General features: G+C 35.8%; 1 protein-coding gene across 3 annotated transcripts; it reads left to right on the top strand.

The window, feature by feature from the left end:
• The first annotated feature begins 15094 nt into the window (after positions 1-15094).
• Positions 15095-114307, top strand: CEP350 (centrosomal protein 350). Of its 3 annotated transcripts, none has more exons than XM_081120646.1 (38): positions 15095-15181; positions 27187-27272; positions 28245-28291; positions 29732-29846; positions 31180-31339; positions 33603-34225; positions 37842-37955; positions 40007-40120; positions 43591-43737; positions 44964-45622; positions 46754-46872; positions 49936-51005; positions 52481-52631; positions 54077-54246; positions 58953-59139; positions 60501-60721; positions 61501-61664; positions 61937-62047; positions 62523-62663; positions 63768-63904; positions 64716-64835; positions 65794-65963; positions 69693-69889; positions 70424-70608; positions 71076-71163; positions 73375-73521; positions 76383-76540; positions 84548-84747; positions 87281-87492; positions 88943-89087; positions 92719-92879; positions 95667-95803; positions 98550-98632; positions 99638-101646; positions 102476-102883; positions 102982-103128; positions 105867-105989; positions 110475-114307. In XM_081120646.1, the coding sequence occupies exons 2-38, from the start codon at positions 27200-27202 to the stop codon at positions 110637-110639; spliced, it is 9378 nt and encodes a 3125-aa protein (XP_080976772.1). In that variant the 5' UTR covers positions 15095-15181; positions 27187-27199; the 3' UTR covers positions 110640-114307. The 3 variants fall into 3 exon arrangements, with proteins under 3 accessions (XP_080976772.1, XP_080976773.1, XP_080976774.1); XM_081120647.1 differs by having other exon boundaries at positions 49936-50996; XM_081120648.1 differs by having other exon boundaries at positions 28248-28291; positions 49936-50996; positions 110475-114300.
• The last annotated feature ends 311 nt before the right edge of the window (positions 114308-114618 follow it).

Here is a 114618-nt window from a genome sequence, read left to right on the forward strand (position 1 = left end):
TATACATATATATATATATATATATATATATATATATATATATATATATACACACACACACACTATATGGAGAAACAAATGTTTTTATTAAATGTTTCACTGACCAAAATAATTTTAAAAATAATTAATTTTGCTTTTCTGGAAAAATAATTATAGCGGCTGATCTGTAAATGACTTTAAAAGCTATTTTAGTAACTTAAATAAACTTACTTGGTTTGTACGCTCTGTGTTGTAAACTTAATGATTCATAAACTTTTTTTATTAATCCTGGATTTTCTTTACACTGGAACAATTTCGGTGACTTCTGCTAGGAGAAACAAAGGCTACCAAATTGGATCCATTCACAAGTACATTGGTTAGAAGTAGAGTGACCATGATTTTCTATTTTATCCCGGGATTTTGAATTATCACTAAAATGTAATAATTTAGGTATTCCCGACTTGACAAAAGAATTCATAGCAGTGTTTCTCAGATTTTTCATTCTCACCTCCCTAAAGAGCCCCCATGAAATTGTAATACCACACATATTCTGTATATCTGTTTATGGACTATATATTTTTGTGCTTTATACAGATGAAGAGTAAGAATTTTTTGACCTCCCAAGAACCAGTTTTGCCCAATGGGAATGCATGCTCAAGAACAGCTTTGTTTTAGATCATTGCTGCCTAAAGTATTCTATTTTCTGCTTATGTTGTTATAATCCTTTTGTAAGGGAAAATTTAATAAGTCATCAGCTTGAAAATAGGCACTAGGGTGTCTAGGAATTAGTCACACTGTGACTTGGGGTGACAACACTGGCCCAGGGAAAACCATAGTACAGTACTGGTCATACAAATTTCTAGAAACTTAATTTGCTTCCCTTTTAATGACTTCCTTCTATTTAAGGAAGTTTTCTAAACCTCCAATATTCAAAACAAAGATAAGTAAACCTGATTTTCATTCTGTGAGACCTGTAACAGAAAGGGTTTGCATAGTTCCTGCCTAAACTAAAGACGAAACCCAGTTTCCATGTAATCTCACGTCTTTGGAAAGTTTTGGCCGTCAGGTTGGCAGGGTCAGGAAGCGATTGTCACTGAATGCATAAAGATAATGGACTACTCTGCCATACTGTCCCTATGGAGGCCATAAAGCAAAACCTTACCGATCCTACTGGCATTGAAGACACCAGTCCTGAGTTGGAAACCAAACTGAGCAAGCTGCCATTGATGGAAAAAGAGGAAACTCCTGCTGAATTTGAATCCCTGTCTCTCTCTGGCCAAGATTCAGAGGAGTCCTGGGTGCTTGTGGGCTCTTCTGGATGGTAAGAAAAATACATCCTGTCACCTAAGCATAAACAAGGAGAAACCCCTTACAATGTGCACATTGCACTCTTCCCTTTTGCACATGCTTGGAACCTTCTGGAATACTTCATTTCTTGCCCTCTCCCTTTATCCCAATTTCTTGCTCTGCTGATTCATATTTGTTTCTTAAGGCCTTAGTTTTTATTTTTAAGACAACTTCACTGAAACCTTCTGAATTCCCTTCCCCTAAATACTGGTCCGCTGCCTTGTCTCTGTGCCCTCACTCATTCTGTCACCGTTGGCGCAGCAGTTAGCACCCCCCCCCGCTACCTTAGGCCCCTGGAGAGCAGGCATGTCGCCGACTCGGGCATGGTGATAATCGCAGAGCCCTCAAATACACGCCAGCTGGGGCAAGAGTGCGCAATATTGGGTGAATAACAATTGCACTCCCTACCTAGTTAGCTAGAACGGGTAAGTTGTATCTTTCACAGTGTTTTCTTTGCTTTTTTTCTGTTACTCCTAAGCCTTTTTTCTAAAGCTTTATATAGTCATTTCACCCTGGATTCAGTGGTGCTATGAGGAATTGAAGACAAAGGGAACCAGTCCCAGTGGTTGGTGCAAGGAAACTTGCCCTTTTCGGGTGAAGCAAGGGTCCTAAGTGAGGGTCCCCAAGGGGAAGGGGAGTGTTAGACAAAACTAGAAGGCCCTGAGGTCTTTCCACAGTGAGATTTGGAATTCTAATTTCCTTAAATGAGCCGGCACGTTTCCTTACAGCTCCCCATCTTGCCTTAAGATACTGTGGTTCAGGTAAGAGAGGGTGTGGAGGGAAGACGGATGAGAGATTTGAGGAGTGGAATTCACACGGTTTGGTCATTGAATGCGGTGTCACCGGGAAACTATTTCACAGAGGACTCTTCAAAGTGTTGTATTGCTAAAAATCAACTTAGCTCCTGTATCTTTTCTCCCAAAAATACTAAGCACACAGTGGTACACTGAATTCTGTCTGCATGTCTTCCTGTTGACTTGGAGGAGTTTGAAGTAGAGATAGTCATGTATTTAGTCAAGGATTGTTTGATTTTAAATAAAAACCCTGTTTAACCAGCAAAAGAGAAAAGGAGGAATGGGGTGGGTGTGGTAGGATATATGCCTCAGACCCCAAGGCAGGAAAGCACAGGAACTGTGAAGGCTGTTCCGGACAGAGACCTCAGCAGCCATTCCCTCTGCCTCGCCTTCCGGTTCATTGTGCCTTAGCCACTTCCCCTTTGTGACTTAACCACACCAAGGAGGTGAATCTGATTGGGTAATCCCTGAAAAAAAATACATGACTAAACATACTTGCCTAGGTCACCCCTTCAACAGGGTCCAGGGGTGGGGATGGCAGCCTGCTGTGGTCAGGCCAAAGAATAAGTAGAGACGGTTAAGGGACAACTGAATACATTTTCAAATATATGAAGACCTAAATATAATGTGGTGCTAAACTGCTTAATTCATTTTTTTTTTAAATCAATTAAATTAAAGGTAACGGAAATAACATTCACCCACAACAGTCCTATGCATTTCTTGATGGGCAAACATTTTTTATGTATTCTCAATCTCATAGTTTAAATGGGCTTCCTCTTATTTTTTGTACAATGAAGATGGAAAAGAGCTATATAAAGACCTTTATATTAGAATATATATTTAGTTGCCTTCACACTTTTCTATATTTTGTTAGCTACTTATCGAGGGCTTATTAAAGCTGTTCCAAGTGTTTTACATGTATTAACGGATTTCTCACAATAACCCTGTGAAGTGGTACTGTTATCCCAATTTAATAGACAGGAGACTGAAGCACAGAAAGGTATAAAGTGACACTCAAGAACACCCAAGTAGTGCCCCAGCCGGTGTGGCTCATTTGGTTGGAGCATTGTCCCGTGCACCAAAAATGTTGTGGGTTCCATGCCCGCTTGGGGCACATACGCAGGTGGCAGGGTTCCATCTCCGGTTGGGACATGTGCAGGAGGAAACTGATCAATGTCTCTGTCTCCCTTGCTCTAAAAATAATTTTTTCCCCTCAAATTAAAAAAAAAAAACACCCAAGTAGCAAGTGGTGAAGCAGAGATGTGAACCCAGGCAATCTGGCCTTAAAACATCTATCCTGGTCACTGCATATAGAACCCCACATGCGGTATTTCCCCCCGATCTCTTTGGGCTCCGTAAAGACTGGAGCACTTTTCCAACCTGCAGATTCCCATCCGTGGCTCCCCTTCAAACCCTTTTCTCCCCTCCCTGCTCAGCTTTGTGGAATCCAGGATTGCACACGCCAAGGGTCTGAAGAAGTTCAAGTAGAGTGAGACAGTCATCACACAGTCATCACACAGTCCTACCTGTTTGTTGACTCATATTTGCTCACAATGGTGTCATGCTTTTGTAATGAAAGGCTTGCAGTGTTGGCTCACAGTTCATCTTTTTCAAAATACCTCCATGCAAACAAGCGGGGTGTCGGCTTTCCCTGCATATCACACAGCCTGTGTTTTTGCCCTCTCTCAGCCTTGATGCAAAATGACACCTCTCTGAATTCCTGAGATAGAGGCCCTTTGCATCAAAAGCATCGGCAGTTTCACAGGGACAGAGGGAAGAGAGAGATTAAGAGCACCGGCCCTACAGCCTGGAGCCTGCCTGCCTGAGTCCCAATCCCAGCTCCACACCCTTCTCGCTGAATGACGCTGGCACCTACTTAGCTTCTCTCAGTTTCCTCATCTCTAAAACGGGGGGAAATAAGGGTAACTACTATCTTGGAGTATTGTGAGGATTAAGCCAGGTAATATGTGCAAAGCACTTAGAAAGTGCCAGGTACATCCAAGGTGCAATGTTAGCCATTTTTGCTCCCCTAAATTCTTAGTAATCTCGCCCCTTCTGAAGGGCATCAACTGTGGCTGGCTTCTATTTCCACCCTCCCAGGTGACCCTTATGCAGAATACGTGGGCTTTCTCCCAGGTTACACCTCCAGTACAAACCCCAACCCATCACAGTGTTCATTAAACAAAGGGCTTCCACGTATTAGAATCCAAGCTCTCCAAAAATCTGGGGGATTAAAAACAAGAAAGCTGCCGGGCCAGTGTGGCTCAGAGGTTGAGCATCGACCTAGGATCCAGGAGATCACAGTTTGATTCCCAGTCAGGGCACATGCCTGGGTTGCGGGCTTGATCCCCAGTTGGGGGCTTGCAGGAGGCAGCCAATTGATGATGACTCTCTCATGATTGATGTTTCTATCTCTCTCTCCCTCTCCCTTCCTTTCTCTGAAATCAATAAAAAAATATATAAAAAAAAAATATTTAAAAACAAGAAAGCTTTCCATCATCCATATATAGTTCTTTCTCCTATTCCAATGGCTTATTCAGGGTAGCTCTACCTACCTCCCTGCTCTTGTCCTTAAAGACCTCACTTTTATTCATGCATCTGTAATTTGATATTATTTTTCAAATGCTGCACAGACCAGCCTGTGTTGAACAAAGAAGGTGTGCCACCTAGATCCCTTACAAGGAAGAATTTGTTGCACCAGCTGCTGGGAGTGCAGTCAGTGGACAGTCTTCACTGTCATTTGCCTCATGGATTGCCTCAGCTGCAGAGAGCCACTTGCAATGACTGATGGAAGGAATATAAAGGCTCTGCCTTCTCAGCCCAACACAGTGTAACTCAGATGGTCCATTTGCACTCAAGCTTTCCTGTGGGGTTGGCTGAGGCTGTAGGACCTGTATTACAGTGTGACTGCTCCTTCTCCCCTATCCTGCTTCCTTTCCCTCCCTTCCATAGGTGTTCATACCAAGGGTACTCCCTAGTAAACATCCTGCACACTAAAATTTGTCTCACAGTCTGCTTTTCAGAGACCCCAACCTGTGTCACACCAAGCTTAGTATAGTCTAAGCTAATGTTTATTGAGCACTTAATATGTGCCAGGCACCATCATAGGCACCGTCGACATAGTATCTCATTTAATTTTTATAATCCTTTGAAGTAGATACTATTATCTCCCAGTTATAGATGAAGAAAAAAAGACACAAAGCTGTACTGTTAGTAACTGGTGGAGGTAGGATTTGAACTCAATGCCTGACTCCAGAGCCCACATTCTTAACCATAATGCTACATACTATCCTATCATAATGTCTACGTCTTAAGGAGGGAGAATGATATTAAACCATATCTTATAAACCATAAACATGCATTGGATTAAGGGAAATACTGGAAAGCCCATAGTATTTTGCTTAATGTCTCCAATGAGAGTTTGTCTCTTAGAGCACATAATCTGTCCATTGTTCAACAGATGACTCAGGTCGTGTTTGAAAACTGTAACACTTGCCGCTTGAAATACGATGTCTTAGTGGGCAGATTCCAATGAAATCTTTTCCTTTGGAAATAGTGCCAAGAATTAGATTTTCTGTTGTTAATCTAAAGATTCCAAAGACCAAGTTGGCTCCTCCGAAATACTTTTATTAGCCTTGGATAAGAAGGTTGACAGACACAGGGGATGAAGCGCTTTCGTGTTCAGGAAACGCAGCTGACTGCCTATCTCTGAGTTCACCTGGGAGTTTTAATTGTTACTGAATCAGCAGCTCTGCTTTTTGAGTCATCTGATTGTTCCTGAAGTAGCCCTTTGACCTTTGCCATTTTACCAGAGGAGATCAATATGTATTAGCAGGTTGGACTAGAAGTTAAGCTCAGATTTAGTCCTCAGTAAATAATCATTTGCCCCGTATATCATGTTATCTTGTTCCTCTAGAAAATTAACAGCAGTTTCAGCATCTACCTTAAATCTTCCACAAAGGAATATAAAGATATATGTGCATGCTCAAAATTTCCTTTTAATGTGAATTAAAATGTAAATAATTCAAACAAGAATGCTAATATAACTTTCATAGCTATAATTACAAAGTTGTTCAAGTGCTTTTTTATTTGTTTCAAATCTTAAATGTAAGCATATGAGTTTAAACAAAAAAAAGCTGAAAACGCATTAAAGTATGGTCTCAAGTTTCCTTCAAAGCATCAACTCTCCTCCAAACAATGCAAACAGTACAATGAAGTGAAAATACACAAAGAGTATAGATAGAAATAAATAAAGTGAAAAGCAAGTTGAACAGGAAAAGTTTTGAAGGTAGGTGCTGGAATAATCAGCAAGTCTGGTAAAGTCCAACTTTCAGACAGAATGAGGTCATGCTTCAGATAATAAAATACTTGTGGCGCCTTTCATCTGAGGTTCTCCAAGTGCTTTGCTGATATTATCTAATAGCAAATATTATTATCCCCATTTTATAGGTGGAGAAACTAACATACTAAGAGACAAAGTAACTAGGTTAAGCAGGCACAATGAGTTGGTGATGGAACCAGAAAATTATTTCAGGAATCTAATCTACTTTCCTGTTCATAGCACTAGGTCAGCTCTCCAGATACCAAAAGATATTTATTGGTGTAAATTTGTAGTAAATGGACTTATCAAACTGATATCTCCTGTACACAATTCGATGAAAGTGCTTTTGGTGTAAGTCATGGTTGCTTTTTGTGGGAGAAATTTAAGAGGTGATTTAAAAATAAATTCTTCCAGATTCAAAGAAGTATCCACATTAGGTTTAGGTTATTTAGTAGAACTCATTCGAGGTGTCTAATACAGAACCATAGTGAAATTATATCAGTTAATACCCAGGGTCCTAATGGTTATTTTGTATGGGTGTGATACATTAATTTTGGTAGGGTGGGCCATGAACAGGAGAGGCCTAGGAATTAATTATTCTATACTTTTTATTCCCACTCAGCTCAGAATTGTCCCTGAGAATTCTGTAATCTCTATGGGGACATATTATGGGAAGAGGGCATGGTTCACAGTAGTGGTTCTTTCAAGAATGTTTTTCTCTCCTTTAGTCCTACTCTCCAATCTCCTATAAGTCTTTTATAATCTGCTACATGAACACAAACTTTTTGGTGCAAAGTCGATATCACTACTGACAAAAACCTCAAATATAATTTCTTTATATTAATATCAACTACTTGTGTTAAAAATAAACTAATGACAAAGTTTTATATTAACTGCATGTAAGCTCTAACTACATTGCAAAATGAAGAATTAATAAATTTCTCCTTCATTTTGGCCTGAGCTCAGAATTAAAATGATTGACAGGAGATCAGTTAATTTAGGCCAGAGAGCTGCATATAAACAATGGTAGTAGATGTGTATATCCGCAAATATATGCAGGGTAGAGCAAAAGTAGGCTTACAGTTGTTCGTATGGAAAATAATACATAAATAATAATACAAAAATAAACTGTCTTTCGCACATACTCACAACTGTAAACCTAGTATTACCCCACCTTGTACATCCTTTATGGCCTGTGTACTCTGGTGAAAAGGTGATTAGAGAGTTGGGAGGAAGAGAGGAATCATAAACTCAGCAAACGGAACTCTTTCTCACTTAGTCACTCATAACTTTGGTGTTTGGACAGAGCACAGAAATCCACCCTTTTTCTGAAGAGCCTCTAGTTGCTTTGAGCAGCCAGCAGTGTAGTGGGATAGGCGTGTGTTATGGGTTCAGAAGATGAGGTTCCAGTTCTAGTTCTACCACTGTCTAACCTTGGGACTGAGACCAAGTCATTTCACCTTTCTAAGCCTTGGCTTCCTCATCTGTGAAAGAGGGATGGTGGTAACACAGACAATGTTTGTGAATAACTGAGGTTAGTAGAGGTTATATAAGAGTTATTTAAATCTATGTTACATAATACATATATTAACTACATAAAATGCATATATATGAGTTATAATATAATCACTTATATATGTAAAATAATTGTCAGCATATCTTAGAACAGTATATGTTTGCTTTGACAAATTTTTTAATTCATGCTTGATAATATATGCCACCACTTCCATTTCCAAAACCAGCTACGTCTTCACCGTCACTCTTATTTCTTCCTGTCAGTTTTTCTGTTGGACAGTTCCAGCTGCTTTTGCCCCCTTGTAATATTTTGTGGGCCTTCTGCTAATGCAGTAGGATTTGTAACCAAATGCCCACATGTTCTCATTTCTTGTTCAACAGGTGGGGAGCACCCAATGCCGGGATTCCAGGAGTGTTTTAGTGGCTGATAAGCCTCATTAAAACCTGTGGATCTTCTTCCAGCCTGGGCACCCAGCTGCCTTTTTCTATTTTTGAAAGGGCCATAGAAAATCCCCTGTCAAGAGTTTAAAACTTTCCACTGCCTGTAAATAAGCTGGTTCACCCCTTGCAAAATATAACCTTGTTCTGACTTACATTCTTTAGCTTTTTAAAAAATTTCCGCTGTTTTGCTATAAGATGTTATATTGTATGTTTCATTTCTATTACGAGTCCATAAATCATCATCAAGAGATGCTCTAAAGAGAAATGCTATTCTCTTCAAAAGTGCTCTAAGAGCCCAGCCGGGTGTGGCTCAGTGGTTGAGCATCGACCTAGGACCCAGGAGATCATAGTTCGATTCCCGGTCAGGGCACATGCCCGGGTTGTGGGCTCGATCCCCAGTCGGGGGCGTGCAGGAGGCAGCCGATCAATGACTCTCATCATTGATGTTTCTATCTCTCTCCCTCTCCCATCCTCTCTGAAATCAATAAAGATATATTAAAAAAAAAAAAAGAGTTCTAAGGAAAAAGGGGTTGTCTGTGTAAAGGGGTTGCTGTGTCTGTTAACCTATTTTTTTAAGTAGCAAATGTCAGTAGGAAAAAGGTGCTCAATATTAAAAGAAACTAATCTTTGAAGACTCATGGGGATTAAATAGCAGAAAATATAATTTTTTCAGAGCTTAAAAACATTTCAGAATCATGCATTTAAGAAGTATTTTTGTTCTTAACAAGCACAAAACTTAATTTGGGGAAAATGGGGAAGACTCAGCATGTAGGTTTAATTATATTGGTTTTCTCATGGACAAGTCTTATTGAGGAAACTTCACAAAATAGGAAGCAAGTCATAACAATAAAATGATCAAAAGTCAGCCTCCCTTCATCCAGATCTGGCCCCGAATACCAGAGTCTCATTTTTTACATATTGCTATATACTTGTGTATATACATGTATCCACAGAATATGTATAGAATTATTTTTGTATTTAAATACACAAATGTCAGACTATAGATATCATTTAAGCAAGTTGGTTTTTACACTCAACAATGCTTTTATTAAACAATGGTTTTGAAATGTACCCATTGTTTCCAATGTCTCACAATGGCTACAATGAATGAATTTGTGATTCTAAGCTCTAGGGGGAAAAAAAAAAGTCAGCTTCAGGTTTGTGCTAAATCTGGTTTGCTTCTGACCTTACCAAAAATAGAGGAAGGAAGAAACGCGCTGACCCCACTGCCTGGCTTTATTCCAAGGGCACTTCAGTACTCTTCTTAAGGGAGGGATTAGCCATCAAAAGTGATGTGTGGATTTGAAGCACTTTTCCAGGTAATTCAATCCCCGAAAAGCTACTTTGAACTGAACAACTAGTTAGTTGTTTAAGAAATGGATTTTGTCCTGCCTTAGATTTCCAGCTTGTTCTCCTGGTCTGCGCCATTGATGGAATGAACTCATCCATCCATCCATCATCCATCCATCCATCCATCATCCATCCATCCATCATCCATCCATCCATCCATCCATCCATCCATCCATCCATCCATCCATCCATCCATCCATCCATTTAATGAGTTTTATTAACTGTTAGAGCTAAACACGTTGGACCGTTAAACAGGTTTATGTTTTATTCGTGATTTGAAGAAGAGCGTATACGCCCTCTGTGAGGGCATGTTTGTGCTTTTCATGTCAACTTTACACATTCTAGGGTGTACTTCCTAAATCCTAGCTCCCTTTGTCAATCACTAGGAACCAATAACTCCGGGTGGGAAGAAAGTGTAAGTCCTACCACGGATTTAGCTGTTTGCCCTATAGTTCCATCAAATCTTCAAGTCATATCCTGTACATCAGGAAAGGATTTCTATATTATACCCGAGAGCCAGAATCCCTACTAACACTAGGTCCACCCAGGTTAAATTCCTCCTTCTAGGCTCACCGGGCAAATCATTGTGAGCAGGGGGTTTGGAATCGGATGTGGGCTGGATCAACAATGCCCTTCCCTGGTAAACTCTGAGGTATTTTATCACAAGCATTTCATTCTCAGCACCTGGTTTGTCCAAAATCAAAGTTAATTGTATTTACAGATTACTTGGAGTAGGAGTTTTTAAGTCTTTTTTAAAGTTAGAAAATAAATTTCCAGACCATCCAAAAATAAGTTTGTGCTTGTTTGAACTTGTTTCTTGGTAAATTCATTTAGCTGCAACATACATTGAAAATCCCTAATCTCTTTCCTAAGAGTGATATCTTGATTTTCCCAGGCGGGGATAAATTTTCTGCCTACCAATGCATCAGAACCAGTTTGCTTTAATATTTACTCAAAGCGAGGTTGTAGGTAAATAAAGGGCTTTGTTTTAATTTTACTATACCCTGTTTAATTAGAAATTCTTTTCTTGCACACTATGGTTTTTTGCAATGGACAGGTAACTTCACATTTAAGAAGAGTAAGATTCTGAGCTACAGCTGATTTCAAATCCCAAGTTCCTCTTTTTCGATGAGGTCGACAAACACTCTCTTATTGGTGTGTTTCATCTGTGACTATGGCTGAATTTTCAAAGAACTTTAAGGTACATTCCACGTTCCGTATTTCTGACCAGCAACAGGCCTCGACATGTGCCCTCTCACAGGCAATTCCTCTGAGCTGAGTCATGGTCTCAGGACTGAGGGGCATCCTTCATGAGAAACACCAGAAAAAAAAAAAATTCCCATTGTTTCACATCTTTGCCAATATGTAGTATTATTAGAACTTTTTTTTTCTTTTGCCTGATGGGTATGAGATGGTTTCTCGTTTTGTTGTTTTTCTAATCCTCACCAGAGAGCATGCTTTTCTATTGATTTTATTTATTTATTTATTAAATATGTTTTTATTGATTTCAGAGAGAGGAAGGAAGAAGGAGATAGAAACATCAATGAGAGTCATTGATCGGCTGCCTCCCGCATGCCCCCTATTGGGGACTGAGCCTGCAACCTGGGCATGTGCCCTGACCGGGAATCAGACTGGTGACCTCCTGGTTCATAGGGCGACGCTCAACCACTGAGCCACACCAGCCGAGCTTGATTGAGTTTAGAGAGAAAGGAAAGAAGAGAGACAAACATCCATCAGTGGCCTTCTGCATGCATCCCAGCAGCCTGGGTATGTGCCCTGACTGGGAATCAAACCCTTGACCTTTCAGCATACAGGCCGAAGCCCTAACCACTGAGACAAACTGGCGAGGGCGGATTATCGTCTTTTAAAATCACTGAATTTTTCTGGACTGTTGCTGCAAATCTTCAATTTTTTCTTTATTATTTATTTCTTTTATTCAATGTTCCAATGATGGACTGTGTCTGCTACTGCTCTAAATATCTTCCTCTTTCTCTCCACTTCCCCCTTTTTGACCAGTCTCTTCTTGCCTATGGAATGGAATTGGTGCTCCTATGACTGGCTTTCTGCTTTTCAGCTCTCCTGTCCCTCCTTGCTGGCTCGGGTTCCCTTAGGATCTCCACTTCTGGCAAAGGCCATCTAACAGCATGCTGAATAGCAAGACTCGAGAGTGTCATAATAAAAACACCTTTCTGTGCTTTCTACGTTTTTGTGCTGCACTACTTCAGGGAGAGAGAAAGCTAGGCTGGGGCCATCCTGAGAAAGGCCTTGATGACTGAGGTGAGGCATTTTTACTTACCTTGTCAGGTAGAGGAAGGTGAGGGAAAAACTCGAACTAAATTCTGGGAAGACAGCTGAAATCCTTTGGGCAGTAGGACTGAGAGCTCGAATTGAAAGGGCAGTGGTGCAACTGGACAAAAGGGGAATACAGTAGTCCCCTCTTATCCATGGTTTCGTTTTCTGTGGTTTCAGTGACCTGTGGTCAACTGAGTTCTGAAAACATTAAATGGAAAAATTCCAGTATAAGCAATTAATAAGTTTTCAATTGAGCGCCATTCTGAGTAGTGTGATGAAATCTTGTGCAGACCCATTCAATCCCACACAGCACATGAATCATCCCTTTGTCCAGTGTTTCCCCGCTATGAGTCACTCAGTAGCCGTCTTGGTGATCAGATCGACTGTTGTGGTATTGTGGTATTGCAGTGCTTGTGTTCAAGTAATCCTTATTTTATTGTTATAATTGTTACATTTTATTATTAGTTATTGTTGTTAATTATTACTGTGGCTAAGTTTCAAATTGAACTTTATCTTAGGTATGTAGGTATAGGAAAAAACATAGTATATATAGAGTTTGGTACTATCCATGGTTTCAGGCATCCACTTGGGGGGTCTTGGAACATATCTCCCGCAGATAAGGGAGGACTACTGTAGCTATAAGAAATATATGTCAATGGTATTTAGAGACTTAATAACTGATTGGATAGGAGCGGGACATAGAGAACAATATATAATATTTCTAAACTTCTGAGCCTCTCAGTCCTCGGAAGGGTTTTCTGCAATGGCCATCAACAGAAAAACAAGACAGGAAGAGAAGCTAGCTTTGTGGGATTACGGAGAGAGAAAATGATAAATTTAATTTGGAAGCTGGTGACCTCTCTATCTATGCAGAGGCAGGTAACAGACAATTGGAGAGTTTGGTCTGAAGTTTGGGGCCAAGATCCAGTTATACACAGAAAGTTGAAAGTCAAAGACATAGTAATCAACAAAGACTATACAGTGCAGAAAGATCCAATCTTGGTGTCTACTAAGAAGTAGAAGAAAAACGGGAACCATATTAAACACCTATTATGTGCCTAGTACTGTGGCAACTAAAGAAAAGGTGACAAAACTTTTCTCATGAAACTTCCAATCTTGTTCCAGAGGTTAATGACTCTCATGAAACCATGAGCACATAGGACAAAACTTAACCTATTCAAGAGTCAGTCTGTAGGGTATAAACAATAAGACTACTGGGATGCTGAAAAGGAAAGAGGCTGATGTCTTTGAGGTATTTGGGAGGTGGGGGAGGGGCACAAGGTATAAGAGGTGGAAATCATGCATAGGCTGATGTGAGGGGAACATTGCTCCCCAGGTAGTGACAGGAACTTGGGGTGTTTTCTCTTGCCCAGGAGGTAGCATGGGGGTGGAAAAGTATATATGGGCTTTGGAGTAAGGGAAACCTCAAATTTTTTATCTGCCTTTTACTGATGGTATGATATTGGACAAATTACTTAGCTTTTCAAAACCCATTTCCTTTTTTTTTTTTTTTTAAAGTGAGTATAATACTTGGTAGTTATACTAAGGTGGTTGTATAAATTCAGTAAAACAACATAGGAAAACCTAAATAACTCATATTTTCTTACTACCGCTTGCACCATTGGAATTCCCACGTGTCCTGCTCTTCCCTCCAGCACAACTCCCTGCAGACACGGTGCATGTCTTAGAAAGGTGCATGTCTTAGAAAGGTGCAGCTATTCGTATGTGCGCTGAGCTCCTGCTCAGGCACAGCTACAGCAGCCCTCCAAAGACCCGGCAGCTGCGGCCTCTCGCTTTTATTGATACAACTTACTCAACAAGTATTAATTGAGCACCTGCGATGTCCTGGTTACTGTGCTAGGCCCTACTGGGGTATAGAGACAGAAAAGATACTTAAAAATCCTCAGAATACTTAAAAATGAGAAACAATCTCTGGGCGAACAGCTATTGGACTTCAGGGTGAATAACAACTGGGCTTCAGAAGGTGGAGGAAAGCGACGGCTGGCGAGCTCGCGTCTGTCCGGTGAAGACCTAGCGGAAGGTGCCATGATTTGCAGCGGAGCTGTCATTTCAGCCAAATCTTGACAGACGACAGAATTCACCACGCGGAGACTAGGGACAGAGGATAACGATATTAGAAGATACGTTGATCATAGAGTTTCTCAAAGCAGAGTTATACCAACGCCGACACCCAACGGGAGGAATCTCCGTTTTCCTTGCTCTGGAGTCTGAAGTCATCCGCCAAGTGTGCACGCTGAACAGAATTGTTAACTCTCGCGAATAAAACGGCCAGCGACAGCAGTGGGTAACTGCGGCAGCCGCAGAGCTGCGATGACTCTGAAACCGACGGGGGTAAAGATTTATATGGACAATTGGTGAAACATCGCCAACTCCGAGAAGCTGCAATTTCTAGACTTCGAGTTCATCCTTGTCAAACCCACCTCCGATCTCCAGCCCCAGCCCAGCTTTTTTTTCGGCCGAGGGGGAAATGCGCAGCCAGAAGGCCCAGCTAGAGACAGAGGAAAGAGGGCGGGGGCAGGTCTCCGCTGCGGATCTACTGTGGCCCCTCCCGAGTCCTGAGGCTCGAACTTCGCCGCACCAAACATGGCGCCCTCGAGGTTCCTCTCCTCGCTTTATGTCGCCCTGCCTTTAGGCCACACTCAACATGGCCCTAACTGAAGGTTGCATTCCTGTGGAAACGTCTCGGGAAATTTCTCGCGAGGTTTGCCTGGGCCCCCTACTGCTCCCGCCCTGCCTCGCGCCGCCGCCGCCGCCGCCACTGCTGCCGGCGCCGCTCCTCCTCCGTGTCAGTCGTTGGGCCGTAATGGCGACTGGGCCGCCGCTGCCGAAGTGACTCCCGGGCGGGGGAGCGGGGCCAGACCTGCGCCAGAGGGAACTGCAGAGAGCCGCAGCTCAGGGGCTGGCTTGCTGTGGGGGAGGGGAGGCAGCCTTTCCGCCTCTCCGTCCCTCTCTGCAGATCCGCGGCTCCCGGGAGCCGGTGCGAGGCGGGCACCCGGGGCGTCCCCGGAGCGGGGAGGCCAGGCCGGGCAGCCCTGGGGCCGGTCGGGGCGGCGTCACTGCACCCTCCGCCAGGCCCCGCGGGATGCACCGTGGGAGCCGAGGGCGGAGGCGACACTCTCAGGTGAGCTGCGGGAGGACCTGGCTGGGACCACGGACTCTCACTTAGCCTCCGCTGCCTCTGTCCGCGGTCCCGGGTCCCCGGTGGCGGCGAGAGAGGTGGGGCGGGGCCGGGCGCGGGGGCCCTGGCCCAGCCTGGCGTCCCCCTCAGCGAACCTCCCTGGGTCCTGAGGCTTTACGGGGAGGGTCATCCCGAGACCTGGGTTTCTGGTCCCTCCAGTGCCTGCCGAGGACGGGCTTTCCCTTCCTTACCTGCCAGTGCCTGCCGCCCCTCCCCTCTTCTGCAGTAGATGCAAGATACCTCTCACCTTTGGTCCCCCAAGTGTCTTTTCTTCATCCAGAGATCAGGCATATTTTGGGGAATTCCGGGGAACTGGTTCCAGTGGCAAGGACGAATAGTTTCTATTTCTTTCCGGTGGGGATAAACATTCTCAAGTATAGGGAAAACTTTGATCTTCTGCCCCAGTCTAGCAGCTGCTTAATGTCATCTCCCGACTTATTAACAAATGATTTAAGGGGAAAAATTTAAAACGTTTACGCTTTGAAAGTTGCCATTTTCCCCCTCTCTCTTTGTTAATGTAGCCCAGTATGTTAAATAATATTTAGCTAATGTTACAAATATGGGTTGGAATTTGTCTGGGTATTTATTTTTCAGATAGGAAGTTGCACATAGGTTTAGGTTTTAATGTGGCTTTAGTATAGTAGCAAATCCTTCATATAGAAGAAAACAGGTTGTTAGGAATAGTGGTCAGTATCCATGTACTCCACCTGATTGTTTTGTTTTGATGGTGATCCTTGTTTTGAATTTGGAAAAATCGTTAATGGTTATGTTGCCATGTTAACGTACCTCCTCCTGCCCTGTATTTTAAGGGGTTTAAAGGAAAGGCTGTCTGAGGCAGATCTAGTAACAACCTGAAAAAGGTTTGTAAAAGCAATGATAAAACACTGAAAGCTGCTCTCCATTTTAAAAATGTCTTGGTTTAAAATGTGTTTTTTTAAATAGGGCAGTGTGCTACTAATAACATGAAATTGTGACTTTGGAGGACTGGTTGTTGAACCTGTGGCAGAAGTTGCCTCAAAACTCATGGGTGGGTGTGTAATTGTTTTGGTGTGCTAAACTGACAGACACCAATGTAATAAGTGAACTATTGGAACCCTCATTGCATTGAATTTAAGATACTTTAATCAGAAAATAAACATAAAATTAGAATACATTGTATGTGTGGGTAAATACATGTGTATCTTATCTTTTCGTAGTCAGTAGCAGGACTTTTTAATTATGGTGAGTTATATATAAACAATTCCGTACATATGTGAAAAAATTTCTCTTATTTTTTGAGGTATATTGGTGTGTGGTGTTGTGTAAGAGCATTAATACTTGAACAACCAACCTCCTGTGGGATAATCAATTTACGAAGTAGGAAGTTCTGAAATTTTTCCTAATGCTTCTGATTGCCATTTTTTGGCCCATTTTATAACACATCTGCCATATCATGGACAGAAGAAAGGAGATGAAGTCCCTATCTAACCAATTTTATTATTTCTTAAATTGCTTTAAGATATAGTGGGAACAAAAAAGCTGCTCTAAAGTAACTGACATCATATTTTGATGTGCTTCCACATACATTATTTTATTTAGTCTTAGCAATTTTGTGAAGTAGGTTTGGTAAATATCATCCTTATTTTGCAGTTGTGGAAATTGACACAGTGAGGTTCATTTATTTATGTGAATGCTGCTCTTATTTCTGCAGATGATCTAGAATTAGTTTTATTTTCACTTATTTTTTTACTGAGGTACGATTGACATCTAATATTACATTTCAGGTATACAACATAATGGTTCAATATTTGTATATGTTGAGAAATGATCACAATAAGTCTAGCATTCTAGAATTAGTTTTATTTTAATTGAATATTAATATAAATACTTCTGGCATTTGGTTTTTTAAAATTTAAAAACAATTTATTTTCCTTTTGACGTGCCACTTGTTCCTTTTGCTGATGAGTGCCAGTTCTTTAAAAACATTAGTATTTTTATAGCATTTTGTTAGTTGATAATTCATGAATTTTGATAATGTATTGCTTTCTTCTATATGTACTTTTTTCTTGAACAGTGTTCCTGAGAAATTGTAGTTAACTTGTTGTCTCTCATTTTGTTTGGATACTCATAGTTCTGTCATCTTTGGTACTTCAAATCATTTATACTCTTGGTTATGTAAAAGAAATATTGAAGCAACATGGTCAGGAGCGTGACTAAAAACTAGTAACATCTTGGTGATTTTATTGTAGAGATAACTGATGATTTAAAAAGTTAACTGGCCACCTATTCGTGTGATTGCTATTTTTGCAGTGTGGGGCAAGTTGTGAAATAATTCTTTTTTTAAAGATCTAAGTGGTGCTATTAAGTGATTCATGAATCAGGCAGCATCCTATCTAGTCTATAAGTTCCATGATGGTAGAGATCCTCTGTTAACTATTTTGTACCCAGTGCCAAGCACATAGTAAAATAGTAAATATTGGTTGAATAAATTGACTAAAGAATGGTCTTGACATAATATTTAAAAATCAAAAACCAAAAACATGTTAGTTTAGGGTTCCTAGGCACGCCTCAGTTCTTAGGAATATACTCCAGAGGTATATTCAAGTTTGCTGCGTAGAAGGGGGATTACAGCCTGGGATTAAAAAGCCACTGAGAATAAGCCACAAGTGGGTCCTGAAAACTTTATTGACTATTTTAATGATTTGCCTAGCTGTTCTGGCAATAGTTAGTGTAATTTAAAGAAAATAGATGCTTTAAGACCCTACCTATTACACTAGTACTATAATTATAGACTTGTAATAACTTTTAGTCACTTCTTAATTACAGCATTGGGAGTTTTAAATCTTAAAGTCCAGCTAGTTCAATTCCCATGTTTTGTACATAAGTAAACAGAGTATCATGTGAGGGAAATATCTCACCCATAGTTGGTTTCATAACAGGATGAAGAATTCACTGTATAGCTGCTAAGTCTACATTTGTTTAATGTGTCAGATAATTATCAAATGAGAGGATAATTGTGAACAACCAGGCAATCTATTCTACATCAAAGTTAGTTAAAAACTCAAAACATGCCTCTCATTTTAGGAATCAAAAATACTTGCTAACTTAAAAATGAATCTCAGTCCTCTCCTCTGTCATTGGGACTATAAATTGGTACAACTGTAACAATTTTCTGGAAGGACATTTGGCATTACCTATTAAAATTATAATTAAAAGTGCACTCTTTTTTTGAGAGAGCTATTTCATTTTTAGGAGTTTATCTTACAGAAATTGTAATACAAGAGCACAAGAACAAATCTATAAGGAAGTTCATTGTAGCATTATTATAAGTAAACGTCATTAACATTTACAAATAACAGGAAAGTTTCTTAAATGCTCGTTGGTAGGGGAATAGATATTATAGTATATTTATGGTATGAGGTACTGTGCACTTGTTAATAGTTTGAGGGGTACTTATATTTACTTCTGAGAAACAGCAGAGTGTATCCTTGAGCATAGGGACCATGTAGCAGACTTTCTGGGTTCAAATCCTAACTGCATCATTTATTAGCTGTGACTATTAGCAAGTTACTTAAACTCACCTGTGAGGAGGATAGTTCTCTCCCACAGGTCTGTTTTGAGAATTAAAGAAGTTAATATTTAAACCCTAAATAAGCATCGTACTCACCACATAAGTGTTTGCACTTGCTATTATATACTGACATGGAAGAATGTTCATTATTATATAATATTGAAGGGAAACAATAAGTTACACTACACTGTGGGGTATGATTTAATTTTTTAAAAACAAGTAGACACACATACATGGGCAAAGAAATGTAGTTTGATTTTCTTTTGGCTTGTATTTACATAGGAAAGGGCCTGTAAGGATAGACATTAAACTATTAGCTGTGTTATCCCTGGGGAATGGATGTCTTTTCTTTTTATACTTTAGAAACCTTTGTATTGTTTATCATATGTTCCACTTTAATAATTTTTTAGAAACTTTATTGATTTTTTAGAGAGAGATAAACATCAATTTGTTGTTCCACTTATTTATGCATTCATTGGTTGATTCTTGTATGTGCCCTAATGGTGATCGAACCTGCAGCCTTGGTGTATTAGGATGATGCTCTAACAACTGAGCTACCTGGCCAGGGCCCCACTTTTATACTTTTTGAAACCTTTTTTTCTGAAAAAGAAGATATTAAAGAAGAATTTTTCTTTTATTATACAGTCATATAAATGTGTTTTTGAAGATAGTTGTTTTTCAGAGATCTGCAGATTTCATCAACAGCATATCACATGATTAGATTCTGTTTCAAAACTTTTGTTGATGGAAAGTTAAAATTAAATCTGTGAAAATCCCTAATGTATTTATTTTTCTACTAGCTGTGTGACCTTAAACCTCATTTCTGAATTTACAAAGTAACCATGTAGACTAGATCAGTAATTTTTAAACCCAAGATTACCAGACTGTGCCCCAAGTTACCTTGGAGCACCATAGTGAACTCACATGGGCACTGGGATATTTTTAAATTTTTGAGGGAAGCACAGTAATATTTGACAGCTGTGAGATATCTCTGGGCTATTTGACATCTGTGGGACACTGTTCAAACGTTTAGTTTGAGATAGTACTCATGAGATTGTGCTACATTTCTTTGGATGATAGTATGCCTTCAAAAAGCTAGGTTTGGGGGTAGTGCTGTAATTAAAAAGCAAGTACTGTGCAAAAATTATTGTGAAACAATGAAAGTGATGGTGTCCAAAATGATTTCAAGGTTTGAGAAGATATGTGTCTATTAGATGCACACATCCCATTAATAAGTAATTGCTATTAGTAATAAAATAAAGTATTTCTTTCAATTTTTATGTATTTTTCAAAGTTGTTAGAACATAAATACTAAGTTGTGTGGACCTAACTACTTAATAAATGGAATTGTTAGATATTTTGTTAGATTACTGAGACACTAGGGTTCTTTGAACTGAGAAAGCTTGGGAACCTCTAAACTCTTTTGATCCGCAATAAGAGGCAGTCATTGGCATGGGTAAGGTCACCCAGGGAGAGAGTATAGTGTTAGAAAGAGCCCCAAATCGAACTCCCTTGAACCTTAAGATTTAAAGGAGGACTAGCTAGCAAAGGAGAATGAGAGAGAATTAGAGCAGAGGTGGGAAATTGGTGTAGTGTCTAGAAGCAAAGGGAAGAGGGTTTCCAGAGAAGGGTCGGCTGTGGTGAATGCTGCCAAGATGTCAGGCAGGTTGAGGACTTTTTATTTGAAAATGTCTGTTAGATTTAGAGATGACGTTTTTGGTGATTTTAGTGAGAGCTGTTGTGGCAACCACATTGGAATTGCTTGAAAGGGTGATTGAAAAGTATTCTAAATGGAGATTGAATATATAGTCTTTTTTGAAATTTTTCAAGGGAAAAGAGCAGTAGCAGAGGAGGGTGCTGGGTTGAGGGACTTTTCTGTTCTAAGTAAGAAGACTTGATTAAGTATAAACGCTGATAAGAAAAATCTTGGAGAGAGAAGACTAGATATAGAAGAGAACAATATAATTGGTGGTCGAAGTTTCTTGAGAGAATGTGGGAGGTGGGGAGATCTTGAAACAGGTGAAGTATTCTTATCACTCCTTCCCTCTAAAAGTTACTTTTTCTGTTCTTTTCCCATTCTCTTTATTTATGAACTCAGCCTGCGTGCTAAAAGGGGGAAAGTTATATGGTAAATATAATTCTTTTAAATTTATTGGCTACTAGTTTTTTGTGAGCCTTTATACTTAGGGGAATATTTTGGTGATACTTGAAGTGTGGACTTCTTGTTGGCTTTAGATTGTTTGCTATTAGCAGTCAAATAGTGTTTTAAAGTTGCACCCGTATTTGATTTATAGGGGCTCTACTTTTCGTTTATATCATTTTAACCATGTTCTCTTTGTATCATTTATTATTGCTTTAGTGAAATTGTGTTTCCATTTTCTGTGGGCAAGTTAGAGTCATCCTTGGCTAACTTGGGATGTTGATTATTATTTTGCGCTTTCATTTATATTTTACATGATGCAAATAGAATCATGTCAAATATAGTTTCTTTTTTAATCCTTATGATATTTAACTTTAATCTGAACAAAGCAGTATTGTTCGTTTATGCTTTTAACTTTTACAAGAAACAACTTGTTTCTCTGGAAGATGCCAGTTAAACTCACTGTAAAATGGACAGTAGAATAAAATGCTTCAGTCACTTAAATGAATAATAAAAGTATTTTTCAGTTTTCTGAAATTTAAGAAGCTTTTAGTATAGTAAGAGACAAAGTGCAATAGAGTGATAAAGAGTCTGTGTTATTGGTTCCTGAAGACTATGGTCAGTGCTTAAGAGAGGAATGGCCAACACTTGATCCTGTAAACACACAAGTGTAATCATGTCAGAGACCCTGCACGATCTTACTTCTATCCTCCAGCTTTCTCTCACCATTTTCGCTCTCCAGCACATGGGGCTTAAACTGTGTCATGTCTTTTTTGTCTTAGGGCTGTTCCAAATATCCTTTCTACTGCCTGGAAAGCTAGCTCTTCCTTGCCTACACGTAGTTAAATTTTATTTATCCTTTAGGTCTTAGATTAAATGACACTTTTCCTCCCTATTTCACAGATTAGGTGAGTTCCTTCTGGTTGTGTTTCTATAGCACTTGCATTTTTTCCTTAGTTATTTTCATCCTATTTTTAATATTTGTTGAATATAAACCTTCCAAGCAAACTTTTAGACTGCTTGAGTGTGGGGCCTGTGTTTGTTCTTTTCACAGCTGTATCCCCACTGCTAGGCACTACTCATTCCTACTACATACTTGGCACTCAGCAAATATTTGTTAAATGAATGAGTGGCATGGGTCTGATTAAGGAAAAGGTTTTTCATGAGTGTGGAAGAATACAGTCTGATGCTGCAATGGAAGGACGAAGGAGTTTGCTAGAACATCTCACCTGTCCTGTTGGGGGAGGGGAGAATAAAAAGCTTCATCCGTGGACATTTGTGAGGAAGCCCTGTCTTTTGGGGTGAGTTTGATAATAGTTGAGGCACATTGGTTGAATGAACATTCTCTAAAAGAAGTTAAAAGTGCATGGAAGTTAACAGGACAGAGGTTCTAAAGAGGATGGGATGTAGGTGGCAAAACAAGGTGCCTTATGATGAAGTTACAAGAGAGGATGGGGTTGTGTTACAGGTGGTGGCTGAGTTTGAATATTATGAGAGGCATTATGTGAATGACCCTTAGAGACTTTCTTTCTTTCTTTTCTTTTTTTTTTTTTTTTTAAATATATCTTTATTGATTTCAGAGAGAGGAAAGGAGAGGGAGAGAGAGATAGAAACATCAATGATGAGAGAGTCATTGATCGAGCCCGCAACCCGGGCATGTGCTCCGACCGGGAATCGAACCCCGATCGCCTGGATCCTAGGTCGACGCTCAACCGCTGAACCACGCCTGGCCGGGCCCTTAGAGACTTTCAAAGGTTTGAGAGAGAGAGAGAGGGAGAGAGAGGGAGAGAGAGGGAGAGATCGATTTAATTTCCAGTTCTGAATGACCTTGGACTAGTTCTTTGGTCCATCTGATACTGTTTCTTCATCAGTAAAATGGGTATATGGGTAGTTGCCTCATTGGTTGTAATGGAGATTAGAAATGATATACGGAAAACCATACAGTCCTTGGTCCACAGAGAAGGAACACAGAAAATGATAGCTATGATTATTAATTGCCCACATGGTCCTCCTCATAGTGTTAAAAGTTTGTAATTTTGCCTTCCTGTTTAAAGGGATTGTTGCTGTCAAGTTTCTGGAGCTTTGGAAGAGAGTTGTTCTCAGGTGATTGGGGAATAGGATTAGTTCTCTCCACTGGTGCTTATCTTTACGGAATCAACAGTGTTTTGGAGACTCCAGACTTTGAGGAGGAGACTTGAAGTAATCTCTTGGGCTGTAGTTCTCAAAGCTGATGTATTTTGGGATCTTTGTAGACCTTTAATGTTGTTTTGGCCTCTTGAGACCCACTGATTTAGAATCTTTTCAGGGTGGAGCCTCGGCATCTCTGTTTAACGTTTAAGGTGATTTTCCTAGAGCTGCCTGGAAAGCAGGCTTGGGAGATAAGAACTCTGTAGCTGCTTGGAGGAAGGTAGTATGTGACTGCTCTGAAATTCACCTGCAGTGGGGTTGATTGGGAATACAGTATATGGGTTATTTGGGAGAGAGTTTTCTTTATGGGCTTAAAAACTGGCCACAGAGGTTGGTGGAGTGGGAGGATTAATGATTTTAGAGTATTGTTATTTAAAAGATATTTAAAAAGAAATGATATTTTCTGTGTGGTCCTATTTGACGTGGATTAAACAATTAGCAGATACAATGACTTTATGACTATAGATGCATTTTGACAGTATACTGACAGCAAAGACTTATATTTTGTGCATTAACCTTAATACCAGTTTACATTATATACTTAGATTAAAAAAAATAAGCCAAGTGTTATATTATGTTTTAATAAATGCATATTCAGATATATGTATACATATGTGTGTATGTATATATTGTGTGTCTCATTCAGTGTGTGGTAAAAGTCTTTTTGAGTTTTGAGAGAAATTTTATTATATTGTGGTTTTATTTATAGAGATAATACCTTTTTTAGATTTAAAAAAGTTAGTCATAAACATGTATGGTATAAATATGAATAGTAGATATAAAAATAGGGTAATTAAAGGTGAGAAGGGGGAGAGGAAATCAGATAAGAGATTAATGTGGAAAAAAGAAAATCAAGAGGGGAAATATTGTAAAAGAAAATAGGAAGTGATTGGGAAAAAGAAAAAGACACCAGTGGTATTTGAAGTGACTATGCCAGGTTTGTTTTTTAGGGAATAAATATAAATGTTTCTTTAATTTTAGGCAAATTTTCTTAAGTGAGACAGTACTAGAGCGTGAAAGAACCAGAGATGATAATAGAGGGTAAAAAAAAGATAATAGGAGCCCCCCCTCCTTTCTGTTCCTTTTTACCTATAGGATTTTAGAAGGAATGGTATGGTATGGGTTTTAGGAGAAGGAATACATTAACTTTCCTGATTGAATTAATCAAATATGAGCTAGGACAGTGTGCCTAGATTTCTGTTTTCAATTATTCCAATTTGTACATTAGGATTCTGGCTGCTTACTGCCCATTGGATACTGTGTACCTTGGAATCTTTGCTACTGGGTTTCAGTATAGGTCAGGTTCAGGTCTGTTGAGGATGGGCACTCAGCAACATCACCATATTTCCGGAGTCAGGGAACTTGATTGCTAACAAACACAGAATTCTTAACAAGGTAGATGTGTTTCCAAAGTTGTAGTCTGGTAGTTAGCAGCATTATCTCTTTAGGAATTCCTGCAAAGAATCTGTTCAGCTGGAGCCCCACCATTCCACTCTAAGAAACACTAAGATTTTTGTATGAGATTGAAGCCATGGGTCTGGTACTTAATTTTTGCTCTGGGTGAGTAGCTGGGAGAAATGTCTTCTCCCTTTCTGAGTAGTTTGTGCTGTCCAATGAATCTAGATGGCAGTGTTTTATTGCTCCAGTTTAAGTGCTTATTATCTTGTTCATGTCCAGAAAGTGAATAAATGAATCTCCAATACAGTTTATACATAATTCTTGTACTATTTTTTTGGCCTAATCTTAATAAGGTTTTTACTTGGTCATAGCCAGAGCAGTGGCATTATCATTTGTTCCAGTCTTCTGATTCATTTCACATTGATGGTGTGCTTTTAGCAAATGATTCCCATTGTTTCCATGGCATCATACAATTTAGCTTATTATATGGCCACCTGTAGCCCTCTTCTTTTCTCTGTTATCATCAGCAATAGCAATTATGCTTTCTGTGTGTGTGCCTTGTAATTTTACCGTAAATTCTTACAGGCTACTTGCAAATTAGTATATGAATTCCATTTTCCTGTTTTCCATTTCTTTTTCCCCCCTGCCTTATGGACCTACTAGTGTTCCTCTTCCTTTTTATGAGTAATTTTCCAGCCTGGCTTTTTAACCACCTCTTCTGTTTCTTTGATCATGTTTTTGGCCAGTTTTATTGGTTTACCCTGTTCCCATTCCTACTCATCCTTTCACTTGCAACCCTGCCTTTGACTCCTCTTTATTCTTTTCTGTTTAAATTGAGATCCTGACAGTTTCCAGCACTGCCGTTTGTTTATCTGTCCATTGAAGGGCTCTGTTGATATGAAGATGAATCAGAAGATAGAAGTCCTTAAGGATTGCCTTGTGGGGACATTGATATAGATATGCTCTTTGTAACTTTATTATATTATCATCACATCTTATATTAACTATTTGTTTATATGTGTCTCTACCATTAGATTGTGAGGGTTAAGTGTTAACTAATGTTCATTGAATGAATGAATGAATGATGTGTGTGTAATGATAAGGGCTATCAGAAGTGAACAGAGCGCTGTGGGAAACAGGTGAAGTAGTAATTCTGTTCAAGGACAGTCTGGAAAAGGTTTACAACAGGAGATGATGACATTAGTTTGGCTTTGAAGGGTATTACTGCCAAAGAAAATTTAGAAAAAGAAGATATGGAGATAATGAAAATTTCTAGGTGCTCAGAGAATGCTCTCTAGGTATGGCAATTTGACAGGAACAATTGGTATACAGTGAAGATAGCAAGGGGTAAGACTGTGAATTAAGGTTGTGAAGGCTTCCAAGTTCCATCGTGCTAAGAATTTGGAACTTTATCCCATAAGTGATAGTCATCAAAGGGTTATAAAAGATTTGCTAGATTCTGCTTTAGAAAGATAACTTTGGTTGTAGTATGAAGAATAGATTAGGAACAGAATAATTTAGGAAGGTTTTTACCATAATTTAGGCTAAAGATGATGCTCTGAATAGAGGCAAAGGGAAGAGAGAGGGAAATTAGAGAAATGTCTTAAAATTTTTTTCAGCAGCTTTATGGAGACATATTTTACATACTGTCACAGAGAAATATTTTAAAGATAGTATTGTCACCCTGGAGCGTGTGGCTTAGTTGGTTGGGTGTCATCCAGTACACTGAAAGGCCACTGGTTTGATTCCCAGTTAAGGCACATGCCCAGGTTTCGGTTCCGTCCCCAGTCGGGGTTCGTGCGGTAGATAATCGATGTTTCTCACATCGATGTTTCTCTCTCCCTCTCCCTTCCTTTCTCTCTAAAGCTAATAAAACATATTAAAAGAAAAAAGGTAGTATTGTCTACCTCTCTGAATTATTTTTTTTTAAAAATATGTTTTTATTGATTTTAGAGAGAGAGAAGAAGGAAGGGATAGATAGAAACATCTATCTGCTGCCTCCTGCATGCCCCCTACTGGGTGGGGATCGAGGTCGTAACCCAGCCTTGTGCCCTGACTGGGAATCGAACTGGTGACCTCTTGGTGCATGGGACAATGCTCAACCAGGGAGCCACGCCTGCTGGGCACCTCTTTTAATATTTGATAGATTAAATAGGCAAAAGAGAATACACAAATGTTCAGTAAATAAATAATTCCAAAATTCCCATATGGCTATAGAATAAATTTGTTGTCATGTTGCCTATAAAACATTTAACCAGTAAGGTAGTTTCATTATTGCCCAACAAATGATCTTGAGTACATTTAATCTGTTTGATTTGGTAAACACTTTAAGGCAGTTAGAAAAGGCATTTCACAAATTAAAATTTATACTTTAAAGGTAGAGTTTTGACTTATTAGTTTCACTTTCTATGAAGAGATTTTTTTCATTGTACTTTTTCCACAATAATCTTTTTTTTTTTTAAATAGAAAATGGTGATTTTTATACATTATATATTCTTACCTAAAAAACAGACCTACTTAGATAGAATTTGAGGAACTCTTAAGAGGGTGTAAAGATAACTTTTAGAGAGGAAAAAATCCTTTTCTGGCTTTAAAGAAAGGCAAGAGAGGTCCGGGCATTTTCTTTACTAACATTATATTGATGCTCAATGAATGCTGATCGTGTGATTGCAGGTAAATTGGCAGGATGAGGAGCAGCAAATCAAAAGAGGTGCCTTTACCAAGTCCAAGGAACTCTCAAAGCAAGGAGACTGTTCAAGGTATGATTTGTTTTTTAAAACTGAACTTAATCCCTTGTTTAGGTTGTATGTATAAAATTCTGGGCTAATCAGCAAATGAAAATTATATATATGCTTTGATTTATAAAAGGGGATAAATAATTTTAAATTTTTAATTATTTTTAAAGGTACAAGGTACCTCACCTTCAAAGGCATCCTGTGGTAAAAGAAAAAATCCTTTTTCAAAAAGAATTAGTATAGGTAAAATTAGTTTTATACAATTTCTTAGAAATTCTGACTTTATGTCAATAAGTAGTATGATATAGCTTTTAATACAGACCTACAGTGCACAGAACGAAAATAATAGTCTCAAACTCTTTAAAATGATGCTTTTGGGGGTAACCTCAATTTAGAGCATGGTATTTTTTGAGGGACATTGACAAACTAGAGTACGTCTGGAGGGAGATTATTGGGTTTGTGAGGGATCTGGAAATATTGTCACATAAGGAGCATTTGGAGGAAATGAAAATGTCCTTGAGTAGGATGACTCGGCAAATATGTGGCCTTATACTATGTGAAGGGCTGTTATATGAAAGACTAACAGATTTTACCTTTGTGTCTACCAGTATATCAAAGTCTGGTGTAGTTTTCTAATCTTTACATATTATAATGTGAATTACCGTAAAGTGTAAAATTTTGTATTTGTTCAGCTCATTGGCGTAAATTGTTGGAGATGTGAAATGAGGGTGTGGGTGAGGGTTAGTCTAACTGTCCTAGGGACCAGTGGGACCAGTGTCTAATGCAACTCTGAACTATATACTGTATTAGGAAGCTCAACTTTATTGGATGGGAGAAGAACCATGTTTTGGCTCAATATAGTATAGCACTTGTTGAGGAATAGTTCTCCTTAATAAAGTGGTTCTCAAACTTTTGAGTGTATATGGAAGCTTATAAAATGCAGATTCTGACGTCTACTTCAGAGCTTCTGATTCAGTAAATATCAATGTTCCCCAGCAGATACAACCACATCGTGGAATGCACTTTCTCAGACCAAGGCTGCTGTAAGTAGTTATAGTTTCCATTTATTTCTTTCTGGTTTAAAATTGATTACTTGTTGTGATTGAATAGATTAAAGAATTTTCTGTAGTGCTTTTGGTAGAAAAATAAGGTTAACATTTTGGTAAGAAGTTATATACTGTATATTACAAAATGAACATTAATGACAACTATTAAATAGTAAAAGAATAATCAAGTCACTTTGAGTATCAGGAACATTAACACTATAACATGTAAAATATTAAAATAATTTCAGCTATTCATTCTCCTTTATTAAATTTGCTCATTTGGTGTATTGAAAGGAAGATTTAAAACCTGAATTTGGGAAGGAGCTAAGTCTATGTAGAGGGCTCAGAATCAGGAAATGAAAGGAACAACTGCTTTTTGAATGGACTATGAGTTACCTTTTCTTTTTTGTGGCAGTAATAGATGAGTTTCTTTCAGCATTACTGAAGAATGACTGTGGGCAACCTGTTGTCCTTTGTGTCTGTCCAGTCTTGTCAGATATTTAGTAATACAAATATGTATGGCAGGTGATGCATAATCCCTTCGAAGGGAGACCCTTTCCTTTTTTATTTTGTTAATCCTCACCTGAGAATATTTTCCCATTGATTTTTAGGGAGAGTGAAAGATGAGGGAGAAAGGAAGGGTCAGAGAGAGAAACCTCAATGTGAGAGAGAAACGTCAATCGGTTGCTTCCTATATGTGCCCTGACTGGGGATTGAACCCGAAACCTAGATATGTGTCCTGACTGGGGATTGAATCTGCAACCTTTTGGTGTACCAGACGATGCTCCAACCAACTGAGCCACCTGGCCAGGGCTATATTTTCTCGCTCCTACATGAGCATTATACATCTATAATGTAGGAATAGCTTCTCTTCCCCCAATTTAATTTAGAGTTAAACTAATTTAGAGCTGAACTGTTAGTTGTTTTTCAAAATGATTGGATTTAAAAAAATTTAAGGGTGATAAGGGGCTCATAAATGAGGGAGGGAAAGCCTGATATAGAACTATTACAGGATTATTTCAATTTTGTGAGTACATTGCACTGCAAAAATTCAAAAGAAGGTAAGTCAGAATTTTATACAAGATTTTTTAAATCTCTGTGGTGGAATTTTGATTATTTTAATTACATTTTTTATACCTTTTCTGTTTTCTCCGGTAAACATGTAATACTCTACTATTTAGGGGAAAATGCTTTTTAAAATTATTGAGGACATTGATGGTTATACCAAAAGTTGACTTATATTGTAAATTGTATGGAAACCTGAATTCTATCTTGCAAATTTTATCATTATTATCCTTTTGTTCATTAAAGTAAAATATTCCTTTTCCTACTTTGGAGAAAGGTATAGGACAATATAGTTTTAAATAACTATGTAAATTGATAGTAGCTGGTTATTTACAGTGTTAACCTATTTGTTGTGATGGTGTTTAACTTTAGCTGAGACACATTGAAAACAAATTAGAAGTAACCCCTACAAGTACAGCTGTGTTTGATTCTGTCATGGATACAAAGAAATCTTCTGCAAGTGCTACCCGAAAAATAAGTAGAAAAGGTATGTATGGCGTTATTTCCAAAGATCTGAATATGTTTAATAGAATTTTTTGATGTTGGTTTTGTTTCAGTTTAATTTCTTCTTGTAGCCCCATGTATTTGCTTGCTCTCTTGTCAGAGACTGTACCTCATCTTTTTTCCTTTGGTACTAAGTAGTCACAAAGCAACCTCAAATTCGGTGACTATAGGTGATGTTTTCCCTTTTTTTTTTTTAAATATATCTTTATTGATTTCAGAGAGAGGAAAGGAGAGGTGGAGAGAGATAGAAACATCAATGATGAGAGAGTCATTGATCGGCTGCGTCCTGCACACCCCCAACTGGGGATCGAGCCTGCAACCTGGGCATGTGCCCTGATCGGGAATCGAGCCCTGATCGCCTGGATCCTAGGTTGACGCTCAACCCCTGAGCCACGCCCGGCCGGGCTCCCCATCTTTTAATTAAGGGCTTAAATACCACTGTATCACCTTTGACAGTGAATTTTCATTTGTTTTTAATGGTGAGAATTTGATTTTGAGCCTTTGGGGTTATATGTCTTTTTTTTAATTCACAGGTCTTTATGCCACTTTGAAATTTAGTTGACTTAATAAGATTTATATTTTTTGTTGGTGTTTAAAATTATAAATGGAATATCTGTCTTATAGATACTATCATAAATTCACACAATCCAATATTTTCTTTATCTTTCATATATTTAATTCTGTGGTTTCCTAATCAGTGGGCTGAAGCCTGCAGGTTAGTACTTTCGACTGAAACTGTGATTTTTTTTTTTTAACCTGTGAGTCTGTTGGGTTTTATCTGATATTTCTTTCTTTCTTTTTTTCTTAATCCTCACCCAAGGATATTTTTGCCATTGCTTTTAGAGAGAGTGGAAGGGAGGGAGAGAGAGAGAGAGAGAAAAAGAAAGAAACAATGTGAGAGAGACACATCAATTGGTTGTCTCCCACACTCGCCCCGACCAGGGATCGAGCCTGCATTGAGGTACGTGCCTTTTGCTGGAAACGGACCCAGGAGCCTTCAGTCCTTGATGCTTTAACCACTGAGAAAACTGGCTAGGGCTGATATTTCTTTTTTTAAGTGAATGAGAGCCTTTGACAAAAAGGAATTTTATATGTAGAGTTTTATTTTGCATTGTTTGCACAGATTATAATCTTTCTCTATAGATTGAGTTACTGCAATAATTTAAATAACATGAATGTTTTCCATCTACTTATATAATATCCAACTAGCGATGTCAGAAATAATAGATACCTAAGTTATTTTCTTAGATCTTTGCCAGATTCAGAGACAGTTGTATTTTATATCATATGTTCTCACAGATTTTTTTTTCCTTCAGATGGTAGATACCTGGATGATTCTTGGCTTAATGCTTCAACCTCCAAATCTTCTAAATCACGGAAAGAGAAATCTCGTAGTCCTCTTAGAGTTACCACCCTGGAGAGTAATGTAAAGAAAAATAATCATGTGGAATTCCGTGAACCTTTGGCTTCTTACAGGTTAGTGTTTTTTTGTTTTTTTTTAAAGTTATCAAATAGAGCTAGTCTGTAATATTTACAGTAAGATTGTAGTTTATTTTTTGAGTTTTTCATAGCACTCTATCTCTGGTATTATTAACCTATTCATTTTTCAACAAAATAAAGCAAACATCTTTTATATTATGAAATACTGACTTTCTACTTTTATTGATTAAATATTTGGGGAGGGAAAAAGTAGTAATATTCTTTCCAGACCACTACCATCATTGCAATTAGTATGTTTCCTACAGACAAATTACTCAGGAAATGTGTTTCTCTTTCCCTCTTAATATCTCAGATTGGATGTTCTATGTGATGAACTTTGTATAGCTTAGTTTTCTTCTTTTTTAATCTTCACCTGAGGATATTTTTTCCATTGCTTTTCAGGGAGAGTGCAAAGAGGGGGGTGGGGGAGAGGAGAGAGAGAGAAACATCAATGTGAGAAAGACATGTTGATTGGTTGCCTTCCACACCCATGCTGAACTGGGGCCAGGGATTGAGCCTGTAACTAGGGCACTTGCTCTTGACCAGAATTGAACCTGAGACCCTTCAGTCTGCAGGCCAACGCTCTAACCATTGAGGAAAACTGGCTAGGGCCTTAATGCCTATCATTTCCTAAGTATTCCATAAATATTTTTCCCAACATTTTATTATGAAAATTTTCATATTTACAGACATGCTGAAAGAATTGTATAGTGAAACACCCTTACATGTGTTTAGCAAATATTTAGTGAGTGAATGAATTCCTCTCTCCTGCCCTCCTTTCTTTCTTTTCAATGTCCTTCCCTTTTTCAGATTGAAGCATGGTATGTAACCTGTCTTTTTTTTTTTAGTTTATTTTTTATGCTTTATTTTATTCTCCACATGTGCTAATTGTAGACCTAAGTCATTTTAATTGTGAATTGTTACAGTCTGGTCAAGATAGTGAAAATAATTGCAGACTAACTTGATATCTAGTAGAAGCTACATGATTCAGTTCTCAGCTCCTATCTTATTTAATAATCAACCACTCAGAACAGGATCTAATGTTTTTTGGGTCATGGACCCCAATGAGAATCTGATAAAAGCTGTAGACTATCTCCTTAGAAAAATACACATACTCAAATACAATAGATGGATATAGATATAATTACTAGGTTATGCTATACTAGTCATGGTTGTAAGAATTTTTGTTGCAGTTTTATGTCTTTAAATGAAACATCCAGATCAGTGCTATATAATAGGCCCATTAATGCAGCCATATGTGTAATCTAAACATTTTTTAGTAGTTACATACACACATGCAAAGATGTTTTACATTTTTTTGTTGTTTTAAAAATTTTGAATTCCTATGTAATTTACATTCTAGTGCATCACAATTTGGACTAGCCACATTTCAGTTGCTTAATAGCTACAGATGGCTAATGTCTACTCTTTCAGACATTGCGGGTCCAGGTGTTTGTTATGTGTGCTTTTATAATTTTGTTGGGTGTTTTTTCATGATTCTCATGTGTTCTTACTGCTGAGGCCTTTTTGTCTTCATTAACCTCCCTTTTAATGAACTCCTGTTCCTAAAATATAACTTATTAGAATGATGTATAAAATAAAAATAGTCTCTGAAGGAAGACTTTTGCTAGTGTTTTTATGAATAGAGAATGTGGACTTTGTGATGTACTTAGGCTATGTCTAGTCCTCTTTTTTTTTTTGCTTACTCCAGAGTTTCTCAATATGCTTTACATAGTTTGAAGCTGCCAAAAGAGTGGTCTGTGGTTCAGAGAGCTTTGACATTACTAACCACATTTATTTGAAGGAAAATATTTATTGTACCTTTACTTTATTGCTGCTCCCAGTCTATTTGTTAATTTGGTACATTATTTAGAAGTTACACACATGAAATGCCAGTATTTGAGAACTTTTTTCCTAGTACTTAAGATTTCATAAAGGAGTAAAATAACATTTTGGTAAAAGGTGTCAAGTGAATATCCAAAATCAGATTGTTACCCTATTTTCTATCATTCTTAAAGAAATCTCTCCATATACCTTTTGCATTTTTCTTATTTTATAATATGCAGATTATTATTTAGAACTTGATAAGGGATCTTTGAGTCTTAATATTAGTAATGATTATTTTATTAGTTTTAACCTAACGGAATTTCTGGCTTTCTTTTGGTCTCTAATTTTAGTTTAGAGTTCTCCATTTGTAAGACTGGTTTCAGTTTGGTTTTTGTACTTTTTATTTAAAACTAATTATTTGTTTTAATAATAGGGAAATTCATGGCACACCTTCCAATATAAGTCCCAGCCCTTTAGAGTCAAAGCATGTATATTGTGTGGATATTAATGAAGAAAAGCCTGAGAATGGGAACCGGATGGTAAGCAATCGAGAAGAACGGAATATACGTTGCTGTGATTTTGAGAGTTCCCAACCATCTGTCATGAATGATACTGTTGTTAGGTTTTTAAATGATCGACCAGCAATTGATGCATTGCAAAATTCTGAAAGTTTGATTAAAATGGCAGCCCCTATGAGAACTGAGGAAGAAAAGCCTAATAGAACAAAAGGAAATGAGAACAATTTGAAGGCTTCTGTCAGTGACATGGGCCATGATGTTGATCCAAAAGTGTTACGGCTAGCTGACTCTTCTCCCTCTTCTACGAGTACTTCTAATTCCCAAAGATTAGATATGTTAAAGCGGCGACAACATGATGTCAAACTGGAGAAACTCAAGGAGCGGATTAGGAAACAGTGGGAACACTCAGAAGAAATAAATGGCCGGGGCCAGAATCTGGGTCATATTGACCACCCAGTAATGGTTGTTAATGTTGATAGCTCAGTGACAGCAAAAGTCAGGAAAGTGGCAACAGCACCACCTGCTCCAGCATATAAAGGTTTGTAATCAGTCCTTGTATCTTTCTCTTTCTGCTTCCTTATCCCTCTGTCTCCCCAGGATGTATTTGAGTAGAGATGATCATCTTTAAAACAGAGTGTGATTCTCAAATCAAACACACAAGAAATTAATGCAAGGTGCAGGTTAAAAATGCCCATTTCTGGATCGTACACTGGACCTAAACCAGAATTTCTGGGGATAGAGTCTAGAATTGGAATCTTTAATAAGTGCATCAGGACCACTATATGAACATTTAATAAGTTGAACAAAAGAGGAAATAAGAACTAGTTAGTACATTTTCAGAGAACTGAAAGAATATTGCTCTTATTCTGCCATTGTATTTGGATTGTTATTAGGAATTCTTTCCCAAGTAATATTTAAAAGATAATTCAGTCAGTTTGAGTTAACATTTGGTTACAGAATATTTTGGCACTGACATTTGGTTCCTGTTACTTTAACTTTAAAGTTTTGACACTGGAGTTTCCCCCCTGTGTTTAAGAAAACAAATATTTAAATCACATTTATACCAACATTGATAGAGTTCCATTGAGAAAATGCTTTTCAGAGACAGTTTCTGTTTTTAATCAGCTCATGATTTGATACATGATAATTTTAAGAAGTTTGTATTTTTATGCTCCTGAAATTATTTTCATAGGATCATCATGCAAAGGTTTTATTAAAGAGTTAATTTATTGATCAGGTTAGTCTGTATTAGACTTTTGTCATGGAAACTTCTGCCATTGTAACCTTTCTTTTGTGGGCAATTTTTCAAGTTCAGTTTTTCTAGATGAATGTATGAAGATCAAAATATTGTCAAGATTTATTTCTTCTATTAATTTTAAGTTATTAACAAACCAGGAGAGTTTTTGCTGTAGTCCATTTTGTTTTGTATTTTTCTACTAAGCCCAGTTTTTCTCTTACCACTTTTGTAATTTTTTATAGTCCTAATGTGTCTTTATTCATTTTTTTCTGCAGAACAAATTTTACTGTGTACGGTTTTATTTTGTTGCTTATTACTTTTTGCTAATGATATTCATTGTGAATTAGATTTTTTAAGTGGCTAATTTGTATTCTAGCTAATTTGTGATAAAATTGTGAGCAGTTCCCTTTAGAATCCTGAAAAAAATTGCTCCATTATCCATGATTGGTCTAATGCATTATTAATAAAATTCTTTTATATCCTTTTAGTTATTTGTGTACCATATAGTAATTGTCCACACTGTTGACAGAGCAAATAGCAAATGGCAAATGGTGGGGTCAAAATGTGCTTGTTGGTTCTGAGATAGTGAGTTGTTATCCAAAACTTTTGCTATACTTAGATGCATTAAATGCATATTGCACATTTAAGATTTGTTCATTCTAGAAGTTAAAGTTCTGAAATTCCCAAGTTATTCCACTAAGGCAAAGTTATGATGGTCAGTTTGAATCCATATTTTATTTAATAATTTACAAAAATCTAAAGTGACAATTTCATTTGTTTGAATACATAATAAGTTCACTTGGTTCAAAAGTCAAAAGATGAAAACGGTGGACCTTGAAAAGCTTTCCTGCTCCACCCACTGGGTCCCCTTTCTGGAGGTTACTGTGCTAACAATTTGTGTATCCTTCCAGGGATAATTTTTGCATACTCAAACAAATGAGAGAAAGTTTCTTTTTTTATACAGTTGTTAGCATACTAAACCCTTGGTTTTTCATTTATGTTTTTGTGTGCTTTATTTTTTTAAGGAGACATTGGAAGTGTTCTGTGATTCTGCTTTAAAATTTGAAGTACTGAACACAAATGGAGTTTGTGTGAATCTTTCTTGTCTTATACTTAGTTGTTTGTATATCTTTTTCTTTCCTGGTGTAAATGCCCATGAAAGTTAAGAACCTATATAGGTCATCCTTATTTTATTTCATCCTTATTTTATTACTGAGAGAGAGAGAGACTTGCATGGAATTGCTGCACCTTCTTATTACCGACTAGTTTATAATAGATGGAACACTATGTTTATAAATTTTTTCCTTATATAGGTATAGGCATAATTGTATGCCCATTGCCACAAATGTCAGGTGAAATTAAGTTTATGCTATTATGTCTAAGAGCCTAATAGATTATTTACTATTAGACATGTAATTAACTTACCAGTACATTTTATCTAACACTTCTAAAGTGCTTTTACCAATTTCAGCTCCAACTTATTCTTTATATGATTTAATTTTACAAGTATTTATTGGCTGCCAAGTTTTTGATAAGTTGAGCCATCTGAAAATATAAATCTTTATACTACACTGGTTATCATCCATATTCATTATTTTATTATTTTATAAAGTAACATTGCAAGTTCAGTGTATTTCTTAAAGAGTAGTGATAAATTTGAAGTAGCAAGTCAGAGCAGCAATTCCTAGGAAAAAGCACCTATGTAATTTTTTTGAGAAATTGAATAAGTGTGTTTTAAACACCCATTTTTCACACTTTGGGTACATTTTGCCTGTGTAGCAACTTGTCCATTAGTTCAGCCATAGGCAAAATCAGACAGATGTTAGTAATTAATGCCTGTCTTCAAAGAAAAGAATAAGTAGTGTAGTCTTTCTCTTAGTCTTGAGAAGGATAGTTTATACCTCTGAAATTTATAACTTATGATTAACTTTTTTTTATCATTTAATTTAGTATTTCTCCATTTCTAATCCTTTTGAACAAACGTATATTGCTTTATCTCACTGAAGCTTACTTTTTCCAAATAGTATTTGTCAACACATTATGTGGTAGCTAATTGTGCATTCCACTCTTAAAAGCTTATAAAGCTGTGCAGCATTATTAGTTACTAGCAAAATGCAAATCAAAACCACAATTGAGATACCATTTCACATCTACTAGGGTGACCGTAATAAAAAAAGACAGACAATAACAAGTGTTGGTGAAGATGTGGAGAAATTGGAACCCTCACACATGCTGGTGAGAATGTAAAATGGTGCAGCTATTTTAGAGAACAGTTTAGCAATTCCTCAAAAAGTTAAAGAGTTACCATATATCCCAGCTATTCCATTCCTAGGTATAATACCCAGGGGAATTGAAAACATATGTCCACATAAAAACTTATACACAAATGTTCATAGCAGCATTATTAATAATAGCCAAAAAATAGAAACACCCCAAGTGTCCATCAGCTGATAAATAGATAACAAATGTTGGTATACCCATACAATGAAATATCATTTGACAATAAAAAGGAATAAAGCTTTGGTACATGTTATATAGTGGATAAACGTAAAACATTATGCTAAGTAGAGAAGCCAGACACAGAGCCACATATTGTGTGATTGTGTTTTCATGAAATGTCCAGAATAGGCACATCCATAAAGATAGAAAATACATTAGCAGTTGCCAGGGAACAGAGACAGTTGTGTGGAGAATGACTACTAATGTGTACAGGGTTTCTTTTCAGGGAGATGAAATGCTTGGGAATTAGATGGTGATAATTGTATAACTTTGTAAATATACTACAAACCACTGAGTTGTACACTTTAAAAGAGTGAATTTAAAGTATGTTAATTATATCTCATTTACAAAAGAGTATAACAAATAAAACTTATAAAGCAACTTTGATAGGAATGTTCTGTGTGTTGGTATGTATTAGGCTTCAATCCTTCAGAGACCAAGATTCGAACACCCGATGGCAAAGTGTGGCAAGAGGCTGAATTTCAAAACATGAGTAGAGAACTGTATCGAGACTTAGCACTTCACTTTGCAGGTGAGAATAGAGCTCTCTAAGATTTTGAGTGTTTCATCATGCATGCTATCTAACTTAAAATACTTAAACATAAAAATGGTCACCAAGCTAAAGATATTTCCCTTTTCTAACTACTTGGTATACTAAAGTAGTGGTGGTTTAGTCATAAGGCTCTCTTAGCCTCTAGGCTCTGCTCCAAGGTTAAAATTAGCATACATGGCTGATGAGACAGAAGCAAGGCTATTTTTAAACTGAGGGACTTTCTGAGTAGGGCCTGTCTGATTTGAAGAAAATAACAGGAGTCTAGTTGAAGCTTATTTCTTCTACTAGACCTCAGAGATCTTTGAAATGGTCAGTAATTTGGCAGGCAGCAGATAAGAAGATACTAACATGAGGGCAAAATGCAGGAAGAAAAATGAACCTTATAGGAAGGGAATAATGTTAGAGAATTGGAAACACAAAGAACTTTTGGAAGATAGGAAGAGGGAAATAGGAAGGTCATACTCATAATGTTATTACATATTGAACACCTAGTATGATTTTGGACAAGATGCTAGGTATTTGGTATTATGTATTTTTTACAGTTGAGGAAATAGAGGCTCAAAGAGTAATTTTCCCAAGGTTGCATAAGAGTAATTAAGAATTGAAGCCAAGTGGGGCAGGGGGCTGGGTGGAGGGGGGTAAAATACAGGGGGAGGGAATGGGGGACATCTGTAATAGTGTAAACAGTAAAAACAAAAAAGAATTGAAGCCAAGATTCAAAGCCAACTCTGACTAAACCCTGAGAGTTTTCTCATAAGCCCCCGTAGAGACCCTTCTAATAAATTTTGTGGTGTTAAGTGTTCAGTCCAGTTTTCCTACTGTTATTGGAGCACTGTATTCAGAAATTCTTTGCTCATGTAGAGAAGAAGTATAATGTAAGAGTTAAGAGCAAAGATTTTGGAGTCAGCTTGGAAGGGTTCAAGTTCAGACTCTGCCACTTATTAGCTGTGTATACTGCCTATGTTACAGAACCTCTGTTCCTTGGCTTTCTCATCTGTAAAATAGGGATAATAACACTATACCTCATGGGACAGTATCATTATAGACAAGTAGAATGGTGTATGTCAAAGAACACTTAAAGAGGTTTTTCTGTTATACTCTTATATGGTAGATGCACTCTGTGCTCCCAGCTAAGACCAACTCATCCACTTATGTTTTAGATTCCATTTGCAGCTTTTCTCTTTCTTTACTTCATGCAAACTGGCCTCCTGCTGTTTCTTAGACATTCGGTATGCTCCTGCCTTAGGGCCTTTAACTCATACATACTCCCACTTTGCCCAGAATGCAGAGCTCTCTGTATTTTGAAGTCTATTTATTTAATGGCGATTAATTCACACACACACACACACACACACACACACACACACACACACACACACACACGGGTGGGCAAAAGTAGTACTCAAAACAGTTTATTCCTGTATTATTTATTGATTAATTATTGTATTATTTATTCATATTATGTAAACCTACTTTTGCCCACCCCTATATATATTTCCCAGATTAGAATTGAAAAAATTAGTGAGTAGTAATTTGTATGTAAAATACCTGATCTATTTCACTAGCATAACTATAAAAGGACTTAATTTAGGCATATTATATTGAGTATTTTATGAAGTTTTATTCTAGAAGTTCATAGTATCTCAGTTACATAGGAATTTTTTTAATGAAATTAGAATCTGAGAAAGTGCGCTTACCTCTGAGACTATATAAATGCTGTGGATCCTGGGTTAGAAAGCATTATTGTTGAAGTTTCTTCCAGTTTGTGGAAATGAGTTAAATTTCTCAAGTGTTTCCTGACAAAAATAAACACAAAGAATGGAACCTACTGGTGGAGTAGTGGAAATCTTTAGACCTTTCTGTAAGAGGATTTGGCATTGGTAGCTTATGGGTCATAGAAATAACCTCAGTGAAGATTTCTTTCTCCCTATCTGAATTATATACTTTATATTTATTTTCATACTGAGGGGAGGATGAGTGGGTGGGTAGGAATAATTGTAATATTTGCTGTAACTATTTCTGCTTTTCAGATGATATCTCTAGGAAAGAGAAACCTGTTGAAAAAAGTAAAGAGAAGAAAGTGGTCAAGCCAGTACGAAAAGTCCAAAAGGTAGCACAATTTTCAAGTCCAGAATGCAAAACAGGTTAGTTTTCTCAATATCATGTACCCCCTAAAGTTAGGTATTACTGAAATGGCGTCTATGTAGAAATAAATGTTTGTTAACCAGATGTTCTCATTGTTTGCACATATAAAAATGGAATACAGTTTATCATTATTTTGTGTATGTGTGCTTAATTGGCATAGCATAAACTATATGTATTTAGAATGTATAGTTTGATAAGTTTTTATATATGTATATACCCATGAAGCCATATGTTCATGATGATACTGAACACATCTATCACCCCCCCAATTTTTTCTATCATTTTTAATAGAAATTAATCAGATGAAAGGTAATGATTTTAATGTAGTGAACTTTTATACACAAAGGAATTGCTTATGACTGCCCCTAAGGAAAATATGGCAGTCCATGCCTGTGGTGTTCAGGCAGGACTCCGAATAGATCAAGACTGGGAAAAAGTGATCATGTAATATTTCAGGCTCTATCCAGATTGCCCAGCTTTATAGCCTAGTATTATTCCTTTGGTAAATGAGTTAATTTTAGTGTCCATTTTCCCCATATGTAAAATGGGAAGGCAGTAGTACTTCTCACCAGGTTGTTGTGAGAACTAAAATAATAGCTGAAAGCACTCAATATAGTACCTGTATATAGTAAGCACTCAAATGTTAGGAATGATTCCATTAATAATAGTTATTATTTCTTTCTATACTGAAAATGGCTGTTTTAGTATGTCATATTCATGTCAGTGAGTAATTTGGTCCCAGAGAGTGGAGAAAGTTAGGAACTTGTCACTTTCAGCTTGGGGACATTATCAATCAATCATTCATACATTCATTATGCAAATATTTTTTAGCACTTGCTATATGTGAGGCATTGTGCTAAACTAAACTTAGGCAGTACGGTGGTAAGCAAGGTGCACATAGCCCCTGCTCTCCTGGAGCTTATAATCTTGTCAGGAAAACGATAGATACATAGAATAAAGTATGATGAATGTATAATAGGGGATGTGCAAGGTCTGGGAACAAAGAACAGGAGCTATGGGCACTGGATTTTGACCAGGCACTTGTATTTATGGTCATAGACTAATTAGTAGAGTGGCAAATAATGTATTTTGTGACAACCATTGTTAACTCTAGTTGTCATAAGAGAATGACCCTCATTGTATTCAGGTAAAAAATAAAATTTTATAGGAGCATGAATTATCTGAATGTAAACTAAACTGTTACATTAAAAAAATCAAACCTGTTATTTTTCATGAGATACTATGTAATACTGTTATCAGGAGCATAATTTGAAATGAAACACTGGGACTGCTATAACTTTTGAACACTGATCTTGTGTTGTATTTGTCCAGTTTTATGGTAGGCTAATTTCTATGTATGCACTGGGGCAGCGACTGAGACAGAGAGTCATTAAATGTGCAAAAACTGTATTAATAGTTTATCTATAGTGAAAGTCCTCTTTTTCTACCAATGACGGCATGAGACTATTCCAGAAAGCCAGAATTCAGAAATAACCACCAAGCATATTCAGAAGCCAACATTTATAAATAACTACCAGTATATTCATGGTTGCTTGCTTTTGATTCAGAAAATAAAGCTGAAATTGAAGAGAGGCCTGTTCTCTCATTTTGCTTAAGAACATAAAGTTTTTTATAAATAGATTGAGCAATAGACATAAAACCTTTTAAATGTTTTAGATAGACTAAGGTTAATAATAAGGTGCAAAAATATTTCTTTTTTAAAAATAGCACACATTTATAATTCATGTTTCTTTATAGTAGATGTTTTCGTTAAAACTATACTTGCATTTAAACTTTTAAATTAAAAGCCCTTTTTAAGGAAACTCTAAATGGAATGTCTTTTATTATAAATAGAATTAAAATAGCATCACAAAAAGCTTGAAAATTAGAAAACACAAAAAACCACTACCCTTAAATAAAGTACTAGTATTATTTTGTGTATTTCCTTACAATAGTTTTAAAATCATAATAGTATGTGATTGTAATCATTGTATACATAAAATATTATCTTTTTCTCTTAGAAGCTTTCCATAGAACATTTCTGTTATTTCTTACAGAAATTGTGATTTGAGATGGCAACACGGTACTCCATCTAGGAGAAACCTAGTTTAACCATTCACCATTTTTCAATATTTAGGTCACTTCTGATGTTATAATGATACAGTGAACATTTTCATTTATTTTTTTCTTTCTTTTGTATTTTCTGTTAGATACAGTGCTATTACTTGCATTATTTGAACAAGGTGAATGAGTACTTTTGGGATCCCTGACATGTAATACTGTTTTGTTGTTTTTTAAAAGAAACTATACACATTTATGTTTCAACAAGCAATGCATAAGTAGAATTATTTTATTATAATTTTACCAGCATTGGTTATGAATGTAAAAATGTATTTTTCTAATTTAATTAGGCTTAAAGTACTATTTTATTATTTTTATTCCATTTCTCACATTACTTTACATTTAAATATATATTTCTTGTTTGTTTGTTTTTTAATATATCTTTATTGATTTCAGAGAGAGGAAAGGAGAGGGAGAGAGGGATAGAAACATCAATGATGAGAGAGTCATTGATCGAGCCCACAATCCGGGCATGTGCCCTGACCAGGACTCAAACCCCGATCTCCTGGATCCTAGGTCGATGCTCAACCATTGAGCCATGCCCGGTCGGGCTGTTTATTTTTTATAGTTTCTATTTTATAAACGCTCTTTTATGTCATTTGTTGTTTTTTAAGTTACTGTCTATTTTGAGATGATGGTCTAATTTAAATTTTTTTACAATCTGAAAATAGTAAATGAAAAGATTTTTTTCTGGTAAACAGCTGTATTTACTGTAACATTCTTTTATTTTTATGAACTTTCATAATTAGGGCAATTGAAAATGTTGATGGTATTGGTTTTTTTAATGTCATTATTTTATGCATAAAATGTAGTGTGTAGTTTTGGTATATATCTATAAAATTTAATGTTAAATTTGCTGTAATATCATCCCCTCCAAAGGTAGTCACAGTTAGCTGTTTATTATATATTTCCTCAAATTTTTATCTGTGCTTAGATTAAGTCATTTGTTTGTACAGCAAAAATATGTCTTACTATGTGCCAGATACTGTGCTAGTGTTGAGAAATCAAACACTTTATAGTTAAGGCACATTTTTGTTCTGTGCCAAAATTGTTAGATTCAGTGACTTAGTTTTCAAGGTTTCAGTTATCATTATTAGTATTTGCTACTTTCAAAGCATTTTACACTTATTTGAAATGTGTGGGTAAATCAAGATATAAACAAACTGTTCATTGATTTTGGAGACTTAGGGTTAAAAATAAAAGTGATTGTAAATCTTTTGACTTTGGCATAAGATAAGCATAAGATTCTTAGAAAACCTGTATGATTGAATAGATATACTTCTTAGAGTTAAAATTTAAGTTTTAAATTCAGTGCAGTATATATAATACATATATATATATTTTTTAGGTAGCAGTCATCTGATAAGTACATCTTCTTGGCGCGATGGACAAAAATTAGTAAAGAAGATTCTGGGACCTCCACCTAAAATGGAGCAAAAAGAGAGAAGAACAGTATCAAGTGACAGAAGTGGAAGAGAAAGAACTACTAAATCTGGTGAATAATCACATTATTAAATTACCTCAGTAACTAAAATTGAGAAAAACAATTAAAAGTGCTTGTGTAAGTACTTAAAGAGGATGCAAGTAATCTTTTGGTAATGTTTTATGACTTTGCTTTGTATGTATAATTGTGGATGTAGCTCAAAAAAGAAGACATGTTTTATTGGGCTTGTCTGTGGATAATTTCTGCACAGAGGTGTTATGGTGATCTTTATTAAGAATTCTGTTTATGTTACGTTAATTACATTTAGCTGACACTGTGAGTAGCAAAGCATCATTTAATCAAATATTATTAGATTTTTAGGAACCTTAAGAGAATCAAATCCAGTCTCTCTCATTCCCATGTACACAAACACAGGCACACATTAACAAGGTTGAATTTTTTTATTTGGCAAATTAGGAAATAAGCCCTGAGAGAGAATTGAGTATACCGGCAGTGGGTGGCAAAATTTTATCTAGGATCTACAACTCCTTAGTTTGTCCCTCGAGTCCATTATTTTTCTTTTTTTGAAATATCTTGAATGCTGTTTGCAATAACTAGTTACTTTCTCATGAACACTAATTTTGGGAAATAAAAAATATATATACCTACAGGCCAGCTTTTCTTTTCAGCAGCAAAATTTGCCTTAATTTGAGCTTCTAGAATGGATTCAGTAAGAAATGCAGTTGCAACTGCAATTTGGTATATAGAAGTCAATGTATACTTTGTATTTGCTCCTCTTTACTTTCATTTAGCTTGTAAATAAACTCATGTGCACTCTCAGTCACATCAACAAATGTCTAGATGATAAAATGATTGTTTTTCTATATATTTAATTTTTCTCTCATTCATTGGAGAGTTATGACAGCTTAACATTGTTGGTTTTTTTAGTCAAAATTTTGAGGGCTTGGGAGGGAGAGTAACATTAAATAAGCACATGAGAAATAGTAATTTTCTGTTAATAATTAAATATTCACATCAACAATATCTGTCCTTATTTCAGAAATATTAAAAGACGCATTTTTTCCAAATGCCAAGGAAGCATAGTGTTTCAGAATATAGGAATTCTTCTACTTCTAAAACAAGGTTTTTTTCTTCTATAATATTCTTTAGAAGACTTTATACAATATTTGAATTAGAGTTTAAAATAAAGCAAAATTCCCTAATTTTCTCTTGAATGCAATACATTTTAGGAAAGAACACAGAATTTTAATACATCACTAACAGTTCATCCTTTACAGGGAGTCATATTGGAAGAGCAGAATCTGATCCCAGGTTGGATATTTCACATAGACATCTTCCTCGAAACTCAGAACGTTCAAGAAGTAGAGCTCGGTCTGAAAATAATATAAAGAAAGTAGCTCCATCTCTTCCAGATAATAAACAGGAGGAAAATACTGCCTTAAATAAGGACTTTTTACCCGTCGAAATTCGTGGCATTCTTGATGACCTGCAGCTGGATTCTGCAGCTCAGGGGACAAGGCAAGAGACAGGAGAGTTACAGAATCAGAAGTCATCAGCACCAATACAAGCTTGGAGGAGTCATAGCCCAATAAAAAGAAAACCTGACAAAATAACAGCTAATGAAGACCCCCCTGTTATTTCTAAAAAACGCCACTATGACACAGATGAGGTACGACAGTACATTGTTAGACAGCAGGAGGAAAGGAAGAGAAAGCAGAATGAAGAGAAGAAGGCTCAAAAGGAGGCCACTGAGCAGAAGAACAAACGATTGCAGGAGCTCTACCGGAAGCAGAAAGAAGCTTTTACTAAAGTAAAAAATGTGCCTCCTCCTGAGCCATCAGCACCTAGACGACTGCAGGAAACTTACTCCAAATTGCTACTAGAAAAGACATTGCTTGAAGAGCCGACTCATCAACATGTTATGCAGGAAACACAGGTAATACTACTGAAAGAAATACAGAAGGAAGTAATTTATGGTTAGGAGAAGTTTATTTGCTATACTATTTAAAAATTACCAACCATTCCTAAGATTCAGACATATGCTGAGACAATATTTGTAATGATGGCCTTTCATGAAATTTATTATATATGGCCTGGCCGGGCGTGGCTCAGCGGTTAAGCGTTGACCTAGGATCCAGGCGATCAGGGTTCAATTCCTGGTCAGGGCACATGCCCGGGTTGCAGACTGCCGATCAATGACTCTCTCATCATTGATGTTTCTAGCTCTCTCTCTCCCTCTCCTTTCCTCTCTCTGAAATCAATAAAGATATATTTAAAAAAAGAAAAAAAAGAAATTTATTATATATGAAGAGTTATTTGATAAATATGATTGATCATAAGTACTCAGAATTTTACTATTTCTCTGTTACTAATCTCTGTTCATATCATCGTTGCTACTAGTTATATTCCTGCCTAGTTTTCATTGTATTTCATGACTGAGCAAATGAAGTTAGATTATGATAATGAAAAGTCTGTTGTTGTTTTTTTGATATGCTTTTTATTGATTTCAGAGAGAGGAAGGGAGGGAGAGAGATAGAAACATCAGTGATAAGAGAGTCATCATTGATTGGCTGCCTCCTGCCCGCCCCCAACCAGGGATCGAGCCTGTAACCCCGGTACGTACACTGACCAGGAATTGAACCGTGATCTCCTTGATCCTAGGTCGATGCTTAATCGTTGAGCCACACTTGGCCTGGCAAATGCTTACCATTTTAAAGGTTTTACAGATGTAAGCTTTGGTAAATTTTCACAGCCCTAAGAAGATGTAAGTACTACTAGTATTTCTACCTGTCCAGTAAAATACTGAGGTTTAGAAAAAATATTACATCCTCTAAATTATGCAGTTAGTATTAGGTGCCCTTTTTGGATTTCAGATGTAATTTTGCTGTAAATTGTAGTGGCTGGTTTTAAGACAAACTAAGTCGAATTGATTTTATTTGACAGAAAGAAAAAGCCCCTACATTTCATGATTTTCGTAAAGGTGAAGTGATTTAATGTTTGTCCCAGGTACTCCCTGAATATATCTTTGTGATGGGAGTCAGATAAATTTGATGTCCTTTTTTCCTAGACCAGACCAGGGTATCAGCCATCTGGAGAATCTGACAAAGAAAACAAGCAGGAACGTCCCCCAAGTGCATCTTCCAGCAGTGACATGTCTCTGTCAGAACCTCCACAGCCTCTTGCAAGGTAAAAAGGGGAGAATGAAAGATGATTTCTTTCCATGAAATTTAGTATAGTGGTCTATGCTCAGTTAATTTTGTTGACTGACCTGTGTGAACAAGAGGTTTATTTTGAAATTGGTTTATATCTTCTGATAGATACTTAAGCATGGTTATACCTTTACTTACCTGCATCTCCTGTTCTGTTGTTCAACTTTTACCTGTCTTTTACTATCCAAAGTAAATGTCAGTTTCTCTTGGGAATCACCTGCAGTTGGAAGCACTCCTTTTCTGAACTAAACACAATAAAAGTTTGTTGGATGAATGAATCCAGTGAAATTAATATTTTAAAGTATTTGTGGTGAATAATTTTCAAAAGACACTTCTGTATCCATTACTAATCAAAATTTCTTCATATGACTCATACCAGTTTATTCATCTTACCTCTCAAAAGCTATATTTGGAGATGCACGTGAACACATGAATCCCTAGGAAGGGATTTGATTTAATATCAGATTGGCGATTGAGGGATATTTTACCTTAAATTTTTGTAAAAACTTTTTTCTTCCTCTGTAATATATTGATTGCAATTAATTAAAAAAACTGTTTTGGAAGTAAGTTAAGGTGACTTTGAGATTACATGGTTATAAATTATACTTTAACTGTTTTGGGAAGAGAAAGATTTTGCACTCTTCTTTGATACTGCACAAATAAAAATCAAATCGCTTTCCAGTTTGGGGTTAATACACATGGTTCTCCCTCTCTAGTAATACTGATAAAAATAGCTAAAATTTATTGATTACTTGCTAGATTCCAGCCACTGAACTGAATACTTTGCATGCATTATCTGATTTAATCCTTGTAAAAATTTTTTGAGTTAGGCACTGTTATTCCGGTTTTACAAAAGGGGTAATTGAGATCTAGAATTTAATTAACTTTCTCAGATATCAAAATGTTAGTGGTAGAGATGGATTTGAGCTTAAGCAGTCTGATCCCAGAAGCCTGTGTGCTTTTACACTCTATAACCACTGCCTCCCAGTAAGTGAAATGTTTCATATGATTTGTTTAAGGTTGCCAATACATTTCAGATTTTAAGCATAAATAAACTTAAATATTTTTTTGGATTTGAATATTTATAAGTACTTTGCAGTTCATATCAGCCCCATTATTGTTGTCAGACATATCCTGCTAGCTTCATATCTTTAGTTTTTACCTTTTCCTGAGTTTCCTCTTAGCTCTCCAAAAGTCAGCCAATATTAAAAACAAACCAAATATAAACAAATCTATTACTAAACCTTATTACCTTGCATATGTTTCTTTCCTTTCTTTTAATGTCAAATTCTTTGACTTGTGAAAACTAACCTATTGCCTTGACCTTCTCTCTACCTGTTCTTTAGCTTCCCCATTCCTGTTTATAGTTTTATCACATCTCAGTTATTATTTATGCTTAAAAGAATGGCTTTGCTTTTTTCTTTGCTTTTCATGTCTCATGATTCTTCATTAGCTACTGGAAAACTCCAAATTACTTATCTGACCTTGAAGAACTTGAAAATGTGGTTCAAAAGGCACTTTCCTTGGCTAGCAGAATTCATTGTTCCCTGTCTACACCCTATTGAACTTTATATATCTTTGAATTAGTACTTAACACTGTATTTTAGCTGTTTATTAGTCTCTCATCCCTGCTAGATCTTGAGAAACTAAAGAGTAAGGATTAAATCTTAACTGGATTTAAGTCTTTTCATTTTAGTTTCCTTCTATTCCTTTATCGTCAGCACAGTACCCTGCCAAAAAAATTGGCATTCTAAACAATTGAATTTAAAGATCTTTTGTTTTTACTCAGCAGTACTTTTATATTTATAACTTCCTTTGCATTCCCATTACTACCACCTTAGTTTAGGTCCTAATAACCTCACACCTTGCATTTGTAAAAATCTAAAAAAAAAATTTCTATATTCAGGGGCATAGAATCTATGCACAGTCTTCCTTTTTTCATTCCATTTTCAGAGTAGCTCTTTAGTATACAAGACTGCTACAACATAACCTCCAAACCAAACCTTGCATGACATGCTTTTCAATTTCTTCATCACCCTGGTTACCCTCCTGCAGATGATTTTTTTTTTTTACTTAATTGGTAGGACTTCACATTTATCCATACTAGTTTGGTCTAAGGTTGCAGCCTGTCCAAATAACTTTGAGTCATAATTTGATAATGTAGAGTTAGCCATGCCCCCCAGCTTTCTGTCATCTTCAGACCTGATAAACATATCTTCATGTCATCATCCCAAAATAATGGACAAGACCAAGGGAAAAAACCTCATCTTAGTTTGTCTAAGGATCTTCTTAATAGTTAACATTAGCCTTTAATATATCTGTGGTATCCCTTAATATACAGAGTGTTCATAGTCTGGAAACATAAGTGAATTAAATAATATTGTCTAGGACATCTTTATTCTGTTATTAGACTTTATGGACACCCTACACTGTATTGTGTAGTTATGACTAGTACTCATAGTTCTACATTGGTACTCTTTGATGCCCATTAATTTTTTAAAAAAGTAGATTATAGTAATCTCCTTATTTCTTTAGTATGTATGATGTTAAACATAAATGTTAGACATTTATTAACTATTTGTTGATTAGGATAATATATATCATGCCTAGGTTAATATTTAGCAGTATTAAGCATTCTCTTTTATGTAGCATTATTTTTAAATGGAAAAGTAGAGCCAGTGTTGTAAAGAATTTTGTCCACAGTCTTAAAAGTAGTAGTGTCATCTCTTTAATTAATAGTTTAAAGTACCGTAGTTGAAGAAAGCAGTTTGCAAAACAGTATGTAAGATTTCATTTTGTGAAAATAACACCAAAAGACAACTTACACGTAGAAAAACATTTGGAAAGATACAATTCTAAATGAAATGTTAGTAAGTGCCTCTTTGTCATTGTTTAGCGATGAGTGATCTTTATCTCTTTTGTCCTTTTTGCAGTAAGTGTACATTACTCTTATAATCAGAGAAAACCAAAAATTTTTAAAAAATGGTAGCTTAGTTATGAGTTGCTGTGTTAACTAGCACATTGTGACTTTCATTTGCAGAAGGGACTTGACAGAACCTACATGGATGCAGCCTGACAGATTGAGCCCACGAGTCCACCATGCTCAACCACAGCCTCTTGTTGGAACAGCTGGGAATTTACTCTCCCATCTCTTGAGTCTAGAGCATGCAGGATTTTTGCATAAGGATTTTGAATCTATTTTACCAACCAGGAAGAACCATAATATTGCTTCAGGGCCATTAACTTTTACACCTCAACCATATCTGACCTCACCAGCTGCTCATTCAGATGCCTTGTTAAAACCTAGTGCCAGCCAATATAAGAGTAAACTGGATCGTATTGAAGCCTTGAAAGCAACAGCTGCTTCTTTGTCCAGCAGGATTGAAAGTGAAGCCAAGAAATTAGCTGGGGCTAACATTAACTATGGGTCAGTGTGGAACAGTGAGTATGATGTGCAGCAAACACCCCAAGAAGATGGACCTTGGACCAAGGCTATAAGTCCACCTGTGAAAGAGGATACCGAAGATGTTTTCTCTGCCCGAATTCAAAAGATGCTGGGAACCTGTGTATCTCATGCAACTTTTGATGATGAGCTTCCTGGTGTAGGCAACCTTAGTGAATTTAAAAAGCTTCCTGAGATGATAAGACCTCATAGTGCCATATCAAGCTTCAGAATGAGATCCCCTGGTCCCAAACCAGAAGGGCTGCTGGCACAGTTGTGTAAGAAGCAGACTGACTCTTCTAACTCTGATCTGCAGGCTTGTTCTCAAGACAAAGCCAAAATATCTCTTGGTTCCAGCACAGACTCAGTCAGTGAAGGGCCTCTTCTTAGTGAGGGGAGTCTCTCTGAAGAAGAGGGAGGCCCAGATGGACGACCCCCTTTGAAGATAGCAGAAATCCTAAAAGAGAAGGAATTTTGTGCTGGAGAAAGAAATGCTTATGAACCCATCAAAGAGTTTCAGAGGGAAGCTGAAAAATTCTTGCCACTTTTGGGGCATATAGGTGGTACACAAAGCAAAGGGCCATGGGAAGAATTGGCAAAGGGAAGTCCACGTAGTGTCATTAATATTTTTACAAAATCATATCAGTCATATGGAAAAGGTGAGAAAAGTAAGTAAGCCTTGTAATATTTGTATATTATCTTAAGATAATTGTCTCATAAATCTGTAAAGATAGTACAGATGTTCATTATTATGAGGATAATGGAAACATTGTCTAAATCGAAATTATCTGCAAGCTTCAATTAGAGTATTGTAATTTAATCTTTAATTTTTTAATTTTTTAATTTTTTAGTTTTTAGTATCAAAACAATCATTAATTGGGATTTATAGAAATTTTGGTCTACTTTAGAAAAATTCATATCTGATGTTCAAGATTGGTATGTATCAAATGTATGCAGTACTAGGTTTTCTGTAACCATAGATATGTATTTAAATAGTATATTTCTTAATACAGTGACTTGTGAATTATTGGTAATATAGGGGTCAGGAATTAAGAGGGGCAACTATAGTAACATTTCTAATATGAAAACAAATCTATTACTGTTTGTCAAAACTAATTTTAAAAACAGACTTTGAATAGTAATGTAGCTCCATATTTGCTTCCTGAAACAATAACTTCTAAAGGTCCATTTTTTGTCCCTGAAATTCTGCAACACAACTTTTCTTTTCTATGATGGACTCGATTCTTTCAAGTCTCTTTCTCTGTTCTTCCTGCCATAGGTGGATTCTCCCTGTTTTATGCTAACATAACCATAGAATTTCAGGTTAGAGAGTAAGGCTGAGCCTTAAGTCAGCTATTGATACTGTAGTTTTTAAATTTCCATTCTACATGGTGAGCAACTTATTTGACAAATGATTTCATCTGTTCATCTTATGCTTAATCGGTTATCACATTGCATTTCCCTGAATTTATATTTAGCCACTTATATATCTTTTTTTCTTTTTTTAAATATATCTTTATTGATTTCAGAGAGAGGAAAGGAGAGGGAGAGAGAGATAGAAACATCAATGATGAGAGAGTCATTGATTGGCTGCCTTCGAGCCCCCGACTAGGGATCGAGCCCGCAACCTGGGTATGTGCCCTGACCGGGAATCGAACCCCGATCGCCTGGATCCTAAGTCGACACTCAACCGCTGAGCCACACCCGGCTGGGCTATTTATTTATTTTTTATAAGAAACTTGGGTTTGTTCTTAAGTCCTTCCATTAGATTTTTCATTAAGATTTTATAGTTATACTGAAATATTTACAGTTGAAATGATATGTTATCTGGGATTTGGTTCAAAATGATCTGTAAGGGGAATGGAAAGATGAGGAGAATAGGAAGTTTAACTGAAACTAGGTTGATCATGTATTGATAATTGTTGAAGTTGGGTGATGGATACATTGGTTTCATTATGCTAGTCTCTACTTTCATGTATGCTTGAAAATTAATAATAAGTTGAAAATGTATTGTTAGATACAAAGATAAAAACAAACTAAAACATTCCTAAATCGATGTTGCTAATCCCCATGTTGTGGAATGCTTTGCTTGTGGTATTTTTATTTTTGTTTTAAAACTCATTTCAATGATTACTTTTGACAGGGTTTGAAGACAGGTTGGAAAGAGGAACATTAGCATCACAGCCTTTGAATGCCAGCACAACTCCCCTAAGCAGTGTTTCATATGAAGATGATTTTGTCTCCTCTCCAGGGAGTGGGACTTTGACAGAAAAAAAATCAGCTCTTGAACCTAGGTAAGAATATGTTGACAATGTAGAATAAAATCTGAAGAGTGAGAAAAATGTGCAAATGAGAATAGCAGTCTGAATATTAGTCAAATTTTGCTTGCTTAAAGATACTTTTTGAGGTTGCGTAGCACAGTGGCTTTTAAGAGCACAGGCTCTGGATTTAGAGTACCTGGGATTAAGTCCTGACTCTCCTGATTATTAGTCATTTGTCTTTGGGTGTATTACTTAACCTCCCTATGCCTCAGTTTCCTGTCTGTGAAATGGGAGGAAATAACAGTACCAGTCTCATAGAGTGGTTTGAATATACAGTAAAATACAAAGTACTTAGAACAGAGCCTGGCACTTAGTAAGCAGAATATAGGTTGTTAAATCAATCTGTGAGTTCCCACTGGAGGATCATATTGGAGAACTAGCCCACTTTATATTAATGTAAGAAGATTAAGAAATGGTTTTCTATGATAGAATTGAGGACGACCAGAGAGATCCTTGACTTCATGATCCCAATTACTCGGTAAATTTTTTTTATAATTGGGATAACATCTAAAATTTTGCAAAGCATTGAAGAAAAACTGTTATAATATTAATATTTATTGAGCACTTAATGTGCAAGGCACTGAGAGGATTGAGGGACCCTTACCTGTACTAACTCATTCTTATTATAGCCTGATATGATTAGTAGTAGTATTACCATTCCTACTTCAGGAACTGAGGCACTGAGATTAAGTTACTTATACAAAGGCATATAGCAAGTGAATCAGACTTTGCCAGAGAGAATTTCCTTCCTAATTCTGTTACTTTATAAAGTAATCTGTAATTACTTACATTCAGTATAATTTTCTTCCAAAATTATAAATTGTAATCCACATGAAATTTTTGGATCATCTTTTAAAAATAGTTATATCTAGTTGGACTAATGAAAAGAAGCATTATTAAAATTGTAGCATGAAAGGTCTAGTAGTTTTAAATTTTGAGCTCTAAAGAAAAGATTAAATTTTAAAATCAAAACTTGTAAGGATTTAATTGTGACATTTAATATCACCAATCAATACTATTATTGCATTTTATTTCTAGGTTGAAGTAGAACATATTACATTATTGTCCCCTATAAGAGTATTGGAAGGAAAATAATGATCATATATTAAATTATAAATCTGAATAGAAATTGAAGCCATAGTTTCTGGTATCAAAAATATTTTTTCTCTTGTGTCTAAGTTGTCCATCTTTGTTGGCTTCACTTCAGTAAACAACTCCCTGATATTTTTCTTAGTAATAAATTGAGCCATAGGAAAGAATCCAGGCTTACGGTAGTAAGAAAACGAAAAAGAAAAATGGAAGGCATCTTTGAGTATAGTTATATTCTCCTTGTGATCAAATAGATTTTAAAAATCTATACTTTAGCTGCATTTTAATACTTGTTATTTCTTTCTTTAACCACTATTATTCTTTGACAGTATTGTTGGTAGCAATTTGGGCATTAAGGACGACTATTCTAGCAGGAAGTCAGCCTATGATCTTTCCTCTGTGGATGTTACCTCCCAGCATTCATCAGGAGCCCAGTCGGCTTCATCGTCTCGTTCATCTACTTCTAAAGGAAGGAAAGGAAAAAAGGAAAAGATAGAATGTAAGTGGAATTCTACATGGTGACTTTTTCTCTTACCAATGATACTGTGGTAGTGATCTAAAGTTATTTTTTTTCATAAGCAGGTGAATTTCTTTATGATAATGTAATTAGTTTCATTTTATTATAGCAATACTTTTTGATATATAACAGTATAAATCTTTTGCTTAATACAAAAGGAATACATTTGCAGTGATAAAAAATTTAATTAAGGATTGTAGATAAACAATCATATAAGAAATAAAAATCCCCATTGAGCCCTCTATTATTTACACTTGGTGCCTCTTTTTTCAATATACACATAAAGACACATACTGCCCCAGCAGAGTGGCACAGTTGGTTGGAGCATCGTCCCATACACCAAAAGGTTGCAAGTTTGATTCCCTGTTCGGTCACATACCTATGTTGCAGGTTTGATCCCTGGTCTGGATGTGTACGGGAGGCAACTGATCGTTATTTCTCTCTCACATTGATGTTTCTCTTTCTCCCCCCTTCCTCTCTCTCTAAAAAAGTCAATGAGGAGCATATCCTCAGGTGAGAGTGAAAACAAAACAAAAAACTCACATACACATTTTTATTTTAAAAAGAAAGAAAATCATGTTGTTTTGCAGTTGCTTTTTAAAAAAACGTTATGGCATGTACATCTCCGAGCAGTATTATATATAACACTCAAATTTTCTTAACTGTAAAATAAAGGTGGTAGCAATAGATGTTTCATATGGTAATTTTGAAGCTTCCATGAAATTAACAGATAGCATGTGTACTTAGTACAGTAGCTGGCCCTTTGGGCACACTAAGTATTTTTGAGTGATTGAGGAGAATACCCTTCAGTTCCCTCTATTCTGCTCTTGGCTATGTTGCTGTAGAGGTGAGAAGATACAGTAATTAGGCAGAGGCCTCGTAAACTCACAGGATGGTCCTTAGGGAATGATTTTCTTCCAAAATTGTTTTTTCTAAATGTAAAAAATTGTTCATTAAGTTAAAAAAATAAAAGAGGGGGAGGAGAAATCAGTAAATATAGAAAATCAGTAAATATACTAAAAAATTAAAAATCACCTGTAATCCTTCTGCTTACAGATAACCAATGTTAACTTTTTTAAAATTTATTTTATTGTGTTAAAATATATGTAATATAAACTTTATCATTTTAACTGTTTCAAGTGAACAGCTCAGTGCCGTTAAACACATTCATATTGTTGTGCAGCCATCACCACTATCCATTTCTAGACCTTTTTCATCTTCCCAGCTAAATCTGTACCCATTAAACAATAACCACTGTTCTCCTTTCTGTCTTCATGAACTTGGCTACTCTAGATAAATTACTCGTGTAAGTGGCATCGTATAATATTTATCCTTTTGTGTCTGGTTTATTTCATTTAGCATATTGCCCTCAATTTTTGTCCATGTTGTAGCATGTACCAGAATGTCCTTTTTTTTTTAAGGTTGAATAATATTCTGTTGTATGTATATACCACATTTTGTTTTTCCATTCATTAGTTGATGGACATTTTGGTGGTTTTCACCTTTTGGCTATTGTGAATAATGTTGTCATGAACATTGGTGTACAAATACCTGTTTGAGTCTCTGCTTTCAATTCTTTTGTGTATGTACCCAGATGTGGACTTCTTGGATCAGTATTTCTATGCTTAATTTTTTGAGGAACTGCCGTACTGTTTTCCATAGCAGCTTGTAGTATTTTACATTCTCACCAGTAATGCACAGGGATTTCAGTTTCTCCACATCTTTGCCAACACTTGTTTTCTGTTTGTTTGTTTGTTTTGTTTTAATAATAGACATCCTAATGAGTGTAAAATGTTGATATTTTTAGTAAGAATCCTTTGAGATAATTTGTAGGCCTATATAAATAGGAAGTGTTAAATATATGGGATCACATTTTACATGCTATTTTGTCCTTTCAGTGGGTTACAGAGGTCTTTTTGTCAGTTCATATGGATTTCTCTCTGTAGTGACTACCTAGTGTTCTATTATTTGAATATATTGTAATTTAGCCAGTTCCCTGTTGCTGGGCATTTAGGTTCTTTTCTGCCCCCCCTTCCCCCCCTGAAACACTGCTGCATTGAATATCCTTATAAATGCATGTTTATGCATTAGTCTGGTTCTTTCCTTTAAGGGAATATCCTAGAAGTTAAATAATGGGACAGAGAGCAAGCCATGTTTAAAATTTGGATACATTTTGCCAAATAGCCCTTCAGAAAGCTAGTGTCACTTTTAACTTCCAATATGAGAGTGCTAGCAAAAATTATTTCTTAATCATTAACCTAGTAATAACTTTTGCAGATTGGAAGCATCCCAAAAGTCATTCGTAGGAACATTAGACATCATTTTATCAGCATTTCCCAAAGTCTATCCTTTCTTGTGAAAAACTAATTCAGTGGGAGAGGCTGTTTCATAGCTATTCTAAAGCTTATGAAAGAACTACATGGTTCCGTAAATTTGGGGAAATGCTTTTAAGCGTGAAACAGGCCCCTCACCTACCAATTCTTCAACACTTTTAATATGCTAATATGCATTATTTATTTTAGGAAGAGAGTGAGGCTATGTAGTATGAAGTATTATCCAAATTTATTTGACCACAGAATCAATTCTTCAACCAGCATGTTATGACATTAGAAGTCAGCTAAACACATTTTGTGAAATGCCGATCTTGCTCAATTCTTTTATTTTGCAAAAATATGCTTTGTTTATGTTAGTGTCTCACTTAAGTTTAGTTATTGGCAAAGCCTGAATTCTGACTTCTGACTCCCAAATCTTTTACTATAATATACTGTACAACTTAAAATATCATGATATATTGAATAGGAGCGTAAGCAATATGATTCATTGTAGGTTTTTAAAATTTATAATATAAAACATGATATGTAGTATAGTTAGTATTTTGTGGCTTTCAGATTCTCAATCCCCTCTAACAATGGCTTAAAAAACCTCTGTATGTTTTACTTTGCACAGCATCATCTTAAACTTAGTTTCTTCCTTATCCCCACATTCTAAAACCAGTGTAAGTTTTGTTGTGTATACTCCATCTGGTGGTGAAAAAGAGTGTCTGCATGCTCTGTGCAAAAAGCTCCTTCCCGGTGAAGTTGAAAGTAGTTAGTAGATTAAAGTGACTGGATTTGACTAGGAAATTGAACCATTATTGAGTGCACACGCAGTTCAGTAGGAATAAGTAAATTTACTTATTGTCCAGCTATCACCATTATCCATCTCCACAACTGTTTCATCATCCCAAACTGAAGCTCTACACCCATTAAATAATAACTCTTACTCTTACTCTTCTACCCCACCCCCACCCCTGATAACAGTTGTTCTGTGTGTCTCAATGAATTTGCCTACTCTAGGTACCTTATATAAGTGTATAATCATAGGGTATTTGTCTTTCTGTGACTAGCTTATTTTACTTAGCATAATGTCTTCAAGGTTCATCCAGGTTATAGCATGTTAGAATGTCCTTCGTTTTTAAGGCCAAATATTTCATTGTATGTATATACCACTTATTTTTTGTTGGTGTTGATAATCTCTTTAAGGTACTCCTATAGGTGAGATCATTCTGAGTCAGAGAATGTCCACAGTTGTGTGTTTTTTAATATATCTTTATTGATTTCAGAGAGAGGAAGAGAAAAGGAGAGAGAGAGAGAAACAACAATGAGAGAGTCGTCATTGATCGGCTGCCTCCTGCATGCTCCCCACTGGGGACCAAGCCCACAACCCCTGCATGTTCCCTGACCGGAAATTGAACCGTGATCTCCTGGATCCTAGGTCGATGCTCAACCACTGAGCCACGCCAGGCTGGGTGAACATCAACAGTTTTATAAATCTGGCTACATAGTTCTTACCATAGAGTTTTTCAAAAGGATTGGGTAGTTCAGTTGGCAGTTGATAAGATTTTTCTCCAGTTTTGGGTTTTAACCTTGAAAGACTTTTTATTTACTTTTTCATAGGTATAGAATAGTACTCTATATACTTGTCTTTTTTAATAATTTTATTTAAGAACCATTTATTTATTTTAAAAACTCCGTTGGTGATTTTATTTATTTATTTATTTAAATATATCTTTATTGATTTCAGAGAGAGGAAGGAGAGGGAAAGAGAGAGAGAAACATCAGTGATGAGAGAGAGTCATTGATCGGCTGCCTCCTGCACACCCCTTACTGGGGATGGAGCCTGCAACCTGGGCATGTGTCCTGACCAGGAATCGAACTGTGATCTCCTGGATCCTAGGTTGATGCTCAACCACTGAGCCATCCCGGCTGGGCAAGAACCATTTATTTTTTATTTTTATTTTTTAAAAAATATATCTTTATTGATTTCAGAGAGAGGAAAGGAGAGGGAGAGAGAGAGACAGAAACATCAATGATGAGAGAGTCATTGATCAAGCCCACAGCCGGGCATGTGCCCTGACCGGGAATCGAACCCTGATCGCCTGGATCCCAGGTCAACGCTCAACCGCTGAGCCACGCCCAGCCAGGCCTATTTTTTAATAGTAAATAGGGGATGTTAATGGAAGAAACTTCAGTTTCCTTAAATGGAAGCAGAAGGGTGAACTTTATAAGATATGAAAAACAAATTTTAAAAATATGTCAATTTTTAAATATTCTGTTCTGTACTTACTATTTTACTGAAACTAGGTATCCATCAATTACCTTTCAGTTGCTTCTATTGGGAATCAGCTTTATAAGAAATTTACTTTACAGGGCTGGATTCACTCACTGGGAATGTGCAGAGCTCACTTCCTGATGAGGAAAAAGTATACTCTGGTTCAGAACGTGGCTCTCATCAAGGGAAGAAGTCTGAGACCAGTAGCAAACTTCCTGTCAAAGGTTATGAGCAGAGTCTTGACACAGATAGCACTTTGGAGGATCTTTCTGGGCATTCTGTGAGGTAAAGTAATGTATATTTTTATACTGTAACTCATTTTAATTGAAGTTATAATATTATTGGTGTTGAGTGAATCCATTTAGTGAATTTCTGTATTTTATGAATAGATACTGTAGTTTTGTTCATAGCTCTAGTCTTTATATATACTTTAGAGTATGGCCATCTCTCATCTAAACTATTAACAACCTTTCTCTCAGGAATTCTCTGCCTCTAGCACAAACCCACCTTCTATTCTAAATGTTATTGCCACAGTTGTTTTCTTGGCTCAACCCTTTGGCCAAGCAACTACTTTCCTTGGGGTACTTGGGTGGCTCACAGATCATCTCTATGAACTTAGCTTTATCTGAAGTGTTTTCACTAAGCTGCCACAAACTATCTCATTTTCTTTGCCCCGTACCTTTGGCTTTTCAACTGTATTCTTTTACTCTTTCAACACAACTAGTTAGCATTCTTTTGGTCTCATTATTTCTCCCTCTGAACTTTTCTCTCCTGCCCAACTTATTAGATGGCTCATGCAGATTTTGAAATCTCATTTTTATATTGATTATGGAGTTGCATACTTTGGTGTGTGTGTGTGTGTTTTTCTTTTGGGTTAAAAGGAATAACAAAAGAGTAGTTTTTGTCATTTCTTAATTTTTAATACAAAACGATATTTTTTTTCTCTTTTAGAGACATATATTAAGACATTTTTTATAAGACTTGATCTTGCCCTGACTAGTTTGGCTCAGTGGTTAGAGCGTCAGCCTGCAGACTGAAGGGTGGGTCTCAGGTTTGATTCCAGCCAAGGGCACATACCTTGGTTGCAAGCTCGATCCCCGGCCCTAGTCAGGGCACGTGCGGGAGGCAACCAATGGATGTGTCTCTCTCACATCGATGCTTCTCTCTCTCTCTCCCCCGTCCACTCTCTCTGAAAGAGCAACAGAAAAAATATCCTCAAGTGAGGATTTAAAAAAAATAAAATTTAAAATTCCTCAAGGTTTAAAAAATAAAAAAGACTTGATCTTACCTTTTATAAGTGGCTGTAATTTTATTGCTATATAATAGAGGATTTTTGCCTCATACACTACCATAATGATTCATGGTGTATTTACATTGTAGAGGAAAGAGTTAAGTGATAATTTAATCCAGAGACTCCTTTTCCATCTTATTTTGGGCAGGGTTTGTCCGTAGCTTGTTCATCACTATAAATGTCACAAGAGGAGTGCTCAGAGTAGTTCATTCAGCATACAGACTATATTGAATCAATAAATGCCTGAATCACAGTTTTTAAAAGCTGATGTTAATAAAGAAAGTAATGCATGCTGTTCTTATGAATTGTTTAACTGGTTCCCTTCTCTAATATTTTTTTGAAACAAATCTTCTAGTGTCTCATCAGACAAGGGAAGATCTCAGAAGACTCCAACTTCTCCCCTATCTCCAAGTTCCCATAAACTGTTGCAGTTTGACCTTCCAGGAAGTTCATTAGAAAGATCTAAGTCCTCAGTTATAATGCCTGCAACTATGGCAGGATTCAAGCCTAATGCAGCTTTTTCTGATATGAACATGGCTTCCAGCAGAGCAACTACAGAGATGACTTCAACACCAGGCAAGTTGACTCATGCAGTTGTAATTTTAAAAATAAGGTTACCCCAAAGAATTTATATGCAGATATGCCCAACCCAAGGACACAGACAGTGGTGAGGAGAGGGACTGGGGAGGGGCAAGGGATGGGGTGGAGTGGGTCATTGGGGAGAAAAAGGGACATCTGTAATATTTTAAACAAAAATAAAATTTGAAAAAAGAAAAAAAATTATTTTAAAAATAATAATTGGAGACTTCCACCAAAGTCATGAGGGAATTAATAAGGAAAGACCGCTATAAATGCGCATAAATAAATAAATAAATAAATAAATAAATAAAATAAAAATAAGGTTACTTTTTTGGAAAATTTCTTTCCGTTGAATTACAGGGAAATATTTTTTCAAATAGATGTGATTACTTTTTGAAGTTTTAAACAGAAACTACAGGAAAATAAATATTAAGAAGCATAAGAGATTCAATAGTGATGATTTTTTTCCATCTTGCCAGCATTAGCAAAAACATTGAAAAATGTATGCCATGTATGTACTCCTAAGTGTTTATAGGTATATATGTATGTACACACCCATGCATGTGCATACACCCCTCACCCCCCTACCCCCACCCCCCGGCCACACACACACACACACACACACACACACACAAGAAATAACTATTAAAATACACTGTACTCATAAGTCACTGTCTTTGTCTTTGGCTCTTAAAATGAGAAATAAATTTTAGAAATCTGAGATGTAATTTGATTTCATGTGAACTTTCACATTTGACAATCGTTATGCCCTTCAGGTTCTAAACGCTTTTCTCCTGCTGGCCTCCAGCATCGTATGGCAGCTGAACTGAGTTACTTGAGTGCCATTGAGGAGTCTGTGCGCCAACTATCGGATGTAGAAAGAGTTAGAGGCATTTCACTTGCTCAGCAAGAGAGCGTTTCTCTGGCTCAGATCATAAAGGTATTTGTGGCGTTTTCTTCTTTAGCTTTCTGTGTTGTTTTTTTCTCTTTTCTTTGCTATTCAAAATAGTCTTAATGGTGAGTTTAAAAACATAGTAGGTAGTCACTAAATATTTTGATTAATGATAAATGATTGATGTCTATTCTATTTGCTCTTTTCCCATTATGCTTCAAAACATTTGTATTAAGAAAATAGCATTGTGTTTAAGGTAGTCACTATTGTAATAGTTTAGTCTCTTAGAATTAATAGTTGATTACTTCTTTATCTTGAAGGCACAGCAGCAACGCCATGAAAGAGACTTGGCCCTTTTGAAATTGAAGGCTGAACAAGAGGCTCTGGAGTGTCAGAGACAGTTAGAAGAAACCCGAAACAAAGCAGCTCAGGTAACTTCTGTTGCAGCAAGTACTAGTTATTAAACCTAAGTTTATATCTTTGAAATCATTTTAGTATTTTTTTAATTATATAAGAGTAAAAAAGAAAATATGTAAAATATGTCATATGGGTCAATTTCATGTCATTTGATTCTGGTAGCAACCCTGTGAAATTAAGTAGTCAGGATTTAACCCCAGTTTAATTAGTGGAAGCTGAGGTACACGGTAGTTACTTGTCTACAGTTACATCAACTCCTGTACAGTGGAGTTAAGACTTAAACTCCAGAAGTGATTTTAATGCTTCAGATTTTAAACCCATAATCAATAGATATAGTTTCAGATTATTTTAGTAGTTACCATTTAGGATTGCTTGTGAAATGGTTTTTGTTTGTTTGTTTGTTTGTTTGGTAAGGCTTTGATCCATGAAGCAAATTTATAAATTCTGTGACATGACAGAAGTTCCCTTTTTATGCTCTTTCATTTACAGGTCCATGCAGAATCATTACAACAGGTGGTTAAATCACAACGGGATGTAACTGAAGTCCTGCAGGAGGCAACTTGTAAAATAGCTGCTCAGCAAACAGAGACTGCTCGCCTCACCACAGATGCAGCACGCCAAATCTGCGAGGTGAGAGCCACTGAGAACCTTTTTCTTTTTAGTTCTTTTTAGTCAATCAGAGTAACTTTGGCCTTTCATTGCAGTGTCTTGTATATTTGAATGTATAAAGGCAGAAAAAAAAGATGAAGCACTCTAAATTTCTGCCCTTGAGTAAGCTTTTTAAAAAAATATTGATTTTATTGATGAGTAATTTGTAAATAATAACATGCATCCATTTTAAGTATACACTTTGATGACTGTTGGCAAGTTTAGAGATTACCTGTGTCTGTATAGTGCTATATCTTATCTCTCCATCCCTATCAACACCACTATAATCAGTATTTTCAACACTCTAAAAAGTTCCCTCATGCTTCTTTGCAGTTGGTCCCCAACCTTGGTCCCAGGGAGCCACTGATCTGCTTTGTATGAAGATGTTTCATTTTTACCCATGTTGCTAGTGTCTTTTACTGTGCCAAGGATAAAGCTAGAAATAGTTTTGCTGCTGTCTTTATATAGGATATCATAATCAATAGATACAGTTTCAGATTATTTTAGCAATTACCATTTAGGATTGCTTGTGAAATTATTTTTATTAAAAAGCCATGAACCTACTATATATTGGATACTGTGAGATTGTGCAAATAAGTATAAAGTAGCATCTCTTTTCTCAGGGAAATTTTAGACAACATTAACAAAGATTTCAAAAACACTTCAAGTCATCAAGGCAGTGATTAAAAAAATACGAAATGAATGACACACGCAGCAGTGGCACTAGTGGCTAAGCGTAGGGAAAATGTATTTCATGTTGTTGCTAAGAAAAGACTCAGGAAATAGTAATTGAATTGATTCTTGAAAGAAGATTTAATTTTTGATTTACTATGGCTCATTATATGACTTAAAGGTTTTCTGTCTAATTTGTAGATTATTATAGCTGGGTGAAACCTTAGAAGTCATATTGTATACATCCCTTTATTTTTATAAGGAAGCTCTTGAAACTTAAAAAGTCTAAGTGACTTGCCCACAATATTCACCTATTACTACAAAATTTGCTTGCTCTCAATCCAGTGATGTTTCCAAGACACTCCACTCCCTCTTAGTTCTTCATCTATTTTTGCCTTGTGTGTTCATATTTAGATGGCAGAGTTGACTCGAACTCATATCTCAGATGCCATTACTGCTTCAGGAGCTCCCCTAGCAACACTGTATGACCACCAGCGGCAACATGCTCCAGACTTCGTGAAACAACTGAGGACCAGAGCTGAAACAGACAGGTTAATATTCAGTCATTCAGCAAATATATAATGAGTATCTACTGTCTTCCAGGCACTATTGTGGGTGCTGGGAATATAGTTTCGGGTATACAGTCTAAAGGGAAAGGTTGAACATTAATCAAACAGCCACTTAAGAGAATGAGCACTGTAAACTGAGGTAAGTGTTACGAAAGAAAGAAGCGTTGTCTCTGAGATATATAACAAAGGAATTTGAATATCCTGTGGTTAGTAGGAGGTCAGAGAAAGTTTTCCTGAGGAAGTAAAGCTTATGGTGAGATACAGTGGATGAAAAGGAGTTGGTGATGTAAAGGAAGTAAGGAATAGACAGATTAACACATGTAAAGGTAGGAAGAGAAAAGGAAGGAAGACCAATGGGACTGGAAGCAGAGAGCAGAGGAGAATGGTGGGAGATGATGCAGGGATCAGATCATGGTAGGGCCTCGCAGACCTTAAGGATATTGTTTATTCTAGTGAAAAGTTATTAGAGAGTGTTTTAGGTGGGGCTGGGTAATGTGATCATGTTTTGTGTGTGTCTTCTTTTACATCACATTTTGACTATCTGTAATTCATAGGTTTTAAGTCTATTCATATTCATTGATACTTGGGGTGATTTGTGCTTGTTTCTCATAAGCAAGCAGAAGACACTCTTTAATGTATTATACACCCTTTCTATGAATGAATGCCTTCAAATACTGTGTAAGTTATTTCATAATCCCTGTTCATTCAAGATTTTATCTCATACTGTTGAGCAGTATTTAAAATCTTACAGTTATTAGAGACTTTTAATGTTGAATCAGTTTTTTCTTTGTAGGAGAAATCAGTCTGTTTCACTCTCTCACAATAAAGAAGGGACTCCTGACTTAAAGCACCAGAAGTATTCTTCATATGATAGTTATTCTGAGTCTTCAAGATACAAGAATCACGATAGAAGGTGAAAAAAGTTTGCTGTAGTTAAGCTGATAAGTGGCTGAGACTTTGCTTTTTTTGACTCCTTAATATCATTTCTTTAAATGAAATAGTGTCTTCCCTTCAAAGTTTGGCTTCCCCATTTAATTAGCTGATTTGTAAAACAGTTGTTTCATGTAACAATATAGCTGCCATTCCTTGAGAACCTATATTATATAAGCACTGTATAAGTTTGGTTTTTATACTTAATCTTTCATCTGGATTACCTTAATGTTAACATTTTACTTACGTTTGCTTTACTAAGTAGAACTTTTAAAGAAGGCGATAGGGTGTCAACACCATCTAATGTTGCAGATACTTTATTGGATTTGGCCATTAGAGTTTAGGTGGCGTTTATAAGAATAGTTCCAGTAGACTAATTGGGGTTGAAGCAGACTGGTAAATCGTGATGTTGATGAAAAATAAGGAAGTGGAAATACCAGGTGGAAGCCCCTTTTCCCAGCAGCTTTGTTTTAAAATGAAAGGACTTATGGGTGTGATAGCTTCAGAATAGTGGTTGCCCATTATGACTATTTAAACAAGAATCCTGCCCCGCCGGGTGTGGCTCAGCGGTTGAGCGTCAACCTGGGATCCAGGCGATCAGGGTTCGATTCCCGGTCAGGGTACATGCCCGGGTTGTGGGCTCGGTCAATGACTCTCTCATCATTGATGTTTCTATCTCTCTCTCTCCCTCTCCTTTCCTCTCTCTGAAATCAATAAAGATATATTAAAAAAAAAAAAGAATCCTTCCTCTCGCCTAGTCATCTTTTCTAAAAGTTCCTTCTCAGACTTATGTCTGCTTATTTTTATGTTTTATATTACATCTTTTATCATTTTGTATCTTGATCATAAGCCCTATTCCCTTAGCCAAATAAGTTTACTTTGAAGTTATCCTTATTTTGTCGTCTTTTTTTTTTTTTTGTTTCTATAATATTTATAAATAGAAGCAGTAGTGGTAGCAGCCGTCAAGAAAGTCCTTCAGTTCCGTCTTCTAAGGAAAATGAGAAGAAACTTCATAGTGGAAAGATGGAGAGTTCTATTGATGAACAGGTTCAGACTGCTGCAGATGATTCTCTTCGAAGTGACAGTGTACCATCTCTTCCCGATGAGAAAGGTAACTTCTTTGCACATATGTGTACAATTATTTGTTTGGGGAGGCTTCCAGAACCCTTTGAGATATTTGTGACTGAGCTAGTTAATATAATTAGAACACGGTGATAATGAAGACAAGGTTATATGCCTGATATTAAATGTATCCAGGTGAAACTGTTTTAAGGCCATACACTATGCCAGTAATCCTCACTAACATGTTGTATGATTACGTGTCATGATCCTAAGGGGAGGCAAAACTAAATCTAGGAGATGTTCATGTGAATGAAAAATATATACTCAACACTGAAAAAAACTACTTTTATACTATTATAGATATATATGTAACATAAGCATAAAAAGAATACATTATTAGCCCAGCCTGGCGTGGCTCAGCGGTTGAGCATCAGCCTAGGATCCAGGCGATCAGGGTTCGATTCCCGGTCAGGGCACATGCCCTGGCTGTGGGCTGCAGCAGATCAATGACTCTCTCATCATTGATGTTTCTGTCTCTCTTTCTCCCTCTCCCTTCCTCTCTCTGAAATCAATAAAGATATATTAAAAAAAACAACAAAGAATACATTATTAGAACTTTACATGTTAAATAACATAAGAAGGATATAATTTCTTATAAATAATGACAACACCAGATACAGTAAGTGTATTAAAATTCATTACTCAACTCTTTCTAAGTCATAAACAAAAGCTGTATTCCTGTCAAATCATGGTCGGTAAGTAACATAACAAAAAAAACCAGAATCTGACAACAAATGATACCTTTAAGATACATTAAGTCAGAATATTAGCAGTCTCTATTTTAGAATTTATTTTTTAAATAACTGGCTCTTAACTAATGTTTTTGATTGATAGTGTAGAACTTGTAGTCTTCAAAACAGGGTGGGCAAGATAGTCTTTGGAGTCCAAGAAGAAAATATTTAATTTTTCTCATTCTTTAAAAATATTTTTTGTACATTTTATAATGAAAATAATACGTAGATATAACAGTCTGTAGTTATGGCAGCCCTAGCTGCTTTATACAGATCTTGGTACCTAGTAGTGGGGTGCTTCCATAACAAATACTAAAAATGTGGATATGGCGTTAGAACTGACTAATGAGTAGAGGCTAGAAGTTTTCAGGTGCATGCTAGAAAAAGCCTACACTGCCTTGCAGACCTGTTGGTAGGAATATGGACGTTAAAGGTGATTCTTATAAAGTCAGATAAAGATGGAAATAAGGAACATATTGGAAGCTGGAGGAAAGATAGTCCTTGTTATAAAGTGGCAAAGAACTTGGCTGAACTGTGTTCTAGGGTTTTGTGGAAAATGGAAGTTAAAAGTGATGAACTTGATATTTAGCTTAGGAAATTTCTAAGCCAAATGTTGAAGTCATGGCCTGGTTTCTCCTTATTGCTTAGAGTAAAATGTGAGAGGAGGGATAAATTGAAGGAATTGTTAAGCAAAAAGGAACCAGAACTTGAAGATTTGGAAAACTCTCGGCCTATCCATATTGTAAAAAATGAGAAAATGTGTTATTGACAGTCACTCCGTAAAGAGATTACCCATGGATTTAATCAGCCATCTCAGCAGAAACTAGGAATATACCAGCTGAGACACTGCTAATTTGGATTGAAGGGCAAGTGAAGGGATGAAATTTAGAAAGACTTTCAGACTTCTGGGGTTCTTCAGGATAAGACAGGAGAGCTACCCAGCTGTGAACATGCCTTATTCTTCAAGAGAAGAGAAGAAATATCCTGAGGGTGATTCACATATCAGCAGGGTAGCTGCTGCCACCACAGGCTCAGAGTGCACAGGCCCAGGTGACAAGGCTGTCCACTCATTGGTTTCATAGGGTGCGGCCACCTTCTTGGTTTCAATTGTCCAGGCTGCCCCTGCCCAGGGCCTCAGAAGCAAATCTGATGCCAATGGTCAAGGGGGTGCAGCTGCCACTTGGGTGAGCGGGCAAGGCCACCCTGGTGGGCCTGGAAAGCATGACTGCCACCTCTGTGGGCTTGAAGGGCAGAGCATCGAGCCAAAGAGGATTATTCTTGAGCTTTAAAATCGAATGGAATTTGTCTTGCTAGGTTTTGGACTTGCTAGAGGCCCTTTCTTTCTGATTTTTCTCTTTTGGAATAGGATTGTCTGTTCTGTGTTTGTCCCACCATTGTATTTTGGAAACACGTAACTTGTCTTGTTTCACAGGTTCATACCTAGAAGGGAATTTTGCCTCAGGATGAGTGATACCTTGAGTCTCACCCATACCTAATTAGATGATATTTGGGGTTCTTGGTATGGGGTGAATGTATTTTGCAAGCAAGGAGTGAATTTTGGGGAGCCAGAAGGTGGAATGTTAGGGACTGAATTGTCTCCTCAAAATTCCTACTTTTTTTTTTTAAAAATATATCTTTATTGATTTCAGAGAGAGGAAAGGAGAGGGAGAGAGAGAGATAGAAACATCAATGATGAGAGAGTCATTGATCGAGCCCGCAACCTGGGCATGTGCCCTGACCAGACTTGAACCCCGATCACCTGGATCCCAGGTCGACGCTCAACCGCTGAGCCACTCCCGGCCGGGCCAAAATTCCTACCTTAAAGGACTCTTAAAATTCAGCAACAAGAAGATAACTACCCAATTAAAAAATGTGCAAAAGCCATGAATAGTCACTTCATTGGGGAAAATATACAAATGGCAAATAGACATAGGACAGATATTCAGTATCATTTGTCATTAGAAAAATGAAAATTAAATCACAGTAAGATACTACAACATGCCTGTTAGAATGGCTAAAATCCAAAAAACTAACAATCAAATTGGTGGCAAGGATGCAGAGCAACTGGAGGCTACTTGCATTTATTGCTGATGAGAGTGCAAAATGCTACTTCGGAGACATTTTCACAGTATTTTCTAAGGACCCAGCAATCACATGGCTAGGTATTTACCCAAATAATTTAAAAATGTATGTCTACCCAAAAACCTATCACTAATGTTCATAGCACTGTTATTAATTGCTAAAAAGAAGCTATGAGAAGTTTTATGTAGGGAATGGATAAACTGATAAATCTATACAGTGGAATACTAGTCAGTGATTAAAAGGAGAAGAAGCTATTGATTCATGCAATAACATGGTTGCATTTTAAGTGAATTTTACTAAGTGAAAGAAGCAAGCCCCAAAGGCTACTATATGATTCCATTTATATGAAATTCTGGAAAAGGCAAAACTATAGGGATGGAAAACAGATTAATGGTTCCTAGGTGTTAGGTGGAAGAATAATGATCGACTACAAAGTGGATGCATGGGAGAACTTTTAGTGAACTGTTGTGTAAGGTATTGTATGTTCTTTATGGTTGTATGTAGTATCTGATGCTATGCATTTGTCAAAACCCTAGTATTGTACATCCACAAAGAATAAACTTTAAACAGATGCAAACTAAACACATACACATCAGCCAGAATGTGTGTGTGTTGGAGGGGGGGCAGTCTGACCATTTCTCATTTTTCTATAGGGGTATTAGTTTTCTAAGTGATTGATAAGAGCTCTTTGTATATGAAGTACATTACACTTTTACCATATTTCTTGTACTAATATTTTTAGATATTTTAGAGTTTGTAAGGTAAGTGAATTTTCTTTCATGCTTACTGCTAGTGATTAGTATACGAGTTTGTTATATTGTCCCATAAAGAGGCAGCAAGCATTACTAAGTGAATACCTACTGAAAATTGTTAATGATAAAATCTACTCCTCCATATTCTTTTAGATTCAGCTTCTATTGCAACAGAATATTCCCTGAAATTTGATGAATCCATGACAGAAGATGAAATAGAAGAAAAATCATTTCGATCTTTACTACCTTCTGAGAGTCATCGCAGATTTAACATGGAAAAGAAAAGAGGCCATCACGATGACTCTGATGAAGAAACTTCCCCAGAAAAGACTACACTGTCTTCTGCCAAGGTGCATTTCAGGTTACCTATAGAGATACTTCATAAGTACTTGTGAATGTGTTCTCTGAAAGTTGTGAGGCTACATTTTGTACTTGTACTCAATTGTCAGCTACCAAAATGATTTTCCTAAGATACTCATTTTATGGTATACTTCTGCGATAAAAATCTTGCTTTGCCTCCCTCACAAAGTAGAATACAAAATTATTCCTTAAGGCCTTTGAGTATTTGAGCCAAAGTTATCCCTTTAGCTTTTTTACTTGTTTCACTCTTAAAAAACTTTATTTAAAAATTTATATTTATTCTTAATAAATTGTAAGCCTTTTGGATAACAGGGACAAATTCTTACCCTGTTTTAAGATGAGCATTACTCTCTCAACTTTTTTGAATAATGTTTTCTATATGGTTGGCAACATTTTAAATTTATTTTTATATAATATTTTATAAGTGCATACCTCTTTTTTCTTCTTCATACCTCTTTTAATGAATTAGTTACATTCCAAAAGGTTTAGATGATGATAAACTCAAAGTAAACTCTCTGTATTAGGAGCTGAGCATGCCATTCTCAGGAGGACAAGATAGCTTTTCTAAGTTTACTATGGAGATGGTTCGACAGTATATGAAAGAAGAGGAAATGAGGGCAGCTCACCAATCTTCACTCCTGCGTCTCCGTGAAAAAGCCTTGAAGGAGAAAACTAAGGCTGAATTAGCCTGGCTAGAGCATCAGAAAAAGTAATTCTTTCAGTGAACAAAGTTTTCACTGTTTAATTTCTCCTTTCATTAAAAGCAAATGCTTTAAGATGTTATTGTTTCATGTTTAATTTGATTTGCTCATCCAGTTTCACAAGCTAGAAATATGGCTGCCATCCTTGAATCATGTTGCTTTTAAGACCTTCTACTCATGAACCATTTTCTTTGTATTTCTTTTATCACTTAACTGACTCTTACGTCGTTATTTTATGCTTAATTCCCTTATATTGTAAATATCTCAAAGCTGTTTTCTCTTTACAGGATGCAGTCTAGGATTTGCATATATTACATATGCAACAAAATAATTGTTGGGATAGGAATTGCTGCATGCAGCAACTGTTTTCCCCATTTGAAAATGTTTAATTGGTTTAGAGACTTTAGTGGTTGAAATTACTGACATTAGAATAGAAATTTAATTTAATCGTTGTCTTGATGGGAAATATTTGCAGACATCTACGAGATAAAGGAGAAGATGATAAAATGCCCCCACTTCGGAAGAAACAGCGTGGTTTGCTCTTAAGGTTGCAGCAAGAAAAGGTATGTTAGGAAAAAGACTCCTTTAAGAGAACTTATCATAAGGCAAGTTAGGTGTGGAATCTACTATTTTGCCTAATCTCTTTTTCTTATTACTTTAAATTAGATTTAATTGATATTTAATATTGTTTATGCCGCCTGACCGGGCATGGCTCAGTGGTTAAGCATCGACCTAGGATCCAGGCGATCTGGGTTCGATTCCTGGTCAGGGCACATGCCCGGGTTGTGGGCTGCAGCGGATCAATGACTCTCTCATCCTTGATGTTTCTGTCTCTCTCTCTCCCTCTCCTTTCCTCTCTCTGAAATCAATAAAGATATATTTAAAATATATATATATATATATTGTTTATGCCTATACTACTGTAATTACAGGAGTTGCTTGGTAGTCTACTATATTTTTCCAAATTAGGATTGAGTGTCACTGGTAACTTAATACGATATGGAAATGATTTTCAACCTGTATACCACAAGAAGTTTTAAAACATGCAATACCTGACTATTTAGTCAGGGCCACTGACCTCTTTTCCCTTGGCTTGTCAAATTAAAAAATGACAGCCAACACAACAATGGCCATCCAGTGTGAATTAATCAAAATTATACCTATTTTTGGGGGGTCAGATCGGCAAAAAATAAATTTTTTGGTGTGTCGCAGAATGTGCCATGAAATGAAAAGGTTGAAAATCGCTGCAATAGAGTCAGACCCTCTGCCTTCATTTAGTATGTAAAATAAAATAGTCCTTTGAAATTATATTTTAAAAATTAAGGTATTTGTGAGAGTCTGTTTAGATTAATTTTTTAGTCACTGTTTTCCCATATAGATTACCAAGGCATATTAATTACAAGTTGACAAATATTTTGGCTTAGTGGACTCAGAAAGACCTGGGATTTGAACCCTGGAAAGGCAGCATGGTGTAGTGGTTAAAAATTCAGCTCTAGAGGCAGATTGCCTGGGTTAAAATCCAAGGTCTACCAATATTAGTTTCATAACTTTGGACAAGTTACTTAACTTCTCTGTGCCTCAGTTTCCTTATCTGTAAACTGAGGATAATAATGATAACATACTTTGCAGGGTTGTTGGCAGGAATAAATGCATTAATACATATAGTAAACTTAGAACAGCCCTTGGCACAATGGTAAGTGATCAATAAATGGTAGTTGTTACTATTTGAATTCTAGTTTTGTCACTTGCAATTGTGTAATCATTGTCAAGTTTAAGACTTAATTTCCTTATCTGTAGGAATAAGGTTATCTATACATGTGGTGTTTGTGAGGACTGAATGTGATAATATATGTAAATGTGCTTCTTATTGCCTGGTCCGTATGAAGTCAATAGATTCTAGTTTTCTTTTCCCATATTGATCTATTGCCAGTTACTACTTTATTAGATGGCCAGTGAATTTAATCATTTGAGTTATATGTTGGATTACCACTTAAATAGCCTTTTCTATTTTTTAAGTTTACCTAGGAAACATGATTGCAAGAAATTATAAGTAACAAATTGTTAATATCTTTATTATGCTTATTTTTATTGACAAGAAAACAGATTAAAACATTTATGGAAAAAGGGATAGTCTCTGTTAAATTTTAACATTTATTGGCAGCGAAGTGTATCATCTTTTTCCCACTTAATTAGCAACAGAGTACTTAATAATATCCTGTGTGGAGAGAGTTTGCTGCAGTGTAGTTTTAAATGTTCCTGGTGGCATTTTAAGTGGAGACAAGTATGTTTTGAAGGCAATTTTAAAACTATGTTAAGGGCCATAAAATGATTCAACCTCTCACTTATTTGTCCTATTTTTTGGAATCTCTCCTAAAGACCTAATCCATAGTATGAAACAATTATAGACATTAAAGCATTGTTGGTGATGGTAAAAAAATTATAAGGGACTTAAGAGATTAGCAGTAGAATAACGGTTACGTTAATGAGTTTAGCTATGGAAAAGTGTGAAGGGTGTATTAAGTTTAAAAAGGGTATATGAAATTATCAGTCTGTTGTAATACAATTATTTAAATTAAGGGATTTTGTTAAATTATTGAGTTGTGTGACTTGTTTTTCCTTTTTCAATACAAAGTTTTCAGTGTTATTACTTTTATCTTGAAATATTGTATATGTTCATTTTTGTTAAATGAGATGATTGGATTTTCTTTTTATAATATTACTTTGAACCTTTCTCCTCCAAATCTCAGTTATTCTCCTAACTCTTTAAACCTTAGGCAGAAATTAAACGTCTTCAAGAAGCCAATAAGGCAGCTCGGAAGGAAAGACAACTGATTCTTAAACAGCAGGAAGAGATAGAAAGGATCCGACAAACCACCATGAAACTTCAGGAGAAGTTAAAGTCTGCAGGGGAGAATAAATTGGTAAATTACATGAAATGATTATTTCTTTGTTTTCAGCCTCATGCTGCTTGCTAATACCTAACCCTTCCTCATTTTCTGATATGGGTATGCTCATTCTAACACTATGATACATGATGAACTAGGGTAAACTTTTATGCATGTGCCTTTATGTACAGTGACAGTATTTTTTTTCTTCTTTGGAATATTCAAGTTTTGAAGGGGACACATGGCTCATATATTAGTTTAAACATGTTTTTCATTTATGAACTCAGAACAGAGAACCTTGTTCTTTCTTATAATCCATATATGTTCCTTAGAATTAATGAGACTATTTTTGCTCTTTATATGCTACTTAGCTATCCAATGTTAATATAATACATGGTTCAAAGGAGACAGAAACAAAATTTGGATCTATTCTAAAATACTGTAAAATGTCACTATAGCTAGTGTTGGAAAACCCGTGTATGGCAGTACAGTTAAATTACTCTCTAATATTCTCTGCTTTGATTTTTAAAATACACTTTAATTTTGAAACGACCTCAAATTTATACCAAATTTTAAACACAGTATAAAGAACTTTGTTTTCTTGACTTGAGAGTATGTTGCTAACAGTTAACATTGATACATTACTACCATTAACCTGCAGACCCCATTCAAAATTTTTCCAGTTGTCACAATAATCTTCTTTATATCAAAATGTAAGTTCAAAATCACATATTGCATTTAGTTTTCATGTTTCTTTAGTCGCCTTCAGTTTGGAAATGTTCCTTGATTCTTAAGATCTTGACACTTTGGAAGATTACATGCCAGTTATTTTGTAGAATGTTCTCCAACTTGGATTTGTCTGGTTTTTCCTCCTAATTAGATTCAGGTTGTGCATCTTTGGCAGGAATATCACATAAGTGATGCTGTGTTCTCCTTGCATTTGATCCTGTGGCACCTGGTTTTGATTTAAACCATTAATGATGATGTTGACTTGATTAAGGTGGCATCTGCCAGGCTTCACTGTCAAGTTTTTCTCTTTCCCTTTGTAATTGATAAGTACTTTGCATGGAGGTATTTTGACACTGCATACATTCCTGTTCTTTATCAAACTTTAATTTATTCTTTTATTTATATCAGTATGGACTCATGGATTCCTGTTTTACTCAGCATTAACAGTTTGTTACTATCATTTGTTTTGATGCTCACTCTGTCCCAGATTGGGCCTTTAGAAGCCTCTTCAGCCAGGTTTCTCTGTCTTTTAGACATGTCCCATCAGTCTTTGACACTTCCATGTTTTCTGGAACAAGGATCATTTTGTACTTTGCCTGCCCAGCCTTAAAATCAGCTGTTTCCCCAAGGAGGAAAATTATTTAGAAACCAAGATCTGGAGTGAGGCATGCTCATTGCTGTTCAGGTTTTGTTCCCCCTAAGCAATAGCAATTTTCAATCTTTTTCATCTCATGGCACACAAACTAATTACTAAAATTATGTGGCACACCAAAAAATATGTTTTTTGCTGATCTAACAAAAAAACAGGTAAAATTTTGATTCATTCACATCAGACAGACTGCTGTCATTTTTTTTTTTTTTTTTTGACAATCTGAGGGAAACAGTCAAGTATTGCATGTTTTAAAAATTCTTGTGGCACACCGGTTTAAAATGGCTGGTCTAGGGAATTTCTATATGCATATGTGCATATACTATATATGTATTATGAGTTTAAACTGATAAATCAGTAGTTCAATACTGATCCTTCAAATTTTAATCCAGCACCACAAGGTTTATTCTAGTTTTCTCTCTTTTGGAACATCCTTCTCTGACAGATCACTGGTTAACATTTTCCTTAATATAGTTAATGATTTGATGATTCCTCCTATGTAACCCATCTCCCATAACCACTGCTACCTTTTTCTTCATGTGGATGCCCTTCTCCCCTCACCCAGCTCTGACTCCCTAAGTCAAGCTATCTCCTCTCCCTCCTCCCCACCCCCATACCTTTCTTACCCTCTTGGGACTCGTTCTCTGAGCATCCCACCTCACTCTAGGCTCAAGACTTGCCATGTAGGACCACTTCCATGTGGACATTCTCATTGCTTCACTTGGGCTCAGACTCCCCCCTTATCCTGCATTAGATGCTCTTCATCCCAGTCAGGTTGGGACACCTCACTCAGCCCCGTTTTCTTTTTCTACCTTATTCTGTTCCGTCTAATGATTTTAGGACTGAATTGTTCAGGAAGGGGAAAGGGAACAATTTTGTATTATTCCCAAAATAAAAATAGTCACCATTGCTTCTACCCATCTTCCCAAAAAGTTGAGAGAGTAAATGATTATTTGTAGGGAAGTCTTACTAAGCAATTAAAGTTTTACTTTTCTTCATCAGAAATAATATATTGATTAAACCAGTGGTTCCTAAATGTTTTTATTATAAACTTTTAATTTGTAAAAACATTGTTTTCCATAAGAAATATTTAAAGAAGAAAGATCCATCCATCAGTATGATTAAAAATACTCTTTGTGTCTATATATATATTTTATATAGTTATAATGTCCGTAATTTTATATTCCTTTTGAGTGGTTCAATTTTTAAAAATTAGAGAGGACATTTAGATACCAGATTACTAGCAACAGCAGTTTTGGGTTTTTTTAAGTCTTAAAAAAATATTATACTTTTTGATTATATATAAATATATGTAAAATACATGTAAAATATAAAATTTATATGTTAGCCAGTTTTAAATATGTGATATAATTTTGTCCTTTAAGTAATAATGTAATTTCAGCTATTTTACAAGTACTGTTTTGAAGACAAACTTAATTTTGAAATGACAGTGGTTATGACACTTTGAGATCTTGAAATTCCAGTAAAAGTGTAATACTTTATCCCCCTTTTTTTGCAGGACTCTCATAGTGATAATGATACAAAGGTTAATAAGGCAATCAGTCCTGGTCCAACTGACTTGGAGACCCGAAGTCCTTCCCCCATTTCCATCTCCAGCAGTGAAACTAGCAGCATTATGCAGAAACTGAAGAAAATGAGAAGCCGCATGGATGAAAAGTAATTAATTTTTATAAATATCTCCTGTTTACATTGAAAGTAGTAGCTACAAATAATATTTTTAATATAGTTCATTAGATTAGTTTGATATAACATAGTATTTTACAGATTCAGTAGCATTTTAGCAGAATGATTAAGTCAATCTAGAAGTCAATTAACTATAGATACAATTTATAAAGCAAATATTCTTGTTTTTATTAATGTTTTTATTAATACAGCCAGGTTTCTTATTTTTAAAATTAAAGTAGTATTTGCACATATACCTATGACAATATTTTCTCCTTTATTTTATCAAAAGTTACGATTAAGTGTGAAATTTGTACCTTCTCTGAAATCTGAGGACAGGCCTACTGACTTGGGGGAGCAATTAATTAATGGTATGTCCTGAGATTTCATCCTGTGGCTCTCTTACAGCCCTCAGACTTACTCAAATAGAAGAGTGAAATTTAACCTTGTGATGAGTAGGTGTGGACTACTGAATTGAAACCACAAAGACTGAAATTCTCCTGGGATGTTGAATGATTTGGCACTCTGCCATTCTTTTAAAACATTTTAAAGTACTATATGAGTTTTTAAAGGCTCTTTTAAAGTAAGCTACTCCTACTTAAATGTAGCTCAGTTGTATGTCAACTTTGACCATATAAAAGGACATTTATGTGAGAGTTTACTCTTTTGGGTGTACATTTGATTAAATATGCTTGTAAATTAGCTGCTTGTGGACCCTATCTTTGACTAAAGAAGGACCTCTACCTTCTTTAAATACAGAGGAAACCCATTACAAATTTTTGTTGATTGCCATTTTAAGTTAGCAATTGGAACTATAGCTTGAACTTAAGTTGTATCGTGATAATCCGTTGGCAGTGTACCTCACACATCACTAAATTTAATAATGCCCTGTATTCATAAGTATGCTCTGTATTCAAAATAATGCTCTATATTCATTAAATCAACCTATGATTTAATTAGTTTCTGAACAGCCAGACAGTTGTAAGTCAAATCTTTTTTAAATTTTTTATTTATTTTTTAAAATACATTTTTATTGATTTTAGAGAGAGGAAGGGGGAGAGAGAGAGAGAAAGAAACATCAATGATGAGAGAGTCGTCATTGATTGGCTTCCTCCTGCATGCCCCCAAATGGGGATCGAGCATGCAACCTGGGCATGTGCCCTGACTGGGAATCAAACTGCGATCTCCTGGATCCTAGGTCGATGCTCAACCGCTGAGCCACGCCCGGTGTAAGTCAAATCTTTTTAACTATAGGTGCAGTGTCATATATTGTCACTTCATTACTTAATTGAAATTGCATTTCAAAAACTTAATATTGTCATTTCATAACTTAAAATACCCAAGTTGATTATAAAAATAAGTTTTAAAAAATAAATACAAATTTAAAAAATAAAAAATGTAAGAAAGTGAAACCAAATATTCACCAATGTGTAAATATCCCTTTTGGATGATTTCCATGGGATGGACTAATTAAGGCTTTTTCAAATAGGAATTTATTCAAATTTAGAGTAAAGATGTTTTCTTCCTTTCCTGATAAAATTTTCCAATAGCCTGTATAGACATTCTCTATTGCTCCAAGGTTCTTTAAATTCAGAATAATCTCTCTCATAAATTTTTATAACTGATTTGACATTTTATATCTGTCTCCAAATGTCTTTGAATGGTAAATGTTGGAGGGAAGACAGCTCATGGGGTAATGTTGTCATTGATCCCTTGCCTGTTTATATCAGTATGATCTTCACTGCTAGTCTCTATGAATAATAGCCTAACAATTTTAATCACATCTGTAGAAGAAACCGCTAATCCCTGTTTATCTGTGATTAGTCTATTTATGTGGTGCTTATTTCAGATTTGGTTAAACCTTGACAAATTCAAGGTTGAATTTATTTATTTTGTTAATTATTTTTTCAGAATCCAAAATATTGAACACCTAGAATTTTTGTAGTGTTGTTCTCCCTTCCTTTGTCAACTACTGCAGTAAACTTCTCAGAAGTTTGTGAGAGAGAATAGGCCTTGAAGCATTCATGACTTCTTTTTTTTTTTTTTTAATGACCTCTTGATTTGTTGTTTGAAGCTGTGCAGTTGTATTTGTGGGTAGGGATGGGGCAAGGACAGTAGTGGCAAAGAAGTTAGCTTTAAGGTTTGGATGATAGTGCTGAAATTTGAGGATGAACTGGAGTATTTTCCAAAATTACCAATGCATTAAAAAGGAATATTATTGTTATGCAATATTTTTTGATCTCCAGAACAATGTAATGTGAAAGCTAATTTTAAAATGCTATTCAGATTATCACAAGCTTTAGCGTTAGATCTCCTTCAATAAATAGTGAGTTAAATAAATAGTAAGTTAATTTTGCGATAGTAGACACCCAATAATAAAATCATTTTTTGAGCCTTTGCTACTAGGTACTGTTATTTGTTCTGAGGGATGTGAAGAGGAATCAAACATGAATCCTGCCCTCAAAGACTTTATAGTCTAGGTGGAAAAAAACAAGTATCAGGTTCCCTTAGAGGAATACATATTAATCAATTGCTAAGGAATTTCAGAAGAGGAAGAAATGTTTACTGAAAAGAATATATCAAGGAAATTTTCATGGATGAGTGTTCAGAATTAAACATACTTTTGAATTAGAAAGTACTTTATAGCTTAAGAAGAAAAAGTAAAACATAGTTATTTTTTTGTTTGATTATTGTGGATCAAAGTAGCATGGAAAATGAAGCCTGTGGTCACAAAAAACTTCTGTAACATTCCTTTTAAATATTTAAAATATTTAAAAATATTCCTAGTTAGGAGTAAATGAACTTATTTGGTTTTAACTAAAATGTTAAACTATAAACACTGTATGACATAACTGTGTCTCTGTCTAAAAATATTTATGGTACCAGAGGGGAGGGAGGTTGGGCACTGGGTGGAAAAGGTGAAGGGATTAAGAAGTACAGATTGGTATTTATAAAATAGTCATGGGATGTGAAGTACGGCATAGAGGATGTAGTTAATAATAATGTAATACAATGTATGGTGTCAGGTGGGTACTGGAAATATCAGTGGGAACACTTTGTAAAGTATATGTTGTCTAACTTCTGTGTTGTACACCTGAAACCAATACAAAATAATATTGAATGTAAACTGTAATTGAAAAATAAACTTTTAAAATATATTTACTGAAAGCAAAACAAAAACAAAAATTTTTTGGTATTGCCTGACCAATAATGAAATCTTCGCCATATCTGCTGAATTTAAAAAGTTAAGGATTTGCAAAAGAAGGCTTTTGATATTTCATTAAAGAAATTTTAATTAGAATTTTAAAGAATGAATTACATGTTGCCTTAAATTAGAAATATATTTTTCTTAGAGAAGGTTCTAGACTAAGTGTAGTAGCTGAATAAATCCTGATAGTCTGTTAATGTATTTTCATTTTCTTTACTTTCTAGATTAGGAATAATATACCTGTATTATTTTATTTATTTAAGTATATGCAAATTATTAGATAATTTTGAGTAATAGAATAGATTTTGCTATAGGAAAAAAGTACTAGACTGCATTTTCTTTTAGGTCAGTACTATCTATATCCTCATTTATCTTTCTTTTTTTTTTTTAAATATATATTTTATTGATTTCAGAGAGGAGAGGGAGAGAGAGAGAGATAGAAACATCAATGATGAGCGAGTCATTGATCGGCTGCCTCCTGTACGCCCCCGACTGGGGATCGAGCCCGCAAACCCGGGCATGTGCCCTGACTGGGAATCAAACCCCAATCACCTGGATCCTAGGTTGGCGCTCAGCCGCTGAGCCACGCGCTTTCTTTTTGAATATCATTAAGAATGCTTAGGGACTGGGAGAAGGTAGAAGAGGGTATAGACAAATTTTATTTTTACTTATAACAATACAGAATTAAAGAATCCTACATCAGAAAGAAATTAAAAAACTATATATATCTTTATTGATTTCAGAGAGAGGAAGGGAGAGGGAGAAAGAGAGATAGAAACATCAGTGATGAGAGAGTCGTCGTTGATCGGCTGCCTCCTGCAGGCCCCCAACTGGGGATCAAGCCCACAACCCAAGCATGTGCCCTGACCAGGAATTGAACCACAATCTCCTGGATCATAGGTTGATGTTCAACCGCTAAGCCACTCCCGGCCAGGCGATCCAGTAAGAATTTTAAAATTATTTAGAATATTAGGTTTTTGCTTTTGTTTAATATTTTTCAGAACCAAATGATTTTAGAATTAAAAGTTTCATTTAAAATTTAGATCTTAATTTTGCACTTTCAAATTATATGGTTTTATAATATGTTGGAACAATCTACAATTATAATAGCTCAGTGGGGGCAAAAAAGGTTCTCATTTATGTCACATGGGCTAGCAGTTTGTTGTGGTATTAAAAAAAATGTGATGAGGTATTTGAATGGAAAATTATAAAACGCTGTGGTAAAAGGGTTTTTAGGGAAGTCATCTACTATAGTCCCTTAGTTTTACAGGAAGAAATTGATGCCCACAGAGATTAAGTAACTTGTCCCAGGTCACACATGTCAAATGGCAGAGCTAGAGCTAGAACCCTGCTTTCCAGACTTAAGCCAGCTAAAGTTAAAGTTCAGTTAAGTTGGCCTATCTACTTTTAACCTCAGATTTTTCAAAACACTACATTGATGACATAAAAGTTATCTAAGTAGAAACTGACCCTTCTAAATAGGTCAGTTGACCTATTTATTGAAACTGGATAAGTGCCCATTAGCTGATAGCTGGAGTTGAATGGCTGCATAGCTCAAGTTTAGAGTGTGAAAGCGAAAATTACTCACGAATTTCTTAAGATTTAACATTATAGAAACATAGTAATCTCCATACTGTGTTAAATCTATTATATATCTAATCCTAGTCCACTGTTCTGTTACTATCAGAGGTCTTGTTGGGGTGATGCCTTAACACCAACTATAAAATGTATTAGTAGCATTTTCTATTAGTGGGCATTTATATCTTCACAATTCACAAATTTTATTTCTTGTGCAGCATCTGGAAGGATTAACTCTAGTGTGAAATACTGCTTCTTTTATCTCAACTTTAGTTTATTCAGCTTTTAAAAGATATTCTTTATTTCTAGAATGTACATATATTAGATAAGGAACATATGTTCTGGGAAGAAGTTCTAACTTTAAGTTAAACTTTTCTTATACTGTTTCTTAAGCTATTTTATTTTCTTTTTCTATTAGCCATTTCTTTTGATGTTCATTTCTAACCTAGACCTTTTAAATATGTTGTTTAATCTTTACAAATGAAGGAAATGATCAGTATTTGTTTTAATAGAGAAAATTATACTTTATTGTGCTGGACAAAAAAATTAAATTGTATCTTTTTACAGTTTATTTCACGTTTCAATATTCTACTTTTTGTACTAGGTCATGCATGCATTTAGCGGTTATACACTTAATAAGAGGGTGGGTGAAATTTGATTGTTATGAATAGATTTTTTTTTTGGACCTTTTGCCAAGTATGTGTGTTTTTGCATAATATTTTGATAACTGACATCAAAATAAGTTTATTATACATTTATAAAGAATGGCAAGGAAGATTGCAGTGTCTTACTGAAATTAGGCAAAGTTATTTTTCCTTGAATTTTGGTGTAGAAAATCAAGGCAATCCAGATGTGTGTGTGTGTGTGTGTGTGTGTGTGTGTGTGTGTGTGTATGCGTAATTGAAGGGGAGGTGAAATACTAAGGTGTATGTGGAAAACAGACATTGAGGTAGTCTGTTTTCTAAAAATATACATGTAGGCAAGATTCTACATACTTTTTAAAATCCAAATGAGTGGCTGGATTTATACCTAGATTTTCTCACTTCTGTGACATACTGATATTATTCCTTGCCCTTCCAAGGCAATCAGTGTTGCCTTGATCTACAAGTTATTGTGTGCGTGTGAACAGGAGCATGCTCTGTCAAAGAGAATTAACCTTTCCAAACTATTACTAGACTTATTTATCTTTTCATGTATATAATGACCTATTTGAGATTTAAAAAGGAGGGAAACTAGTGGGGGGTTGCTATTTTTATAACTTTAACCTATGTAATTTTCTTACCTTTAACCTTGTGATTGAGATGTCCACAGCATGATTTTTTAAATTGGGACTAGCTTAGTTTACTCTTAATTATGTGTCCTGATATATTCTAGAATGGATATTGTATTTCAACATTATTATTCAAGTGGGCCTTTTGTTAAATATAAAGCAAGATACGATACTCTACTAGGTCCTGTTAGTAGCAGTAAGTTTTATGTTGTAGAGGTGAACAGTGTATTTTTATTATAAATTGATTTTTTAAATTATTATTTTCAAGTTGATCACGATGGTAAGGTTAAGTAAGGCAAATGTAGTGCTTTTTTACTTAATTTCAAGCTTAAAATATATGACAAGGTACAAATATAAAAATCACTTGCTCAGAATTACACATGTGTGTAGAATTGCTGATATATAGGTTCACAGCCATTATTGTTGTACTCTATGCTAAAGCTTATGGGAAAATTTATTTAGCTGCGCAATGTGCTTCTTATTACTTTGCTTACAAACAAGTAAATTTACCTGAAAGTATAGATGATGGTTAAGCAACATGAGAGAAGGCACGTTTATTCAGAAATCATTGGTAAGGTCTATAAAAAGTACATGTTTTATATGTCACACAGAGTATAACACTTGCTTTAACTGAGTAGCTTATAATGTTCTTCAGGAAACATATTGAAAGTTCCTCATTCAGCTCTTATGCTTTCCCTTTCTCATTCTTTCTGCCTCTTGGATCTCTTGGTTTTAAAATCTTCCTCCTTATTTTGTAGACACTGCTCTCCTGTTCACTACTTCTTCTCTGTCTTTACGTCTCATCACTGGGCCTCTCTCAGTGTCTGTTTTCCCAACCTTCATCCCAAATTCCAGCTGTATATCTACAACCAGTTGGTCAGGTAACTGCACCTTTTTCAGTGCACTCTTTGATAGAGCATGCTCTGTTCTTTCTGTTTGTTTCGTTTGCTTCTTTTCTCTTTTTTTTGTCCTAACAGCCTAGGGGCCTCTTGTCAAATGTCACATAGGTTTTACCTTTTTATTTCTACATTAATTTGACATGCTGACTGTCCAAGAAGTGGAGTGACAGTTCCTGTGCTTTTTATTAAGTGTTTGTTGGGTGCTTGGGTGCATTTTTGTCGGTTAGCTACCACTGCAGATCTAATACCAGTAATCTAAGCAGCCCACCTTTAATTAGCTGTGGCATATACATTTGAGGAGAGTTTCATAGTAACTTCTTAGCTACTCAAAAACTTTTCCTAAAATCAGTAATTTCTCCTAATGTTTTGGAGCTAAGATATACTGGGCTATTTAATTTCAAAGATTGGGTTAAATTGAGAAATTTAGGCATTTGGTGCATCCTTTATTCCAGTAAATAAACAGTTATGCTTATATGCATAAGACATCTGACTGTGGTGCTCAGTTTTCTCTCTATGGAAAACAGATTAACACCTGACATTGTATCTCTTAGGTAATGGGTACCAAATTCACTATGCCTGAAGCAAAACCAGACTGAATTTGAAAAAGGGACATAAACATGTTTTTTGTTTGCTTGCTTGTTTGGGGGCTTTGGGGTTTGTTTTTTGTTGTTGTTTTGGTCTTTGTTGCTTTGCATTTGTGTGTTTTCTGGCCTAAGCCTTCAAAAAAAACTTCTTATGTCTTCTCTTATGAAAAAGAATCACCTATGAAAAATGAATGTATAGTATCAGTCATGGTTGTGTGGATGTTGTGAAGATTTTCCCCCTGAATTTACCACTCTTTTTTTCTTTGCTCCAATTACAAGTAAAACATAAATTCTCTCATTTTCTAAGTTGACTTATCAAAGCTTCTATTATCTCAAGCTTTTTTCAGAGTAGTGTGAATATACTTTTTCACACAGCTTGTTGATAAGGTGCTGAGTGATAGTGCTCTCAAAGTGATTTCTGCCTGTAGACGTGTTCTCTCATTGTTCATGGTGTGACCATAGGTTTCTGACAAAGCGGGAACAAAAACTAATGCAACGGCGACAACATGCAGAAGAGCTGCTAGAGTGGAAGCGACGTTTAGATGCAGAAGAAGCAGAAATTCGTCAAATGGAAAAACAGGCTTTGGCTGCCTGGGACAAAGAATTAATAAAACCTAAAACTCCTAAGAAAGAACAGGAGGACCAGAGAACAGAACAGAAAGGTAATAAATACTCTATTCAGACTACAAACTAAAGCCTAATATAACAAAAGATTTACTTCATTTTTTTTTTAAAGTGAATGAGTAAGGGTGTTGAAGGCGATACATGTACAGATGCTACAGAAATTGGAAAGTTGGGAGAATATTGTGAATAACTTTGTGCTAATATACTTGAAAACTTAGAAGAAATGGGTAAATTCCATGAAATGGAAATGGAGTATTCTATGACCAAGTGGAGTTTAACATAGATTAAAAAAGTAATAATGTGGTGAATTACTTAGACAAAGGAGAAAAAAATACATGACATCTCAGTGGATTCAGAGAAGGCACTTAATAAAATCTGAAAAACATTTGTAATAAAAAAAATCTCAGATCAAAGTAGAAATAGAAGGGAACTTTCTTTATTTGATATAGGATATCTGTTAATAAAAGCAGCAAACCAGACCTAAAACAGACATAATTAATGATAAAGCATAGAAGACTTTCCCTCTGGATTTGGAAATAAGACAGATGCTTATTTTCACCTAAGGAATGAAAGGAAGAAGCAGAACTCTTCATTATTATGGCTTAAGCTATGCAAATAGAAAATCTAACATTCACATGACAGTTATTAGAATTAATAAGTGAGTTTAACAAGATTGCTGGATATAAAATCCATAAATAAAACTCAATTACATGTCCATAGGCTAGCAGAAATTGGTTAGAAAAATCTAATTTTTATGAGAGCTACCATATATAATAGAAATAAAAAATATGAAGTACCTAAGAATAAATTTAACAAAAAGTATACAAGACCTTTATGTTTATAAAGTTAAGAATTTTATTGAGATGTTAGAGAAGACCAAAATAAATGGAAAGCTTTTCCTATTCACACATAGATTCAGTGTCATAAAGATGTTAATTCTCCCTGAATTTATCTATAGATTCAAGACAATTTAAATCAGAAACCCAGCAAGATTTCTTCATAGGGTTTAATAAGCCCATTTAAAAATTTATATAAAAGGGCAATGGACCAAAAAGCAAAGACAGTCACTCCTAAAGAAGAACCACAGAATGCAGGAACTTATTTGACCAGATAGTAAGACTTCTAAAAGTATAATAATTTAAATAATATGATATTTGTACAGAGATAGGCAAATGAACTATGAAACAGCCCTGAAAAAGACCCCTGCATAAGGAAATTTGACTTTTGACACAGGTAACTTTGCAAAGTAGTGAGGAAAGGAGGGACTCTCCAATAAATTTTTGTGGGAGAAAACAAATGAAGATGGATCCCTATATGATAATATAAAAAGATCCATCTTGGGGCAAAGAGAAGCTTAAATGTTACAAAATTATAGAACTTTTGGAAGACAGTATTAAAGAAGTATCTTTATGGCACCAAGGGGAGGGCAAGATTTAATATGTTATGCAAAGCAAAAACCATAAAGGGAATGATTGGTAAGTTCGACTTCAATAAATTAAGAATTTCTGTTCATTAATACACCATAAAGTAAAACAAGGTAAGAGATTTGCAACACATCTGACAAAGGAATAGTATCAAATATATGTAAGCAGCTCCTATGAATGAAAAAGAAAATAACAACTATGTTGTTAAAAAAAAAAAGAAAAAAGGGCAACCAGAGTGGCTTAGTTGGCTGAGGATTTTCCTGTGCACTGAAACATGGATGGTTCGAATACTGGTCAGGGCACATTCCTGGGTTGTGGGTTTCATCCCCAGCCGGGGCATGTATGGAAGGCAACCGATGGATGTTTCTCTCTCTCTCCCTCCCTTCCTCTCTAAAAATCAATTAAAAAACATATCCTCAGGTGAGGGTTAAAAAAGAAAAAGAATTTTCTGTTTAGTGTCAAACATATTTCTGTTTTCTTAGAAAGAGCAGAGGCCACAGTGGACATGAAATTCCAGAGGTGTCCAAGACAGCACTACAAATTCTGAAAATGTTAAATAAAATTTATAGTATATCTCCATTGATGCATAAACCCTACTTTATTCATTTTTATTGCTATGCAGCATTTCAGTGTATAAATATACCACAATTTATTCATTTCACTGTCAATAGACGTTTGCATTTCTTCCAGTTTTTGACCATTATAACAATCCTGCTAATGACCATGTACATGTCTCCTGCTGTTTATATGCAAGATTTTCCTAGGATATATACCTGGGAGTGGATTTGCTAGATCACAGAATTTTCATCTTTTCCAAATTCTACCAAATTGTCTTCCAAAGTGTTTGGACCAATTTTCACTCCTAAATGAATATATGAGTTGTAATTGCTCTGCATCTTCAAAAACACTAAGGGTGTCAGTAACTGTCATTGCTGATTATATGTTATAGATAATCTCTGCGTCAGCCAAAATTCTTTATTAGACTAACAGATTTTATAGTAAATGTGGTTCATTAAGTGATAGGATTAAAAAACTATATTTAAATGCAACTAGTGAAATTATGCTAAAAGAAATATAAAGTATAACAGTGGAACATTTCCCTTGACTAGGTTGTGTACTTTTTTCTGTTTTTACTCTCTCTTTCTAGAAATAGTAAGTGAGACGGAATCTCCAGTACCTTCCTACTCTCATCTACACAGTGAAAGCTCTATTCCAGAAGAATTGGGCAGCCCTGCTGTTGAATATATACCATCTGAGTCCATAGTTCAGGAGCAGCCAGGTAGTCCAGATCACAGTATACTTACTGAAGACATGGTTTTTTCACAAGAACTGGAATCTTCTACTTCTCCTAGTAAACATGTAAGTTAATCCGTATTTATATCTTAAAGCTTTAGGGAAAAAACATGTCTAAAAGGTATATTATTAACAGTTATATTCTTGCTGTTAATGACATTGTCAACTATCATTTATACCTGTAACATATATTATATGGCATTTGAATAGAAATAAAGCTTTTCATTGATTCCTAAAGATTTATAAATATACGACTTTCTACTTTAGTGACCGTTATAAAATTACATGCTATTAAGTCTATTAATATTGATGGTATAGGAACTTCTAAGGTCTTTGATAAAGATAATATGTAGGACCATCACAAGTTATTATTAAAATCTGTGTTTTGTCATATAATAGAAACAATTAAGAGCTTAAATCATACCAGTGTGCCTTTTCTGTAATGTAGTTTATAACAGCTCTATAACTCATCAGAATAAAAGTATGGTTTTAACATTTTAAGGCAGGATCTGAAATGGCTATTGATTTTAAATTAGAATAATGGTCACTTTTAGAATAAAAATGTTTTCCACATTGTCCTTAATTCTATGCTTCATAAGTAGAACTTAGCTGGTAAAAATTTAAGCTACAAACTTAACTTTTTTCTTTTAACTTGACTTTATAAAGTATATAAAGGAACTAACCTAACAATATCAAATATTAAATGAACACAAACCTTGTGAAAGCCTGTCTATGTTTAAGAAAAATAATCCGCCTAAATTCAGAATGAACTGCCCTTTGTTAAGGTTTATTTTTAATGTGGGTGTGAAGGAAGAGTAGCGTTTCGCTGCTGGGAGATCAGTGAGCTGCCTGTGTGTGGCACACCTGAGGGATTCGGAGGGTGAAATCATTTTTGTGACGAGCCCGTTCATGCTCTGCTGCAGAATATTCCAGTGCTTTGTGTGCACACTGGAAAACAGAGCTTTTAGGTTATAAAAAGCTTCTAATTAATATAACTTTCAGGTTAGTGCTGGCTGCTAGCTGATAATGGGCTTGTTGTATAGATAATTGACTTGTGCATGATTTCTACCTTCTAGGAATTTACAGCCAAACTATGCCTTTTGACACAATCTTATTATTTTATTACTTGCCATAAAATGATTAGATTTTACCTAGCATACTTATTGAGTTTCAGGATAGCCATCATCTGATTGAATACTAAAAATTAGGTTTTTTTCTCACAAGAAAATATATCAAAGAAATCAAAACTAGTGTGCCTTAAAGTGGTTTTTATAATAATAACTAATATTTATTGAGTGTTTAGTTACCAAGTGACAGGTGGTATGCTAGATGCCTTATGTGGATTATCCTCACAGTGCTATCCTTTATAAAATTTGTGAACTGTTTTTTCACTTTTTATGTCATAGAGTTATTTAAAATTCGTTGTAAATATCTTTAACTGGTTAGTATCTCAAGTTTTAAATAGAATTTACAACTACATCACGGAGAGTTTCTATTTGGTTTTCTGTTTGAACAGTCACCTCCCAAAAGCTGTGCGTCTGTGTCAAAGCAGGAGTCTAGCAAAGGAAGTCATAGGACTGGAGGACAATGTCGTCTACCTGTCAAGTCCCATCAACCCAGTTACAGTTGGTCAGATGAGTCATTATCTATGACACAGTCAGGTAAGACTAATAACGAAGAGTTTTTTACTTCGTTCTGTATTTGAATTTCTCTTAATAAGCTTTGTCTAACCATATGCTGCTATGATGTTATCTTTTGTTGCATTTGCTAATAAGCCTTTTTTCTTCCCAAGATTAAATTGCACGATTCTTTGCTTTTCATTGATAAGTAATTATATCCCTAATTACACTAAATATGACAGACTTAGATTATCTAGTGTTGACGGGCATCATTTATTCATCAGGCATTTAGTATTTTTTTCTATGTTTTAGAGATGCTTACATGTTCCTACTGCGCTCTATGCTTCCACTTACACCAGACAGCACATCAGTTGTAACCAAATGTTACCCAACAGGTCTCCCCTACTAGAATACAGACTCCTGGAAAGGAGCATCTATGTTTTGTTAACAATTATAACACCAGCCGACCCTCCTAGCAGGTACTTTGCATTGCATAGATAGATCTTTATTAAATGTTTCTCGAATGAATTAACAGTGACCATGAGGAGAGATGGAGGGTGGTAAAGCAGGATAGCATAAAGCTCAAAAGAGGAAAAGCAGAGAATAGACTGTAGATCGCAGTGGAGAACATTGTCTGTTTTTCCATAACCTCTGTCCCACTATGAATATCTGCAGTATATAGATTACAAAAGAATGAGCAGCCTCTGCTTTAAAAGACTTCAAGGTGTTAGTTGATCTTGGGAAATATATCTAAACAGAATGCTCAGTTTATGTAGGATAAATAATACCATATTGAGTGTGTCTTCCAAGCTCATTTTAGTGAAGCAGTTAAATTGAAACAGTCTAAAATCTTAATGCCAGTTTTTCACAGCTCAGCCATGCCAACTCATAAATTTTTCTTTTTTAAAAAATTTAAAAAATATTTTTATTGAATTTATTGGGGTTCATCACCATTTATCCCCTGTATACTCTTTTCTACCTCTTTCCCCCCCCTTTTTCCCCTCTAGTAATCATCATGCTGTTTGTGTCTGTGAGGTGTTTTTTCCTGCTTAATCCCTTTACCTTTTTCACCCAGCCTCGCAACACCCCCTCCCTTCTAGCAGCTGTCAGACTGTTCTCTATCTATGTAGAGTCTGCTTCTGTTTTGTTTGTTTGTTTGTTTCATTACATTTCACATGTGAGTGAGATCATGTGGTACTTGTCTTTCTCTGACTGGCTTATTTTACTTAGCATATACCTAGGAATAAATTTAACCAAGGATGTACTCAGAAAACTGAAGAAAGAAATTGACGAAGATACAGATAAGTGGAAGCACATACTGTGTTCATGGATAGAAAGAATTAACATCAATAAAATGTCCATACCACCCACAGCAATCTATAGATTCAGTGCAATTCCTATTAAGATACCAATGGCATATTTCATAGAACTAGAACAAATATTCCAAAAATTTATATGGAACCACAAAAGACCCCGAATAGCAACAGCAATATTGAGAAGGAGAACAAAATTGGAGGAGTCATGCCACCTGATATCAGGTTATACTACAAGACCGTAGTCATCAAAACAGCATGGCTCAGTTGGTTGAGTGTCACCTGTGCACAGAAGGGTCACGAGTTTGATTCCCTGTCAGGACACATACCCAAGTTTCAGATTAAATCCCCAGTCGGGGTGAGTATGGGAGGCAACCGATCGATGTTGCGCTCTCTCTTCCTCTCTCAAATCAATTTGAAAAAAACCACCATATCCTCGGGTGAGGAATAAAAAAAAAGTGATGTTTCAAGTTTTGGAAGCACATAAAGCTTATCAAGCTAAAAGAATATATAGTTTTAGAAGATCAGAGGTATGGATTTATACTTTATCTTAGAAAGATTATAATTTGTAGCTCAGTTTGCAGTCCTGTCCCCAGTTATTGTACTACTATCATTAATTGAATCACTATTATACCTACCACTGAGAGTTCAGAACCTTTGAATGCTGAAACCAATTGATTATTTTTCCCAAAAATTAAAAAAAAGCATGAGGGAGGTAGTCAGTAGCTCTTTCCTCACCACCACCTTTTTTAGTTTTGAACTAAAAAATGTATTACCTGCAATATTGCCACATAAAAATGTTTGTTTTATATGATCACTAATACTGCCACCATTTACTGTGCTTATATAGTAGTTCAGGTACTAGTGCTACATGCTTTACATACCTTATTTAATCTTCACACCAGTTCTAGAAATTGGTAAGGGTCAAACACCTTACCCCAATTACCAGCAGTAGATCCAAAACTGAAAATGGCCTTTATCAATACTTCATTTTATGAGTGTTGATCAATAAGTAGTGAACTTTGCCCAAGCTAAGGGCTCAGTGTGATGCCACTACTCGTATACCTTACCTCAGTGACACAGAAATGACAGGAACTTAGATTTCATTATTTCTAATCCAGATATTTGGATCACATTACATATATATATATATATATATATATATATATATATATTCTCTTCTTGTATTTAAATAAATTTGCAACTAGTTCTTATGTAATTTAATCTGAAGTACCTGAAAAAAATGCAGGTTATAAATTTAAGATGTAATGTTATTGTTGTATATCTGCGTCTTCAGATTTGTATATAGTAATATTTCTATTTTAACTCTATTAAATTTCTCACTCAGCATTAGTGTTTGGAAATGACACCATTGTGATTCATGGAGGAGGTGTAAGGAATAGTAATTTTTTTTAATGTAATTTCCCTGTGTAGTGAAATAAGCATTGTCTTTAAATGATACCTATTTTCATATATATGACAGTAATTATAATGAAATGTCCTTTTCATGATTTTGCTATAACTGGACAGCTATTCTGTGTGTGTGTGTGTGTGTGTGTGTGTGTACAGGGTGTCCAAAAAAAATGTTTACATATTTTAACAGCTGATAGCTTAATTTTGAAAATGAAATGTATTTTAATAAACACTGCCTTTATAATTATTCAAAGTGTGTGTATACATTTTTTGGGACACTATGTGTATGAACTTTTGGGAAGAAAATAAGATTTAACTAGCTTCATTTCACATATTTTAAGAGCTTCCAAAGAAGGGTTACAGCAGAGTATATTTCTTTATAATTTTCTTTTATGTGGTATTAGGACATCAGCTGATGACTCACAAGGAGTTTAAAATGGTAAAAGCTAGTTTGATTTTAATATGACTTTAAAACTATTAAATTGTCTATTAATAGGAGAAGGACAGTTAAATATGACTAACTTATCACTAGGAAATAATTCTTTACAGAATGTCCAAATTTCACTAACCTAAAAGTTTATAAACTTCCAGCTGTTTATCTTTCCAAGATAGCATACCTTGAAGTTTGTTTACAATTCCAAACAGTATGATTAGAAAGTGAAAATAAATAGGAGGACCACTCCCACCAAAAAGTAGAGATTTAAGGGAAAGAAGAAATGCAAATGGCTAATAAATTTTTTTCAAAAGCTCAAATTTCTTTTTTTAAATGTTAGGTTGACTACTTTTTTTTTAAGTTTATCTTTCAATTACAGGTTACTCAGTATTATTTTGTATTAGTTTCTAGACTGACTTTATTTAAGTGGAATATTACATTACTGCTTTTTATTAGTAGTTACTGAGTTTATTCTTAAGTTAAAATTAAATAAAAGATTTTGTGTCTCTTTCAGAAACTACATCTGACCAGAGTGACATTGAAGGTAGGATCAGAGCTCTGAAGGATGAGCTGCGGAAAAGAAAATCAGTTGTGGACCAGTTGAAGAAGGAACAGAAAAAAAGGCAGAAGGAAAGACTGAAAGCTCAGGAAGCCAGCCTGATCAAACAGTTAGAGGTTAGACATGGGAAGAAAGGGGTTTAATGTCAGGGCTAATGCAGATGTGACACCTCAAATGTTTTTAATATTGTTAATAAAGTAATGAATTAGGATTTTTCAGTATTTGTTTGGTGCCACATTTTATCCTAACTCTTAAAAAAAAAATCAGGCTATCTAAACACACTTTTGCTTACAACACTAATTTAAATATTAAAATAGTAAATATTATAATGTTAAGTATTAAAGTAAATATTAAAATGAATTACAGTATTAAAGTTTTTTTCTGAATCAGAAAGATTACACCCAGAAAGATTGATATCCATGCTCTCTTAAGCAAAGAAACATTAGATAAATCTAGTTATTGGAATTATTACTGCCTTATGAAAATTTTTTTTTTATTGTTAGAAGAATGATGTTTCATGCCACACAACTTATTAGTATGGCTCTTTGTACTATTTGGATGGCCCTAAATAACCCTAAACTTGACTTTTCTCCAAGACCTAGCAACCTTCCCTGATTCTTCGGGCTGGAAACCTGATTTTGACAGCTTCCTCATTCTGTTTTCTCCTATCCATTCAGTCACCAGATGTCATTGGTTCCTTTTTATAAAGTTTCTTGCTTGTCCCTTCCCATTGCCACTGCCATCAAACTATTTGGCAGTATTTGACCTCTTGCCTCTACTGTCTGCTTAGCCTCTTAAATGTCCCTGCCTCTGGTTACTTCCCTGTTGCTTGCATACGTTCTGCCAGCCTAGTGTTCATTATAGAATTGGTCGGAACTTCCTGTTCATCACAAGAGTCCCTTCTCTTGGCATCACCAGAGAAGATCATTCAGCTTCTACCCAAACACTTCCAGTAATAGGAAACTTCACATTTTCAAGGGAGTTGGTTTCATTATTGGACTCCAGGTGCTCTAAGTATTAGAAAGCTCTTTGTTATGTTTAGCCAAAATTTCTGTCCTTTTGATTATCCTCATGGTAACACCAAACGTGTTCCTCCTACATTTTTAAATTCAGTTATCAAATATTCAAGTGCTTGTTTATGTGTCCAGAAGTCAGCTAATTACTTCATATACTTTTTTCCTTTTATTCTCAAAGAAATGAAGTGTGGATATTACTATCCCTGTTTTGCAGATGAGGAAACTGAGTTTCGGTGAGATTGATGATATCCAGGGACACATAGCTCAAATGTGGTAAAGCTAGGGTTTTACTCTAGCTCTAATTCTAAATCCTGTTCCCTTACTATTCTACTGTACTATCTTCTACCTGGAAAATAGGCCTACTCACAGATCTGCAAAAAGTGGAATTGGGAACTGAGATTGAAACTCACACAGATGTTTAGAATTAAGAAAAAGTGGTTAAGAAACAGTGTCCATACTGGGAAGTTCATGCTGGAAAGTAGTGGGAAACAAAGTTTAAATATAAAGAATCATGTTCAGGACCTTAGAAACCAGACTGGTAAGTTTAGACTTCATCCTATGGGTCAGTAGTCTTCAACCTGACTATACATTGGAATTAACTGAGGAGCTTTTTGAAAAATAGAAATATCCCAGCTAACTCCTAGAGATTTTTATTTAATTGGTCTAGGGTAGGACCCAGGATTTAAAAGCACTACTATAGGTAATGAGCCATTGAAAGTTGAATGAAATCTATTAGATTGAACAGCGTTGCTCAAAAATGTTCATTAATGGATATGTTAACGAAAAAGATCTGTAGAGAAGTGCCATAAGGATCTGTTTTAGTAAGCATTTTATTAAATGGTTTAAATAAAGACCAAAGAAAGTTCTGTGTTTAGGTTTTAAAAGTATAGTATATGATAGAGAAATATATAATCATAGCAATTCACATTTTTAAAAAGTCTTTTGGATTTTATTTGACCACAGATTTACTGAATCATCTACACTTATATAAGTATCATTTTCTGATCTGAGACATCATAATCCTCATATATACTTAGCAAGGTAGATCATCTAGCTGTATTGTATGTTTAATATCGGAAGTTACTTTATTAAAACATTGAGAATTCAGGGGAAGGTAATATGGATAGTGGGAGTTGTAAAAGTAGGGATTTTAGTCCAAGTTTTAGGAATCTTTAGCAATAGACAAGCATCTATCTGCTTATTAATTCTTTCTATAATATTTATTGACAGCCTGCTTTGCGCCAGGCACACTGGACATACAGTGTTGAACAAAACAGCTATAGTCTCAAATAGTGAGAAATGTAAAAGTAGGGATTTTAGCCCAGAAAACTAAAGAGAGATTTAATAGATGGAGAGCTTGCCTTAAATCTCATACAAATGAGAATTATAAATTATTGAAGTTTTATTTACAGAATGCTAATAACTAGGAAACATTTTCTGCAATTCTGAACTATCATACTCCCAACCTCCCTTCTTTCTCTTCAGGATTTGTATTCCTAAGTGCTTACCCCTTAAGAAGCATACTGCCATCGAAATTCAGCATAATGCCTAACTTCTTTAAAATACCATGAAAGTATTAGGCCATCCTCTAAAGAATAATTATTTCAGCTAAAGAAGTTTTTTAATGTGGCAGAGCCTGAATTATTGCTTCATAAGTATTAAGATTCTGCAGATTGAGACTTTATCATTTCCTAATTGATATTAGGATTACAATGCTACGTCTTGCTTAGACAATTTCAAGAATGTTATACAAACTGTTGTTAGAGCTCTCAGGAATGATACTGATGCTAGAAGAAAGATTTTTACATTTTACTGTTTGAATATTTTATAATTTAAAATAGTTTTTAAAATTCTGTATAGTGACTCCTCTGATTTTCCTAAACTTAGTCATATGATGAATTCATTAAGAAAACTGAAGCCGAGCTTAGCCGAGATTTGGAAACATCACCAACAGCCAAGCCTCAGATTAAAACGCTCTCCTCAGCTTCTGAAAAACCCAAGATCAAGCCCCTTCCACTGCACAGGTAGAAATTTTTGATAACTTCTCTATATTCTGCCTTGTTTGAGAAAAGAATAAGGAAAGACTTTTAGTAGAAGCTATCTTAAGTAACTATGAAATTGTAGTAGTAAAAATATTGGTTTATATTTTTAGTTTCACTAAAGTAAAATTATTTTATATGATATAATTAAAAATCAAATTTATAATGTACAGGCTTTAAAATATATTTTGAATCTTGAAATCTGATAGGTGCGATGAAAATACTATTCTCTAGTATTGCTAATCTTAGCATTGTAAGTTAGTATAGACTTTTTGAAAAACAATTTGGCAATGTTGCAAAAGTCAAAAATAGTTTGTAACTTTTGACTCAATAATTCCACTTTTGGAAATCTGGCTTGAGAAAATATAGGCTACTAGAAGTCTCTATTTGCAAGAATGTGTTTATCACAATATTCTTTATATTAATAAAACATCGGAAGCAATCTTTATGTCCAAAAATGGGTGAATAGCCCAGTAAGTTATGGTCCTTTGCAGGGTAGAATACTATGCAACCAGTAAATACATATACTGAAGACACTGAGTAGCAAGATAAGAATAGATAACATGGCATATAAAAAAGTTAGGTTGTAATATTCAAAATAAATTTTGAACAATGAGTAGGGATTAAGCAGGTCAGTGGGACTGAGAAATAGGAGACGTTTCAGAGAAAAGAGCATTCATGTATGACCAGAAGCATATCATAGAAGCTGAACGTAATAGGATTTTGCTAGAGTGAGGAAAAGAAACTAGAAAAATAAATAAAAACCAAATTGTGAAAACTTTATACTCATTCGTAGTAGTTTCTATATTATTTTTAGATGTAAAGCCTTTCAAGGTTTTAAAAAAATATTTTGGAAAATTTTTGTGTTTGTTACAAAAGTAATACAGACTCATTACAGTTAATTTAGCATTACCTGAGTTTGAATCTTGGCTACAGTTCCAGCTAGCTATTCAACTTTGGTCAAGTTATTTAACCTCTCTGTGCTTCAGTTTGTTTGTTTTAATTTTTTTTTAAATTATTGAATTTTAGAGGGAGGAAGGGGGTGCAGAGAGAGAGAGAGAAACATCGATCAGTTGCCTTTTGCACATGCCCCAATGGGATCAAACTGCAACCTGGGTCTGTGCCCTGACTGGATATCGAACCTGCTACCATTTAGTGCACAGGACGATGCTCCAACCAACCGAGCCACCCAACCAGGGCCCTGCTTCAGTTTTTTAATAAAGATTTATATTCTTGTAATAACACTTGACTAATGAACTTGTTATGAGTGTCAAAAGACTTAACTTAGAACACGGCCTAGCACATAATTAGCACTATGTATTAGTTACTATTATTATTAGAGTATTCAGGAAAGCAGTAAAAAAAGTTTAAATCATATTGTACCCAACTATCCCAAAAAACTGAATGTCAGCAATTAGATATATTTCTTTCTAGGATTTTTTATGCTTAGGTTTTGTGTATATTTTTGTTACATATACATTTTTTCATTCTAAACTGTAAATTTTATCTTAACTTCTACATAATATACTATTGAATGGTTTTAGAGTTTTATTAACCAAGTTTTATTAACTTCTACATAATATACTATTGAATGGTTTTAGAGTTTTATTAACCAAGATTTTAATCAGAGAATGATACAATCATATTTGTGTATGGAGAGATCTTTCTGACTACAATATGAAGGAAAGATAGAGGGAGTAAGCCTAGAAGGAGGGAGGAAGTAGTCTGAGCCAGGCCTCAGACAGCGGTAATAAGAATAGAGAATAGGAGGTAGATTTTCGGAATATTTAAGTAGTAGACTTGACTAATTAAAGGGCTCAGTAGGGAAGGAGGGGAAGTTTAGGATGATTCCCAGGTTTCTCTTAAGTAGTTGGTTGGCCAAGGTTTTATTAACCTAAAAGCTATAATCCTCAGGTATCCTTTTGTGAGAAGTTCATGATTTTGGTTTTAAAATGTTAATTTTGAGGTGCCTGTAGTTCATCTAAGTGGCATTATCCAGGAAGGATGTCAGGGTTAGATATATGGGGATGAGCAGCATATAGGTGGCTGAAGCTATTAATACAGCAACATCACCCAAAGAAGGTATGCATCCAGGGAGAATGAAAGGGAGCCAAGTATTAAATATGATAAAATAGCAACATTTAAGGCATTATAAAAGGCAGGAGTAAAAGCCAAATGAGAGATAGTAGCATAAGGTGGAGGAATAAAGAGTTGAGGGGGGAGTTGTTTTTGAGGCTTGAGGCATACTTATAAGCTGAGGGGGAAAAAATCTCCAGAATAGAGGACTAAAGACAGGTAGGAAACAGAATAGATAATTGAGGAGTACCATCAGTGAGGCTGTGGAAACATGGGGGATTTGGGGTAGAATGGGGTTCGAGCAGTTAGCTTTGAACAAGTGTGAGAGACACACCTTTTTTTTCCCTGCAGACAGGAGGAAAGGCAGTTGGAATGGCTGTGAATATAGATAAGTTTGTAGGTTAAAGGCTGAAAGCAAGAAATTCATGCTGATGGCCTCTGTTTTTCTCATTAAAAGAAGCAAGATCATCTACTGAGAGTGATGAGGGTCAGAAATAGGCTTGATGAAAGTGGCAAAGGTTGGAATACCCCCTGTGGAGAAGAAGAAGTGGTTTTCTAAGAAGACTGCTTTTTGTTATTAGTTATCAGCCATACATTTATTTTGTTATTAGTTATCAGCCATATATTTATTACTGTTCATTAATTTCTACCTCAGATCTGAAACAGCAAAGAATTGGAAATCACTAACAGATTCAGAACGTTCCAGAGGATCCCTGGAGTCCATTGCTGAACGTGTTGGTATGTACCTAGAAAAAATGATACTATATCTACATAGACTGAGGGTTTATGCTAATACCTTCACAATTCTCCCTTTCAGCTTTTGATTAAAAAATTAACTTCTTGAAGATAATAGATTGTTTAATATTTTAAGTTACTTTTATACTTTAAGTGATTTATTGATTATGTATAAGTTATATGAATCAGTCTTTATTGTCCAAAATTTATGATTAAAAACTGAGGCATAAAGACATTAATCTAAAATGGCTGAGTGTATCATCAGCATCTCTAAATTCTCCCTTAATCAGATTCCATTTTTGATACTATTTCTCAGGGTAAGTGGTTATATATATATTTTTTCAATTTAACCCAAAGAAAGATGGGAATTATTGAAAATAAAGTATAAGTCAATGAGGAAATAAAACAGAGGCATGAAAAGCCTATCTAGTAACAATGGTGAAATAGCAATTTGAATTCAAAATGTTTAATTCTTGGTTTGTTAGCTCATCAGATCTTACTCTTTTCCTTGTTTTTTTGCAATTTTAACTCTTAAAGAGTTATATTTGCAGAAATAGTTATCTTTTTTCGTTCCATATTTTGCATTCAAGAGCTTAAAGTCCCCAGGAAAATTCATTCTTTTGGAAGTATATATAGAAGTATATTTGAAGGAGGGACAAATATAGTATATAGTATTTGTCACACAATTCTGTTTTTGCATGATTTAAGAATGATCATGTAATTCAATGCCTCCATAAACTTAGATCTATTTTTCTTCACTTCATAAGTTAGGATAACAAGAAATTATTCTAACTTTAAATTTTCAGTCATTTCAAATGTTTGTTTATTTGTTGTTATAGTATATTCTCTTAAAGGAAAAACTTACCTTATGTTATAACCAAAACAGGTGATATTTATTGACCAAAGTGTTTCCTCACTAAAATTTGGCTTTTATTTAAATTTGGTTCCAGAAATTGAGAGATCGTGATTGAATAATTTTTATGTGAAATTTTTTTTTTTCCCTTTAAGATGCTGCATTGGCAGGTTCTGACAGATCAGTATCAGAAAGGTCTTTATCTACTTATGCAAAGAGAGTGATTGAATTGGACATTCGAACAGAAGAGCATTTTCAGACTTCGTCTCCAATCCTTAGATCATCAAGGAAAATCAGAGCAGAATCTGGAGATTCCGTAGAAAATATACCTTCATTACCTCTTACCCCTCCCAAAGAATTAAATGCCCCAAATAGAATTCTGATTGTGTCAGGTGCTAAGGTTGAAGAAGAAGCTAGTCAAAAGTCAGAAATACATGAAGTAAAGTACACAAAGTTGGAGGAGAGTACGGTTGAAGAAGACTATTTTAAACAATCTAGGAAGTCTGATGTCTTACTAAAACTAGACCTGGAACAGGGAGATTCATCTGAAATTCTTTCAAGGAAAGATATTCCTTTAGATGCTATAAGTGTTCAGAAAGACTTAGTCAGATTAGCCATTGAAAATCTTAATAAAAAAGAATCGGAAGAGAGACGACAATCAGATCAAGATACAGATCATAGTCAAAACATCCAATCAGAAAGAGACATTCATCAACAAAAGAACATAAAGGAAAGGGACTTGTCTTTGTCAGAACATCTTGCTCCTAAAGAGAGATTGTACTCTGAAGATTTTGAAGTGTCTTCTTTCAAGAAAGACATTTCAGCTGAATTATGCAAAGATGACTTTGATATGTCATCTTTGTTTTCCCTCAGGAAAGACTCTCAGTCTTGCAGAGATAAGTTACAGCCAACAAGAAGCTCTAAAAGTAAAGCCAACAGCTTTGGTACTGATGATGAAATCAGTGAGTGCCTCAGTGAGAAAAGCCTTTCTATTCATAGCACTATCCACTCTGAAAGGCTATTAGAACTCAAGTCTCCTACTGAGCTCATGAAAAGTAAGGAGCGCAGTGATGTAGAGCATGAGCAGGGGGTAACTGAATCCCCTTCTTTGACTTCAGTTCCTGCTGCAGATGAGTTACTTGATTTCCATATCGGTGATAGGGTGTTGATTGGCAATGTTCAGCCAGGAACTCTTCGATTCAAAGGTGTGACTAGTTTTGCTAAAGGATTTTGGGCCGGAGTGGAGTTGGATAAACCTGAAGGAAATAACAATGGAACATATGATGGCATTGTATACTTTGTGTGCAAAGAGAAGCATGGTATTTTTGCTCCTCCCCCCAAAATATCTCACATTCCAGAAAACTTTGAAGACTATGTAGACATAAATGAAGATGAAGACTGTTATGCAGATGAACAATATCAATACAATAACCAAGAACAAAAAGATACAGAGAGTCCCACATTAGATAAAGAAAAGGGTGCAATTGAATATTTGTATGAGAAATCTTTACCTAGGGTACATGATATAGAGGCCTCAGTTGATAGAAGCCTTAAAATAGAAACAGACAACATACAGGACATTTCTGGGGTACTTGGAGTCCATGTTCATCAGCAGTCTCCAGTGGATTCACTGATTTCTTCAAAGGAAAACAAAGACCTTGTTTCTGGTGCCATAGAAGATGTTTCCATTGCTGTAGAAGACGATACTTTAGACAATACCTTTTCTGAAGAATTAAAGGAACAACAACAGTTTACAGAAAAGGAAGAGAACCTGTATCCCGAGGTTTCAGAAAAGCTTTCTACCCCACTTCTGGACCTTTTAACAAGAGAAAAGAACCAGTTGGAAGCCCAGCTGAGGTCATCGCTAAGTGAGGAAAAAAAATCAAAGCAACAACTAGAAACCGTCAGCTTGCTAACAGACAGTTTATTAAAAGTCTTCGTGACTGACACAGTCAGTCAACTACAACAAATTAAAAAAGCTAGGAATGAGAAAATCCAGCTTAGCAATCAAGAGCTTCTTGATGATGATCAGAAGAAAGTACCTCCCCAAGGCCTATCCCCAAATCTTGAGGAACAGTCACCAAGAGTTTCAGATGGCTTCTTAAGGTCTGAATTGGATGATGAAAAGGAAGAGATTTCCTCACCAGATATGTGTCCCAGACCTGTAAGTTATTTTGCTTAGAAGAAATGTCAGTTAACCTTACCTTTGTGTGCATTTTAACTCAGATTTTTGTGTGTGACGTTATTTATTAGATGAAGCTCACTGTACTAGTTTTTAAAGGCCTTGTAACTTTTTCTTTCTGAAGTATAATTGTCCTCTATTATGTCATGAGTGGTCACTATAGGGTTGTCACAAACACTGACATGTGTATGTTGAATTGACAACTCTTGAATACTGTCCACAGATTAGATTCCCTTTCGGATTCATTGAAATCTATCCCATGGAGCTTTCCAGTGGTTCTCAACCCAGTTCTTTTTTGCCTATGAAATTATTTGTCCTCATATCTACTCAGCCATAGTTGTTCTGCAAAGATTACCAGTTATGATATTGATTCTGGTAAAACTGAATTATATCCACTATGACATATACTGAGACCATCAACTTGTTTAAGTTGTCCATGGACATTTGAACAAAAGTAATGATTTTGGGTAACTTGAGCCAGATAATCACTAAAGGTGAGAAATTTTATGTCCCAGTTCCATATCCCAGAGACAAGACAATTCTGCAGAAACAGAATAATGATGATGCAAAAAGGAAACAAAAACTAATCAATAAACATTTTATAAAAATTTAGCTTATGTAAGCAGAACTATGGGAAACAGGATAGTTTTTTTCTTAAATTGTTCATTAGTAGCCACCATATTGTTTTTGTTTTGCTTGTTTATTAGAGATATAGTAAATATACACATATATTTGCTTTGTCTTAAAAAAACACCTTAAGTGATCCGAGGTCACTAAACGGTGTTCTATTTGAATGGTCCCATTTCTGCAGGAGAGTCCAGTGTTTGGTGCCAGTGGGCAGGAAGAGCTTGCTAAGAGACTTGCTGAACTTGAGATCAGCCGGGAGTTCCTGAGCGCACTGGGAGATGATCAAGACTGGTTTGATGAAGATTTTGGTTTGAGCTCTTCTCACAGGATCCAAAAAAATAAGGCAGAAGAAACAATTGTACCTCTAATGGCAGAACCTAAACGAGCTCCCCAAAAGCCATGTGAAACACTCTTGGCAGTCCCACATACTGCAGAGGAAGTAGAAATTCTTGTGCACAATGCAGCAGAAGAACTTTGGAAATGGAAAGAATTAGGTCATGATCTTCATAGCATCACTATTCCTACAAAGCTGCTTGGCTGTGCCAGTAAGGGTCTAGACATAGAAAGCACTAGTAAAAGGGTCTACAAACGGGTATGTAACATAACAGGCTAATTCTAACTTTGAAACACTCTCTTGTCTGAAATTTGGTTTCTTAGCCATTTTATTTTGTTTTATTTTTCTTTATCAAGGCGGTTTTTGATTTAACAAAAGAGATTTTTGAGGAAATATTTGCTGAGGATCCCAACTTGAATCAACCTGTTTGGATGAAGCCATGCAGAATCAACTCTAGTTATTTCCGACGAGTGAAAAATCCAAATAACCTCGATGAAATCAAGGTAAACTTCAAACTATAGAGTATCTCCTTTTTGACTTGCTGTTCATTTATACATATCTATACATGCTGTAAAAGCAGCTACTCCTCTGTATTATTCACCTTTCTGTCCTCAAGGCCTGTCCCATTGTGGGTATTCAATAAATACTTGTTGATTCATTGAATCCATGAGCAGTAGAAGGGTGAGGGTGAGAGGGAATCCTGAATCCTCAAGATTTGCAAAACAAAACATAACTTTTAATAGCCACTTCTTATATATATGCAACTTATAATGTCTAAGAAAAAGTTAGGAAATTCTCAGGGCGATTAATTATTGCGTCTCATAGATAGGTGAGTTTTTGGTAATTTAGAGATAAGCATAATATTCTGGAAGTACACCTGAAAACATGTCATATATCAAACATGCCCACCCTAGACACATAGGTGTTATCTTTCCATATTTAATTTTGGAGGTTTCAAACTGGTAATGTGGTTTTGAAATATGTGGGATTGTAATATGACATATAAAAAATATTGTTTGTTATCTAAGAAGCTCCTGAAAAGATGAAGTGCCCTGAAGCTACAAGGACTCCCAACAAACCAACTTTAAAGTTGCATTGGTGGAAATCCTCTGCCTATTTACGTGTTTCTTTAATTCAGCAAAGGCTATATTTTCAGTGCAGTGCCTCTTAGACTTTAATGTGCATATGAATTATCTGGGCATTTTGTTGAAATTCTTACTCAGTATGTCTGGAGTAGGACCTGAAATTCTGCATTTCTATCAAGCTCCCAAGTGACGCTGATGCTGTTGATTCTAGGACCACTCTGGATAGCAAAGCTCTAGAGTTATGCTTTCCAAATTTAGTTGATCATAGAAAGCTTTTTTTCTAGAGAGCATACCTCTAGTTATTCATCTTATTGGTGTGTTTTCTTACAACATCCAGGAGAGTATGTGAACTATCAGAATACATTAAAGGAACATATACATTATTCTGATATGTAATGTGATGGCATTGCCTAAACAGTTTTTTTTTAAATTGAGATATAATTGACATATTAGTTTCATGTGTACAACATAGTGATTCAGTACTTGTATATATTGTGAAAAGATCATTACAGTAAGTTTAGTTATTACCACACATAGTTGCAAATTTTTTTCCTTGTGATAAAAACTTTTAAGATCAGCTCTCTTAGGAACTTTCAAATATATAATACAGTATTAACTACAGTAAACTTTTTTTATATATATATTTTTATTGATTTCAGAGAGAGGAAGGGAAAGGGAGAGAGAGACAGAAACATCAGTGATAAGAGTGAGTCATTGATCAGCTGCCACCTGTATGCCCTCCACTGTGGATAGACCCCGAAACCTGAGCTTGTGCCCTCATCAGCAATCGAACTGAGATCTCCTGGATCACAGGTCGATGTTCAACTGCTGAGCCATGCCAGCTGGTCTATAGAAAGCTTTTGAAAATATTTTGTATGGACAGGACACCAACAGGGATTTATGAGATACTAATGTATGCTTACATCAGGGTATACAAACTATGGCCAAATCTAACCCACCACCTGTGTTTATAAATAAAGTTTTATTGGATCATAGCTATACCCATTAGTTTACATATTGTCTATGGCTACTTTCCTGCTAAAATATTTATAATCTGGTCCTTTAGAGAAAAAGTTTTCTGACCCCTGCTTAGATTAAGGTAAGTAGCAAAGAAAAAAGTTTTTGAAGATTAATTTGATTCATTTGAAAAACAACTTTTAAAATGATTTTCAACTTTGAGGAATATCAGAACCACCCGGGGAGCTTTCTCAAAACACTGGTGTACTTCATTTTTTTCAGCCCTCCACAGTTGATGTATCCTTCAATGCGTGCGTGTGTGTGTGTGTGTGTGTGTGTAGGCAGGGAGTGGTGGAGTTTGGTAGTTTGAGAATCATCTCAAATGATTCTGACTCATAAATGTACTCTTTCCTCCATTAAGAACATCGTTTTTTTAACAAGTAATAATAATATATAGACTTAAATATATACTTAATAGACTTTAAGTATACCTAAAAAGTAACAAATAAAATTGTTTTATTAATAACAAAGAACAAATAAGTTGAAAATAAGACAAGATACATAATATATAGCAGCAATATCAAAGTGTGTATATCAATATAATGCACAAGTATGTTCCCCACTAATTTGAATATTGAAATACCATTTTTATAAAGTTTTTTTAAAAGATAATAGTTCAGATATTGTTGGCAATAAAATTATTATGCTTCTTATGCTGAAGTGTTGATTAATATTTTAAAAATTTAACATATTGAATCTTGGTGTGCTTCAAAATAAACTATCTTAGCCAAAGCCTTGTACTTTGCTTACGTGGCACTGCTCCCAAATTTATGTTGAATTTTTCAGGGTCAGAGATAAAAGAAATCTTTTTTCTATGCTTTCTTTAATAGTTTTGCCAGCTTGAAGTCAGCTAATAGTGGTTCTTGGGTAGAGGGGACTCTAAAGTGATTTTTCTTTGCAGATTCATCAAGTGGGTTTTACTTTTTTATGTTATGTAAAAACAAAAATTGTTTAAGTGAATAAAGTCTGAGCTTTTGGAATGCTTTTCTCTTCAAATTGCTAAGAGGAACTGTAAGTGGAAGAAATTTGTATACTCTTTATTATAAATCTTATATTCTTAGCATAAATTGTTTGCTGCATTATTATAAGCACAAAACCTCAGGAACTTTGCATTTTATTCATTCCTCTTATTTTTACAGAACTTCATAGCAACTGAAGTACTCAAGTTGTTCAGTCTTAAAAAGGAGCCAAACCACAAAACAGATTGGCAAAAAATGATGAAATTTGGAAGAAAGAAAAGAGACCGAGTGGATCATATCCTGGTCAGTTTATATAACTGAGCTATTTTTATTTTGACCATCTCTTCTGAAACCAGAATGTTAGTTAGATTTTAACAGGAAAGGGAATAGTTGATCTTAACTCTATAATAGTAAAGTGGTAAAGCTTTCATTTGCTGCATTTCTGCCCCCAAGTTTTGGAAATTGATTTCTTTTTAACTCAGTAGATAAATACTTTACAGTATTTTGTGGGTGTGGAGAACTTGAGAAATAAAAAATTATGGAAGCAAAGTTTAAGGAACTGAATTGAGAAGAGACCAGTGCAGACTCTGAGTTTAAATCCCTGTTCTGCCACTTACTTGGAGTGTAATTTTGGAGAAATCATTTAACTACCCCTTTATTTCTCATTTCTCTATCTGTAAAATGGAGGTGCTAAAATTATTAAGAGGATTAAATGATATTTATATATGTCTGTATAGAAGAGTTCCCTGCATGTAACTGAATAGATACTAGCTGTAATTATTTCACCATCATCATTATTATTCAGAATTTTAGCTGGATAGGATTTATTCTATTTTTTGATATATTTCCCTAGCATTAGAAAACCATTTATCAAACAAACAAAAAGGAAAGAGAGCCTGGCCGGCGTGGCTCAGTGGTTGAGCATCGACCTAGGATCCAGGAGATCTCAGTTCGATTCCTGGTCAAGGCACATGCCCAGGTTGTGGGCTCAGTCCCTAATAGGGGGCGTGCAGGAGGCAGCCAATCAGTGACTCATCATTCTCTCTCTCTCTCTCCCCCTCTCCTTTCCTCTCTCTGAAATCAATAAAGACATATTTAAAAAAAAAAAGGGGGGGGAGGAAATGGTCTTTGGTCCTTTTTTACCTGGAAGAATGTTAGGTAGTAGCATACCTTAGGAAACTCAGATGTTACTTGGTTCAGGTTTATCTCTCATTATTTTCATTTTGGACTTTCTGTCTTGTGTATATTTATATACATATAATGAAAAAAATGTAATGCTTAAATTGATCAGTTTCCCCGAAGTATATACCTGTCTAGTGCTTCATTTACTCAATAACTATACTAGGTAAACATTGGTTTAGTGTTTTACAGTTCATCATTCTTTTTCATGCTTTATTTGATCCTCACAGGAATGAACTCTGGAGTTTATTTGTAAAGAGAAAGATAGGGGGGAAATGGTGACAGGAGGATTTTTTCTTCTCGAAGGAAATAGGCTGATAGGAGGAATTCAAAGGAGAAAATGTGATAATGTAGGAGATGGAGGTAACTGGTGGAGTGATGTCACTGAGCAGACAGGGATGGAGTCCACACAGGGACTCCATCGAGTGTACTATTGACCTTTTAAAGCCCTTGTACAGGGTAAACTATTATGCTAAATATTTTATAGAAAATAGTTGCTTCTTCTGGATTAAGGAAATGCATAACTTAGCTATTGTTGCTTGGACTAGGAAGGCCCCTTATGCAGTCTAACTGTACATGTGCTGTTAGGCGTTACTTGAGATAAGTAAAATACAAAGAATGTTTTTAGACATAAAGGCCTCTCTTAGCCCAAACAGAAGAGAAATCTTTCAGCTCTAGTTCTCATTCACTGTCCCTTTACCCCCTCACAAAGTCACTGGGCAATTTACATCTTAGTTTTGCTAAGAATATGAGCTATTTTTAGCAGTGCATTACCAGATTATATGCAATGTGGAATGAGGAGCAATTACAGTAGTACACCCTTATATGAGGGGATATGTTTTAAGACCCCCAGTGGATGCCTAAAACCCTATATGTACTGTTTTTCTTATACATACATACCTATAATAAAGTTTATAAATTAGGCACATTAAAAGACTAACAACAATAACTAGTAATAAAATAGAACAATTATAATAATATACTGTAGTAAAAATTATGTGAATGTGGTCTCTTTCTCATAACTAATTTGATAACCAAGATGGCTACTAAGTGACTAATGGGCAGGCAGCATATACAGTGTGAATATGCTGGACAAAGGGATGTTTCATTTCCCAGGTGGGTTGGAGCGAGACAGCAAGAGATGTAATCATTTTCAGAATAGCCTGCAACTTAACATTTGTGAAATTATTTCTGGAAGTTTCCATTTAATATTCAGACCAAGATTAACTGTGGGTAACTGAAACCACAGAAAGCAAAACCATGAATAAGGGGGTACTGCTGTAATTAGACCAACTATTTATCTTTATTGATTTCAGAGAGTGAGGGAGAAGGAGAGAGAGAGATAGAAACATCAATGATGAGAGAGTCATTGATCGGCTGCCTCCTGCACGAACCCCACTGGGGATTGAGCTGCCAACCCAGGCATGTGCCCTGACTGAGAATTGAACTGCTATCTCCTGGATCATAGGTCAGTGCTCAACCACTGAACCACGTCGGCCAGGCTAGACCAGCTTTTGTGTGTCCTTTGTATACAGTAGCCTTGAAAAATGTTCCTACTATAGGTAGAATTGCACTTAACATTCAAATCCTGCTGGGAAACCACCTAGCTAATGATTGCATCCCCTTATGATAAGGTGTTAGATAGTCCCTGAGTTTCTACTTACTGCTGATAAGCTCTTTCTCATATTAAACCTAAATTGATTTTCACGTAGTTAATTGTAATTTGCTTTGGGGCTTTATGTAACAATTCTAATTCATCCTATACACCTTTGAAACAGCTGTCATGTTTCACCCAAGTCTTTTTCTTCCTGTTAAATGTTAGTATTCTCTCCTATTGTCTGATAGGGTTTCTGAGTCCCTTTTACATCATCAATTTCAGCTTTCTGTCAGTGCCCCTCTTTAAATACAGTGCTCAGAATTGACTATATTTTATGTATTGTTTAAATTAGCACAGTCATACACCCTCCTTTTTCCTGTATACTGTACAGTCATACGGCACATAATGACATTTCAGTCAACAATGGACCAGTATGCAGCAGTGGTCCTGCAAGATTATAATGGAGGCCCTAGCTGGTGTGGCTTGGTTGAGCGTCTTCCCATGCACCAAGAGGCCACTGGTTCAGTTTCCCATCAGGGCACAGGCTGAGATAACATAAAAAGGAAAGCTGTGCAACTTATTTGAACAAATCAGCAAATATGGGAGGTATGAAATCTTTTGTGGGGACACACCTGCTAACTTTCCCAGAACATGGTTCTCGCTCAGCACCAGCTTGGGAAGTGTTGCATTAGGCTGTTGCATATAGCATTCTTCATAAGAGAAGAACACCAGTTCCTTGATAGGTGAAAATATTTCTTATACATCCACACAAAATGATTCTTTGATCAAATAAATATAGGAAACTCTGAGTTAAACAATTCATTTCCTGGTGGACTTTTCTTTAATAGGCTAGTGTCCATTGTGAAACTTGCAGAGGCATTGTTGTAAACGTGTTTGACCATGGAGTCCTTTGGGGTGGCATATCTATTCATGGAGCATAAGTTAGGGAACAAAGGACTGAATATTTACACATCCTTCAAACAACACTTCTCAAAGAGAAAGAATGCAGCAGCCACCTTGTCATCTATTTGTCAACCCTGGCCAAGGATATGTGTTGGCCGACACTGTTCTTCCCTCTCACTTGCCCAGACCCCTGGCTGATGTGGTCTCTTCCTCCTAGAAGTCTTCTCATTTCCTCTTAATGGAAACCAGAGTACATTCCCTCTTCACATCCTCTGCCTTTTTCAAGATGCAGCTGTGATCAGGGCAAGTCAGGAGCCTATTGTCACAGGACTTTTTTACCAAGTTGGAATTCTGGTTAGAGACCCCATCACTGCGATAACTGCTGAGTTTGAGACTAGATCAGGGTTTACAATCTACTTTCTTCACCTAGCCTCCACCCCACTGACATCATTATGTATAATAAGTCTAATCTGTTTCTTTTATAAGTAGTTTAAAGCAATTTTATCATAAACAAGGAAAAAAAATTGGACTGTTCCAATTTGATTAGTTTTGGCTTGCCATAGGAATCCTCAAATCCTCAAATGCAAAAAGAACAAGTATTGTATACAACAGTGATTTTTAAAATAAGCTTTAAGTGATAGTACATTTTTTAAAATACCCTGATGAATATTAAATTTTATTCATTTGTAATACTCCAGAATCATATCCAGTATTGTCTTTGGATATATGCATTTTATAATTGTAAAACCATATAACTCTCATTTGTTTTCTGCTCTCCTCCTTAAGTTCTCATGCACATTATCTTCTGTTGACATAGACAACATGCTTGCAGTCCTTACTAACTGTAAAATACTAGAATATTGTCAAATTCCATTTTGACAGATTTGAAGCCATTTTGACAGTTTTGATGGTACTTTTATTTGGCAATTGAGTTTTTTATACTTTTTACAACTTTGACAGGGGTGTTGATATCATCATATAACTTACGCCTTTTCTCTAGTTTATTTCCTTGGCCTGTGTCCCCATGGATGGGACTGCAAAGTCAGCAAATATAATAAATTTCCTAGCTTTTATGCTAACTTCTAACCTTTGTGTTTTCTAAATTCTAGGTGCAGGAGCTCCATGAAGAGGAGGCACAATGGGTGAACTATGATGAGGATGAGTTGTGTGTGAAGATGCAACTAGCTGATGGGATCTTTGAGACCTTGATCAGAGATACTATTGATGTTCTGAATCAAATCAGTGAAAAACAGGGGAGAGTGCTACTTGTGTGACATCTTGCAAATAAATCGAACACTGAGTGCTAATATGAGTCCTGGGCCTTTCTGCCTCCTGATACACACCCCATCTCCATCATAGCAAGAGTGCTTCTGGACCTGGTACCTGTTCTCAAAGACGACTGGTTTGGAGTCCACGGGACAATGTGGTATATCTGGTATTACAGCCTCTGCCTTTAGAGACTGTCCACTGCATTATCATTGATTTTCAGTGGACAGGGTTGCACTCCTGATGTTGACACACAGTATAATTCTACACCTCTTGTTAGCACCTCTACCGGGTCTCAGATGAGGGCTGAAAACACCAGGCTTACCTCGTAGCTTAGACGAGAGTATCAGTTCTTGAGTCTGAAGTCAGGCGGGAGAGGTATATAGATAAATGCATCATACCATTTTTGAAATGTAATCTTGGTCTGTGTTAGTCTCTAAACAGTATTAAACCCTTAACCACTTCTAATTAGGCAAGTTTAATAATGAGTGCCTATTTCACATTCTGGGGTTCATTTCATTTCTTTTTGAAGACCATTCTCTTCCATTAGTGTAGTCGAGCAGCACCAAGTGGACTGTCAAGTTAACAGAAACTAATGGTAACCTTGCTTTCTGAGCACCATCTAAAGAGTTGTAAACCTTCACGTTATTTATAGTTGTCTCTATATGGGCATGAAAACAAAGAAATGCCCCCACTGAAGACTGGGCTCAGAGGACCGATGCAGGGCTGGCTCTTTGCCCCTTGACTGCCCCGCACTTTTCTTACTCTTCTGAACCTCTGCCGCTGCTCCCAGAATCACAGACCTTCAGGACCATCTCAGGCATCCAGGTGTGGCAACAGTGGAAGTCATTCATTTTGGCCTTCAAACTTTAACTCCATCTCTCCCCAAGAAATCAGAGACGCTGTTACTTGAATGATTTAGGAAATGAGTGTGTGCACCAAAGAGAAAAAGATATTATCTGTTGTTTGTGTGCTTGTTTTGTGCTATGGAACATTTTTTAATTTATTTTAAGATAAATTATTAAGTTGAAAAAGTGTGTCCCTATTCAGAAGCAAAAGATTCTTCTTATAATAGTCCCACTCCTATCTTGAAGCTTCTCTGGCTTATGGTCTTTGCACAGGAAACCTACAGTTTTAAACCCATGACATATCGAAGAAGGCAGTTTAATTCAGTGAAGAGAAGATGGCTTTTCCAAGATCACCTGCAGAAGCAGGAATGGGATAAAGTGATCGAAAGACACTGTAAAATTCAGTTCTGCCTCTTGCAGCATTGCTTCTCACAACTATTACCTGTATCTGAAAAGTTACCTAGACTCCAGCTGCTACATTAGAACACATGCGATGCTCTCTGGGACCTCAGTGCCCTGCCTTCCTGACTGGTTCCTCTTACTCAGTCCTGTCCTTCAAGTATCTGGAAGAATGTGGATAATCTTAGGCGTGAATGTAAATGCCTTAATATTGAAGGTCCTGATTAGAAGCATGATGTAAGACATCCACTGCATTCCTCTTTACAGATATCCTGGAATGTTATAGCTTCAGAATATGTTAGAAAAACCCCAAAGATGGTATAATCTTTAAGTGTGCACGTTCGTTCATTTCTGCATCTCCCCTCCAAACTTGCCTTTGCGTCTCAGATGTTTCACTATGCACACTTCCATTCCTCTTTGGTTTCATCTTGTCATTATAAGAAACTTACTGAAATAACATTGGACTATTTGCATTTTGCACAATGACTGGTGTGATAGCTCTTGACAAATAAGGAAAGCACTGATTAATTGTCGTGGTTGGGTCTCGGGAAATGCTCAGATTGATGTATTGCCAGCATTTCTTCTGGGCTTTTAATGTTGAACTCTAGTCTCGTAGCCATAATGAGCAAATTGACTAAGAGAAGCTAGGGTTTCTTGGGGTTATTAACCAGTAGTGTGGAGATATGTTTTCATGCGGCCAAGGAAAAGCAAAGACTTTTCTTTTTGGTTTGTATGATCTGGAAGACAGCACATCTTGTCTACATCCTTTGGCTATTTGTAGGATAAAATTGTCCTTATGATACTGAAATTTTACAGCTGCTGTAAATTTTTTATAAAGGAATATAAAAATAATATAAGAATATAGGTTGTTTTTCTACATCCTCATTATTTGGACCTAAATCAGTTTTTAATAAGAAAGTTTATCTTTATATTCTTTATGACATTATGATTCCAGAAAAGGAAAGAAATGCTGTAAGTCCTTGGAATCGGCAGTCTGGGCTGAGAGTCCCCTGGTAAGAATGCTGCCAGGAATGTGGTGGCAGCAGTCCCCACCGCTCCCGCTGTCTTCACCGTCCCAGGAACCCTGGGCTCCAGATGAGAGTGATTCCTGATCAGTCTTACTCCTGGCTAGAAATGATTATCCATAGTTTGGAAGCAGAAAACAAGGAATGTATAATGAGCAGATTTCTTATTATTTTAACTATTTGGACACAATTGGAAGGCATGTATTGTTAGGATTGCAATGATAACTATGGATACCCAGCCACTTGTTCCATATTGGGATCTTTTTAATCAAGCTCTGCCTCTTAACCACAAACCTAAATTCCCTCTTTGTAATCTTTGTTCCTTCTTCCTACACCCATCCTTTCACTTTCTTCATAATTCCTCTAAGAAAAAGATCTTCGCATCAGCAGTAATATCTTTTAGAATAGCACTCAGAAGTTAGTAGTAAACCAACATATAGGCTTCAGATTTATTTCTGAGTCCAAAACAATTTGTGCTATCCAGGGCGCCTAACTCTGGGTTAAACAAGTACAGGGTATAGATTCCCTCTTCAGGTCTAAACAGGAAGTTCTACTCTAGGGAAAAGTGGCAAGAGCTCAAAAGCAGTTAATAAGGAAGGTAATTTGTTTTTCTTTTACCCAAAAGAAAAGAAACTTCCTTCCGTGACTACAGGTCTCTGAGAAATTATCTTTCAGAAGAGATTTCATTGCTCATAAGAGTGTTGTGGCCTATTGATAAAAACAATTTTGTTCACTTTCTTGTCTTGAAAAAAAGTGGCCTTAGCTTTTTGCAATACTTGAATAAAGTGTGTACTCGCACAGCATTAGAGACTCATAACTTTTCTGCAAGAAGTTCAAACATCTTCTTTTACTACCTTAACAATACTAGTGAATAAAACAGTAATTCAAAGAGCAAATGATAGAAACTACAATGATGTTTAATGCAAATTGTAGGAATTTACATGTTTACAAATCATCTTAAACTGGTTGTGCAGCAATTCAATAAAATATCTTTGTATTATAAAAATGTGAAGAAAACAATGTAAACTGATGTAAAGGAGGTACTGTCATTTTAATTAACCTATGTTTAATAGCTTTTCCTTCCGGACTTTGCAAAGCCTTCTCGGGAAACACATTGCAAAGCATTCTCTGGGAGGCCCGGCCTCCGCGTGTGTACTGTATTGTGCAGACATGAAAAACAAACCCGTTTACTGTGTATGTGTAAATAGCCTGGTCATCAGGCCGTTTCAGCCAATAGTCACATCCAGTGCAACTCTGCACACAAGACTTAGGGTGTGGTTTGTAAGTATGATCTGTAAAATAACTGGGATGAATTCCCATGTACACCTGTGTAAATAGATTTGTTAACTGAAATGTACTTTAAGAAAAGATAAAAATCTGTAAATAAACTGATTTATAAATTAATTTCATGTCAGGTGTTCACTTTTTCACGTTTTGAGCCAAGTTTAGAAAGCTAGTCCCCGAAAAATTCACTAATTCCTGATTTCTCATTGGGTAGCAGAGCGCCTGTGCTCTGGCAGTAGATAGGGGAGCGGTGTGTGGGAGCTACTTAGCTCTGCACATAAACACCTCGCCGCACACATCGAGCAGTCCCACATTCATCACTCAGGCATTCATTCACACTTTCCTGTTCTGAGTACTGTGCTGAATGCTGGGGGACAGCAGAGATGACAGACCTCATGGAGTTTTAAAGCCTAATGCAGGAGTCATCAAAA

The sequence above is a fragment of the Miniopterus schreibersii genome, assembly GCF_964146895.1.
Source record: "Miniopterus schreibersii genome assembly, chromosome: 19".
Classification (NCBI taxonomy): Eukaryota; Metazoa; Chordata; class Mammalia; order Chiroptera; family Miniopteridae; genus Miniopterus; species Miniopterus schreibersii.

Coding starts and splice junctions, on each gene's coding strand:
- CEP350 (XM_081120646.1), top strand. CDS start 27,200: ATGAGGAGCAGCAAATCAAAAGAGGTGCCTTTACCAAGTCCAAGGAAC. Junction 27,273..28,244: donor AAGCAAGGAGACTGTTCAAG/GTATGATTTGTT, acceptor AATGTTCCCCAG/CAGATACAACCACATCGTGG. Junction 95,804..98,549: donor AAGCCCCTTCCACTGCACAG/GTAGAAATTTTT, acceptor TTTCTACCTCAG/ATCTGAAACAGCAAAGAATT.